The sequence below is a fragment of the Salmo salar genome, chromosome 24, assembly GCF_965601325.2.
Source record: "Salmo salar chromosome 24, fSalSal1, whole genome shotgun sequence".
Taxonomy (NCBI): Eukaryota; Metazoa; Chordata; class Actinopteri; order Salmoniformes; family Salmonidae; genus Salmo; species Salmo salar.
Window position 1 is genome coordinate 11,507,016 of NC_138314.1, and position 107,624 is coordinate 11,614,639.

Consider the following 107,624-nt stretch of genomic DNA (forward strand, 5'->3'; position numbering starts at 1 on the left):
AATAATTTTTACAATCAATAAAAGCATTGTTGTAAAATAACTTTTTTTTTTCGATTCAATTTAACTGCATAATTACGCAATGTTCTATAATTCTGTTCATCAATATCTAATTTTGACTTGGCTGCTAAGACTTTTGACATATTTCTTTGCGAAAAAGCCTCACCCAGTTCATCATCAATCCATGGAGATGGACGAGCACCAACTGTACTCTTTCTTATAGGGGCATGATTGTCCATTACCTCAGTGAGCAAATCAATAAAACATTCTGTAGTGTGATGTAAATCATTCTCTAGATAAATCAGCTCCCAGGGTACAGCAGCCAAATCATTTTGAAATAGCTCATGATTAAATGTTTTAAAATTTCTCTTGACCACAATCCTAGGGGGTTTCTTTGGAACCTTGGTGTTCATGGTTATGGTCACAATATTACAATATTATGGTCTGTCCAGCCCACTGGCATTGATCTGGCTTTTAAGCATCGCAATGGTATATTACAGAAAATCAGATCAATGCATGTGTCTGAACGATGACCCAACTTAATTGATGATCTAGTAGTATCATTAACCATTTGTTTCAAACCACAGTTCTCGGCATATCTCATCAATTGTGTTCTATTCGAATTATTGTGATCCTTCCCATTTATATTAAAATCACCCAAGATAAATACATCTCTGTTGCTATCTGTGGCCTGGTCAAACCCAGTACATAAGTCATCCAAATAGGACACCTGAGAGCTAGGAGGTCTATACACACATCCCACCAATATGGCTGCCTGGTGAGGCAGATGTACCTGAGCCCATAGTGCCTCTACTTGACATACATTAAGGTCATCCCTCCTCTTAAAAGGTATATGATTCTGAATGTACAGTGCTACAAGCCCACCATTCATATTCCTGTCCCTTCTAAGTAGACTATATCCATGAATGTTAATTTGCCTATCATTTACAGATGCATCTAAATGCGTTTCGGTCAAAGCCAAAATATGAATATTATTTATGTTGACCAAGTTAAAAACCTCATGTATGTTGTTAGGAAGGCTACATACATTAACCTGAGCTATATGCAACCCTTTCCTTATCAAGTGAAGATCAATGTAGCATGTATTTATTATAGTTGAAGTTGTCATGATACACTACAACACACAAACTCAAATTTGAACATGAAATTAAATTAGCCAGGGAGTTACTCTAGAGTCCCGATACAATTGCCCGTTGATAAAAAGTTTATCCATCACCATGGAGACTCGTTGATTCAGGCAACGTTCATGATGGGATATAGTTTTTTTCTCCTTTCATTGATCTCGGTGGGGAAGTGATCATTCATTCCAAAATCAGTGTTTCTGAGTTCTCTGCCCATGTTCTTCGTCATTTCCTTTTGCTTAAATCTGTCAAAACATGCAATAACAGCCCGTGGCCTATTTCCAGAGGCCTTACCTATTCTATGGACTCTGGAGAAAGTGACATTACGCACAACATCAGTGGGCAGTTTTAGTTGAGTTGACATAAAGTCTCGGACTGTGTCCTCACAGCCTCTGCTGTTGTCATTCTCCGGTATCCCTGAAAATATTAGATTGTCCCGCATTGATCGACACTGTTCATCAAGCAAGGTTTCTTTAAGTTGTTTGTTCTCCCTTTGTACCACCTCCACCTTGCTATGAATAGAGTCTACAGTACCTTTCAGCGCTGTGTTCTCTTTCCTTAGATCATCATGACCTTCTTAAACCAATTCCATACAGCTAAGTAGAACCCCCATCCCCCAGCTTAGACAGGGCGTATACTGTAGAGGGATTTATTAACGAGCAAAGTGATCGTGCTGTTTGTATGTGGCTGCTATGAAGGTTACAATTAGTGTTAGGGTTAGAATTAGTTTTAGGGTTAGGAGCTAGGGTTAGATTTAAGGTTAGGGTTAGGAGCTAGTGTTAGGTTTAGGTTTAGGGTTAAGGTTAGGTTTTTGGGTTAAGGTTAGGGTTAGGGTAAGAGTGCGGGTTAGGGTTAGGTTTAGGGGTTAGGGAAAATATAATTTTGAATAGGACAAGACGTGTGTGTGTGTGTGTGTGTGTGTGTGTGTGTGTGTGTGTGTGTGTGTGTGTGTGTGTGTGTGTGTGTGTGTGTGTGTGTGATCGCCTGACGGTAACACAGGTGCATTCATCAGTTCACTCATTGGCCTGTGACTGAAAAACACACAGCAACGCTTGACTGACTTTTAAAGCCTATTATAAAGAGGAGCTCTTCAAGGGGGGTCCAATCCAGTTTTAGTGTCAATAAAAGTCTATTACCTACAGTTATGGGAAATAGGCTTAATAAATCATCCAGTGGAGTAGGGTTTACCAGAAAAGGTTTTGTGTTTTCGATGACAAAAATGGAAAAACAAAAACAAATAAGCTTTTCCAGTTTTTCTGGGATGAGTTTCATAACCCTCAGGGAGCCTGGCGCAGAATACAGGCAAGAGAGATCGGTCAACTTTTGGCCAGAGATTCTGGAGGCAGCACTGGCACGCACAGAGCAGGCAGAGCTATAGAGCTTGTGTTTCCTCTTTCTCCCTTTCTCCTCCTCTCCCCCAGGGACAGGCCTGAACATGCAGATTAAATGACTGTGCATCGCTCCCACACACAGCCTGGGCACCCAGGCAGGCAGGCAGCATTACACAGAACCGGCTCAAACCGGCTGCCGCCGGCTCGCCTCTACCTCTGATCATGGCTGGTTGCACTAAGATGGCCACGAGGGCCATGGCGCATCTGTCTTCACATCACTATCCAATCAGAGTCTGAACGCCAAAGACACATCAAGGCAACACATGATCAGGTACCTCATTAGGGTCACTGCATGGTCCTGGGGGGTCAAGGTGACATTCCAGACTAGGGTACCATCCCAAATGGCATCCTATACCCTATATAGTGCACTACTTTGGACCAGAGCACCTGGTCCAAAGTAGTGCACTATGTAGGGAATAGGGTGCCATTTAGGATGCATCCTAGATGCTGCTGCTACTGCCTACTGTAGTTAACACAGTCCCATGTGGCTCAGTTGGTAGAGCATGGTGTTTGCAACGCCAGGGTTGTGGGTTCGATTCCCACGGGGGATCAGTACGGAGAAAAAAAAAAAGAAATGTATGAAATGTATGCATTCACTACTGTAAGTCGCTCTGGATAAGAGCGTCTGTCTGCTAAATGACTAAAATGTGTTCTGTACCCTCCTACCTCAACACTGTCGAGTGCTCCAACTTCTTTTTACCTCAAATTAGTCCATTTGGAAGTTTTTCTTGGTAAACTATTCTCATGATTTTTGTTATTGTTGTTGAGCACCCCTCCTTTCCTTTGTTTGCTGAAGCGCGCAGACCCACCTGAACTCTGCTAGGCATGTTCTACTTCTCCTTTGGGTCACCTTTCACCTAAATTCTCTTTATCAATCCCTCTCTCAATTGTTTGGGAAAAAGGGGAAGAATTTATATGAATTATACAGGTCAGGAACATAAGGGTGTAATCCGGTGAGGAGGCTGAAAATACATGTGCCGTTCCTTTGTCTTACACAGAAGACTAAACATAAACATGACCCTTGACTTTGTACAGTTGCCACCAGAGGAGGCTGGTGGGAGGAGCTATAGGAGGACGGGCTCATTGTAATGGCTGGAATGGAATAAATGGAACGCATCAAACACATCAAACATATGGAAACCACGTTGGACTCCGTTTCATTTATCCCAATCCAGTCATTACAATGACCCCTCCAGAGGAGGCTCCTCCCACCAGACTCCTCTGGTTGCCACATAACCACTCAACCACTCCGAATTATAGGTGTGAATAGTGTAGGACGGTACCAAATCAGGTCAGAAGTTTAAAAAAGTTGCTTTGTCTTCCATGGAACACACAAGAACATAAACAGGTATCAGTCAAACTTGTCTCTTGATATTGTACAGTTTCAGTTACAACATAATAACCACTAAAACCAGAACATAAACCGACACATTGTTGCTGTCTATGTGTATCATTACAGATGTTCCGGTTTTCAGGGGAAATGGGAAGAGAGCCTGTGACGCGACTTTCGCTTATGGACGTTAACAAGGCGACACTCCATCTTAACTTGTCCTCCACATTTACTGGATTGGTTAAACTGTGCAGACGAGAACCTCCCCCAACATTTATTTTCTTCGCGTCAAGACCAGTATGTAGGGGATCTAGTTTCAGGCTTTTCTTTTACACCTGCTAACTTAGGTTAGGTTACCTGTGACGAACACTGTTGTTGTGTCTTTGAGATCACCTGTGGGTCATGTGCCTTACTTACCATCTCCATGGCAATGCAGGGACACGAACAGGAAAGGTGAGGGGGAAGGGATTTCCAACACTACCCCAAGCTGAGGTGACAACAAGATCAGGTGATTGGGGGAGAGGTGAGAGTGGGAGGGGTGCGAGAGGGAGTAGGAGGGTAGGAGGGTAGGAGGGCAGGGTGAATGACATCAGCACGTTCGACTGTGTCACCAATCACCATAGTAATGCAGTCCCACTCACAACTTAGTCAGAAGGGTTAGTACATTAGAATGTGGCTTCCTATCACAGTGGCAAATGGTTTTGGCCATTTGTCCGACCACATCAGAGGGATATGGCATCCCTTTCTACCCACTTATTATGTAAGTGGTTTTGGATAAGGATGGCAAGCGGGCGGTCACGTGTGTTTGAAAGGCAGAGGATCTGAGATCAAGTACCAGTAAGGACTTTTGAGGAAGGAAGCTATACTGTTAGGCACGCACAGGAACGCCAGTTACAATAGCAATGGACACATTTACTTGAGTAACAATCAAACTGACAGCATAGGTCCTGCCAAGAACAATTTTATCTTGGATCTGTCCTATTGGCCCTGCCGACCTAACGTTGAGCCTACAATCCCATGGGGAGTCGTTGGGACTGGCGCCAGGTGCAGGACAGGAAAGTTCCAGAGGAGAGCGGGAGAGGCTCTGGGAGGGACAGGCTCATTGTTCATCCTGGCTGGAGGACAAGGTCAGATCAGGCAGACTTGAGGCTGGTGCTCCCTCCCCAGGGCTCAGTCTTGCCGACTCCCCTCTCTCCACCCCATGGCTGGGGCCTCCACACTCTCCGCTCCTGGAGCTCCCTCCCCCTGTCCTCACGACTAGAGCCTCCCAACTCCCTATACTCTCCATTTCCCTCTCCCCACGGCTGGGGCCTTTGACTAGCTCCCTCCTCACTCAGTGGTGTAAAGTACTTAAGTAAAAATACTTTAAAGTACTACTTAAGTAGTTTTTGATGGTATCTGTACTTTACTATTTATATTTTGGAAAACTTTTACATCACTACATTCCTAAAGAAAATAATGTACTTTTTACTCCATACATTTTCCCTGACACCCAAAAGTACACATTGCATTTTGAATGCTTAGCGGGACAGAACATTTTTCCAAATTCACACACTTATCAAGGGAACATCCCTGGTCATCCCTGCTTTGTTTGTAAATGATGTCTGAGTGTTGGAGAGTGCCCCTGGCTATCCATAAATGTAAAAAAACAAGACCATTGGGCCGTCTGGTTTGCTTAATATAATATGAGGAATTTGAAATGATTAATACTTTTACTTTTAATACTTAACCTGTTGGGGCTACAGGTTAGCAATGAACCCCGAGTCGGGATTGCTAACAAGGCTGGAAATTCAAAACATCAAAAATCTAATAATTTCAATTTCTCAAACAATCAACTATTTTACACAATTTAAAAGATAAACATCTCCTTAATCTAACCACATTGTTCGATTTTCAAAGAGGCTTTACGGCAAAAGCATAAAGTTAGATTATGTTAGGACAGTACATAGCCACAAAAGTACAAACATCCATTTTCAATTCAAGGTCAGGTGTCACCAAAAGCAGAAACCAGCTAGAATTATGCACTAACCTTTGTCAATCTCCATCAGATGACACTCCTAGGACATTATGTTATACAATACATGCATTTTTTGTTCCATCAAGTTCATATTTATATCCAAAAACAGCATTTTACAGTAGCGTGAAATTCAGATTTTTTTCTTCTCTGAAATGCTTCCGGTGAACATAACAAAATAACTATTCGAAAACATTGGTAAATTATAATATTGTCATTCAAAGAATAATATATTATCATCTCGTAATTGCTACCGAATGGCCAGATCTCAAAATAACTTTACTGGGAAATCACATTTTGCAATAAATGGGGTGCTATGCTAAGAACAATAAGCTATGCTATACAGTTAGCATCATCTAATATCGATAATAACATTGTAAATATCCCCTTACCTTTGATTATCTCCATCAGAAGGCACTGCCAGGAATCCCAGTTCCAGAACAAATGTGGTTTCTTTTGACAAAGTTCATAATTTATGTCCAAATAACACCAAGTAGTTAGCGTTCATTATGCTCCCACAAAACGTGGTGGGGGGGGGTGTAAAATCACGCCGAAAAGCTAAAAAAACCTAGTAAATAATCTATTTACGTTCGTTCAAACATGTCAAACGTTGTTTAGCATTAATCTTTTGGTCCATTTTTAACGTTAAACATCAGTAATATTTTCACACAACCTATCCTATGTCTAGATAAACAATTATGACAAACTCACGCTTCTCAGATTTATGCGCAGGCGCAAAAAAATGAAGTGACGACATGTCAACTTCCTTGCATTCTAATTTGCTCTCTGTTTATCATAGACGCTTCAAACAACTTTATAAAGATCGTTGACATCTAGTGGATGCCGTAGGAGTTGCGAAATGAATCCTTTCTCACTATGGTATCTATAAAACAATGACACTAAATAGTACAGTCACAAAATTCACATTTTTTTAAATCTATTTTTCACAGGTTTTTGCCTGCAATATGAGTTTTGTTATACTTACAGACACCATTCAAACTGTTTTAGAAAATTCAGAGTGTTTTCTATCCGAATGTTAATAATATGCATATCCTAGCTTCTGAGTTGGTGTAGGAGGCAGTTAGAAATGGGCACATATTTTTTTCAAAATTTCTCAATACTGCCCCCTAGCCCCAACAGGTTTTAAGTATATTTTAACAATTACATTTACTTTTGATACTTAAGTATATTTAAAACCAAATACTTTTAGACTTTTACTCAAGTAGTATTTTACTGGGTGACTTTCACTTTTACGTGAGTAATTTTCTATTAAGGTATCTTCACTTTTACTCAAGTATGACAATTGGGTACCTTTTCCACTACTGGTCATATATGGGGTGGCAGGTAGCCTAGTGGTTAGAGCGTTGGGCCAGTAACTGAAAGGTTGCTAGATTGAATCCCTGAGCTGACAAGGTATAAATCTGTAGTTCTGCCCCTAAACAAGGTAGTTAACCCACTGTTCCTAGGCCGTCATTGTAAATAAGAATTTGTTCTTAACTGACTTGCCTAGTTAAAAAAAAATACAGTAAGTGTTGCGGCTGGGAAGAATGCGGATGGCTTTAATCATTTGCTAGTGTCTGTGGTAGCAACGGCTCATGCTGTCCCTTACCTACTGAGAGCAGCAGAGCATGCTGTGTGCCAAAGGATACATTTGTACTGGGAGCACTGGGCCAAGGGCCCTAGAACCAACAGATTGGCTAAGGGACAACTTTACAGTAACTATCTGCAGACTTTGACGGAATTCCTGGCTAAAGCTTGGGATATCCACATCAGCACTTTCAATGGAATAGCTAGCGCTTCTGAACTCTAAAGAGTAGGGTTGCCCGGTACTACAAAACGAAACCAATGTATGGTTTTCATTGGTGTAATGGGAAATTATTATTAATTATTTTCCTGTATGTGATTTACTGTTGATATGGATTGACATGTATTAAACATGAACGTATGTGCGGGAAGACGCAGACAGATGCATTCCCCTTTGTCACGTCCTGACCATAGTAAGTTGTTATTTTCTATGGCAGAGTAGGTCAGGGCGTGACAGGTTTTTTTTCTAGTTTAGTATTTCTATGTTGGGTTGTTCTAGTTTTTGTATTTCTATGTTGGGCTTTGTTTGCGATGATCTCCAATTAGATGATCTCCAATGATCTCCAATTAGAGGTTGTCTCTAATTGGAGGTCATATTTAAGTTGGTGTTTGTCCCACCTGGGTTTGTGGGAGATTAATTTTGAGTTGTGTATGTTTCACCTCTGCGTCACGGTTTTAGTTTTTTGTCATTCAGTTTATTTATGTATTGCATAGTTTCACAGTTTAAATAAAATGTGGAACGACACACACGCTGCACTTTGGTCCGCTCATTCCTACGACAACCGCGACACCCTTGGGAGAAGGAAAACAGGAGTTAACCATGTATGCACCATATTTAATTAAGTAGTTTTCACTTGTTGGTCTACAAAATCTGTTGTAACTAAGTACTGATGTTCTACCTTTGACCTTTGACCTGTTTAACTGCCAGTATCAAATGTCTGCCAGTGTTGAATGTTATGGTTAAAATTTGACGCCAGACAGGATTCAAGGACACACTGATAATGTATCTGTGACACTGTGTGATTCTGTAGCAGCTGATGTTGTGACTTCCTACAAGCCTCTCGGGCTGGTGTTTACAGAACATTTGGTACTGTGTGTTTAATATATAACGGTCTTCTCAGAGAAGGCTCGTTAGACATTTTCTCTGCTTCTGTTCTGGAGGTGTCTCTCTGTTGCAACTTGTAATAAACCAGATTTTTTTATTGATATTATCAACGACTGCTCTCCTTGTCCACCTGAAAATCCCCTTTACAATCGGGCAATGATCAAAGTGGAGCAAAGCTAGTGTAGTGGAGGTCAAGTTACGTCAGACATTCTTATGCTGTAGAACAGCTGTACGGAAAGTGTGACAAATGTTAGTGTCTGTATTGTTTCTATAAAGAATGAATGAATATGACCCACATTTATTACCATTCACCACACAAAAATGTGAAAGTTATAATTAGGTCATCCAACCAGACAGTACCTCATATTATACTAAAATGCAAATCCTACAAAACACCAATGAGATTTACACATAGTAATACGTAACAATACTCGAATAATAAAAACAGAAGGATTGACCACAACAGAGCTGTCTTGCGACTGGCCCCGCAGGAAACAGTGTGAGCTCAGAGAGGTTTTATTGTGCTTAGCGTGGCTGCTTGGATGAGGAACTGAGAGCCGACAGCTCGGCCAGGGACTAACCAGGGCCTAGTGCAGTCGGTTCTATGCTGGTTCAAACTGGTCAGCCGGAAAAATAAATCAATCTTGCAGATGACTTAACTCACTACAAGCAGGGCTTTGGATATCCAACAGCATAGCATCAGCTCTAGGGCCAGATAATGGAGAAAGCAGGTGAGAGAGGTACAGCAATACCAGTATCAGCAGCTCACCATACAGAGAGAGACAGGCAGGGAATAACATTCAACCATACCAACAATTATTCTCCCAGCAACTCAAGGATGATTAGAAAGTGCACAAGCTCTCCTGAAATTGTATCATAGAATGACGGATATTGAGGAAAGAGAAGAACAGAATTAGGTCAAACAGACATGACTCTCCAACTCCACAATGAGACTAATTCTATAAAACCATTCACGTGTGTTTAACTCTTTCTAAATTTAGCCGAGAAGACAGGAGGCTTATTGCAAGAGATAGTGTTTTGGAGCAGAATAGACCATGTGTTGTAGTAGGCAACATTATCCCTGCTCTATTTTTTAAGTCCCACACATGCAGTCGGCTACCCTTGCCCAGTAGATCGTTCCAGTCTAGCATGCAGTTTCAATCTCTCAGCTGACTTCTGTTGTTTCGTTGTTCTGGAGTTCCTCCTTTTCAGCGATCTTGGTCAAGGGTGCATTTTCCAATCTGGTGACATTAGCAAAACTCCACAGTAACCCCATCTGCAGATCGGTACCACAGACAGACAGACACGAGCTGTGTTTGATAACATCCATTGTAGAATGGACGGATCTACAAATCACATTAGACTAAATAACATCTACAAAACATCACCTTGTATCCTCAATAACTCAATCACGTTTTGACAAAAGTCATGCTATCTGACGTAAGACAAAGCACCACAGAGCCTAATTTTTTACTGCTCAGTCCACAGCCTCGTGTACTCGTTATACAAAAAAAAAATAGACAGTGAATACAAATGAAGGCTCTACTGAGCTTCAGTCATATCATTAATAATCATGCAAATTCTGTAGGTTATATTATAAATCCCCTAGTTTCATAGCTTTAAAAGGATGCTTAACCTAAGTTATTTATATTGAAGCTGTATTCTATTAAGAATTCAACCTGGACCACACATGCAAATGTTTTCTGCAGTGGCAGTTCCTCATTTGTATGGTTCCTCATAGTGACTTTCAGCACCGCAGTCTGCACCAACACGTATTAAACCAAGCAGCAATAAAATACATGCATAGACAGCTCTCGTTTGTCATGATAGCAATAACATAACATGGTAATCCGTTTTACAGGACAGGCTACAACTTCAAAAGGCAGATTTAACCTCCTGCAGAGCCAGGGAATCATGAATCATGCAACATGGTGCATATTGGAGAAAGAGTTCCGCATAAAAAGATCCAATTCCAAATTCGAGACTAATCTCCCCGTCTCCCAAAATTGTCTGAGATTTGTCTGATTTGTCTTTCTTTATTGGTGACATGCATTGTAAATGGTGCATACAAATCCAATTATAAAACAGTGGTGCACAATCCTGCCACACACTTTCCCTCTGTCATCAAGGACAAAAAACAAAGAACAGATTGCCATGTCCCTGGCAAGGCTCCAACCACAGAGATGAACACACAAACCCAGCCAGCTGTCCTCTTTTTGCCCTGTGCTCATATCTGCCCCGGGCAGGCAGAGAGACAGGCAGAGAGGTAGGGAAGAAGGGAGGTAGGCAGAACAGAGCAGGCAAAGCAGAGAAGGCATGCAGAGGCAGAGAGGCAGGCAGAGCGACAAACTCTCACAGTCTCACGTCATAATTAGACATTCATCCATGTTACTAAAACATCACATTTCAAAGTGGTTAAGGTTATGTTTAGGCATTATCTTCTAATTTAAGGTTAATCATTCATTCTGAATGGTTATGGTAAGGGTTAAGGTTTGGGACAGGATTAAAGCAAAAATATGAAAATAACTTTTACTGGATTTGAACATGCAACCTTTGCTTCCACCCATCCGCCATCCCTGTCCACAATGCCAAAACCTACTTGAAGGTAATAGCACCCACTGATGCCCCTAGTTGCAGAATTCCACGTCAACTTCCGACGTCCTCAGACATGGATGGACGTCAAATAATGACTTGTATCACGGGTGACCTGCCTGGACAGAGAGGCAGGCAGGGAGGCAGAGCAGGGAGGCAGAGCAGGGAGGCAGAGCAGGCAGGCAGAGCAGGCAGGCAGAGCAGGCAGGCAGAGCAGGCAGGCAGAGCAGGCAGGCAGCTGAGCTGAGCTCCACTGTGGACTGCAGAGATTCACTTGGCATGAGAGCCTGAGGTATTATGAGGAGAGATTGCCCTCTTGTGGTGCTATATTTTATCACAATTTTGTATCTATTTATTTTACTCTCAAAGGTTAGTTTCTCCAAACAGACAAAAACAGCTTACCGGAGGCCAGGACTCACATGAGTTAAGTAATATAATAACATCTCAGGCTTTTGCTCTGAAATTAAGATGACTCAGTGATTGGTCAGTGTGGTAAGTGGTGAATATTGCTTACAGGTAATTCAAATTTTCTGTTTAAATGTGTACGATGTTTGGAAAAATATATCGAGATAGATACCAAATGTTATTTGTCATACGCGCCAAATATATATATTCTCATTGTACCCTTAGTCACAACATTACAGAGATTAACTAAGTAAATACATTTGTTCATACAGTACCTTTCACTTTATAGTGCACTACTGGTCAAAAGTAGTGTACTTTATAGGGAATAGGGCGCCATTTCGGAAACACAGACACTGTAGCAAGTCATGTGTACACTAGCTATGACTAACAGGAAGTGGACATGAAAACCACTGGGCCATGAAAAACAAACTCTATCACTGACAGGCTGGGGCCGCCCAATAAGGTGTGGCCTGTAGATGGTATCACATGAGCATGCAACCAGGTAACCCATTAAGCCCCTCACACCATCACTTGCGTTCCAGTAGCTGTCTGCACTTCGACAATGACACATAAACTTCTATTGTGGATCTTTGCCCTAACTGCCTCCTGCAATCTCTCAGGTAAGTCATTGGATACACCCGTCTCCTCACAGCACAATGACACAGGTTAAGCCCCAGTCAGCCATATTCAAAGGGCACTTTATTCAGACTAGTTGCACTAACAGTACAGTGAGTGTATAGATATAGAGAGAAAAATTGCTAAAATGCAATCTGGATTTTTTTTTTTTTTTACTGCTATATTGATAGTAAATGTAGCAATTGTATAACAAGGGAACAACATTCCCACCTTTTCATTGTCAATAATTCAATTTTGCCCATATTCTTGATGTTAATAAGCTCACTGGTTAGAGACCACAAATCAACCAAATCCGCTGAACAGCACTGCAAATAGCTCTATATTCAAAATACTGACTGAAGAAGAACTGTTCAGAGATTAAATTATTTATTTTTTACTCAGACACCCTCAACCCATTCAAAACCTCCCAATCCACCAGTCATGAATCACTGATTTATAGTGATAAATCCTTAGCTAAGTCTCATTCTCGACTATTGGGAAACATCAATTTAGTAGTGTTAGTAAGTGTTGACACACCAGGTACAGTATGGATGGAATGACAAGACAGAGATTATTGCATTATCTGGTAAACTCAAACTGATTGTGGCGGACATCGCCCATATGTCAAAACCTTGTGCAGTGGAAGTGTCTGGAAACGAGATGACCAATTTAATGACATAATTCCCAATGTTCCTCTATGGCCCAATCATGGCTCAATGGGCCAAGGTCAAGTACAAATCAAACAGGCCTGACAGAGAACAAGAAAGGGTAACAAAGAAAAACAAAAAACATCTATCCATGTGTCAGCCCTTGACATACACTCTCTAACAAAACAGCACCTAGTATAATGATCATGTACGAGGGTCAAACAGCCTGTGTTCATCATGTATCTGAGGTATTCATACTGTAGTTTTATTAGACAATGTGTGAACATTAATGAAATGCATCGAATATAAGGAAAGCTTGGGTTATACTGCTGCAGTTCAAGGGTAAAACACTGCTATACTGCCACCTGACTGTTCCTTACTAATGGACCAGTCAATGCCTGAAAACAAGGTTCAGGTTATGACACGTTTAGAATAGAATGGAGACAGACAAAGATGGCCCATTCTTGAATTCTCTCTATCCCTCATCGTTCTCTCTCCTTCTCTCCCCACAGTGAGTTATGGTCCTCTTGAAGGGGTGAGGGACTATGAGGTAGTCCGACCCATCAGACTACATACTCTGCAGAAAAGAGAAACCGAGGTAAATTCGTCTCCTGTTCTTCCTTCCTGCACAGGAGCTGTTTTGCTGTGAAATACTCTGTAGACATCAATGCCAACCTCTACTTTGTTAACAATTGTGTTTACTGCTTGTAACAAAGTGGTATAAGAGACCATGTTAATATACTGAGGAGAGATTATATCTATGGTATCAACTAATCCTAATCCTCTCTCTTAGTCATCCAGGCCAGAAACTTTGAAGTATGCAATGAGAGTGGGTGGGAGAGACATTGAGATGCATCTGGAGAAGAATAGGTATGTACTCTGGCAAAAGCCTCCTATCTCATTCTCATTCTCCTCTCACACAAGTAGGATTATCACATGCTTCTTCTTTCCCCTAAATAAGGAACGGCACTATGTAGAGAACTGTCTTTCCACAGTCTTATCTTAGTTCCCATTTGTAGCCACACACTGCATCCTAAAATATATTTAAAAAAATACATGAATTTTGTTATCACCTCATGAATTCCTTTGAACATGTCTAAGGAAATTATGTAATAAATCACTTAAAAAAAAAAAAATCCCCTCAGGGAATTACTCACGAAAGACTATAGTGAGACTTACTACACTGAGGATGGCACACCAGTCACCTCTACGCCTCAGGATATGGTAAGTGATTAGAACATACCCTTGATAGGTAGCTGTAGACTGTTTATAAGTGTCTTGATTAAGGCCCTTTAACCTCGCCTTCTACTTAATTCTCTTCTTCAGGATCACTGCTACTATCACGGCAGTATTGTGGATGACAGAGAGTCTACGGTCAGCATGAGCACCTGCGATGGACTCAGGCAGGCAGCCTTACATTTCTATTAGTCTACAGTGAAACACTATTTCATCCCCTAAATCGATTGTATAATGTCTATTATGTGTTTTTATTTTAGTGGATATTTCAGAACGGCCGCCCAAAGGTACCTGATTGAGCCCCTGTCAGGGGGGGATGATGGTGATCACGCAGTGCTGAAATACGAGGACCAGAGCTTCAAGCCTATGCTGTGTGGAGTCACTAATACTACCTGGAACGAAGACTACCCTTCCATTACTAGCAAGAGCCGTTCTCGAGCCTCAGTAAGACATCCAATCCATGAACACACCTAAAATGTCCCTAGTTAAATATAGTCTGATATTCCCTAACAGGAAATGATGTGTTCTGATGAAGGCCATTGATGGCCGAAAACAACACCTTTTTAACTTTGCGTGAATAAAACATTGAGTCTTTAGTGGTGAGCGAGCGTTGAGCCTTTTCAACTCACCTTGGTTTAGCGCCCTCCACTTCTAACCACAACGTTTTCCTGTTTACTAGGGTCCATCTATACTTCAACAGCAAAAATATGTTGAGCTTGTCCTCGTTGCAGACAACCGTGAGGTAAGAACTGACAATACACCAGAAACACAAGTACCTCACCACTACCCGAATCAACACAATAAACTTCAACATTTCATTCTTATCATTTATTTGGCCAATATTTTGACCAAATAATATTTAGAAAAGCAATGTAATATCTATAAAATCATGTTAATAATCATATCTAATTAGTGAGTAATGCATTGTGACAGGATGTCCGTTGTTCTCGTATGCACACTAAAACATGTTGCATCTGTACCGTTTCAGTACAAGAAAATGGAGAGTAATCTCGGAATGCTGCGTAAGAGGATATTTGAAGTGGTTAACTTTGTCAACATGGTGAGTCAGTCACACGGTGATGCCAGCATTGCATACCTATAAGATCCCCTTACAGCACCATGTCCCTGCTGGCCTGGTAACCGAATATCAAACACCTTCATATTTAATCAGTTTCTCACCACAACTTTTTTGGCTTCTGGCTCTGCTTGTACAGTACTTGTTTGCTTCTCTGCCTTATGAAGGTCATTCAACTCAAACCTCTCTATGTTTTAATTGCTTTCTAATGAACTGTAAAGGTTTCCAGGACACCGATTAGGCCTAGTTCTGGTAAACCACCCCTAATTGTTTTAATGGGGAGAGTCTAACCTAACCATGAAACAAATCTGCCTGCAGGTCTATAAGCCCCTCAACACCTTTATTGCCCTGGTTGGTCTGGAGGTGTGGTCAGACAGTGATAAGATATCAGTGACCGCCCCTGCTGGTGCCACCCTGGACGCCTTTACCACGTGGAGGAACAACTACCTGGTCAAGATTAAGCCCAATGACAACGCACACCTCATCAGGTAGGCCATGACGTACACACCTTATTAGGTAGGCCCCAACACAAACCTCATCAGGTAAGCCCCAACACACACCTCATTGGGTAGGCCTGGACATACACACGTCATCAGGTAGGCCACAACGCACATCTAATCAGGTAACTATAGGACTCAGCCAAAGAAATTGAATTGTTTATCTAAATGTCCTCACCCCTATCTCTGACTGGTTTAAGTGTTTCATCTCTGTGAGGCACTCATGGTTGAGGCAGATAACATTAACTTTGGACATGAACGCAAATCCTCCAATGTCTGCCAAACCATGAAATGTTTGGTTGGGGGACACTCTTTTCACACCACTTCGATATAGCTACGACCGGAAGTGATTTTCGTAACAGGTTAGGTGATCATTTTTTGCTAACCCTAATTCTCCAAACCTGCTATGAAAAAGGTCACTTCTGGTCGTAGCGGTATCAAAGTGGCGTAAAAATATTTTTTCTCGTTTAGTGTGTGCTTGTCAGACATCTTTATAGGGTCAGCTGATGGTCACCTGATTAGGCCATCGTGGTTTGGAACATTTGTTATTCTTGATAGATTCATATTGAAGAATTCATAACATGGGTATTTGACATCAGGATCTTCTTTATTCACCAAGTACATTACAGCAATAAGGCCCGAGGACGGGTGGTATATGGCCAATATACCACGCCTTAGGGCTGTTCTAATGCACGACACAACGCGGAGTGCCTGCACGCAGCCCTTAGCCGTGGAATATTGGCCATATACCACAAACCCCAGAGGTGCCTAATTGCTATTATAAACTGGTTCCCAACATAATTAGAACAATAAAAAAAAATTAAAAAATTGTCATACCCATGGAATACGGTCTGATATACCACAGCTTTCAGCCAATCAGCATTCAGGGCTCGAACCACCCAGTATATAATTACAGATACCCAGTCCACAGACATCATACAGATACAATATCAGTATTTCGGTGTCTGAGGACAAAAGTTTGTAAACAAAAACAGCTGGCAATGTGTCCCTAATTTTCAGTAGCTCATCCTGAGTAAAAGTAATCCGCATTCGTCGCAAATCCATGAGTAAACAAACAAAAACAACGAATACATAGGCAGCACAAAAACACTGTGGCTAACATGTATACATACGTATGTGGGGTTGATATGTTTCTTGTTCCCTCCGTTTCAGTGGCATTGACTTTGAGGGACCGACGGTGGGTCTGGCCTTCATCGGGACTCTATGTTCAGGTCATTCAGCTGGGGTGGTGCAGGTAAAGTACATTCATTAGGTCTACATTTGCCTACACAATAAGCTGCCATTATTTGAAATGTGGTAGTAGGATCGTTTTTGCTTGAGAAATTGAACAAGTAAAATGGGACAATGGAGAGGTTCTACCAAGTTTTCAAACTGTGACGTTTAGAAAGCAGAAAGAGTGAAGGTTGAATTGCAAGATTAACTTCTTTAGAAATAGTTGTGATAGAAATGTCATGGTAATGAAATGTATTTTACGGCCCTGTGTGGCTCAGTTGGTAGAGCATGGTTCTTGGGTTCAATTCCCACAGCAATACAAAAAAAGTACAAAAAATGTATGCACTCACTACTTTAAGTCACTCTGGATAAGAGCATCTGCTAAGTGACTCATGTGTAAAAAATGTATGAAAGGTGTAATCATTAGCCCCAGAGAAGTCATTAAAGACTTCTCTGGGGCTAGTTAGGGACCATCAATAAATTACACAATGTAAATGAGACAATATTTTCATGTTGCATACCTTCAGTTGTCTCATTACATGTTTTCAATATTTATATATGAATTTCTACAACTTATAGTTGGTTTGAGGTTTTTAAGTCATTGAAATTTGGAGCTATTGACGTCATTTTTATTTCCCATGTACATTGTGTAATTTACTGATGGTCCCTAAATAGCCCCATAGGGATATCGAATGTCATTGGGCATTAGGATCGGGTGATTACTTTGGTATGTCGCTCTGGATAAGAGCGTCTGCTAAATGACTCAAATGTAAATGTCCTGTGGGCATTTGGGCAGGATTTAAATAAACCCAACCCAAGGGGAGAAAAAATTGCGTACCCTTTATTCTGTGACATACAATTTTTTCCTAAATCTCAGTTTTGGACGAGACTGATTTTATGAGCAAAAGTATCCTATTTACACTTTGTAGTAAATTTTGAGAGTAGAATAAATGTTTCTGACTCATATCAATGCCACGTAGGAATTTTCAAAAGGAGAAGTTGCTTTTTGCTCTTTAACTATCTAAACAACCAACAAGCAGAAGAGGATGTCTAAATTAGAAAAAGGAACCTAAATTAGATCTTAGCGCATTTTAATAGAATGAGACAGTGACAATATCAATTCTATATCAATTTAATCTCTAACCTATTCATCCAGGTTAGTTTCACTGATAGAACATGTCATCAAACACAGTCAATTCTATTTCATGTTAACTATTTACTTCCTTACAGGATCACAACGCCAGGGCCATAGCTGTGGGGGCCACATTGGCCCATGAAATGGGCCACAACCTGGGCATGAACCACGATGACTCCAGTGCCTGTGCTTGTTCTGGGAATAGCTGTGTAATGGCTGGGGCCCTTAGGTAAGGACTGTTATTATGAAAAGTTTCAAGATATATAATGTTGTGACTAGATTGGAATGCTGTCAATGATAAACAATATGATTGATTGCGGTTTACAAGCAAGAGGGAACTTGTATTCAAGAATTCTTCCAGGCATTGTTTTCTCTGCTCATAACACACACAGAGCAGCTATACAGTACTGAGCCCTTGGACAGCACAGTGTTTTGTGCTACCGTGGTTATATTGAAAGTCAGTATATGACCTTATGGGTAACTTAACAGTTTTTCTCTTTCAGCTGGGATATCCCAAAGTCATTCAGTAGCTGCAGTAGTTTGAGCTATGACCAGTTCCTGAATAATCGTAACCCTGAGTGCCTACTGAACAAGCCAGACTACCGAAATGTGGAATCAACCCCAGTGTGTGGGAATGGCTTTCTGGAGAAAGGAGAGGAGTGTGATTGTGGCTCCCTGGAGGTGATTTAACCTTCTCATTCTATTCCATCTACCCACCATTTAGATCAACAAGGTGGCAATCAAATCAGACAAAAGTTGGTTCTCGTGGAGTTAATACAAGTATGTCAAGTGATTACATTGCATTTCTGGGAATAACAATTTAAGATTTACGTGCGTGGTCTTGCCTGTTTTCCTTAGCTAGGGTCAAAATGGAGAATGCCTTTGACAAGCACAGGCCTATCCTGATATATATATATCCACCACCACCTGCCTTAGAAAAACGTACATAATTACCCAGTTTGGGAATTTCTCTTCAAATGAGTACTGACATAGCAGTAATGCAATGATAAGATTCACTAGATGATACACATTTCCAGACATTGTAGTCTATACATTTCCACACATAGTATGATAGTCATGGCTATATGGTGATCTGGAAGAGGAAACTTTGAAAGTAACAATCCATGAACATCAGTTTACATTCCAGTCAGAGGGAGTTAGGTGTGCAGAGCAGTTCAGTCAAGTCAATCTGTCCAGACCTGTTAGTCAGTCGGATAAGATACCATCTTTTTGTGTACCTGTCTTGCTAAACTACACCTCTCCTGCCAAGTGTGTTTGCATCAGATGCTTGTAATTCCTATTTATAGCCTACTAAGGTACAATGTTTGTTTTACTTAGTTAGCGTGTCTTACTGTGGTATAATACTCTAGAGGTAAACATGGAGTGTGGAAACCCCTTGGTACTTACAGAGGGGGGGAAAAGTATTTGATCCCCTGCTGATTTTGTACGTTTGCCCACTGACAAAGAAAGGATCAGTCTATAATTTTAATGGTAGGTTTATTTGAACAGTGAGAGACAGAATAACAACAAAAATATCCAGAAAAACGCATGTCAAAAATGTTAGAAATTGATTTGCATTTTAATGAGGGAAATAAGTATTTGACCCCCTCTCAATCAGAAAGATTTCTGGCTCCCAGGTGTCTTTTATACAGGTAACGAGCTGAGATTAGGAGCACACTCTTAAAGGGAGTGCTCCTAACTGCAGCTTGTTACCTGTAAAAAAGACACCTGTCCACAGAAGCAATCAATCAATCAGATTCCAAACTCTCCACCATGGCCAAGACCAAAGAGCTCTCCAAGGATGTCAGGGACAAGATTGTAGACCTACACAAGGCTGGAATGGGCTACAAGACCATCGCCAAGCAGCTTGGTGAGAAGGTGACAACATTTGGTGCGATTATTCGCAAATGGAAGAAACACAAAAGAACTGTCTATCCCTCGGCCTGGGGCTCCATGCAAGATCTCACCTCATGGAGTTGCAATGATCATGAGAACGATGAGGAATCAGCCCAGAACTACACGGGAGGATCTTGTCAATGATCTCAAGGCAGCTGGGACCATAGTCACCAAGAAAACAATTGGTAACACACTACGCCGTGAAGTACTGAAATCCTGCAGCGCCTGCAAGGTCCCCCTGCTCAAGAATGCATATACATGCCCGTCTGAAGTTTGCCAATGAACATCTGAACGACTCAGAGGACAACTGGTGAAAGTGTTGTGGTCAGATGAGACCAAAATGGAGCACTTTGACATCAACTCAACTCGCCGTGTTTGGAGGAGGAGGAATGCTGCCTATGACCCCAAGAACACCATCTCCACCGTCAAACATGGAGGTGGAAACATTATGCTTTGGGGGTGTTTTTCTGCTAAGGGGACAGGACAACTTCACCGCATCAAATGGACGATGGACGGGGCCATGTACTGTCAAGTCTTGGGTGAGAACCTCCTTCCCTCAGCCAGGGCATCGAAAATGGGTCGTGGATGGGTATTCCAGCATGACAGTGACCCAAAACACACGGCCAAGGCAACAAAGGAGTGGCTCAAGAAGAAGCACATTAAGGTCCTGGAGTGGCCTAGCCAGTCTCCAGACCTTAATCCCATAGAAAATCTGTGGAGGGAGCTGAAGGTTCGAGTTGCCAAACGTCAGCCTCGAAACCTTAATGACTTGGAGAAGATCTGCAAAGAGGAGTGGGACAAAAGCCCTCCTGAGATGTTTGCAAACCTGGTGGCCAACTACAAGAAACGTCTGACCTCTGTGATTGCCAACAAGGGTTTTGCCACCAAGTACTAAGTCATGTTTTGCAGAGGGGTCAAATACTTATTTCCCTCAATAAAATGCAAATCATTTCATAACATTTTTGACATGTGTTTTTCACGAGTTTTTTGTTGTTATTCTGTCTCTCACTGTTCAAATAAACCTACTATTAAAATTATAGACTGATAATTTCTTTGTAAGTGGGCAAACGTACAAAATCAGCAGGGGTTCAAATACTTTTTTCCCTCACTGTAGTTAAAGCCTACACATACATAGTGGCTTGACTTTGAGACTTTTACACACTGGATGGATGTACATTATGTTCTCATTCCTTAATAACTTTCTGATCTCCTCATAGCATTATCATAATGACATGCAGGATGTTGATGTTATAGGAGTGTACAAACCCTTGCTGTAATGCCACCAGCTGCACACTGACCAAAGGCTCAGAGTGTGCTGCAGGAGAGTGCTGTGAAGACTGTAAGGTGAGACCGACCACATATCAACCACGCCTCTCTGTCTGCTCTAGACATCCGGATGTGTTCCTTTGATACTACAGCCCTCTTGAGAACATGCAGCAGACACGTATAGCTATGTCAAAGGGTTTTTAGGACTCATGTGCATTGAAGACATTTCACTTGCATTCCTTTATTTTATAAAACTTAAAAAGGAAAGGTATTAGTGGAAGCAGAATATTTTCCATATCATCACTTGAAAACAAATCCTCTTGAATGCGTATTGTTTAGAACTAGTCTGGCAAAAGCAATTCGCCTTGTACACGTGGATCTGCGCGCCAGCCAGGCTAGGTTAATCTTCTATTTCGGCAATCCGAGTGGATTCAGAGTACAGATGCAGCATCACACCTCCTTCACCAAGCTAATAGGCTATACTTTCTATACTCATGACTATCGGGAAGACTAACAAGCTAGTCATACTGAACATAGCAACAACCACTCTCTCCACAGATCATGGCCTCGTCCACAGAGTGCAGAAGGAAACAGGATGACTGTGACCTAGCAGAGTACTGCACAGGGAATTCAGCCGTCTGTCCTGAGGACGTCTTCTCTGTCAATGGGATCTCCTGTGACAGAGGGAGGGGCTACTGCCGCAACGGCCAGTGTCCACAGCATCATGACCAGTGTGTGAAAATGTATGGCCCATGTAAGTGTGAAAGCATTTCCCTCTGTCTCGTCATCACGGAGTCACCTCTCATCAGATCAGGTGATGTAGGTAGCTAGCTCTTCTGGTTCATATTCTCATACTGCAACCTTTCTGTTGCTTGTCTTTTTTTTCTTAGATCAATTTTCTGTCATGAAATGGTCAAGTCAGGTGTATTCTAATGCATGTTTAAAGTGTGGAAACAATGGTGACTTTTGTTGTTGCAGCCTTTTTTGACACGTGGTGATTCAGCTCAGAAGGGAAACCCGAGCGTGGTCTTATCGGCAGATATTGCATCAATTGGATTCAAACTCTACTTACATGCTATTTAAATTTGACCAATTCTACAACTGCTTCTTCAATGCCGGATGTCATGCGCAACCATGCGCTGATGTCTCTTGCTACCTTTGTTGCTGTAACTAGCTGTTACTCGCTATGCTTGCGGTTTCTGATATCCCACCACCGTTTCTTCCGTCGGGGTATTTGATATAGCTTATCGTGCTCATTGCCCGTAGTTAGTTATATTATCATCTTCATATGACGCTTCGCTCTGGCAGTTACCCTGAAAGAGCACAGCCCTAACGCCAAGACTATGCGTTGTAATATTTTCTAATAAATGGTTAAACGTACACGTGGTGTTTCCTTTCTGAACTACTCTAATGCATTGCGTAACATTGGGTGTTATTCCCTCCTCAGCTGCTGAAAAGGCCACGACGTACTGCTATAACCAGAACACCAGAGGACTGTACTACGCCTACTGCAGACGGCCTTCACAGGACCAGTTCATCCCCTGCCAGAGCCAGTGAGGCCTAACAAGCAATACCATGTTATTTCAATAGGCTGCTTTTACTACTCAGATTGTGGTGTTGCTTACTTTAAGCGGCATGTCACTGATATGACTCCCTTTTGTGGTTCTCCTCTGTAGAGATGTGCAGTGTGGGAAACTCTTCTGCAAGAATGGTAATGATGACCCCAACTACGGTCGCATGGTGAAATTCTCCGACTGCAAAGCCACATTCTACGGTGATTACACCAGTGACTTTGGACAGGTGAACCCGGGGACCAAGTGTAATGATGGGAAGGTAAGGTTTATTTTTGTCTGGGGCTACCTCCAGCTGAGTTTTCATAAACTAAATCAAATTTAATGTGTACCGTGTTATTTTCTCTTTTATTCTTGTGCCCATTCCTGTCTTCTATTCTAAGGTGTGCAGCGAGAACGAGTGTGTGGATCTTGAGACCGCCTACGGACCCAAAGCCACCAACTGCTCAGCACGGTGCAAAGGACATGCTGTGAGTACAGCACCCCGTCTCTGGTTTGGTATTTGTGAGCTCAGGATGAAACACTGCTATAAGGAGCATAGGCCATTGACGAATGTCCTCCATCTCATTCGGTTCGAGGCAAGATTTTCCAGGTCTCACCAGTCGAGGCTGCTTTCTGTCATCTCTGCTTGGACGTCTCTCCTCCAAGTGTTTCTTGGTTGAGCTTTCTTTTTTGTTCTTGAGGGTGAAAACTGGTAAAAAGCCAACCTAATTTTGAATTACATACCTACTGTAGACGCTTGCTACCCATCTGTCCCCCCAGCTGCAGACGAGGCATGCGAGGCACTTTGAGGGAGTTTTTGATCCTTTGGACAGTGAGAGAGGTCACAGTGAGCATTGGGAGGCTGATGGGTGGAGTGGCCATTGGAAGCCTTCCCATGTCAGCCCTCTCTAGTCACATCCATGTTGTGGAAGTGGGATCGGCTATTCTTTCTCCCTGGTGGCATTGGCTGTAGGACAATATCACTAGCACTCCGGACACTGAGGATGTCTGTCAGGCTGTTCTCAGAACAGTTCTGACTGGTCTCTTGTGTCTTAGTCCTGGACATCACTCTGTCTTTCATGGCTGTGAGAGTCACAGTGGAGGAGCAAACAACAACACGAAGCATGTTTGAGAAAAATAATATAGAATAAATTACATATATTACAATAGAATTTGATCAAAGTTGTTATTATAAACTAGTGTTTTTCCACTTTCAAAAGACATTCCAATTCCTGCCAAAATGTTCATGAATTCATAAAAATGAAAGATTCACAGACTAAGGCCTACCTTCAATTTGGACTTCCAGATAATTTGCACACGTAGGATTTGACTATAAAGTTTCAACAATATATAATTGAAAACAGCAACACAAGACCAGCAAGACCTAGTCTTTAAATCACTAACAGTATGACAGTTATTGATCAAATAAAGTTCTCATAAGATAAAAGTAATGTATTTGAGATTATTTCATTAAATTATAGGTCCTACCTCAGTTCAGGAAGAGCGTCAATGACCTGTCTATTGATTGTCTTAGTTTAACAAAATAATGCTTCATTATGACATCATGTACATTATGACATAGTAGCTGTCCACATCCTAAAATTTTGTCAAAACCACTTGAATAGGCATGAAATGTAAAATTAAATACAATAGGCCTAATTCAACAATTGAATAAAAATAATAGTTTGACAGTAATTATTCAGTTTATTGGCTTTTATTTTCATTACAGTAGTGGTTTTGAATTTATTAAAATGAGAGTAGGCCTAGTGAGTTTCGTAGAACTCGATCGCTCATTGAACATCTGTGTGGAACATTCCCAGCTGACGCCACACAGACGCCTTTGAAAAAAATTCACAATTTTTGTTTCATATTCAACTTATCAGCATATATGCACGGCAAATAAATTCCCAGTAATCAAATAAATCTGAAAATCGCAATTATCTATTTATTATAGCATCCTCTTAGAACGAGAATCACTGTGGTGTCAATGTTTTTGATTATGTCCAAGTAGGAACATAGCTATAGGTATTTTGACTTCTATACTACAATAGTGGTAGTTGTGTGTGTTTTCTTGTCGTTCATTCGTTTTGAGTCAGCGCTAAACCCAACTCAACCAAAAATAAAAGTTAAAGAATGGAATTAAGCTAGTGTCTTAGATTTAACTATCCAAGCAGTAAATATATCCTTTAAATGTTGATATTTGGTTGCGTTGTCAACTAAACAAAATTCAATATTACTTTTGTAATACAGTAAATAGCCTAAAGTTAAGGCTATCTTACAAACTAATGTAACAGTTTTTATTCAACCGTAAAATAAGTAACAGATCCATGGCCACATTTTGAGGTTACTGTAACTATACATTTATTTGTATGTAACGTTAATCATATAAAGCGTGCATGTTCAAGATAGCATGCATACTGTAGGTTGTGGCGGATCTGTGGAGATATTCACAATTGCTGTAGTCTGTAGAATCTCGAACGGCATTGATCACTTGCAGCATGTACTATTATTGTAATCTCAACTTCAAACCAGGTAATTTGGTTCTGCTATTTGGTTCTGCTATTTCCCTGTGGCTCAGTTGGTAGAGCATGGTGTTTGCAACGCCAGCATGGTGTGTGCAACGCCAGGGTTGTGGGTTCGATTCCCACGGTGTGCCATTACAAGAAAAAAAATGCATGAAATGAAATGTATGCATTCACTACTGTAAGTCGCTCTGGATAAGAGCGTCTGCTAAATGACTAAAATGTAAATGTAGGAAAAAAATTATATTTTCTTTCTAATGTCAACATTTTAATTCTCAACTCCAAATATTGAGCAAATTACACTCACTGGATTATTTGACAGTGCATTTTCAAAGCCTATCTACCAAATCTACTCATTTTAAAATGTTGATTACTTTGTCTTTCCATTATCATTCACCTTTTTGCTAATGTATTATGGGGTTGCCGGTTTGCCTGGGAGGGGGTTCCCTAGGCAAGTAAAGGTTGAAGACCCCTGTCTTTATTATAATGTATGCGTTTCTGTGTTGTGACACTGCAGGTGTGTAATCACAGAATGGAGTGCCAGTGTGAACCTGGATGGTCACTTCCAGGCTGTGATACAAAGGATGGAAGCTTCACGGGCCTTTCCAGAGGTAGGCCCCTAAAGACTTAAATCAGAAAATCATGTTTTTTAAAAACAAATACGGTTTCAATTGATACAAGGGATAAGCCTTTACTTTATTTACATGTTACTACAATATTGCTAGAGTAATTAGTGTTACTACAGGTATTTGAGCATCTTTATGTAAAGTTTTGCCAATAGCTTTGGTCTGTGTTTTCATTGTATTCAACGCCTGTATAGACCTTTCCTTAACCTTGCCAACCTCTGTGTGTGATTGTAGAAGGAGTGATTGGCATTGCAGTGACAGTCTCTCTGCTGCTCCTGGCTGCTATTGCTGGGGCAGTGGCTGTGTTCCTAAAGAAGAGACGACAGTCCCCCACTCTGCCTAGGTTAGTCCACGACGTGGGACATATATAAACATTCACTGCCAAGATTATTCTTTGATGAATTAAGATGTACTCAGTTGTCAGGTCTCCATTGTAAAATACGTATTCTGACATCAATGGGACTTCCTGGAAGAAAAAAAAAAAAGGTTATATAAAAAAAAATCTGTCTGCTCATCCAGCCACCATACCCAGAAGAAAATCCATGAAGTGGACAACCACATCCATAACAAACTGCCAATCCCCAGCCAAAACAAAGCTATGCCACAGCAGGTAATGAAATACCTTTTGATTTCTACAGTATCATCTCAATGTTGGTGTTGTTTGATTAGATTCTTGTGTCCGTGGACTGTTGCCTATTTATTTAATCGCTTTACTATTTCCAGCCCAAGCGACCAAAAGTAGCTCCGCCCCCACCCCCACCAGCTGCTAACCAATCACAAGCCCCGGTCTGTGACTTCAGGGCCGCACGACAGGTAAGAGACTATTACAGTGAGGGGTAAAAGTATTTGATCCCCTGCCGATTTTGTACGTTTGCCCACTGACAAAGAAATGATCAGTCTATAATTTTAATGGTAGGTTTATTTGAACAATGAAAGACAGAATAACCCAGAAAAACGCATGTCAAAAATGATATAAATTGATTTGCATCTTAATGAGGGTAGTAAGTATTTGACCCCTCTGCAAAACATGACTTAGTACTTGGTGGCAAAACCCTTATTGGCAATCAGAGGTCAGATGTTTCTTGTGTGCAAACCTGGTGGCCAACTACATCTCAGGAGGGATTTTGTCCCACTCCTCTTTGCAGATCTTCTCCAAGTCATTAACGTTTCGAAGCTGACGTTGGCAACTCGAACCTTCAGCTCCCTCCACAGATTTTCTATGGGATTAAGGTCTGGAGACTGGCTAGGCCACTCGAGGACCTTAATGTGCTTCTTCTTGAGCCACTCCTTTGTTGCCTTGGCCGTGTGTTTTGGGTCATTGTCATGCTGGAATACCCATCCACGACCCATTTTCAATGCCCTGGCTGTTCTCACCCTAGATTTGACGGTACATGGCCCCGTCCATCGTCCCTTTGATGCGGTGAAGTTGTCCTGTCCCCTTAGCAGAAAAACACCCCCAAAGCATAATGGTTCCACCTTCATGTTTGACAGTGGGGATGGTGTTCTTGGGGTCATAGGCATCATTCCTCCTCCTCTAAACACGTTGAGTTGATGCCAAAGAGCTCCATTTTGGTCTCATCTGCCCACAACACTTTCACCCAGTTGTCCTCTGAATTATTCAGATGTTCATTGGCAAACTTCAGACAGGCATGTGTATGTGCTTTCTTGAGCAGGGGGACCTTGCGGGCGCTGCAGGATTTCAGTCCTTCACGGCATAGTGTGTTACCAATTGTTTTCTTCTTGACTATGGTCCCAGCTGCCTTGAGATCATTGACAAGATCCTCCCGTGTAGTTCTGGGCTGATTCCTCACCGTTCTCATGATCATTGCAACTCCACGAGGTGAGATCTTGCATGGAGCCCCAGGCAGAGGGAGATTGACAGTTCTTTTGTTTTTCTTCCATTTGCGAATAATCGCACCAACTGTTGTCACCTTCTCACCAAGCTGCTTGGCGATGGTCTTGTAGCCTATTCCAGCCTTGTGTAGGTCTACAATCTTGTCCCTGACATCCTTGGAGAGCTCTTTGGTCTTGGCCATGGTGGAGAGTTTGGAATCTGATTGATTGATTGCTTCTGTGGACAGGTGTCTTTTATACAGGTAACAAGCTGCGGTTAGGCGCACACCCTTTTAAGAGTGTGCTCCTAATCTCAGCTTGTTACCTGTATAAAAGACACCTGGGAGCCAGAAATCTTTGATTGAGAGGGGGTCAAATACTTATTTCCCTCATTAAAATGCAAATCAATTTCTAACATTTTTGACATGCGTTTTTCTGGATTTTTTTGTTGTTATTCTGTCTCTCACTGTTCAAATAAACCTACCATTAAAATTATAGAATGATAATTTCTTTGTCAGTGGGCAAACGTACAAAATCAGCAGGGGATCAAATACTTTTTTCCCTCACTGTAGCATAATTTTAGAAATTACATTGGCACATAGGTGAATTAATCCATTTAGATATAAACGGGAATAACATTTAGTATTAAGTAAATATTTCTCTTTCAGGCTCTGAGACCACCACCACCACGTGTCTGATGTCAACATCTAAAGGAGAAGAGTGGAAACAGGAGGTCTCAAACCTTACCAAGACCTCAAATGCAGGGCCACAACTGCCAGGCCAGCCAGAGCACAGTCAGCCCAGAGACCTCACTTCTTTGGGATAATTTTACAGAACCCTATAGACTAGAGAGAAGTTGGCTCTGCCACCACTTCTGAAAAAGCCTGGTCCCAGTTCTCTTTGTGCTCTGGCTAACTCCATTGCTCATTGTTTGGCATGACAATGAGTGACAAGGAATTGGCATGATGTCACAAATAGACTGGTACTCAGGCTACCTATGAAGCCCAAGGAATGCGTTTGTGCCAATGATGTGCATGATGGGTAAACTCAGGAGTCCTCTTTATGAGGAACGTCTTAAAAATGACACTTTACTATTTTATACCTGTAATTTATTAGTGAGTGATGTGATATGCAATTTATTTTTGTACTATTACATTTGTCTATGGTGACTGTATATTCCTGACTTTGGCTGAGTACTGAGTCTACAGTGAATATTCTGTAAAAAAAAAAAAAAAAAAAAAAAAATGTTTTTATTTTTTTTTAGAACATACTTAAATGCTGCACAACTAACTGCAACTCTGCAGCCACAGTCTGTGACTGAGAATACAACTGCAAAAGTATTCAGACCCCTTGGATTGTCACAAAGTGGGAATAAAATTGATGTCATTTTTGCAATCAACACAAAATACTCAGTGCAAGTCAAGGATTTTTTTTAAAGATGAATAAAAATGTAACTAAAATAGTCGTTGCGTAAGTATTCAGCTCCCTGAGTCAATACATGGTAGAAAAATCTTTGGCATAGATTACAGCTGTCAGTCTTCTTGAGGAAGTCTAAGATATTTACACACCTGGACTACTTAATACATAATCCACAGCATTGTATTAACCATGTTTAAAGAGATATTCAATGTCTGGTAGATGGGTAAGTAACAAATCAATCACTGCCCTTCTTTAAAACTTTCTAAAAGCTCCCTGGTCTTCGTAGTTGAATCTGTGCTCGAAATTCAATACTTGACTGAGGGACCTTAAATGTATGTATGGGGGACTGAGGAAGGGTTAGTCATTCCAAAATCATGTCAACTTGGGATTTGTTAAGCCAAAATGTACTCCTGAACTAATTTAGGCTTGACTAAACGAAGGGGCTGAATACTTATGCAACAATATTTAAGTACTGAATTTATTTATTTTTAAATTAAAATAAAAGGTTTCTGAAATCCAAGGGGTCTGAATACTTTTGCAAGGCACTGTATCTCTGTGTGAAAGTGTCTAATTTGCAATGACAGTATACTATTACTTGAACAGCATTTTCTGTAATCACAATCTCTCTCGGATTGTAAAAAGATGCCACCTGATTAACATGTAAGGCATAAAATGTTTTATTTTTGACACGACTGTCCTGCTTATGTAGAACTTTAACATTTATAAACAACTATTCGGCACGCAACATGTAGAGACACTGAAGTCTACCAGAGTACACCATTATTCATGCATCCACCTATTCAACCGGACGTGTAGAGAATATATTAGCAACATGTAGTATAATTCAGATCGAGACCTAGAATGTAGGCCTAACAAGAGCAATTGAAGCGAGAAAGCATCTGGCACACTATCCTCAAACCTGCAGAGCTAAAAACTCCAGACAGCCACGACAGGGAGAACAAGAAACATTGCATTCAAATTTTATTTTTTAAGTGATACATCTACATAGATTTCATGGCCTCGCATGACAAGCACTGTACTTGACAAAATGATTTCTCACCTTTTTACAGCTATTAAGAGACTTTAAATTACAAATATTTTTGTACATTCGAGATATGTTTAGAAACTGACAAGAGGTGAGAAATACGGCCCTCCTACGGGGCCTGTACTTCCCCTAACTCGGAGCACAATACAGTGAAGAGAAACAAATCACATTTTTAAATACAAACCAAAGCATCTGGGCCATGACAACCCAGATGAACCTGACCCATGTTGAGTTGAAACAGGCTCCAAGATCTCTCCATGACCACAAGAACGGGACATTCTGATTTCCCTTCTCCTCGCCCGTCACACACAGGTGTCGGCGTGTGTTTTGGTAGTGGCATGGCACATTGAATGCAACGCGTTTAAAAGCCTTACAATATATATTATAAAAGGGAAAATTCACATGAGAATAAAAATCTTAAAAGCTTTTCTTGAATGATAAAACACAATAGAATAACTACATGTGGCGCGACGGGAGGAGTGTCAGACAAGCAGTTGTAGCCCCCAAAAATCTAGGGCTAAAACTAAGCACCGGTTCATTGAGTCACAAGTCCTAAAGAATCAAGTCAAGCCTTAAAGGGTTGAGAGCGGGTGTTATAAAAGTAGTGTCAGTTCCTGCCATGGAGGAACAATTACTATGTACCAAAAAGGTGTTAAGACCATATAATACTCACAATCAAATTAATTCAGAAGAACCATCAGACATTACTACATGATCAATGTAGAGACACTGTAGGTCCACAGCTTTGCGCTACCACAGATAGTGAAAACTGTCATAGGATGGCAAAGAGCCACTAAAGAGAATGGAAATTCCGATAACATCAATCTTCACAGCGTCACACTGAATGACTCAATCCACTCCTCTTCAGGGTACTGCTTTTCTCAAACTGCTAGCAACTAAAACACAGAATTGGGGCCAATTTGGAGGCCAGTTTTCCCTTACGTTTACAACATTGGAGTCCTTCGAACGCATCTGCATCAAATCAACAGTAGATGGAGACATTGACACAGCTTTTGTCAAGAAACGCCCCAAATATTTCCTTTATGTAGCGTTGACAAGAAAAGCATAAATCATACTAAGCGTCATTATTATTTCAACAGAGAAATCTTATCTAAAACATAAAATAATAAACACGAAGAAGCTTCAGTTCATTTTGGGACATATCTGTGGCAGAGGGCATTGAGAAGACGACACCACTGGTTGTTCTTCCCTTGTGTTTAGTATGTTTCTTCACCATGAAGAATTTCTTCCTTCCACATTCAGCACATCACTCTCAAGAATAGTAGGCCGCTCCCCACTCGATGTCCCAGAAAAGCTAACCAAATGGGGGCACCACACACCCAGGGTACTAGTGGCCGTCTTCAATACATACTGTCAGCCTATATCCCTTTTGAATCAGACTTTGGTTTTGCAGATATCTACACCGAGTATACAAAACATTAAGAACACCTGCTCTTTCCATTACATAAACTGACCACGTGAATGCTATGATCCCTTATTGACGTCACTTGTACATCCACTTCAAATTAGTGTAGATGAAGGGGAGGAGACAGGTTAAAGAAGGATTTTTAAGCCTCGAGACAACGGAGACATGGATTGAACGGAGTATGGTAGTAGGTGCCAAGCGCACCAGCTTGAGTGGGTCAAGAACTGCAACACTGCTGGGTTTTTTCATGCTCAACCGTTTCCTGTGTGTATCAACAATGGTCCCACCACCCAAAGGACATCCAGCTAACTTGACACAACTGTGGGAAGCATTGGGGTCAACATAGGCCTGCATCCCTGTGGAACGCTTTCAACACCTTGTAGAGTCCATGCCCTGACGAATTGAGGCTGCTTTGAGGGCAAAAGGGGTGCAACTCAATATTAGGAAAGTGTTTCTAATGTTTTGTACACACAGTGTACATATTATATAACACCCCCCCCCCCCAACTGACCTCAGTTAAACACACTGGCAGTAACTGTTGGTTAGTGACAGCTTGCAAACAACTATGCAGAACACCTAACACTAGAAAAACGAATCACCGTCCATTGATACATCACATCAATGATCGTAGCAAACTAGGATCAATTCTTCCATAGTCTTTTTTCCCCCATTTTTTTGACAAATCATTTGGAAACTCTGGGCAGTTTCTCAAGGATTGACTAAAGGTTGTCAAATGAAATCCTGTTCAACATAACTATAAAATATAGGAGCAACAAGTTGACCCAAAGCAGCATAAATAGCATTCAGTGGTTTCAAGGTTTTTACCAAAGAAATTGGACAAAAGAACAAAACCGTTTTACTGAACTTCTGCTGGAGGTATAAAATAATCTTCCGCAATGGTGTCAAATCATTCCCTTCATTATTTTCTCTCTACTAAACACATAATATACTTTAAATGGACAAACATGTATGAGAGCACACAAACTGTAGATATCTGTAGATTCAGTCAACTTCCCCTTGCAAAGCACATAAAATAACAATAGAAACACTTGAATTGACTAATAAAGGATAAGGTCTCCTTCACTAGCTACCTCAATCATCAACTCATATTTACAAAATGGTCTTTATCTTTGACATTTACCATAGTTATATGCTTATTTGAACATCTTAGAAATGTATGCTTTCATTCAATTGTAGCGTTACATAATATACCTAATATAATTAATTTAATAAATAAAATCGTTTTTTTGTTTATTTTCATGGTTGTACTCTGTGGTGGCTGAAACCATTCTCCCAGTGTGGTGGTGTCTTCCCTACCTATATGTCCTGTGCTTGTCCAACTATAGGCCAGCTGGGTGAAGAGTCACAATGGGACAGAGAGAGAGAGAAATAAAGAAAGATATAGAGAGAGGGAGAGAGAGAGAGAGAGAGAGAGAATGAGGGAGATATAGAGAGAGGGAGAGAGAATGAGGGAGATATAGAGAGAGGGAGAGAGATAGAAAACAGAGAGAAGATAGTTTTGGTGTATGGCCTGGGTCTGGGGGGGGGGGGGGGGGGGGTCACTCTCCGGGCCTAGTCTGTGCCATTCTTGGGGGCGTTTGGGTTGACTGGCTGCTGGCCATCCTTGCGTGGGGGCATCCTCTCGTTGACTTTGTCCAGGCTCTGCGCCTCCGCAAAGTCCTTGATCTTCCTCGTGGGAGAGAAGCCTTGAATAGCTGGAAGGAAGAAAAGAGAGTGAAAATTAGAAATCAAAAAGGAAAAAATGGTTTGAATGCTTCAACTTGAAATGTTTGTGAAAATTTTAAGGATCTGCAATAAGGATCTTCAGGTAAAACCTGCAAAATTAACCCATTAGTTTTGCCTTTGTGTCAAATTGTATGTCCTTAGTAAACTCCAGTTTCTTATGCTTACAAATGCAGGTAATAGCTGACAATCCTTAGACAAACAGTGCAGACATACAACAGCTGTATGTACAGTGAATACACAGTCCTAGTACTGTTGACAAAACCACAGCACAAGCTACAGTACAACACCTCACAGTGAATGTGGGACTTACTGTAAAATTCCAAGTGCCATGTAAAAACCACAAAGAAAACATGGGCAAACGAGAGATATACTGTAAGTAACTATTCAACAACAACAAAAAATCAATAAGGCAAACATTTAGTATAAGAGGAAAATATGGACGTTTTACAGTTGACAATAGGAGAATGTGATCAATGAAACTGCACTCATAGAAAACAGATCTGCAATTTTTAAGTTAGTTGGTTTGTTAATGAGAAATGTATCATTGCAAGGCAAACATTAGTTGTAGTTGAAGGTGCACTACGCAGAAATCTGAAATTGCCAAAATTCAAATTGTCGCCTAATTTCCGTGGCAAAACAAGCAAGTATATTGTAGAGAATCATTGTACCATCTAAACTGTTGTGAAATATCTCTTCCATAAACAAAAATATAGTATTTTCAGCTGATGTACAAAACCGAAGGTAAAACACGCAAAAAACGAATCTGGAAGCCTAGATATAGGTCACCTAGAACAGATCTTCCGCTTCTTAGACTTGCTTTCAATGAGATTGACAGATCCATAACTCACATAACTCACATTTCTATGTGAATTTGGTCAACTTGCCCAAAAAGTTACATATTGCAGCTTTAATAGGTGGCTATAAACCAGGGGTCTCCCCAATCCGGCCCGTGGGTGGTTTGAGTAAAAAATGTACAATAATTTAACTACATTCATAGAGTTTCTTGACCATGTCCAGCTCACTAATAATCACCTAAATGAAAGTCAGACAGTCAGGGAGCATCGGAAATTCTAAAATCCATGGCTAGAGGACTTTCTTCAGAAAATTTTGACAGAGAGTAAATAAACTTTCAGTGCGGCCCTCCGGAACCTCGTTGAAGACCGAATGTGGGCCCCGGGCCAAAATGAGTTAGACACCCCTGCTATTAAACATGCTCTGACATCATCAAAATATATTTGGACAGAAACCAAACTACCCATTACTACTCCAAATGTGTATGCGATCAAAGAGGGTATCTGAATGCTAGAACAGTAACATGCCAACAGAAGCAGACAGTGACAGAGTAGCAACAGCCAAGCAGCGTAACAGGATTAGACTCTGAATATATCCCTGGATAGCCAGGAGGAGGAGGGAGGTGCTCCCTAGGCTAGCAGAGTCTTAGCTGGCTTTGCTCAGGGACGAGCTGCCTGCAGCAGTGGCAAGGAATCTAGCTCTCACCCATGTGACCTCTGCCTACAGCTGTTTGTTAACAAGTCTCTGTTTCTCAACATGTCACTGTTAGGCCAAATGCCTGACTCTCTGTATCGGTATCTATATCTGTAGCCTATCTGTGAAGACTGTGTTGAGGCTTTGCCCTCATGTTATTATGGTCAACATAGTGTAATTAGGACCCAGGAACAATGTAACTATACAGTGCATGTTGAGGTTCAAGCTAAAGTCCTTCCTGCCAAATGGGAGTGCCCACTGTTTGGGCATTTGAGTCCTATCATGCATGTACAGTAGTAGCAGCAACTGGTAATGCAAGAGCAGCAATTTTGCAAAGTGAAGTACACCAATCCATGACAAAACTCACAAATCACACACACAGTGAATGTACAACAATAACAAATGGAACATTTAAAAAGGGACAACAGGGGTGCATAAAGAATGAGGGCCCTGTTGGAAGGGTTAAAAGTAACAACACACTGAGGGAGGGATCCGGGGACCGCTTGCGTACCTTTTGCCTCCGCTGCCTCAGCGGCGGCTATGTAAATGTGAGTAGTGGTGAGAAGGAGAAAAGTGAGTCATCAATGCAGAGAACCAGAGATCATCAACCACAGAACAGACAGTCCGAATCATCCAAACAACCAATCATAGACGAGATCCCCCACTGTCACCATCACAATCAGAGAAAACAGGCAGGCAAGAGAAAAACATCCCTGACAAACAGAGGACAGGAATAATAATAATAATAATAAAGAATTAGGTCGTGCTTACAGTGTATTCAGAAAGTATTCAGACCCCTTGACTTTTTCCACATTTTGTTACGTTACAGCCTTATTCTAAAATTGATTGAATATTTTTTACCCCCCTCATCAATCTACACACACACACAATACCCCATAATGACAAAGCAACAACAGGTTTTCCGAAAAATTTGCAAAAAACAAAAAATGATATTACATTTACACAAGTATTCAGACCCTTTACTCTGTACTTTGTTGAAGCACCTTTGACAGCGATTACAGCCGAGTCTTCTTGAGTATGACGCTGCAAGCTTGGCACACCTGTATTTGGTGAGTTTTTCCAATTCTTCGCTGCAGATCCTCTCAAGCTGTCAGGTGTTTGATTGGGTTCAAGTCTGGGCTCTGGCTGGGCAATTCAGAGACTTGTCCCGAAGCCACCCCTGCGTAGTCTTGGCTGTGTGCTTTGGGTCATTGTCCTGTTGGAAGGTGAACCTTCGCCCCAGTCTGAGGCCCTGAGCGCTCTGGAGCAGGTTTTCATCAAGGATCTCTGTACTTTGCTCCGTATACATTTTCCTTGATCCTGACAAGTTTCTCAGTCTCTGTAGCTGAAACACATCCCCACAGCATGATGCTGCCACCATCATGCTTCACTGTAGGGATGGTGCCAGGTTTCCTAAAGACGTGACGCTTGGCATTCAGGCCAATCTTGGTTTCATCAGACCAGAGAATCTTGTTTCTCATGGTCTGAGTCTTTAGGTGCCTTTTGGCAAACTCCAAGCGGGCTGTCATGTGCCTTTTACTGAGCAGTGGCTTCCGTCTGGCCACTCTACCATAAAGACCTGATTGGTGGAGTGCTGCAGAGATGGTTGTCCCTCAAAGGTTCTCCCATCTCCACAGAGGAACTCTGGAGCTCTGTCAGTGACCATTGGGTTCTTTGTCACCTCCCTGACCAAGGTCCTTCTCCCCTGATTCCTCAGTTTGGCCGAGCATGCAAGCTCTAGGAAGAGTCTCGGTGGTTCCAAATTTCTTCCATTTAAGAATGATGGAGGCCACTATGTTCTTGGGGACCTTCAATTCTGCAGAAATCTTTGGGAACCCTTCTCCAGATCTGTGCCTCGACACAATCCTGTCTCTGAGCTCTATGGACAATTCCTCCGACCTCATGGCTTGGTTTTTGCTCTGGCATGCACTGTCAACTGTAGTACCTTATATAGACAGGTGTGTGCCTGTCCAATCAATTGAATTTACCACAGATGGACTCCAATCAAGTTGTAAAAACATAAGGATGATCAATGGAAACAGGATGCACCTGAGATCAATTTCAAATCTCATAGCAAAGTGTCTGAATACTTATGTAAATAAGATCTGTTTATTTGTAATACATTTGCAAAAATGTCTAGACCTGTTTTTGCTTTGTCATTATGGGGTGTTGTGTGTAGATTGAGGAGAAGGGAACTGATTTCCTGTGAAGTCAATAAAGGCACCTCATTACGTCTCACATTGTCATAATGAAGTGTATTCAGGCTCAGTTTTCAAAGGAACACATACGTGTGATGAAGACAGATGAGAACTGTGGTGAGATGACAGCTTTAATCTTTCTATTCGAGTTGTTCTTAATGAGGTGCTTTGTTACTGGTGTCACTCACAGAATAACTGGTGGTGAATCTAGCTATAAGACCATCTTTCATTTGTTATAGTCATACAGGCAGCAGGTAGCCTAGCGGTTAGAGCTGGGGGGGCAAAGTACGGCCCACCGGGCACTTCAATCCGGCCCGCGAGACATTATTTAATCATTTTTTCGCCCCAATTTCGTGGTATCTTATTGGTAGATACAGTCTTGTCCCATCGCTGCAACTCCCATACGGACTCGGGAGAGGCGAAGGTCGAGAGCGGTGCGTCCTCTGAAACACGAACAAGCCAAGCCGTACTGCTTCTTGACACAATGCCCGCTTAACCCGGAAGTCAGCCGCACCAACGTGTCGGAGGAAACACCGTGCACCTGGCGACCGTGTCAGTGTGCATGCGCCCAGCCCGCCACAGGAGTCGCTAGAACGCGATGGGACAAGGAAATCTCTGCCTGCCAAACCCTCTCCTAACCCAGACGACGGTGGGCCAATTGTGCGCCGCCTCATGGGTCTCCCAGTCACGGCCAGATGTGACAGAGCTTAGGATCGAACTCTGGTCTTTAGTGATGCCTCAAGCACTGCGATGCAGTGCCTTAGACCGCTGCGCCACTCGGGTGGCCCCCGCAAATTGATTTAACAAACAATTCGTCTCTCAAAAAATGCGGCCCTCCGTTGAATTTCAAAATCAGTAAGCGAAAAGTCGCTGGCTCTAATACCCAAGCTGACAAGGTGAACATTTTAAAAATGAAATACAAATGAAATACAAATAAATAAAATAAAATCGGTTGATGTGCCCTTGAGCAAGGCATATTTTGATGCAGCTATCCGGTGTGTGTGACAATAAAACATCTTAGAAGGAGTGGAATAGAAATAGCTAGGCTAAGGCATTTCCCTTCATTTGTCAAGGCAGGTTTTTAAAGAGCACTGCAGTCAAAACTGGACAGCGTACCCCTAAAATGTCACTAGAGTACTGCTAGGAAGCAGTGAAGAGAAACAACAAACAGGGGATGTAATGAACCAGAACACACATCTGACAGGAGGGGCTGACAGACACAAGGTGCGTCCCCTAAATGGCACCCTATTCTATATATAGTGCAATACCTTTGACCATTGTCTATAGGGCTCTGGTCAAAAGTCGTGCACTCTATTGTGAATAGAATGCCATTTGGGACACATACACAGACAATGGCATTCTGGTAAAGGTCACGTCATGTGGTTTCCGTCCGAATGCTCACAGCTCTAACTCTATTCGCTACACCTCTGCCTCGACTGGGAGGAGACCAGCCCCCAACCCCCAGCATTCCCTTTTCTCCTCCCTGCTGACAGACCAGGTCCTCCTGCGCCATGTGTGTGTATTCCCCCAGCTGGCTGGGCTGGTTGACCTTTAGCTGGGCTGGTTGACCACATCAGTGACAGGCCACTTCGGTCCAGCCCCCCTCCAACCGCCCGCCCACAGCTCAGTCCCCCTCCCCTTCTACCCAACTAGTCTCGAAAACCTGACCCTAGGCAACACAGTGACTAGGGTCTGGTTTCAATGACTCTTTTGGCAAAGAAAAACTATGACACTGCCTTCGTTACTACTTTAACGGCTTTAATAAAATACTAAATAGTAGCTAGCAAGATGGAGAACAAAGAGGTCATTTTTTTTACGAGTGAATTAAGTGGCTAGTTCGCATTAAATCAAATTTGTCACATGCGCTAAATACAACAGGTGTAGACCTTACAGTGAAATGCTTACTTATAAGCCCTTAACCAACAATGCAGTTTTATGAATAGACCCCCAAAAAAGAATAACAAATAATTAAAGAGCAGCAGTAAATAACAATTGCGGGGCTATATACAGGTGTACCGGTACAGAGTCAATGTGCGGGGACACCGGTGTCGAGGTAATATGTACATGTAGGTAGAGTTATTAAAGTGACTATGCATAGATAATAACAGTCTAGCAGCAGCGTAGAAGAGGGGGTGGGGGGGCAATGCAAATAGTCTGCGTAGCCATTTGACTAGACGGCACATCAGCTACCTTAACTAAAACCACAACAAAGGTTTTGCCTGCAAACTTTGGTTTTGAATCGCGATGTTCTGGCATGTCTGCCTCGTGATTTGTCAGCAGAGTCCCTGTATTTTAGGCAGTGACGTAGTTCCTCTATGCCAAAAGAGTCCATCATTGAAACCATTCTCTGTTGCCTCAGGTCGGGTTTTCCAGACTACTACCTAAAGCGGACGGCTGGCTTGACACAGAGCCCCAGACAGACAAAGGCTGCGTCCCATACGTAGGTTTCAGTGGCAGTGATAGTTTCCCTCTGGACTGCATAATTTAAAAACGGAACGCAGAGGAGTAGGGTCTATGATTTGTTTTCCATAATGAAATGTAAAAATTGCAAAACGTTCAGTGAAGCGTACATCCTTCAGTTTACCGTGCGGTTGGGCTAAGCCTGTGTTAGCACAGGGAGAACGGCACAGTGTTAAATGGCACCCCAAGGCCCTCTGTGAGGGTAGGGAATGGTGGACAGGGGGAGAGGGGGGCATCAGAGAGATAGAAAAAGACAGAGACAGCAGGGTGGGGGAGGAAAGGGGAGTTTGGGGGGGTGAGAGACACGTACCGGTATGCAAGGTCTCTTTGCCCCCTGACAACACTCCTAGAGGCAGCGACCCAGTGGGGGTCAGTCCTTTGAGTGTCAGCACACTCTCACTCTCCTCCCTGAAGAAAGAGAGGGGAGAAAGAGAGGGAGCGAGAGACACAAACATCTTAGAGATCTAACAAAGCTTTCAGTAACTAAACAAGATCTTCATTGTAAAGGGTTTAAACACGGTTTCCCATGCTTGTTCAATGAAGCATAAACAATTAATGAACATGCACCTGTGGAACAGTCGTTAAGACACTAACAGCTTACAGACGGTAGGCAATTAAGGTCACCGTTATGAAAACTTAGAACACTAAAGAAGCCTTCTACTGACTCTGAAAAACACCAAAAGAAAGATGCCCAGGGTCCCTGCTCATCTGCGTGAACGTGCCTTAAGCATGCTGTAAGGAGGCATGAGGACTGCAGATGTGGCCAGGGCAATAAATTGCAATGTCCGTACTGTGAGGCGCCTAAGACAGCGCTACAGGGAGACAGGACGGACAGCTGATCGTCCTCGCAGTGGCAGATCACGTGTAACAACACCTGCACAGGATCGGTACATCCGAACATCACACCTGCGGGACAGGTACAGGATGGCAACAACAACTGACCGAGTTACACCAGGAACGCACAATCCCTCCATCAGTGCCCAGACTGTCCGCAATAAGCTGAGAGAGGCTGGACTGAGGGCTTGTAGGCCTGTTGTAAGGCAGGTCCTCACCAGACATCACCGGCAACAACGTTGCCTATGGGCACAAACCCACCGTCGCTGGACCAGACAGGATTGGCAAAAAGTGCTCTTCACAGACAAGTCGCGGTTGTCTCACCACGGGTGATGGTCGGATTCGCGTTTATCATCGAAGGAATGAGCGTTACACCGAGGCCTGAACTCTGAAGCGGGACCGATTTGGAGGAGGAGGGTCCGTCATGGTCTGGGATGGTGTGTCACAGCATCATCGGACTGAGCTTGTTGTCATTGCAGGCAATCTCAACGCAGTGCGTTACAGGGAAAACATCCTCCTCCCTCATGTGGTACCCCTCCTGCAGGCTCATCCTGACATGACCCTCCAGCATGACAATGCCATCAGCCATACTGTTCGTTCTGTGTGTGATTTCCTGCAAGACAGGAATGTCAGTGTTCTTCCACGGCCAGCGAAGAGCCCGGATCTCAATCCCATTGAGCACATCTGGGACATGTTGGATTGGAGGGTGAGGGCTAGGGCCATTCCCCCCCAGAAATGTCCAGGATCTTGCAGGTGCCTTGGTGGAAGAGGGGGTAACATCTCACAGCAAGAACTGGCAAATCTGGTGCAGTCCATGAGGAGGAGATGCGCTGCAGTACTTAATGCAGCTGGTGGCCACACCAGATACTGACTGTTACTTTTGATTTTAACCCACCCCCCTTTGTTCAGGGACACATTACTCCATTTCTGTTAGTCACATGTCTGTGGAACTTGTTCAGTTTATGTCTCAGTTGTTGAATCTTTTGTTCATACAAATATTTACACATGTTAAGTTTGCTTAAAATAAACGCAGTTGACAGTGAGAGGACGTTTCTTTTTTTGCTGAGTTTACATATGTTAAAACCCTCATCATTTTTGCTCATACAGAGCTGTAGCAGCTGCAGCATCCCGTGATATCTCTGTATATGGGCCACTGTGAAAGACAGCCTGCTCTATATAGAAATAGGCCTACTTCTAGAACACATTTGAATTATAGGATCTCTGTGCTGATCTACATATCTCCCATTGCAGTTGTGTGGCAGGCTAATCACAGAGACAGCATTAATCTGGAATCATGTCTAATGGCATTATGCAGCCTCACCGTGTGCTGCCTCGTGACTCACTGTTGCCTGCTCATTCATCCTTATGGAAAAGCAGCACTGTGTTTTCAAACACAAAGTCATTGTGCACTTTCAAACTGACTTCACTCATTTCATAAACTAGACTCATTCTAGTCTCAACTAAAAATAGAGACTCCAGTCTATTCCCATCCCTCTCTGCTCCATTCACTCCAAGTCTGACTTTCCCTTTTCAGTATGGTTGCGTCCAAAATGGCAACCTATTCCCTATATAGTGCACAACTTTTGACCAGAGCCCTATGGACCCTGGTCAAACGCAGTGCACTATATAGGGAATGGTGTGCCATTCAGCTCAGCCTTTATGCTGTCGTGTGTGATGACGAGACGGAGAGAGCGAAAGGCTTTTTCACCTGAGAACAGAGAAGACTCTGGCCATTTTCCCGATGGCTCGGATCTTGTTCCGGATCACCTCCTTGCGCACTGCTGGGATTCCACCATCTTCTCATAAAATACAACAATAAAATATTCTCAGCATTTGGTTGGGCATCATAATGCTTTCTACTGCTTGAAATAGTCTGTGAACATCAGAGCAGAGGAAGGTGAAAAAAAATGAGAAAAGTAAGGGAACAGAGGGAAGAAAGGAGAGTAAAGAGGAGAAAAGGAAGGAAGTAGAGGGGAACAGAGGAGGAGGAAGCGGAGGAGAGGGAGCAGAGGGGAGAGGAGTAAAGGAGAGGAGGGTACAGTGGAATGTCGAGTTGAGCTCCGTCAGAGCATTAGTGACTCCTGGGATGTTCTAGATGAACTCCAGACATGAGACTGTGTGTGTGTTTGTCTGACAGAGCTGTTATGACATGCTGTGGATGAACCAGCTGTAGTGAAAAATGAAGCTACCAGCTTTACCTTCCTAACACTAGTGATAATGTGGGGTTAGGAGGGGTGCGGGGGTCTTAACGTGCCTTATTCAATCCTGGCTGTTCCTCTTACCTTCACACAGGTCGTCTCCTTCTGACATGAGTTCATCATCTGAGCAGATGTTCAGCACATTCACCAGCATCTCTGTCACTGTGCGGAGAAGGGAGGTACCACCACAACTCAGTTAGCACCACCACCACCAAAACACTCTGTGCTACATCTTTTAGGGTGCAGATCTAGTACTGTTTTTTTTTTTTTTTGTAGTTGCATTTTTAGCACCAAAACACACCCCTCTCATGCTAGAATGTTCCAATGCTCATTCCTGGAATTCTACTGGCACATTCTTAACTCTGACAAGAGCACTGATATGGACAGGGAGCATATACATACCTTTCTCTCCAACAAAAGGCAGAGACCAGGTGAAGACGTCCATGAAGTTGGGCAGCCAGTAGGGGTGGGGGGAGCAGTTGAACTGCCGGATGTTCATCACATTGTTCTCATACTTTAATACAGCAGCTGGAAGTTGGAGTGAGATGTAAAGAACAAAAAGAATGATCAAGTTAGCCATTCTGACTAACAGACTAAATGTATCACTGGCAAAAAAATACCAGCCAATTGTTGTCCTATTTTGGGGACAGCCCAAGTGGACCTGGAGGGGCAGAAAGGTCAGAGAAGGGACGGGAATCAAAATCCCAGATTTGTGAAACCTGACCCTGTGGTTGTATGCCAGCCAGCAGACAACAGCTATAGACCCATTTCCCGGCCCCGTCATGAATTGTCGCCCACACGTGTGCATCAGAAAGTTTGTTTACATGGAAGAGGATACGATCACATGCAACTTCAAATTCAGTTCGTGCAAGTTAACACGTAGTCAGATGGTTATCATCTACAACATCGTGGATGTCTTCAAAGGGTTGATTACCTAGCAAGCCAGCAACGCAAAGTAAAATATCACAAATAGAGCTAGATAAAGCCAGAAGAATAATATACTTGTTGAACATAGCTATAGCCACCAGTCTTGCATGTTTTCAATGTCTTCACTCACTCACTGGAAGTTTGTCAAGGTCCCGACATCAACGTTAGCTATCCTGTTACAGAGATTTTTGATGTAGGGATACGCGCCTCACTCGAACGTGACATTTGATGGTAAACAGAAAATGGCTCTTTACAACAGCACAAAGGCACGTACTACACTATGCATATAACACATCACAGTCTTGATATAAAGAGTACACAAACCTTTGTTGTTGTATACATCTAGGTAATTTGGTGCCGAGAAGATTGTAATTAATGAAGGAAAGCCTGTAGTCTGGCTTTTTCTGTACATCCGATACCTGGGATGAGAGACAAAATTACCTTAGTTTGAGAAATAAAATGGTGAAGAGACTCACATATTTTTTGTAAGGCCATACAAATGTAATGCACTGTACAACAGATGGCTGCTTCACATTTCTCAAAATAGTAAAAAAAAAGAAATATAACTGAGCGATTCATTTAATTAATTAATATGAATCGATTCTTTTAAACAATTCATTTTGAGAAATCGAATGATTTGCTTTGCCATTGTAATAGTTAGGGTGCTGTTCAATCGAGGTGAATCAAATCATTTGTGAATCGCAAACGGTAAAAGGAAAACATGTTAGCTGTAGCCTTACAGATTGTTGTCACTGCAAAAAACGTATTTTGTAGATACTTTAAGTTGATTTGGACATTTATGGAACATTGCACCAATAGATGCCAGAAGTCAGCCTGAGGTAAACACTTCTTAAGGTAAGATACAGTATATATAGGGCCCTATAAAATCTGCAATATGGAAAAGCATGCCAAAACAGTAAATTCTAAAGGTCATCCTTAAAAAAAAAAACATGCCAATTAAATGTAGGCCTACCTTGCAGAATGATATCATGATGATTGGTATCAAATCAGGTGTGCAATAGCCTGTATTTCTGCTAATAGTAACACAATGGTCTCTTGCTAGGAGGCAGTTCAATTATTTTTTATTTAACTTTTATTTAACTAGGCAAGTCAGTTAAGAACAAATTCTTGTTTACAATGACGGCATAGGAACAGTGGGTTAACTGCCTTGTTCAGTGGCAGAAGGACAGATTTTTACCTTGTCAGCGCGGGGATTCGATTTAGCAACATTTCAGTTACTGGCTCAACCCTCTAACCACTAGGCTACCTGCGTGGTTAGGGGAACTACTACAGAATAACTACATTCGCTGAAGAAAAGGTGTGCGCTTGCTTCAGCCGTCTTATTTGTATGGTAGTGGGAGACGTGTAGAATTCAAGCTAAATAGCTCAAGCAGAAACTGAAGCAGTTCAGTATAGTAAGAATAAGTCTGATTAGTAGACTGCTATCAGCAGCACATCAATTATTAAAAATGGTAGATCTATGCATCTCTGACTAAAACTGGGTTAGTGGATCTGTCATTCCAAAACCATTATACTATCATGATCCTCGCTATATGAGCAGCTTTACAATTCCCAACAAGAGGGTTTACCCTCTGGCCTTTCACACCAGTGACCCGGTTTTGATTCCCTGCCACGCCGTTTGCTACATTGGTGGCAAAAGTGGGAAGGCGGCCGTGAGGGTATCGGAACGCGTGGCCAGGACGTACTAGGGTGCCGAGTAGTCAAAGCGCAGGGACGTGCCTCCCGTTCGGAAAGGGCACTGTAGCGATGCTCGCTATATGAGACACTTTATAATTCCCACCCTATTGGTGCGATGTGTAGGGTGTTTGCCTTTCACAGCAGCAACCCATGTTCTATTCCCTGCCCCTCCATTCGCTACAATACCAAAAAGCTAAAATCTCTTGAGGTCGCTAGGTGTTGTCCCAAGATTGTTTAATATTATTACAAGGGGTACAACTTATTTTTTATATTATTATTAAAAAATTTTCGCCTCACTTTAAAAAATGTTTTAACCCGTTATCCTGTTATGGCTAGGGGGCAGTATTTTCACGGACGGATAAAAAACGTACCCGATTTAATCTGATTAGTACTCCTGCCCAGAAACTAGAATATGCATATAATTATTAGCTTTGGATAGAAAACACTCCAAAGTTTCTAAAACTGTTTGAATGGTATCTGTGAGTATAACAGAACTCATTTGGCAGGCCAAAACCTGAGAAGATTCTGTACAGGAAGTACCCTGTCTGACCATTTCTTGGCCTTGTTGATTATCTCTATCTATTACAGGGGATCTCTCTGCTCTTACGTGACACTTTCTACGGCTCACATGGACTCTCAGAAGGCGGCAAAATGCTGAATCGTGGCTTTGCAGGCTCTGGCTGAAACAAAGTAGCGCGTTTGGGTAGTGGCTGGTTACAGTACTGTGAGACTCAGGCTCGTGCCCGCGTCGACCGAAAGCTTTGTTTTCTTTCCTCTGTTTAGCTAAACGGAGATTCCCGGTCGGAATATTATCGCTTTTTTACGAGAAAAATTGCATAAAAATGGATTTTAAACAGCGGTTGACATGCTTCGAAGTACGGTAATGGAATATTTACAAATCTTTTGTCACGAATTGCGCCATGCTCGCGACCCTGATTTGCCATTTCGCATAGTGTCTTGGAACACACGAACAAAACGCCGCTATTTGGATATAACGATGGATTATTTTGGACCAAACCAACATTTGTTATTGAAGTAGCAGTCCTGGGAGTGCATTCTGACGAAGACAACAAAGGTAATGAAACTTTTGTAATAGTAAATCGGAGTTTGATCGGGGCTAAACTTGGTCGGTGTCTAAATGGCTAGCCGTGATGGCTGGGCTATCTACTGAGAATATTGCAAAATGTGCTTTCACCGAAAAGCTATTTTAAAATCGGACATATCGAGTGCATAGAGGAGTTCTGTATCTATAATTCTTAAAATAATTGTTATGTTTTTTGTGAACGTTTATCGTGAGTAATTTAGTAAATTCACCGGATGTTTGCGGGGGGTATGCTAGTTCTGAACGTCACATGCTAATGTAAAAAAGCTGGTTTTTGATATAAATATGAACTTGATTGAACAAAACATGCATGCATTGTATAACATAATGTCCTAGGGTTGTCATCTGATGAAGATCAAAGGTTAGTGCTGCATTTAGCTGTGGTTTTGTTTTTTGTGACATTATATGCTAGCTTGAAAAATGGGTGTCTGATTATTTCTGGCTCGGTACTCTGCTGACATAATCTAATGTTTTGCTTTCGTTGTAAAGCCTTTTTGAAATCGGACAGTGTGGTTAGATTAACGAGAGTCTTGTCTTTAAAATGCTGTAAAATAGTCATATGTTTGAAAAATTGAAGTTTTCGGATTTTAGAGGAATTTGTATTTCGCGCCACGCCCATCATTGGATATTGGAGCAGGTGTTCCGCTAGCGGAACGTCTAGATGTAAGAGGTTAAACGGTTAAATGTATTACTCTGTAAACAGTGAAACTTACCCTGCATCCTGTGCTTCGTGTGCTCTTATTACCGACAGCAAGTTATTATTTATCAAAAAGTCACATACTGCCGGGTAACTGCAAGGCAAGAGAGCGAGAAAAACATTCAATTAGAACAGCCAGTGGAGTGAGGTTAAAGCTGGACCTCACAGAGTCAGTCTGGCAACCACGTAGTGTGAGATATGACCGAAATTCTTTGAGGAACAGCGTGTGGCCATTAGAAGCATTTTCTGGCTGTTCTTTACTTTTGGAAATACATTTGGAATTCCTGTCAGTCTCTTGCCCTCTGGCCTGGGAGGTAGGGAGGGTTTAATTGAACCACTGAGGCCAGAGCAGAACAGTGCCAAGGAGGGCTGTGGTATTTATGGACTCTTATAGCTGCTCCAGAGGCAGCCAGTAGGCCACAGCCACAGGAGAGCAGACTTGATATGAATCCCAAATGGCACCCTATTCCCTAAACAGTGCACTTCCTTGATCAGAGCTCTATGGGCCATAGCCGAAGGTAGTGCACTATATAGGCGATAAGGTGCCATTTGGGAAGCAGCCCATCTATGTGGCTGACCGGCTTTTACTTGGGTTTCTACAATGACCCCACCAGCCTACTCCACCTCTCATCAAAGACTGCTCGGGCAATTAGCCGGACACCTGCATTTAGTTAGCGTGGCAAAAACCCATCAACAGCGGAAAGAGATATACAGTGCATTCGGAAAGTATTCAGACCCATTCACTTGTTACATTACAGCCTTATTCTAAAATGGAATAAATACTATTTTTTCCCTCATCAATCTACACACAATACCGCATAATGACAAACCAAAAAGTAAAAAAAAAACTGAAATACCTTCTTTACATAAGTATTCAGACCCTCGCTATGAGACTTGGAATTGAGTTCAGGTGCATCCTGTTTCCAATGATCATCCTTGAGATGTTTCTACAACTTGATTGGAGTCCACCTGTGATAAATTCAATTGATTGGACAAGATTTGGAAAGGCACACACCTGTCTATATAAGGTCCCACACTTGACAGACAGTGCACGTCAAAGCAAAAACCAAGCCATGAGGTCAAAGGAATTGTCTGTAGAACTTTGAGACAGGATTGTGTCGAGGCACAGATCTGGGGAAGGGTACCAAAACATTTCTGCAGCATTGAATGGAAGAAGCTTGGAACCTTCAAGACTATTCCTAGAGCTGGACGCCAGGCTAAACTGAGCAATTGGGGAAGAAGGGCCTTGGTCAGGGAGGTGACCAAGAACCCCATGGTCAATCTGACAAAGCGCCTTCCAGAAGGACGACCATCTCTGCAGCACTCCACCAATCAGGCCTTCATGGTAGAGTGGCCAGACGGAAGCCACTCCTCAGTAAAAGGCACAGGACAGCTGACTTGGAGTTTGCCAAAAGGCACCTAAAGGACTCAGACCATGAGAAACAAGATTATTTGGTCTGATGAAACCAAGCGTCACGTCTGGAGGAAACCAGGCACCGCTCATCACCTGACCAATACCATCCCTACGGTGAAGCATGGTCGTGGCAGCATCATGCTGTGAGGATGTTTTACAGCGACAGGGACTGGAAGACTAATCAGGATCAAGGGAAAGATGATCAAGGCAAAGTACAGAGAGATCCTTGATGAAAACCTGTTCCAGAGCGCTCAGGACCTCAGACTGGGGGGGAAGGTTCACCTTCCAACAGGACAACGACCCTAAGCACACAGCCAAGACAACGCAGGAGTGGCTTCGGGACAAGTCTCTGAATGTCCTTGAGTGGCCCAGCCAGAGCCCGGACTTGAACCCGATCGACCATCTCTGGAGAGACCTGAAAATAGCTGTGCAGTGACGCTCCCCATCCAACCTGACAGAGCTTGAGAGGATCTGCAGAGATGAAGGGAAGAAACTCTCCAAATACAGGTGTGACAAGCTTGTAGCGTCATACCAAAGAAGACTTGAGGCTGTAATCATTGCCAAAGGTGCTTCAACAAAGTACTGAGTAAAGGGTCTGAATACTTATGTAAATGTGATATCAGTTTTTCATTTTTAATACATTTGAAAATAATTATAAAAAACAGTTTTTGCTTTGTCATTATGGGGTATTGTGCGTAGATTGAGTAATTTTTTAAATCAATTTTAGAATAAGGCTGTAACAAAATGTGGAAAAACTTTCTGAATGCTAGTACAGCTAGGGAGGCAATGGACTGGCGCTTCCTAGGGTAAATACCTTACAGTATACTCCCGAACTGGACAGTGCAGGGGCCTATACTTCAACTAACTAAAACACAGCTGTATCCCTGGTGGGTCTCCAGTAGCTCTTCAAGTAGCAAACCGTATTATTTTCAACTTATGGCCAGTATTATTGGCCATATAAGTTTCTTAGGTAGCTGAACCTTGATATAGAGCAGGTAGCATACCTGAAAAAGTAGGAGCAGCCTCGAACAGAGTTGTGGTTGAAGTGTTCTGCTGTCTTCTCACTGCCGTAGTCCTCTCCTGGGTCAGCCCAGATCAGGTCACACATAGGGCCGAATGCTGGAGGCTCCTTAAACCTGTCTAACTGTGGAGCGCAGATACACACGAACAGCACCGTGAGTCAAAGAAAGTTGATTGATCACAGATTTTTTTTTTATCTACTAAACTCAGCAAATAAAGAAACATCCTCTCACTGTTAACTGCGTTTATTTTCAGCAAACCTAACATGTGTAAATATTTGTATGAACATAACAAGATTCTACAACTGAGACAAACTGAACAAGTTCCACAGACGTGACTAACAGACATGGAATAATGTGTCCCTGAACAAAGGGGGGGGGCGGGGGTCAAAATCAAAAGTAAGTCAGTATCTGGTGTGGCCACCAGCTGCATTAAAGTACTGCAGTGCATCTCCTCCTCATGGACTGCACCAGATTTGCCAGTTCTTGCTGTGAGATGTTACCCTACTCTTCGACCAAGGCACCTGCAAGTTCCCGGACATTTCTGGGGGGGAATGGCCCTAGCCCTCACCCTCCGATCCAACAGGTCCCAGATGTGCTCAATGGGATTGAGATCCGGGCTCCTCGCTGGTCATGGCAGAACACTGACATTCCTGTCTTGCAGGAAATCACGCACAGAAAGAGCAGTATGGCATTGTCAAGCCTGCAGGAGGGGTACCACATGAGAGAGGAGGATGTCTTCCCTGTAATGCACAGCGTTGTGATTGCCTGCAATGATAAGCTCAGTCCGATGATGCTGTGACACACCGCCCCAGACCATGATGGACCCTCCAACTCCAAATCGATCCCGCTCCAAAGTACAGGCCTCGGTGTAACGCTCATTCCTTCGACGATAAACGTGAATCCGACCCTCACCCCTGGTGAGACAAAACCGTGACTCGTCTGTGAAGAGCACTTTTTGCCAGTCCTGTCTGGTCCAGCGACAGTGGGTTTGTGCCCATAGACGACGTTGTTGCCGGTAATGTCTGGTGAGGACCTGCCTTACATCAGGCCTACAAGCCCTCAGTCCAGCCTCTCTCAGCCTATTGCGGACAGTCTGAGCACTGATGGAGGGATTGTGCGTTCCTGGTGTAACTCGGGCAGTTGTTGCCATCCTGTACCTGTCCCACAGGTGTGATGTTCGGAGGTACCGATCCTGTGTAGGTGTTGTTACACATGGCCTGCCACGACGAGGATGATCAGCTGTCCGTCCTGTCTCTCTGTAGCGCTGTCTTAGGCGTCTCACAGTATGGACATTGCAATTTATTGCCCTGGCCACATCTGCAGTCCTCATGCCTCCTTGCAGCATGCCTAAGGCACGTTCACGCAGATGAACAGGGACCCTGGGCATCTTTCATTTGGCGTTTTTCCACAGTCAGTAGAAAGGCCTCTTCAGTGTCCTAAGTTTTCATAACTGTGACCTTAATTGCCTACCGTCTGTAAGCTGTTAGTGTCTTAACAACGTTCCACAGGTGCATGTTCATTAATGATGTATGGTTCATTAAACAAGCATGGGAAACAGTGTTTAATCCCTTTACAATGAAGATCTATGAAGTTATTGGATTTTTACGAATTATCTTTGAAAGACAGGGTCCTGAAAAAGGGCCGTTTCTTTTTTTGCTGAGTTTAAATTCATCCAAACTTAGTTTGTAGTCAAACACGGACTTACTTTCCTAATGTCGTCTAGGCAGTTGATTTCTGGTGAGAGCCCACCATGTACACACAGGAACTGTTGGTTGAGGAGAGCAGCGAGTGGCAGGCAGTCAAAGGCTTCCATGCAGGCATCGTACACGCGCTCTGAGTACTTGATCTTACCTAAACATGGAACAGGGGATTCACATAAGATATGGTTCACTATCACTTTCAGAGAGCATCTACTTGCGCTTGCTAAACTCTTGATGAAATGAGGCAGTACCACTTCAATTGTAACCAAGGTCAAACTAAGCTTCACTACATGCCAGGTTTTTTCTGCATAAGTGAAAGTGTAAAAAAATATATATACATTTAATACATTTTCGGGATTGGAAAACAATTTCAGTGTAAACTTTATGACTAAAATCATATGTAGAAAATATAATGGACATAGATACATAGTGTACAAAACATTAGGAACACCTTCCTAATATTACGATTTTTTTGCCCATAGAAGAGCCTCAATTCGTTGGGCATGGACTCTACAAGGTGTCGAAAGCGTTCCACAGGGATGCTGGCCCCGACTCCAATGCTTTCCACAGACGTGTAAAGTTGGCTGGATGTCCTTTGGCTGGTGGACCATTCTTGACACACACAGGAAACTGTTGAGCGTGAAAAACACAGCAGCATTGCGGTTCTTCACAAACTCAAACCGGTGCGCCTGAATTCAGAAGTATTGATTTTGTTATAATGTTTAAGCATTGAATTGCAGAAAAAATTGCTTTAAAACTGCAACATTTTCTCTCAGCTCCATGGCAAAATGTGTAGAATTGCAAAAAGTTTGCTTTAAAAACACAGAAATTCTCTCCACAGCCAAGATGGGGGCATCAATAATTGGGGCTGACTGCGGCCAATTGCCCCCACCCACCACCTAAGCCACTTTTTGATCCAGAAAAACCATGCATGCCAAAATAACTGCTAGGGAATCATCTCAATTAGCTATAGCCTGGGTTTTCAGAGGGTGTTGTGGTTTTGGTTTGTGGCTCCCACATTCGTCATTTGGGCCTGGTAACCTATATGTTTTCAACCACTACCTCCACAGTTACTAGCTACTCCGCAGGGGATGTCGTGTCCTCCTAAGTGATTGCTTAAGCTTCTTTTAATTCAGGCCTAATAGACAACTTTTATCAGATTTGTGAAAGACAAGTTACACACACTGACCAGATGAAAGCCCCACCCGAGAAATCAGGAGCGCGATACGTTTTCTTGGGCCCAAAACCACAGCCCGCCTTAGAGCATGGAAGGTCCGCACCATGTTTGAAACTTCAAAAGACAAGATAATCCATCCACCTGACAGGTGTGGCATATCAATAAACAACATGATCATTACACAGGTGCACCTTGTGCTAAGGACAATAAAAGGCCACTCCGAAATGTGCAGTTTTGTCACACAACACAATGCCACAGATTGGCATGCTGACTGCAGGAATGTCCACAGGAGCAGTTGCCAGAGAATTGAATGTTAATTTCTTTACCAAAAGTCGCCTCCAACGTCATTTTAGAGAATTTGGTCCAACCCGCCTCACAACCGCAGACAACATGTAACCTCCACATCCGGCTTCTTCACCTGCAGGATCGTCTGAGACCAGTCACCCAGACGGCCGATGAAACTGAGGAGTATTTCTGTCTGTAATAAAGCCCTTTTGTGGGGGAAAAACGTATTCTGATCGGCTATGCCGGTCTCCCACCCATGGCTGCACCCCTGCCCAGTCGTGTGAAATCCATAGATTAGGACCGAATTAATTTATTTAAATTGATTGATTTCCTTATATGAACTGTAACTCAGTAAAATAATAGAAATTGTTGCGTTTATATTTTTATTCAGTATAGATGAGAAGGCTGGGCAAAAAACTGCTGAGCGCAAAATCCCCCAGGCTGATTGTGCGAGCACAGCAAGAATACAAGACCATGGACAAAGACGTAAAATGAGTGGTTGAAGGGATAAGAGAGCCTTTGTCCAGGAATTGGCCTGTAAGGCAGAACAAGCTGCAGTAAGAGGAGAACTAAGCACTGTATATAAGATCACAAGACAGCTCTGTGGCCAAGTTAGCAACCACACAATGCCAGTCAAAGACAAGGATAAAATGTTAACAACCAAAGAGGAACAAACTGCAAGATGGGTCCAGCACTTTGAAGAGGTCCTCAACTGGCCAAAGCCTAATGATCCAGCAGACCCACCACCCTCGGATGAGATTGATGGGAAAGACACCGACCCACCAGTTGAAGCAGAGGTCCAAGCAGCCATCAAGGCTATGAAGAGTGGCAAAGCACCAGGGATTCTCTCAGCAGGCTGAGCTACTTAAAGCTGATGTCAACACAGCTACCAAAGTGCTGACTGATCTCTTTAGCAAGATGTGGGAGCCACAAGACTGGAAAATAAAGCCTTATCGTCAAACTGCCAAAGATCGGAAACCTCAGCGAATGTGACAACTGGAGAGTTATAACACTTGTTTCTACCCACAGCAAACTCTTCGGTGGACATTCCTGCAGTCAGCATGCCAATTGCATGCTCCCTCAAAACTTGAGACATCTGTGGCATTGTGCCGTGTGACCAAACTGCACATTTTAGAGTGGCCTATTGTCCCCAGCACAAGGTGCACCTGTGAAATGATCATGCTGTTTAATCAGCTTCTTGATATGCCACACCTGTCAGGTGGATGGATTATCTTGGCAAAGGAGAAATGCTCACTAACAGGGATGTAAACAAATGTGCGCAACATTTGAGAGAAGCTTTTTGTGTGTGTGTGTGTGTGTGTGTGTGTGTGTGTGTGTGTGGTGTGTGTGTGTGTGTGTGTGTGTGTGTGTATCGAAAATGTATTTTATTTCAGCTCATTAAACGAACACTACAGGTTGTGCTTATATTTTTGTTCAGCACCTAGTGCTGGACAGGGGCCATTCTCATTGAGAGCTCAAGGAAAGCAAGATAATATGTGAGTCCCTGGGGTGAGAGAGAGTAGCATTCAAACTATTCCAAGGTAGGGAAGGGAGAGAGCACGGCACTGCAGCGCACTCCATTCATTTGGCCTTAAGGGTTTGAAGTCAGTATGGAACTCATGCTTCCTGATATGGTTAAAATGTTCAGAGGCCTTTCTAGCAACACAGAAGTTAATTTAGCAGTCTTGCAATAGCCTTGCACAAACCCAAAGGCTGAAAAACCAACCAAAACAACAACAGTCAAACAGCAAGTCTCTTTGAAATACTAGGGCTAGATAATAGCCAAGCTAATTTAATCTACAGCTAAAGATGTAACCGATCAAGTGAAAAAGCCATGTATCTCCCCAAGGTGCATAAAGGACCCAGAGCTAAACTGTTGTCAGTTACACGAACTCCTGGCTGCGTAAGAAGGACATCCGTGGAGGAGAAATAATAAGGTCCTGAAAGATGTGGGTGGACCGGGATGGATCAGTACTGCTGTTACGAGACCAGGCTTTAGTAACAACAGACAGACACGGACTGACTGGGCTCAACGGTTAGGCGCAGTCTGTGTCCCAAATGGCACCCGTAGGGCTCGGGTCAGAAGCAGTGCACTACATAAGGAATAGGGTGCCATTTAGAACACGCCCAGTGTCTTAAGACCTGTCGCTTCTCAAAATGCCTGAGAAACATACCGGCACACACACTCTCTCTCCGGTGGTGTTCCAGGTCATCTTTTTTCAGATGATCCGATCTCACAACACCTGGAGAAACATCCCAAGAAACCACATTAACATGATCTAGAAATCTTCGGCTGTGCAGGGTGACTGCTAAACGACGACCTGGAACGCCACCTAAATCTAAAGCAGGAGGGAAGCAGTCCATTTCTTACAGTATGTTGACTTTCATCCTGAAGAAAAGAGCAACACTTATCAGTGGCGCCATCTGTTGCTTAATGCTAACTGCCTCTGTCAGCCGAGCGCTTCTCAATTAGTTTAAATGCATGCTAATGAATGCATTCATTATAAACTAATTAGACCGAAGCATCTTTCTTTCCAATAGGTTCTTCCCATTCAAATGCCGTTTGCCAATGTTGTTGCTGCCTCTCCTGTCCGCCAAAGTAAGGTTTGTTTCTTTGATGAGGTTTGCATACTAATGCCTCACACCTGTGCCGCCTCTTGAATGCACAGCGATAAGTGTTCACGCACACATACCCATACGCGTGCACAAACATACACCTTGTGGGTGTGTCAGCTCTCTTTCATTGTGTGTAACTGTCTGAATAACGACATCTGCATGGCTGGCTGCTCTCCATGCCTCAGCAGCTCGCCGTCTGGCTGCACCATGAAGAGGAGACGTGGTCTCTATGCACGATGGATAAAGACATCTGAACAATGAGATGTTACTATTGGGAACTGTGACTGACAGGCTTCCTGATCCTGATGTGTCATAGTAGTGGGAGGCTGTTCAATCAGGGAGACGGGCACAGGCAGGGAGGGGTCTGTCTGTCTGTCTCTTTGTGCCCGCGTGGGTGTGCGTGCGTGCGTACGCGCGCTCGTGTGTCTGTCTCTGCGAATGACTCCATCTCTCTGTCTGAGTGTCTGTTTATCTCTTGGTTTGTCTGTCTGTCACTGAACGCTTGCTAAGCTCATCAGCCACAAATAATACTGCACTATCATAAGAGCATCAATAAGCCACAGAGCTAAGGGGAAGAATGTCCCCTTCAAGTATGTACTTTGTCTGTTTGCAGAGTAGGGCCAAGTCTGCTTCTCTAGGTTGCAGAGGGCCTTTGATCTCTAAGTAGTACCCTACGGTGTTGCATCACATTAGGCTCGCCCTCATTGGTGTGACATATCATGCCGCAGTGACAGTATACTTACATTCCTGTTTGAAGGTGAAGTACTCCGTGAGGTGCCGGCACTCGTGGTTCCCTCGCAGGAGGAAGAGTGTGGTCGGGTGATTGATCTTGAGTGACCAGAGGTACAGCACACACTGAGAGGAGAGAGCCAGAGAGCGAGTGAGGGACACAAGGCAACCAGGGCATGAATGTCAAGCACACAACCCCAACATAGATTCTGAATGCCCAACATGAATTATAAAATCACAAATCTCCACACAAAATAAACGTTTACATTCTGTTGAGGCTGAGAAGGTCAAAACCCACAAAATGATAGAAGAACCACAGGACCAGGCCCCCCAGATTGTAAGGACGAGGAGAATTGTCAACTGTAACAGGTGGTTTAAAACAGATACGCCCCAGCCCAAGGTTTGCCTACACCTCTTCAACCAACCAGATGGCCTGTGTCTACAGTACACTGCAAAAATAAAAACAATAAAACAGCGCATTAAAACTGGCGTCGTATCCACAAAGTGCCTAAGAGTAGAAATTGGTTGTAAGTGCTGAGAATAAAGACTTTACACCTATCCTTATGGGTAAAAATAAAAGCTATACATTAAGCTTATTCAGTCATAAGAGTCCCATCTAGGCGATAGATACTGTATTTAGGACACCTCATGAGCAGTTAAGCGTTACTGTACCAGCAGGTGTCTTGAAAATAGAAAAATGCAGCGAGTCAGTGGTTTGTGTGCCACACGCAATTGCTTTGGAGTTGTTAAAGGGACAATTTAGCCATTTTTTATCGCAATATCGAATAATTTCAGGGTAACAATTAAGTACCTTAGTGTTATTATTTTTTTTATTAAAATGGTTAAAAATAGCTTCTTAGCAAAGAGCAATTTCTTAAGCAAGAATTTTGCTACAAGTGGGAAGAGGACTCCTGCGGGTTCTCATTTGGTTGTTATCAGTTGTGTACAGGCAACTGTCTCGTGAGCGCTGAGCAGCAGCCAAAACGAGCAGTCGCTAGGCTACTCACACGCAGAGCGTCTGTATCGCATTAGTGGAAACAAAGACTTCAGGGAATATCTTCTGGTTTTGACTATAACAAGTGACTTTTCGTTGCAGGTTAGGAGAATTAACGAGGTAGGTTGGGATAATTAGGTTAAGGTTAGGAGAAGGTTAGGATTAGCTAAAATTGTCTCCAACGCGACTCGAAAGTATCTATCTACAACCAGGCTGCGCATAAAAATTTGCATGGGTCGGAAGTGATTTTTATCAGGATGGGACAGACAAGTACGCGAAAAAGTTTGACAGGACAAGATGGACAATAATTAATTTTCACTCCTGTGTCAACCTCTGGGAGTGGTCTGAGTGATGGGCCTAATTGGACAAGCCTAATGAGAGGGATATGTAATCAGGAAGCTCTGATATTGGCAGAGGTTTGAAACAGACAGGCCAAAACTCCATCCCACCAAAACAGGCTGAAATTTCAGGTATTTTCCAACAGCTCTTACACTAAAACGGTATTATCATAATTTCACTGTATTATTCCAACCTACATTTCCACACCGAGTACACCAAACATTAGGAACACCTTCCTAATATTGAGTTGCGCACCTTTTGCTCTCAGAACAGCCCTTAATTCATCAAGGCATGGACTCTACAAGGTGTCCTACATGCTGGCCCATTTTGACTCCAATGCTTCCCACAGTTGTGTCAAGTTGGCTGGATGTCCTTTGGGTGGTGAACCATTCTTGATACACACATAAAGAACAGTTGAGCGTGAGAAAACGTGCAGCCTTGCAGATCTTGACACAAACCGGTACGCCTGGCACCTACTACCATACCCCGTTCAAAAGGCACTTAAATATTTTGTCTTGACCATTCACCCTTTGAATGGCACACAATCCATCTCAATTCTCACATGGCTTAAAAATCCTTAATTAACCTGTCTCCTCCCCTTCATCTACACTGATTGAAGTCTAACAAGAGACATCAATAAGGGATCATATCTTTCACCTGGACTCACCTGGTCAGTCTATCATTCTTAATGTTTTGTATACTCAATGTATATAAAACTAAGGTAAATCACATTTTTGACTGCACTGGGCCTTTAAAATTATGTTTTGATATTTCTATATATGATTAAGCCATAAATATTCTAGATCTATATGCAACAACAGTATCTCTTGCACTTTGACAACTATTTCACAAGGGCTATTTCACATTATATGCAATGTTGTATGCAACATTATCAGCTAGTGACTTGATGTTAATGTGTTGATATAACAGTAAGTCGAAATTCTGCTTTTAACAACCATCAGAATAGCTAAAAAAATATATTTTTTAAGTTATGCCAACATACTGTCTTTGTCAATAATTAAGAGTAGGCAAAGTGATTATGTCAGGTGAAAATGATCAAATGTTCAAAGGGCCAGTGCTGTCGAAAACATGATTTTCATGTGTTTTAAATATATTTCCACACTATGAGGTTGGACTAGTATGTGAAATTATGAAAAGTATGATAATGCCCTTTTAGTGTAAGAACTGTTTATTTGAAAAGACCGCCTGAAACCGCAGCCTGTTTTGGTGGGATGGAGTTCTGGCCTGCTAGTGACATCACCCGGCGGTAAAATGAGTTAATAGACCGATATGAAAGAGTTCCAAACCGCTCGGCCAATAACAGCTAGTTTCCCCCTCCCCACCCAGACCACTACCAGACAGTCCTAGCAACATTTTTGCTTGAGAAATTGGTCTTTGCTAAGAAGCTATCTTTGTTTCTTTTTTACCATTTCAATTGAAAACAAAATCACAGTAAGGTACTTAATTGTTACCCCAAAAATTATTTGATATTGAGATAAAAACAACTGCATTGGACCTTTAACCATTGCCAAATTTGATGTAGTCACATTTACCGTGGTTGTCTGAAGTGTGCTATAGAGTTCCCAGCTGGCGATGCCTCATCACAATTGGTTATTCCCCATGATTTGCAACAATGCCAATGAGCATCATCACAATCTTTCCTTTGCCTCAAACTACAGTGATTACCATCTGCGATACACTTTTATGAGTTGATTTTACTCCTGGCTCAGAGTTTGTCTGGGCAGTGTCTTAACATTGTCCTAAAACCTACTCGGAGATGTTTTAATTTTTTTTGGTCAAAACAGGTTTTAACAGGATTCCAATGACCTTTTTTGCGCTGCTTTGTGGCTACGGGCCCAGGTCTCCTCTGAAAAGCAACAACAAACTAGTCACTCTCTCCCCGTTTAGGGCTCTCAATGGGAGAGGATAAAAAAACACCAGATTCAATCAAAATTAATTTATCCTCAGACACTCTTTGATGCAGTACCCAAATAGAGTTCGGGCCGCATTTAATGTGTGACGACAATATGAAAAGCGGGCTACATTTACAATCCAAATGAGAATGCTTCCCCTTCCACTTTCCAGCCTCAGACGACAGACAAACAAGGTAGCAGCACTCATTAGTCTCCACTTGGCTTGCCACTCTGTCTCCCTCTCTCTCAGCCCACTCACTCTTCATCCTCTACTTTAAAATACAGCCAGGCAGGGACACAACCAGAGCCCTACATTATGTCCTGAGAACAGGATGCCAAGGCAACCAAGGCCAGCAGGTGTCCATTCAAATAATACACAATAGAGAAGTGGGCATTGCGCTACCCATAATTCCGGAATTCCTAGGAAGGATGGGGTGTTACGGAGCTGAGAAGTGCAGGTAGGGACTTGGGATTGTTTGTCATCATGCCAACTCCTTGTCATTCTTTGGCTTGTCAAACATGGGTTAACAATGACTAGGGGACTGGTGACCATGGGGAGAGGTTCAAGCCAGGGAGGGAGCCAGGGTGAGGAGAGGGGCAGTTTAGAGTCAGTGAAAGGACCTCTAGTCTGAGTGAGGGCCTTTGAGTGGAGTGCCTCAGGCTGAAGGGCGATTTAATGAGTCTCTCCCCCTCTCCCCTCTCTCCCTCCCTGCCTGCGTGCGTGCGTTGAGCGGGGGAGGCAGACAAAGGCAGCAGAACAGCACGTTGTGTGTCAGACACAAGTGGCTGCTACCTCCCTCACCTCGAAACACACACACACTTCACTTCAGCCTGAGACAGCAGTGTGCTGCCTGGGGGTGGCTGGAGACTGGGAGGGGTCCATAGGTTAGAGCACTTTCCTGCATCAAAGAGGGAGAAAGGAATGAGGAGGCGGTGAGGCAAAGGAGGGCCAACAGGAGAATCAAATGGATGGCTCACACATCCTCAATTTAGACCGAGCAAATGTCTGGCCTGAAATGGTAATGCTACCTACCTTCTACGAAAGGATAAGGTCAATCTTTCCATTTTTGGCCTTCATATGGAACTAGAACACAGGTTTCTGAGCCCATTTCCACAAAATCAATCTGGGTGTACAGATACAAGTAACTGCTAAAATAAAGAACATACCAACAAGTGCCTTAACAGGGCGTTGGGGCACCACGAGCCAGTACAGCTTCAATGCACCTTGGCATAGATTCTACAAGTGTCTTGAACTCTGTGCGACACCATTCTCCATGAGAAATTCCATCATTTGGTGTTTGGTTGATGGAAAATGATGTCTCTGGCGCCGCTCCAGAATCGCCTGTATTTAATTGGGTTGAGATCTGGTGACAGACTGCCATGGCATACGGTTTACATCGTTTTCATGCTCATCAAACCATTCAGTGACCATTCATGCCCTGTGGACAGGGGCATTGTCATCCTATGGGGGCATAGCCTGGTAGCCAAAATAATGACTCTAAGCATGATGGGATGTTAACTGCTTAATTAACTCAGGAACCACACCTGTATGGAAGGACCTGCTTTCAATATACTTTGTATCCTTTATTTACTCAAGTATCCATTATTCTGGCAATTACGTGTAGAGCTCACCATGTGTCTCCCTATTCCATATGTAGTGCACTACTTTTGACCAGAGCCCTATGAGCCCTGGTCAAAAGTAGTGCACTACATAGGGGAAAAGGGTGCAATTTGGGACGCACCCACCCATAAATCCAGTGAGTTATGCTGTGGTCCACCTCTGGCCCACGTCCAATGGTAGATCTCATTACTGGCCTAGTCAACACACTGGTTTAATTTACGCAGCACATCAAAGAGAGCTTCTCTTTGCCAGTCCTTCTAGGAGGGCAAGGCACTGGCAGTACCCTCCTCCTTACCCCTAGACTAAGGCACAGTCGGTCATCATACTAGCAGATATTTGATGTGTAACAGAAAGCACATGTAGTCATTTCATTCTTGTCATTTTAACCAGGATAGTCAACTAAGTAACACTTGCCACTGTTAGGGCCCTATAAAATCTGTGTTGCAGAGAACGTGGACAGAGTCAAGACATTAAAACTGAATTTTAATTCATACATTTTCCCAAGTTTATCATAAGACATGAACAAAATACATAGTATTTTACTTCAACTTTGTGAAGAGGACACAGCACAGGAATCCCCCAGTCTGTTTGTCTACTACTTTGTGTAGCCTATAGCGATGATGCTAATTTAATGTCTATCGTCTTCTGGTAGATGGAAAGGTTCCCAAAAACATTCTCAATTAAATGATAACTACAAAGTAGCCTATGCCTACCTGGCAGAACGATATCATGATTATTTGCATCAATCCAGTGGCCATTTGGTTTGCAAACTCTGCAATCACAAGCGCTACAGAAACACTGCTAACCAAACAGTCTCTGGCTGGTGCTCAGTTGCAATAAAAGGTTAACACCTAAAATAAAAAATGTCTGATTTTTCACAGACCTCAAAAGTGGTCTCCTGATGTGGTTTAAGCATTGTTGTGGATTTGAACATCCACTTTTGTTGTTTTTCTAGTGTGATTTTGGAAATTCGGGAAAAACAGAACAAAGTCGGCAAAATAAAATAGATTTTAATAGGGCCTTACACTGTTTTCCTGGGAGTAAAGTGAAAATCAAGTGAACACCAAACAACGCAGGCTTGACTACACAATAAGCGTTTCAAAAACTTTTTGGTGAGTGAAATGAGCCTTGATTTTTACAGGCACATAACTCCATTGTGATTCCAGAGGAGTCATGGATGGACATTAGCCTACCTATTTCCTGTGAGTCCTGTCTGGTTATGAGGAGAAGAGAACATTTAATCTAGAATAGCTGATCAATGGCCCAGGAGTCACCCGTCATTCCCTATGCTCTTTCACCGACACCTTTTCATCTGTGACATTTCACCTATCGCCTCCCATCAAAAGCCCCCCAGAACCACAGACAAAGCAGGTCGATGCTTAGCCCAGTTAGCCGTCCAGGCCCTATGGCCCTGTTGACTCTTCCATTCAACCCCCCTCAGCCCTATAGCCCCGTCGGATCTTCCATTCAACACCCACAGGTCAAAACTCAGCCAGCCCAGTTCTGCACCCTGAGGACCAGTCAAACTCTGCAGAATTTTGTATTTGATACCAGGTTTAGTATCACGATACTCGATACCATTACAATACTCAAAACCAAAAAAGCAGGCTTATTAGCCAAAGTCACAGAATGGTGCTTGAGCCAGACAGATCTTTTGAGTTGAATATCATTACATTTGAAATGTATGATTTAAAAAAAAAATTATGCATTAATTAATCAATTACACAATAATAAAATCAATATGACTTTGTTGTTTACCAATCTAACTACATAACGGTAATCACTTATTTGAATGGTACATCTCTAATGATAAAAACTCAGTAAATCAAGCTGTAGGCCAGCCTAGGCCTATTCACAATACAGGTGTGAGTACATGTATTGAGATATTGAGCTCGTTTAGGCAGATTTCATGGGCTATAGATGAAACCCAATCTGTTTCCTTTCCATTTGGGTCTTATTTATTATACTGATCAACAAGATTTGCATAGATGACGCAATCTCTTATTTTATGAAAGTGTGCACTCTCATATTCACACATGCAGTCAGTTCGAGGCTCGGACAAAGCTCATCTTGAAAGGTAGAGACGCGAGGCAGGGGAGACTAAGTGAATCAATAAAGTTTTTGGTGACAATCAGCTTTAAAAATCAGCAATATTTTGCTGATACTAGGTTAGTGAATTGATGTTAGCTTCAGCTGTATGCAAGCAAGGAAAGTTAGCCTACAAAGCTGGATGCTACCTGTATCTTCTTGCATTAAGTGTTCTAGCCTGTAATGGATATGCTTGTGTGAACACTAATTCAATTTTTTTTAAATGACACGCAGCGTTACATTATTCAAGTGTGTTAACTGCAGCATAAGTGTTGAATGTGAATCAGCCCAGACTCCCAGTGAGTGCAGTGGTTCATCAGGACAAGCTAGAGATAGCAACGACTAAGAGGAGCAGGCACAATGCACTCGCTAGGATTGAATATTTTCCCAGTATTTTACAAATGTTCCATCCCGACAATTAATCACTTTTCTCCCGGGTAACCCTCTATTCCTGCCAAAACCCAAAGTGTCATTCTAAAGCATATAAATAGGCCTGTCTGGATTTGATTAGAGCTTTGATATAAAATTCAAGCCTGATGTTAACTGAGCCTGATGAGCCATACAATAAATACATTTTATGAGCCCTACATTAAAATACATTTAATGAGCCCAAGCCCCAAAAAATACCAAATGATTGTGCCGTTATCCAATAATACATTACCAGTCAAAAGTTGTAGAACACCTACTCATTCAAGGGTTTTTCTTTATTTTTACTATTTTCTACATAGTAGAATAATAGTGAAGACATCAAAACCATGAAATAACACATATGGAATTATGTAGTAACCAAAAAAAAGTGTTAAACAATTCAAAATATATATTATATTTGGGATTCTTCAAATAGCCACCCTTTGCCTTGATGACAGCTTGGCATTCTCTCAACCAGCTTCATGAGGTAGTCACCTGGAATGCATTTCAATTCAAAAGGTGTGCTTTCTTCAAATTTAATTTGTGTAATTTCTTTCCTTCTTAATGTGTTTGAGCCAATCAGTTGTGTTGTGACAAGGTGGGGGAGTATACAGAAGATGGTATTTTACCAAATAGTTCTAAGTCCATATTATGGCAAGAACAGCTCAAATAAGCAGAGAGAAACAACAGTCTATCATTACTTTAAGACATGAAGGTCAGTCAATACGGAACATTTCAAGAACGTTGAAAGTTTCTTCAAGTGCAGTCGCAATAACCATCAAGCGCTATGATGAAACTGGCTCTCATGAGGACCACCACAGGAATGGTCGACCCAGAGTTACCTCTGCTGCAGAGGATCAGTTCATTAGAGTTACCAGCCTCAGAAATTGCAGCCCAAATAAATGCTTTACTGAGTTCAAGTAACAGACACATCAACATCAACTGTTCAGAGGTGACAGTGTGAATCAGGCCTTCATGGTCGAATTGCTGCAAAGATACCACTACTAAAAGGACACCAATAATAATAATAATAATAAACTTGCTTGGGCCAAGAAACACGAGCAATGGACATTAGACCGGTGGAAATCTGTCCTTTGGTCTGGAGTCCAAATTGGCGACTTTTGGTTCCAACCGCCGTTGTCTATGTGAGACGCGGTGTGGGTAAATGGATGATCTCCGCATATGTATTTCCCACTGTAAAGCATGGAGGTGGTGGTGTTATGGTGTGGGGGTGCTTTGCTGGTGACACTGTCTGGGATTTATTTAGAATTCAAAGTGCACTTAACCAGCATGGCTACCGCAGCATTCTGCAGTGATACACCATCCCATCTGGTTTGGGCATAGTGGGACTATCATTTGTTTTTCAAAAGGACAATGAGCCAACACACCTCCAGGCTGTGTAAGGGCTATTTTACCAAGAAGGAGAATGATGGAGTGCTTCATCAGATGACCTGGCCTCCACAATCCCCTAGCCTCAACCAAATTGAGATGGTTCGGGATGAGTCAGACCGCAAAGTGAAGGAAAAGCAGTGCTCAGCATTGGTGGGAACTCCTTCAAGACTGTTGGAAAAGCATTCCAGGTGAAGCTGGTTGAGAGAATGCCAAGCATGTGCAAAGCTGTCATCAAGGCAAAGGGTGGCTATTTGAAGAATCTCAAATATATTTGTTTAACACTTTTTCGGCTACTACATGATCCCATGAGTGTTATTTCATAGTTTATGTCTTCACTATTATTCGACAATGTAGAAAATTGTAAAAAAGAAAGAAAAACCCTTGAATAAGTAGGTATTTAAAACTTTTGACCAGTAGTGTATGATATAGGCTACTGCACATTACACACAACAGAAAAACATAAGTCCATAGATGTAGCTAGAGATACAATCGTGGCCAAAAGTTTTGAGAATGACAGAAATATTCATTTTCACAAAGTCTGCTGCCTCAGTTTGTATGATGGCAATTTGCATATACTCCAGAATGTTATGAAGAGTGATTAGATGAATTGCAATTAATTGCAAAGTCCCTCTTTGCCATGCAAATTAACTGAATCCCAAAAAATCATTTCCACTGCATTTCAGCCCTGCCGCAAATGGACCAGCTGACACCATGTCAGTGATTCTCTCGTTAACACAGGTGTGAGTGTTGATGAGGACAAGGCTGGAGATCACTCTGTCGTGCTGATTGAGTTCAAATAACAGACTGGAAGCTTCAAAAAGGAGGGTGGTGCTTGGAATCATTGTTCTTCCACTGTCAACCACGGTTACCTGCAAGGAAACGCATGCCGTCATCATTGCTTTGCACAAAAAGGGCTTCACAGGCAAGGATATTGCTGCCAGTAAGATTGATTTTAGGATCATCAAGAACTTCAAGGAGATTGGTTCAATTGTTGTGAAGAAGGCTTCAGGGTGCCCAAGAAAGTCCAGCAAGTGCCAGGACCGTCTCCTAAAGTTGATTCAGCTGCGGGATCGGGGCACCACCAGCACAGCGCTTGCTCAGGAATGGCAGCAGGCAGGTGTGAGTGCATCTGCACGCAAAGTGAGGCGAAGACTTTTGGAGGATGGCCTGGTGTCAAGAAGGGCAACGAAGCCACTTCTCTCCAGGAAAAACATCAGGGACAGACTGATATTCTGCAAAAGGTACAGGGATTGGACTGCTGAGGACTGGGGTAAAGTCATTTTCTCTGATGAATCCCCTTTTCGATTGTTTGGGGCATCCGGAAAAAACCTTGTCCGGAGAAGACAAGGTGAGCACTAGCATCAGTCCTGTGTCATGCCAACAGTAAAGCATCCTAAGACCATTCATGTGTGGGGTTGCTTCTCAGCCAAGGGAGTGGGCTCACTCACATTTTTGTCTAAGAATACAGCCATGAATAAAGAATGCTACCAACACATCCTCCGAGAGCAACTTCTCCCAACCATCCAGGAACAGTTTGGTGACAAACAATGCCTTTTCCAGCATGATGGAGCACCTTGCCATAAGGCAAAGGTGATAAGTGGCTCGGGGAACAAAACATCGATATTTTGGGTCCATGGCCAGGAAACTCCCCGACCTTAATCCCATTGAATTTGTGGTCAATCCTTAAGAGGCGGGTGGACAAACAAAACCCCACAAATTCTGACAGACTCCAAGCATTGATTATGCAAGAATGGGCTGCCATCAGTCAGGATGTGGCCCAGAAGTTAATTGACAGCATGCCAGGGCGGATTGCAGAGGTCTTGAAAAAGAAGAAGAGACAACACTGCAAATATTGACTATTTGCATCAACTTCATGTAATTGTCAATAAAAGCCTGACACTTATGAAATGCATGGAATTATACTTCAGTATTCCATAATAACATCTGACAAAAATATCAAATGACACTGAAGCATCAAACTTTGTGGATTCTCAAAACTTTTGACCACGACTGTATACTCTCTTGGGTAAATGGATTATAGTAGCTCTAGTAGGCTATTATTTTGAGCGTGAACTGTATTACTGTACTGTATTATACTGCATTATATGGACTGGAATTACACACATTGTTCAAACCATTCTAAAACAAGGAGAGAACATGGGATTCTGGTGCAGCACATGGCCTACAAAGGTATAGGCTAGCGAATTTGATTGAAAAGGGCCCATTTGTATAATTAGTAGGATGACACCTTTCATAATGGGGTAACCGAGTGGCGCACCGGTCTGAGGCACTGCATCTCAGTGATAGAGGCAACACTACAACAGACCCTGGTTCAATTCCAGGCTGTATCACAACCGGCCGTGATTGGGAGTCCCATAGGGCAGTGCACAATTGGCCCACCGTTGTCCGGGTTTGGCCGTCAATGTAAATAAGAATTTGTTCTTAACTGATTTGCCTAGTTAAATAAAGGTTAAATAAAATAAAAAAATGTTTTAATATTTCCCTTAATGTTATTAGCCTAGTAGGCTATTTTGCTCTCTATTGTTGCTTCATTCCTTCCTCTCAACAGTTAAATGAAATAAGTTTTGTTGTCCTGATCTTCATCATTCTAATGACATCCATGAATATTATAGGACTAGAACCAGATGCAGAAGTCTTTCCCTTCTCACGAAGATTGAATGGTTATGGGTGTCGTGACGTTGTATTAGTTAATGTGACGACTGTTGCTCATCGAATGATTAACGGTTTATAATTGCGTGATTAAATGAATTAAGCGATGAATCAAGCAATTATTAACTCATCAACCTGGGGCACCATGGGAACAGTATTTTGATTGAGTTTCTATTTCCCAAATTAACTCAAAGGATATCAGAATATCGATTTTACAACAGTCGCTAAATTAATCAATTTCCTCTACAGTCTCATTCTGAACGTCGCATAATCCGGGAATCTGCATGGACCCGGGCTTCACCAATGAGTTTACCACACCAATCTTAGTTGATTATTTATTTACTAGCAAGCTAAAATGATGATAAAATTACACATACACAAAACACAGTCTAGATATTGATTAGGACTTAGTATAACGGGCCAACACACTATGGCGCGTGTTACCCAAAATGGGGATTTAAAAGAGAGAGAAATCAAGAAAGTACACGAGAGAAATATACATTTGGATTCATTTGTCAGCCATGCTTATTTAAACCTAGCCTTGCCCCGAACTGCCGCTCTTATGGGTCAGAATATAATGATGTAATTACGTGTTGGAGGTCTCAGGTGGGAAGCTCCGCGTGTGTCGTTTAGGCTTCTCAATGACGCACTTCTCCGGCGCAACTCTCTGGTTGTCCTCACGATGTCACTGTCCTTCTTGGCTAAGTGGTCTGATCCCTCGCCCTTGATCTGAAAGGGGTCTTCTGAGGACAGACAGCTCTGTAGCTCAGAGCTCACAGCTTCGGACTCGAACGGTGTATATACCACGATTCAATGGAGAGTGTGGTTCGGCTTGAATTCACCCGCTTAGACACAGCTACTCGTCCGTAGCTCGTGTAGAAAAAGATTTTTGTCTTCAACCTTGTGTTTCGTTTTGGGGTTCGTTGACTTTGTTAGACCTTAGCTGCAGCTTGGGGTCACTTAGTCTCCTATGTTAATTCTTCACTCTCCTGTCTTATAGTCTTGGGTCAGAAGTGGGCGTAACCGCCTTTAGGGCAATTCTCTGGGCGGACCAAGTAAAGGGGCAAGGCCTAGATTTGACTAAAATCCTATTTTAGACACTACCTTCACATCTCATCTTTACCAAAACATTCTCTTTGATTTGGATATTTTCCACACAACGTACAATGTATAAACATCAGGCATATACTGGGAAAACTCTTAAAGGTACAATGTTTTCATAATAACGTCATCTCTTAAAACCTTTAATAACAATTCAAAAGTTACATACATTTTCATATTCCACCTCTCGTCATGACCACCATTGTGGCTGACGGAAACCATTGTTCCAAAGTCCCTTTATTGCATGTTTTAATGTTCTGAGGCCAGTTCTCCATAGTGAGAGGACAAAGGAATTTCTCAGTGGCCTAAGGTTTATTATGGCGTGAGGGGTCATAAAACCCCCACATCTTCAGACCCCTAGATCTCTCCTCCTCTGTTGGGGTTTTGGGAGATAATCTGTAGGGTGGTGGTCTCCTGTACCCTGACCTGATCAGGACAGTCATGACATGGGTCTGAAATAATAACTGCTATAGCCTTTCTCCATCACGCGTTCACTCAAACTACCCGTGATTTCTAGTGGCTGCTGTATTTAAAAATCAGCAAATGAGCTTGCGTACCTCTTCGAGTCAATTGGTATAAGAAAAGCTAAAACATTATGTCCAACAAGGTCTAGCTTTTCCTGCATGGGACTTGATGTTAATGACAAGATGGCACCGATAGAGATGGCAACTTCGCTTCTAGTCCTTAGGAAACTGTGCAGTATTTATTTTATTTGTATGTATTATTCCTTACATTGTTAGCCCAGAAAACCTTGTGTTTTTACATACAGTCGGGAAGAACTATTGTATATCAGAGAGACGTCAACTTAACAGCACAACTAGCACTACGACCAAGAACACGACTTTCCCAAAGCGGATCCTTGGTCTGCACCGCCCAGGGCATTTGAACTTTTTGGCCGACCCAAAACAACGCCGCTGGAGGAGGGGGTGCCGGAGCGGTCTTCTAGTGAGGCTTCCGAGTATGTTACTCGCTAATGTCCAGTTCCTAGTTATCAAAGTCGACGAAATCAGGGCAAGAGTTGCATTCCAAAGAGATATCCGGGATTGTAACATACTCCGTTTCATGGAAACGTGGCTAGCTGAGGACATGCTGTCGGAGTCCATACAGCCAAAAGGATTTTCAGTGCATCGCGCCGACAGGAATAAACATCTCTCCGGTAAGAAGAAGGGCGGGGGAGTATGTTTCATGATTAACGAGTCATGGTGTTATTATAACAACATACAGGAACTGAAGTCCTTTTGTTCACCTGGCCTAGAATTCCTCAATCATATGCCGACCGTATTATCTGCCAAGAGACCTCTCCTCGGTTATCCCAGCCACGTACATCCACCCACAACCGGAAACCAAGACGGCCATCAAGGAACTTCACTAGACTTTATGCAAACTGGAAACCATATATCCTGAGGCTGCATTTATTGTAGCTGGGGATTTTAACAAAGCTAATTTGAGAACAAGGCTACATAAATTCTATCAGCATATCAATTGCTCCACACGAGCAAGTAACATGCTCGACCATTGCTACTCTAACTTCCGTGATGCATACAACACCCTCCCCTGCCCTCCTTTTGGCAAATCTGACCATGACTCCATCCTGTTGCTCCCCTCCTAAAGGCAGAAACTAAAACAGGAAGCGTCTGTGCTTTGGTCAGACCAGCGTTGGATAGACCTATCGGATTCCACGCTTCAAGATTGCTTAGATCACGTGGACTGGGATATGTTCCGGGTAGCCTCAGATAATAACATTGACGAATACGCTGAATTGGTGAGCGAGTTTATAAAGGTAGTGTATAGGAGATGCTGTACCCACTGACTATTAAAACCTTCCCTAACCAGAAACTGTGGATTGATGGCAGCATTCTTGCAAAACTGAAAGCACATACCACCGCATTTAATCATGGCAAGGCGACTGGAAATATGGCCGAATGCAAACAGCGCAGTTATTCCCTCTGTAAGGCAATCAAACAAGCAAAGTGTCAGTATAAAGACAAAGCGCAGTCGCAATTCAACGGCTCAAACACAAGACGTATGTAGCAGGGTCTACAGACAATCACAGATTACAAAAAGAAAACCAGCCCCATTGTGGACAGATGTCTTGCTTCCAGACAAATTAAACAACTTCTTTGCGCACTTTGAGGACAATAGAGTGCCATCGACGCGGCCCGCTACCAAAGACTGTGGGCTCTCCTTCTCCGTGGCCGATGTGAGTAAAACATTTAAATGTCTTAAGCCTCGCAAGGCTGCCAGCCCAGACGGCATCCCTAGCCGCGTCCTCAGAGCATGCGCAGACCAGCTGGCTAGTGTGTTCACAGACATATTCAATCAATCTCTATCCCAGTCTGCTATCCCCACCTGCTTCAAGATGGGCACCATTGTTCATGTTCCCAAAAAAGCTACGGTAACTGAACTAAATGGCTATCGCCCCATAGCACTCACTTCTGTCATCATGAAGTGCTTTGAGAGACTAGTCAAGGATCATGTCACCTCCACCTTACCGGTCACCCTAGACACACTAATTTGCTTACCGCCCCAATAGGTCCACATACAATGCAATCGTCATCACACTGCCCTATCCTATCTGGAAAAGAGGAATACCTATGTAAGAATTCTGTTCATTGACTACAGCTCGGCATTCAACACCATAGCACCCTCCAAGCTCATCATTAAGCTTGAGACCCTGGGTCTCGACCCCACCCTTTGCAATTGGCTCCTGGACTTCCTGACGGGACGCCCCCAGGTGGTGAAGGTAGGAAACAACATCTCCACTCCGCTGATCCTCAACACTGGGACCCGGAAGGGTACGTTCTCAGCCCCCTCCTGTACTCCTTGTTCACCCACGACTGGATGGCCATGCACGTCTCCAACTCAATAATCAAGTTTGCAGACGACACCAGTGGTAGGCTTGATTACCAACAACGACGAGACAGCCTACAGGGAGGAGGTGAGGGCCCTCAGAGTAACCTCTCACTCAATGTCAGCAAGACAAAAGAGATGATTGTGGACTTCAGGAAACAGCAAAGGGTGCACACCCCCTATCCACATCGACGGGACAGCAGTGGAGAAAATGGAAAGTTTTAAATTCCTCGGTGTACATATCACCGACAAATTGAAATGGTCCATGCACACAGACAGCGTGTGGTGAAGGCGGCGCAACAGCGCTTCTTCAACCTTTTGGCTCATCACCAAAAACCCTGACAAACTTTTACATATGCATCCTGTCGGGCTGTATCACAGCCTGGTACGGCAACTGCACCGCCCTCAACCGCAAGGCTCTCCAGAGGGTAGTGAGGTCTGCACATTGCATCACCAGGGGAAAAACGACCTGCCCTCCATGACACCTACAGCACCAGATGTCACAGGAAAGCAAAAAAGATTGTCAAGGACAATAACCACCCGAGCCACTGCCTGTTCACCCCGCTTCCATCCAGAAGGCGAGGTCAGTACAGGTGCATCAAAGCTGGGACAGAGAGATAGAAGCTGTTTTTCAATCTCAAGGCCATCAGATAGCACACAGAGGTGGCTGCTTACCTACAGACTTGATATCATTGGGCACTTTAATGAATGGAACACTAGTCACTAAGAATGTCTACATATCTCACATTACTCATCTCATATGTATACTGTATCCTTCACTATCTATTCTTTAGTCTATTGCATCTTAGCCACTCTCACTGCTCATCCATATATTTTCTACTTATATATTCTCATCCCATTCCTTTACTAGATTGTGTGTATTAGTTTTGTTGTGTTATTTGTTAGATAGTGCTTCACTGTCGGATCTAGAAGCATAAGCATTTAGCTACACTCGTAATAACATCTGCTAACCATGTGTATGTGACCAATAAAAATTGATTTGACTTCAAGAGCTAAGGAGAGAGGCCAGTGGAGCACATGTGCATGCATATTGTGCAAGAGACAGGCTATAAGTTAGAAGCTTATTATGCATAACCCATCATTAATTAGCTAACAATAAGGCTAATACTGCATTGAATGGATTACCTGGAAGAGGTAGGCTGGGACATCTGTATATAGGGTTATACAGTATATCAACGAGAACAGAATTATCTATTTCTGATGCAATTTGAATGGAATTGATGAGAGCACAAGACTGCGAGAGAGTGATTGCGCGTGCACTGATTTAAAGCAATGATATTCGAGTGATTGGCTGTTTTTAAAATAACGCTTTTTTATTTATCTTTACAATAAACAAATTAGGTGACCCCGAAAAGCCAGATGGAGACAGGTAAATTAGACACGCATTCAATCTTTATATTATAGACTATGCTGCAACAAATGTAGGCCGACCTGCCACAATAATTTTTTTTTTACCATGAGACGATCGATCAACACATTGTGAACTGCGCTCCAATCTGAGACGGGCTGTCTGTCCCCACCCTGAGCGTTGATGATTCATCATGCGGAGGCCGTAGAGAAGCCAGATTTAGACAACGCATATCATTTAACAGTTCCATTTCACGCCATGCTGTTCATATTAATAATATATTATAATTTATTGGTTTCTTGCAGTTATTTACCCCGGGATAGGGGAGTGGTTTTGGGCAGTAAATCACAGTAAATATCAGCTACCGCGTTCCCGCCATTCAACCCTAGCGCTTGTGTTATAAAAAGGGAACATTGGCTGCGCTGGTAGACAGACTTGATCCTCTCTCAAGAAGGTAGACGACGTGAAACATTCGACATAAGTATCAAAGTAACAAAAATTCTAGTACCAAACTGTTTATGTTCTAGTATAGAAACAGTTAAGACATTTCGCCATACAGTGCAACACTACTCTGCTGTGAGGATCCAGGTTTCCACTCTAGGTGTCAAGTCTACCAGTTTCTGCTCTTCTCATTATTGGCTACAAAATCCATTTTTTAAATCCTCTATCAACGTAATAATGAAAATGCTTTAATCCACTTCACATGACAACGGCTCCTGGACAGAAATGTTCGTTTAACACTAATTTCAAACTAACAGAAACGCTTTATCACGATGACCATTCAGAGAGCACAGGAAAGCAGCAGAAAGAAAACCCATTAAAAAAAAATCAAAAAAATCAAACAGCAGTCTCATTTTCGTTTTTTTCTAGTTTCAGCAGACCCAATTTCAGGAGGCCACAAAAGCTATATGGGGATACAAAAATGGGTCTGATCTACATTAACCAAATCTGTCACGGCAAAACCTGTCAAATCAGCATTCAATAGTAAGCTTGGGCTGTAAGAGCATGCATCCCAAATGGCACCCTATGCCCTATAGAGCTGGAATTCATTTCCTAAAGCGTCATATTACCTATTACTCGTTACTTCAATCAAAGTAACGTGCTACGTTACAAAATTACTTTCTGTGCAGAGTAATGAGTTATATTAATTTTTATATTACTTATATTAAAATATAACTGAATAAAATTGAAATAATATATTTTTCAACTTGAGGAAAACATGGAATCGCAGTTATTCTACAAAGAAGTGATATTTTTCAAATAGAGCCAATCAGATAATTTTGTTATTGTTGTTTAGAAAATGTACGCAGGGCTCCAGACTAGGGCGGTCACAAAATTTTGTTTGCTGGTGATTGTCAAGCAAATAACGGTCAGTCTCACAGTAATTGACCGTTAATTAACAAACATTTAGCATCTCCTGGCTTCCACAAATAGCCTACAAGCCATTTTAGAAAGTCTAATAAATCCATGTAATATAGCCTAGACCTTCACAATAAATCCATTAAACATGATATGAAAAAAATGAAAAAAATGTAGTCTATTTCAGGAGAAAAGAATAGCATACTATGAGCTGTCCTTATGTTAGGTCCTGATGTGGCTATGCCAAATGACTGTGGGCTACACCAGTTCATTTAGCTTACAATATTTGCTTATAATCTGTAGCATTATAGTATGAACACAATTAAATAAAATGTAATAAATATATTGTTCTCCAAACGATGAGAGAATAGCCGCATGTGCGCACTCCATGTTGAGCAGTTAACAAAGAAATGTACTCCTATACGCTTAATTTATAGTTATTAAAGTATCTTTAGCTGTTCTACAAACGTTGGGCTATATGTTTAGGTTTTTAATACATTGTAAGGCTGCTTGATGAGACTAAAGATTATTTGAAAAAAGTTGCTTGAAAGGCATGAGCTTTGTATATACGGTGCCTTCGGAAAGTATTCAGACCCCTTGACTTTTTCCACATTCGGTTGTTACAACCTTACTCTAAAATGTATTAAATCGTTTTCCCCACCTCATTAATCTACACACAATAACAAATCAAAAACAGGTTTATAGAAATGTTTGCTAATTAATTACAAATAAGACAAATATGGCATTTACATAAGTATTCAGACCCTTTACTCAGTACTTTGTTGAAGCACCGTTGGCAGAGATTACAGCCTTGAGACTTTTGGGGTATGACGCTACAAGCTTGGCACACCTGTATTTGGGGAGGTTCTTCCATTCTTTTCTGCAGATCCTCTCAAGCTCTGTCAGGTTGGATGGGGAGCGTCGCTGCTACTTTCAGGTCTCTCCAGAGATGCTTGATTGGGTTCGGGCTCTGGCTGGGCCACTCAAGGACATTCAGAGACTTGTCCGGAAGCCACTCCTGCGTTGTCTTGGCTGTGTGCTTAGGGTTGTTGTCCTGTTGGAAGGTGAACCTTCACCGCAGTCTGACGTCCTGAGAGTTCTGGAGCAGGTTTTCATCAAGGATCTCTGTACTTTGCTCCGTTCATCTTTGCTTTGATCCTGACTAACACCCAGTCCCTGAAAAACATCCTCACGTCATGATGCCGTCACCACCGCGCTTCTACGTAGGGATGGTGTCAGGTTTCCTCTAGACATGACGCTTGACATTCAAGCCAAAGAGTTCAATCTTGGTTCATCAGACCAGAGAATCTTGTTCCTCATGGTCAGTCGTTAGGTGCCTTTTGGCACGCGATCACCAACACTGGACTATTGAGGAGCGGAAAAATATTGCCTGGTCCGACGAGTCCCAGCTCCGGTTGTGTCATGCTGATGGCAGAGTCAGGATTTGGTGTAAGCAGCATGATCGGTACAGGTACAGGCTGGTGGCGGTGGTGTAATGTTTTCCTGGCACACGTTAGGTCCCTTGATACCAACTGAGCAACGTTTAAATCTCCAGAATAATTCCGGTTGTTCCGGAGGCAAAGGGGGGGGTCCGACCCGGTACTAGATGAGTACCTAATTCTGGCCACTGAGGGTATATAAGGCACTGGCAGAGATATGATTCTGAAAGTATAACTGAAAAACTAATTATATTATCCAATTTTAAAAAGTGACACGTTATATTACTGTTCTAAAGTAATCTGATTACCGTAATGCATGACTTTTGTAATGCGTTACACTCAACATGGATGCCATATATAGTGCACTACTTTTGACCAGAGCCTAAATGGGCCTGTAGTGCCATTTGGACCTATCAGCAGCAGGGTTGTCTAGGAAGTGCTACAGCTCATTAGGGTCAAAACCCACCACTTTCTTGCTCTCTCACCACTGATGCACTAGATTCCAGACACACAGGCAGTCTTGTGGGTGGATAGTCTGTGTGTCTGTCACGGAGGTGGAGGCCTGATTATACAAAGACGGCTGCCTCTCACTGAACCAGCTAAGGGCCTCAGACTTAGCAAGGAGAGACTCTCTTTTAATACACGCACAGCCAGTCTCCTTGCACACAGACAGACACACAACCATTGAACCCTACTTAGAAGCAAACACAAAAAAATGGTCTACACCAGTGGCAGACCTGCCAACCCTGTCCAACTTTTTAGAGTACCAGACGCGTGCGGGAAATTGGAGATCTAACACTCGCTGAATTGGGGTTCTTCACCCCCGCAGATCACAAACTGGCAACACAAAGCTTAAGTAGGCTACCGCAAAGGGAATCTGAACACTGTTCACTAGAAGAGTCCGGCCTATGTCAGCCTATGTAAAGGTATTGTATTTCTTTGCAGCGCATACATTTCAGCTTTTCGAAATTGATAACATCTCAAAAACAAGTGCAAAGGCATTTTAGAAGCATTGCCTCTATAGCTAATACTCATTCAGTCCTTATAGCGCAGTCTTCGAAACTCCCGACTCCATTTAAAGCCAATATGTTTATTTTTGATTATACTTTTGTAATGCTTTTTGTGACGTGGATCATAATTACAGTTACAGTCTACTGCTCCTCGTAATGTTACGTGGAAAATACAACTAATGGGACACAGAATTAAAATGTATTTCACACCAGTTATTTTTCGTATTTGGATTTCATTTCTTTCACTAGCAAATGCGAGTGAACTGCTGGCAATTTAGAGCCCACTGAATGTCCATCTTATGTTCGCTAACTTTAAGTTGAAACAATTAGTGTTTACCTTTCCACAACACACAGGGTCGAAAAGGGATTTGTCCTTTTGTTTACGTACAGCTGACAAACTCAGCATCACAACAAACAGGAGGACCGGCAGACACGGGGTAGCTACGTCGAATAATGATGTATTAATCTCCATGTACGTTAACACAAATCAAACTTTATTTGCCACATGCGCCGAATACAACAAGAGTAGACTTTACTGTGAAATGCTTACTTACAAGCCCTGTCCCAACAGTGCAGTTCAAGTAGAAGAAAATATTTACCAAGTAGGCTAGAATAAAAAGTCATAATAAAAAGTAACACAATAAGAATAACGAAGCTATATACAGGGGGCACCGGTACCGAGTCAGTGTGCAGGGTTACAGGCTAGTTGAGGTAATATGTACATGTAGGTGAGGGGCGAAGTGACTATGCATAAACAGAAAACATAAGGTGTTCTTTAATGGAAGCCTCTCCAACACAATCCAGGTAGAGTCAGGCATTCCCCAGGGCAGCTATCTAGGTCTCTTAATTTTTTCCATCTTTACAAATGACCTGGCTCGGATTAAAGCATGCGTGTCCATGTATGCTGATGACTCAACACTATACACGTCAGCCGCCACAGCACGTGAAATCATTGCAACAGTTAAGAACGAGCTGCAGTCAGTTTCAGAATGGGTGGGAAGAAATAGGTTTGTCCTAAACATTTCATAAATGAAATGCATTGTATTTGGGACAAATCATTCACTAAACCCTAAACCTCCTCTAAATCTTTGAATGAATAACGTGGAAATGTAGCAAGTTGAGGATACTATACTGCTTGGAGTATCGCAGGATTGTAAACTTTCATGGACAAAACATATTAATGCAACATTAGCTAAGATGGGGAGAGGTCAGTCCATAATAAAACGCTGCTCTGCCTTTATAACACTATCAACAAGACAGGTCCTACAGGCTGTCGTTTTGTCGCATCTGGACTACTGTCCAGTCGTGTGGTCAGGTGCCACAAAGAGGGACTTACGGAAAATTACAATTGCCCCAGAACAGGACATCATAGCTGGCCTTTAAAATGTACACAGAGAGCTAACATTATTTTATTATCAATGTCAATATCTCCTGGCTCAATGTAGAGGAGAGACTGACTTCATCACTACTTGTATTTGTGAGAGGTATTGCCATGTTGAATGCACAGAGTTGTCTGTTTAAACTACTAGCACACAGCTCAGACACCCATGCATACCTCACAAGACATGCCACCAGAGGTCTCCTCACAGTTCCGAAGACCAAAAAAGACTATGAGAGGTGCACAGTACTACATAGAGCCATGACTACATGGAACTCTATTCCACATCAAGTAACTCATGGAAGCAGTAAAAAGCAACAACAAAAAATATATATATATAAAAATACACCTTATCGAACAGTAGGGCTCCCGAGTGGTGCCGCATTCTAAGGCACTGCATCTCAATGCTAGAGGCGTCACCACAGACCCTGGTTCGATTCCAGGATGTATCACAACCGGCCGTGATTGGGATTCCCATAGGGCGGTGCACAATTGGCCAAACGTCATCCGGGTTATAGTTTGGTCGGGGTAGGCCGTCTTTGTAAATAAGAATTGGTTCTTAACTGACTTGCCTAGTTAAATAAAATAAAAATGTAAAAAGGGACTGTGTAGAGAGGCACACGACAACATAGATTCTGTGTTGTAGATATGTGGTAGAAGGGTAGTGGCCTGAGGGCACACAATCTATTGTGAAAAGTAATGTAATGTTTTTTTTTTATTGTATAAAACTGCTTTAATTTTGCTGGACCCCAGGAAGAGTATGGGGATCCATAATAAATAAATACAAAATGGCTGTCTAGTAACGATCAACAACCAGCTTGACGGAGCTTGAAGAATATATATTTTTAAATGTACAAATATTGTACAATCCAGGTGTGCGAAGCTCTTAGAGACTTACCCAGAAAGACTCACAGCTGTAAATCACTGCCAAAGGTGATTCTAAGATGTACTGATTGACTCAGGGGGTTGAATACTTATCTAATCAAGATATTACATGCTGACCACACAGCTCGCATAGCGCACACGAGCTTTGCAAAAATAAATATACAAATAAATGTTATTAAATCATTGCACCCACACTGCTCGCACACGTCAACAAGCATCTGCGTAGCCAGGCACTAAAATAGAACTTGGTTATATTTGTGACACAAGAACCACTGCAAGTCCCACCTCTCCCATCTCCTCATTGGTTTATAAGAGCATATACCCACGTGGGTGATTGAAAGATGAACTGGGGTCCACACTCGAGTCCAGTTAGTAGTGCACATTAAAGTTGGTTGTCAACTGCCATATAAAGTCCAAAGAAGAAGCAGCCTGAAGGAGGAGAGATTACTAGAAATGAACTCCGTTTACCCTTTCATCTGTGGATTAATTGTCCGAGTAGAGGACCTTGTTCATTTCAGGTAAAATAACAACCCAATGTTTATATACCAGAACAAATGATCTAACAGCAGCAAGCTAGCTAGCTAAATTGCCATAAATGTTTAATGCTTTTCATCCTGTCCCCAAATTAATATAGCTGGATCAGAGTTCGTTTTAATATTTCAACCTGCGTGTCCTGATTGCGTCTGGTGTGGGTGGATAAAATCAACATGCGCGCGATGGTGGACACACGTGCGGGAGCGGTCTGGTCAGCATGATGGTGTTTTATTTTTAATATATATATATACACACACACACACACACACACACACACACACACACACACACACACACACACACACACACACACACACACACACACTTTTACAAAACGGTATAATTTTTCTTCCAGTTTCAAATGAGAGTATTTTGTGTAATCATTGACAAAACAACAATTAAATCCATTTTAATCCCGCTTTAACAACAAAATGTCAATGGGTGTGAATACTTTACTTTCTTAAGGCACTGTAGGCCATTTCTGTGGTCTACACACCCAGTTTACCCAGAATAATCTAGCTAACTAAGTAGAGGACACTGACCCCAATTCACATGCTCTGCCTTGGGAAGAGCCACAAACGTATGACCATGAACCAAAATGGCAGCTATTAATAAGGTTTTGACTATGTGATGTAACAAAAGACTTAGCAAACTTGACCCTGAGCCACGTTCAGACATGACATAATTCCACGTGAGAGCACAGCAGAGTGGGTGTCCCTCACTGGGCTTGAGAGGTAAATACAGAGAGCGAGAGATGTCTAAATTAAACATGGCACAATAGTCCAGCAGGGCCAGACACACATCACCATGTTATACAGTTGAAGTCGGAAGTTTACATACACTTAGGTTGGAGTCATTAAAACTCGTTTTTCAACCACTCCACAAATTTCTTGTTAACAAACTATAGTTTTGGCAAGTCGGTTAAGACATCAACTTAGTGCATGACAAGTATTTTTTCCAACAATTGTTTACAGACAGAATATTTCACTTATAATTCACTATCACAATTCCAGTGGGTCAGAAGTTTACATACACCAAGTTGACAGTGCCTTTAAACAGCTTGGAAAATTCCAGAAAATGATGTCAAGCTTCTGATAGGCTAATTGGCATAATTTGAGTCAATTGGAGGTGTACCTGTGGATGTATTTCAAGGCCTACCTTCAAACTCAGTGCCTCTTTGCTTGACATTGTGGGAAAATCAAAAGAATCAGCCAAAACCTCAGAAGAAAAAATTGTAGACCTCCACAAGTCTGGTTCATCCTTGGGAGCAATTTCCAAATGCCTGAAGGTACCACAATCATCTGTACAAACAATAGTACGCAAGTATAAACACCATGGGACCACGCAGCCGTCATAATGCTCAGGAAGGAGACGCGTTCCGTCTCCTAGAGATGAACGTACTTTGGTGCGAAAAGTGCAAATCAATCCCAGAACAACAGCAAAGGACCTTGTGAAGATGCTGGAGGAAACAGGTACAAAAGTATCTAAAAGTATCTACTCCCTTCACAGAACAGCACAAACTAGACACTCTAACCCGGAGTCGCCTCTTCACGGTTGACATTTAGACTGGTGTTTTGCAGGTGCTATTTAATGACGCTGCCAGTTGAGGTCTTGTGAGGCGTCTGTTTCTCAAACTAGACACTAATGTACTTGTCCTCTTACTCAGTTGTGCATTGGGGCCTACCACTCCTCTTTCTATTCTGGTTAGGGCCAGTTTGCGCTGTTCTGTGAAGGGAGTAGTACACAGCATTGTACCAGATCTTTAGCTTCTTGGGAATTTCTCGCATGGAATAGCCTTCATTTCTCAGAACAAGAATAGACTGACGAGTTTCAGAAGAAAGGTGTTTGTTTCTGGCCATTTTGAGCCTGTAATCGAACACACAAATGCTGATGCTCCAGATACTCAACTAGTCTAAAGGAGGCCAGTTTTATTGCGTCTTTAAATCAGGTCAACAGTTTTAAGCTGTGCTAACATAATTGCAAAAGGGTTTTCTAACGATCAATTAGGCTTTTAAAATGATAAACTTGGATTAGCTAACACAACGTGCCATTGGAACACAGGAGTGATGGTTGCTGATAATGGGCCTCTACGCCTACGTAGATATTCCATTAAAAGCCGTTTCCAGCTACAATAGTCATTTACAACATCAACAATGTCTACACTGTATTTCTGATCAACTTGATGTTGTTTTAAATTGGACCAATTTTTTTTATTTTCTTCCAAAAACAAGGACATTTCTAAGTGACCCAAAACTTTTGAACGGTAGTGTACCTCTGCCGCTCTGCTCGCCTTCAAACACAACACAGGGAATTTCCTCCTGCAGCAGGATCTAAATAAGGCCAATCGTATTTATCCTCTCATTTTGAGTGCTCTGGAATAGACTCACCAAGCAGTCGCCAAACCTGATCCCCAACTTATTATTCACTCCTCCCCCTTCACCCCAATTCAGATTCTCCGTTTTCATTGGCAGACTCAAGGAGAGGGGGAAATTGGGTCAGTAGGGTAGAATCACCTCGATACTGAAGTAGCCTCGGTCTACGTAGTCTCCCAGGAACAGATAACGTGTGTTGCTGGGCGAGCCTCCCACTTCAAACAGCTTCATTAGGTCAAAGAACTGGCCATGGACATCTCCACACACTAAGGACAAACAAACAACACTGTTAGGGAAGGAAACAATAGGTTATTATCCTCTAGTACAGGAGTGACATGGTCTGATGTGCATATCAAAGTAATGTCATAAGAGTGAGAGTAATTTCAGAGTTACCCAATTCTGTCTATGACAAAGTAATCTGTTCATGTACAGCGAAGAAATGTAGGCCTATTTGCATGTGATTGAGGCTGTGTGAGCACTAGCAGGGTGCAGAACAGATATACTAAGCTGGACCAGGACAGTAAGGACAGTTGTGTGAAACTGGGAGTTCAGTTCAAAGGCATTTAATGACACCCATAACTCAGGCCAGCAAAATGGGTCCACTCCAATACACCTTCTGTCAACAGATGCAGTTAACAGTTCTGTGGTACCACGGCATAGTGCCCAGGCATGTGTTGTATTTACTCTGGGCCTGGTTGGGCACTATTCCATGGCACTGTATGAATGTCTGTCTGCTGGGTGCCAGAGAAAGAGAGTCGTGCATGTACTATCCTCACTCACTATGTGTGTAGGCCAGAGGGAGCAGGCTAGCCAGCAGCATACCACCCTGCATCCCACTGCTGGCTTGCTTCTGAAGCTAAGCAGGGTTTGTCCTGGATGGGAGACCAGATGCTGCTAGAAGTGGTGTTGGAGAGCCAGATGGAGGCACCCTTTCCACTGGTCCCCCCAAAAAATCCCAATAAACCCAATCAACGATTGGGGACATTGCCCTGTGTAGGGTGCCGTCTTTCGGCTGGGACTTTAAACGGGTGTCCTGACTCTCTGTGGTCACTAAAGATCCCATGGCACTTATCGTAAGAGTAGGGGTTTTTACCCTGGTATCCTGGCTAAATTCCCAATCTGGCCCTCATATCATCCTCTCCCCGGTAACTATTCCCTAGGTCGTTGCTGTAAATGAGATGTGTTCCCAGTCAACTCACCGGGTAAAATAAATAAAAAACAAAACCCTGATGGAACCAGTCTAATCCCTGCGTTCTCACCATTCTATTTCACTTGTGCAGTAAAACAATGGAGAATGGAGCGATCAGGCTGGTTCCACCAGCTGAGGAGAGTTTGAAGATTTATGAGTCAAATGTACGGGATACACTGTCCAATGAAATACTTACTTGCGGGGTACCTTCTCAACAATGAAACAATAAGAAATAATAAAAGATAGTATGAACATAAAGTAAAAGCCTCAGTAGAATAGAATACAGTTGAAGTCGGAAGTTTACATACACCTTAATCAAATACATTTAAACTGTTTTTCACAATTCCTGACATTTAATCCAAGTAAAAGTTCCCCGTCTTAGGTCAGTTAGGATCACCACTTTATGTTAAGAATGTGAAATGTCAGAATAATAGTAGAGAGAATGATTTCTCAGCTTTTATTTATTTTATCACATTCCCAGTGGGTCAGAAGTTTACATGCACTCAATTAGTATTTGGTATCATTGCCTTTAAATTGTATAACTTGGGTCAAACGTTTCAGGTAGCCTTCCACAAGCTTCCTACAATAAGTTGGGTACATTTTGGCCCATTCCTCCTGACAGAGCTGGTGTAACTGAGTCAGGTTTGTAGGCCTCCTGGCTCGCACATGCTTTTTCAGTTCTGCCCACAAATTCTCGATAGGATTCAGGTCAGGGCTTTGTGATGGCCACTCCAATACCTTGACTTTGTTGTCCTTAAGCCATTTTGCCACAACTTTGGGAGTATGCTTGGGGCCATTGTCCATTTGGAAGACCCATTTGAGACCGAGCTTTAACTTCCTGACTGATGTCTTGAGATGTTGCTACAATATATCCACATCATTTTCCTTCCTCATGATGCCATCTAGGTTTGTGAAGTGCACTAGTCCCTCCTGCAGCAAAGCGCCACCACAACATGATGCTACCACCCCTGTGCTTCACGGTTGGGATGGTGTTCTTCGGCTTGCAAGCCTCCCCTTTTTCCTCCAAACATAATGATGGTCCTTATGGCCAAACAGTTCCATTTTTGTTTCATCAGACCAGAGGACATTTTCCAAAAAGTATGATCTTTGTCCCTATGTGCAGTGGGAAACCGTAATGTGGTTTTATTAAATGGCGGTTTTAGAGCAGTGGCTTCTTCCTTGCTGGGTGGTTTTTCAGGTCATGTTGATATAGGACTCGTTTTACTGTGGATATAGCTACTTTTGTACCCGTTTCCTCCAGCATCGTCACAAGGTCCTTTGCTGTTGTTCTGGGATTGATTTGCACTTTTCGCACCAAAGTACGTTCATCTCTAGGAGACAGAACGTGTCTCCTTCCTGAGTGGTATGACGGCTGCGTTTGTACAGATGAACGTGGTACCTTCAGGCGTTTGGAAATTGCTCCCAAGGATGAACCAGACTTGTGGAGGTCTACAATTTTTTTTCTGAGGTCTTGGCTGATTTCCCCACAATGTCAAGCAAAGAGGCACTGAGTTTGAAGGTAGGCTTTGAAATACATCCACAGGTACACCTCCAATTGACTCAAATGATGTCAATTAGCCTATCAGAATCTTCTGTTCCAAGCCGTTTAAAGACACAGTCAACTTAGTGTATGAAAACTTCTGACCCACTGGAATTGTGATAGTGAATTATAAGTGAAAAAATCTGTAAACAATTGTTGGAAAAATTACTTGTGTCATGCACAAAGATGTCCTAACCGACTTGCCAAAACTATAGTTTGTTAACAAGAAATTTGTGGAGTGGTTGAAAAACGAGTTTTAATGACTCCAACCTAAGTGTAGTAAACTTCCGACTTCAACTGTACATTTTTTGTGCATAAGTATAATACAGGAAGGCACAATTTATAGTCCAATATTTACATGTCTTTTGGGGAAGGGCGAAGTATTTAAATTGTGCAGTATTTAGCAATCATAAGTCAGGTAGCAGCAGTTGATGTGTGTCTAGCATGATTGAGTGTGTGTGCGTGCTAACGTGTGGAGAATCAGAGCAGGTGGTCAGTCCAGTTCAAGTGTTCAGCAGTCTTATGGCTTGTAGATCAAAACTATCTCTGAGCCTGTTGGTATCAGACCTCATGCTTCAATACCGTCTGCCTGACTAAGGGAGTGGAACAGCTCGTGTGTGGGGTCCTTGATGCTGGAGGCCTTCCTCAGGCACCGCCTCGAGTAGATGTCCTGGATGGGTGGGAGTACGGTCCCAGTGATGTACTGGGCTGTCTTCACCACCTGCTGGAGGGCCTTGTGGTCGTGGATGGAGTAATTCCTGTAACCAGGCTGTGATGCAACCAGTCACGATGCTCTCAATGGTGCAGCAGTAGTATTTGGAGAGGAGTGGTGGTGGTCCATGTCAAGTCCTCGGTGATGTAGACGGCCGAGGAACTTAAAGCCGCTGACTCTCTCTACTGCAATCCCATTGATGTGGATCGGGGCATGTTCCCTCCTCTGCTTCCTGAAGTCAACAATCAACTCATTTGTTTTGCCGACATTGAGGGAGAGGTTGTTGTCTTGGCACCACAATGCCAGTTCACATACCTCCTCCCTATAAGCCAACTCGTCATTGTTGGTTATCAGGCCTAGAACCGTGGTGTCGTCAGCAAAATAATTATATTCAAATCCACATGAACTAGATGACATTTACATTTGAGTTATTTTGCAAACATTCTTATCCAGAGCAACTTACAGAAACAAATAGGGTTACGTGCCTTGCTTAAGGGCACAGAGATTTTTCACCTAGTCGACTAGGGGATCCGAACCAGCGACCTTTCAGTTAATGGCCAAACGCTCTTAACTGCTAGGCTACTTGCCTCCCCAAATGGCATGAAGTATATGTAGCCTAAATCCAAGACCTGGGTGTTAAAACGAACTTCCTGAAGACGTATGTTGCTTCAGGCAAAATGCAAAAGGTCATGCTTCACAAGCTAAACAAGCTAAACGTTCCCATTTGCATTTGATCCCTTTGAAGCAGTTAGTGGAGGCCAGGTGACTGACCGCCTTTGGAGTAGCAGGTAAGTTCCTTCTCCTCAGGTAAAGGAAGGGAGTGTACACAACGGTGTTGTGGTGTGCTGTGTACTCAACACTATCCTCATGTAAAACAGTGAAAGAAAAGGTGTTTCAAGTCAACAGCCAGTCACATACAGTAACACCAAAAAAGGGGACCAAGTTCCTTCTTTCCAACCTAATGTCTGTTTGTGCATAGGTTGTGTATATTGGAGGGGTTGGGTATAGCAGAAGGCACATTTTCGTCTAAAATGGATTAATAAAAGTACTATTCTTCCCTTACCTGTGATGGGTGCCTCTACCTCCAGCATGCATTTCTCCTGTCTCAGGATGTTGGCGCCGTCGTTGATGACCCGGAGGGCCACCTCTTCCTCCAGCCGGCCCTCCTTCACTAGGTGGGTGCGGAGCGTCTCTGCGTTGGGCTTGCCATCCTCAAACAGCTCCTTCATAGAGAGACGCTGCTGGGGAGGGTACGGCACGGCTTGACAGGGGAAAAGAGGGGAAACATTAATGAGGTGTCCCAAAAAGGCACCCTTTTCCTATTTAGTGCACTACTTTTGAGCAGGGCTTTGGTACAACCTAGGTCCACTGGGTCCCACCCACAGAGATTTCGTTTGCATATAGCTTTAACACCTCCATGAGTCAGTCAGTCAGCATTGATCTACAATGCATTATGTCTGACAGTGTTTTACAGATTGCTCATTTGTGCTGGCAAATCGCATACTATCTAAACGCGGCAAGAAAAGAAAGATCCCCTTTTTCAGGGATCTGTCTTTCAAAGAATTTGTAAAAATCCAAATAAAAAATCCCATGCTTGTTCAATGACCCATAAACAATTAATGAACATGCACCTGTGGAACGGTCGTTAAGACACTAACAGCTTACAGACGGTAGGCAATTAAGGTCACCATTATGAAAACTAAGGACACTAAAGAGGCCTTTCTACTGACTCTGAAAAAACGAATAGAAAGATGCCCAGGGTCCCTGCTCATCTGCGTGAACGTGCCTTAGGCATGCTGCAAGGAGGCACGAGGACTGCAGATGTGGCCAGGCCAATAAATTGCAATGTCCGTACTGTGAGACGCCTAAGACAGCGCTATAGGGAAACAGGACGGACAGCTGATCGTCCTCGCAGTGGCAGACCACGTGTAACAAAACCTGCACTAGATCGGTACATCCGAACATCACACTTGCGGGACAGGTACAGGATGGCAACAACTGCTGAGTTACACCAGGAACGCACAATCCCGCCATCAGTGCTCAGACTGTCCGCAATCGGCTGAGAGAGGCTGGACTGAGGGCTTGTAGGCCTGTTGTAAGGCAGGTCCTCACCAGACATCACCGGCAACAACGGGACTATGGGCACAAACCCACCGTCGCTGGATCAGACAGGATTGGCAAAAAGTGCTCTTCACTGACGAGTCGCGGTTGTGTCTTACCAGGGGTGATGGTCGGATTCACATTTATCGTCAAAGGAATGAGCGTTACACCGAGGCCTGTACTCTGGAGCGGGATCGATTTGGAGGTGGAGGGTCTGTCATGGTCTGGGGCAGTGTGTCACAGCATCAACAGACTTAGCTTGTTGTCATTGCAGGCAATTTCAATGCTGTGCGTTACAGGGAAGACATCCTCCTCCCTCATGTGGTACCCTATCTGCAGGCTCATCCTGAGATGACCCTCCAACATGACAATGCCACCAGCCATACTGCTCGTTCTGTGCGTGATTTCCTGCAAGACAGGAATGTCAGTGTTCTGCCATGGCCAGCGAAGAGCCCAGGGACTGACCAGGACCAACCCTGCTTAGCTTCAGAAGCAAGCCAGCAGTGGGATGCAGGGTGGTATGCTGCTGGTTTACATACGTTAACACAAGTTAGCCTAGAGAGCCCACATCTTAGACAATAAAAACAACAATAGTTTGCCCCCAGTGATGCGTTGTGCATACCTCACTACCCTCTGGAGAGCCTTACGGTTGTGGGCAGTGCAGTTGCCTGACCAGGCGGTGATACAGCCCGACAGGATGCTCTCGATTGTGCATCTGTAAAAGTTTGTGTGTTTTTGGTGATAAGCAAAATTTCTTCAGCCTCCTGAGGTTGAAGAGGCACTATTGCACCTTCTTCACCACACTGTCTGTGTGGGTGGACCATTTCAGTTTGTCTGTGATGTGTACGCCGAGGAACTTAAAACTTTCCACATTCACTACTGTCCCGTCGATGTGGATAGGGGGTGTGCACCCATTGCTGTTTCCTGAAGTCCACGATCATCTCCTTTGTTTTGTTGACGTTGAGTGTGAGGTTATTTTCCTGACACCACACTCCGAGGGCCCTCACCTCCTCCCTGTAGGCAGTCTCGTCGTTATTGGTAATCTATCCTACCACTGTAGTGTCGTCTGCAAACTTGATGATTGAGTTGGAGGCGTGCATGGCCACGCAGTCATGGGTGAACAGGGAGTACAGGAGAGGGCTGAGAATGCACCCTTGTGGGGCCCCAGTGTTGAGGATCAGCGGGGTGGAGACCAGACACGTGTCCCATAATGTGCCTGCATTCCATACAGAACCAGGCTAATAACGACAAGCCGTATTTTCAATTAGCATGCCTTTGCAGGGCTTGACATTCAGGTAAATTTGCCAGTGGCAACCCAGGCCAGTGCCAACTGAAAGCTATTGCCCCGAATGAAGAAAATACTGCCCCGGAAAAGTGTGCAGCATTTAAATGTCATCTTTAACCTGTTAGGGCTAGGGGGCAGTATTGACACGGCTGGATAAAAAACGTACCCGATTTAATCTGGTTACTACTCCTGCCCAGTAACTAGAATATGCATATAATTATTGGCTTTGGATAGAAAACACCCTAAAGTTTCTAAAACTGTTTGAATGGTGTCTGAGTATAACAGAACTCATATGGCAGGCCAAAACCTGAGAAGATTCTATGCAGGAAGTGGCCTGTCTGACAATTTCTTCCCCTTCTTGATTATCTCTATCCATTACAAAGGATCTCTGCTGTTACGTGACACTTCCTACGGCTGCCATAGGGTCTCAGAATGCGGCAAAAAGCTGAATCGTGGCTTTGCAGGCTCTGGCTGAAAAAAAGTAGCGCGTTTGGGTAGTGGCTGGTTACAGTACTGTGAGACTCAGGCGCGTGTCCGCGTCGACCGAATGCTTTGTTTTCTTTCCTCTGTTTACCTAAACGCAGATTCCCGGTCGGAATATTATCGCTTTTTTACGAGAAAAATGGCATAAAAATGGATTTTAAACAGCGGTTGACATGCTTCGAAGTACGGTAATGGAATATTTAGACATTTTTTGTCACGAATTGCGCCATGCTCGTGACCCTTATTTACACTTCGGATAGTGTCTTGAACGCACGCACGAACAAAACGCCGCTATTTGGATATAACGATGGATTATTTTGGACCAAACCAACATTTGTTATTGAAGTAGCAGTCCTGGGAGTGCATTCTGACGAAGACAACAAAGGTAATGAAACATTTGTAATAGTAAATCGGAGTTTGGTCAGGGCTAAACTTGGTGGGTGTCTAAATGGCTAGCCGTGATGGCTGGGCTATCTACTGAGAATATTGCAAAATGTGCTTTCACCGAAAAGCTATTTTAAAATCGGACACCTTGATTGCACAAAGGAGTTCTGCATCTATAATTTTTTTAATAATTATGTTTTTTGTGAACGTTTATCGTGAGTAATTTAGTAAATTCACCGGAGGTTTGCGGGGGGTATGCTAGTTCTGAACGTCACATGCTAATGTAAAAAGCTGGTTTTTGATATAAATATGAACTTGATTGAACAAAACATGCATGTATTGTATAACATAATGTCCTAGGTGTGTCATCTGATGAAGATCATCAAAGGTTAGTGCTGCATTTAGCTGTCTTCTGGGTTTTTGTGACATATGCTAGCTTGAAAAATGGGTTTCTGATTATTTCTGGCTGGGTACTCTGACATAATGTAATGTTTTGCTTTCGTTGTAAAGCCTTTTTGAAATCGGACAGTGTGGTTAGATTAACGAGAGTCTTGTCTTTAAAATGCTGTAAAATAGTCATATGTTTGAGAAATTGAAGTAATAGCATTTCTAAGGTATTTGAAAATCGCGCCACGGGATTACACTGGCTGTTGCGTAGGTGGGACGATTTCGTCCCGCCTAGCCCAGAGAGGTTCATTTGTGGGCTGAGCAAGTAGCCTATAATGACCTACCCTCCATACACACAATTACATTTTAACTTGACAATATCATATTTACATTGATTGTTTGGCAGAAAAAAATAAAACGATTGCGCAATCTCAAAAAAGGATGTTATTGTTAGCGATTTTGAACAGTCACTACAGTTGTAGGGCCCTATAAAATAAGTTTGATATTTTGGTAAATTTGGTTTTCCAAGTTGTATTTTTCTCCAGATCTCAGTTTTCCTAGTTTTATCAGGTTTTTGCTCTCTAAAATAATTCATAGAATTATTTATTTATTTTTTTTATAAATAAAACATTTTAAGTCCACAACCATGCCTAAACCAGATCAGGAGACCACTTTTGAGGTCTGGTAATAATCCCCCCTCAAAAATGTGGAGGGTGTAGCTGCCCTTTAATTCAATTGCACACCTAGCAAGAGACTTGTGTTTGGCTAGCAGTGTTCTTGTACTGTACAATGTACAGTGTAGACTAGAGGTCGGCCGATTAATCGGAATGGCCGATTAATTAGGGCCGATTTCAAGTTTTCATAATCTGTATTTTTGGACACCGATTGTGGCCGATAACATTGCACTCCATGAGGAGACTGCGTGGCAGGCTGACTACCTGTTACGCGAGTGCAGCAAGAAGCCAAGGTAAGTTGCTAGCTAGCATTAAACTTCTTATAAAACATTTTTTTTTAAATCACTTAACATAATTACTAGTTTACTACATATGGTTGATGATATTACTAGTTTATCTAGCTTGTCCTGCGTTGCATATAATCGATGCGGTGCCTGTTAATTTCTCATCGAATCACAGCCTACTTCGCCAAAACGGGTGATGATTTAACAAGTGCATTCGCGAAAAAAGCACTGTCGTTGCACCAATGTGTACCTAACCATAAACATCAATGTCTTTCTTTAAAATCAATACACAAGTATATATTTTTAAACCTGCATATTTAGTTAATATTGCCTGCTAACATTCTTTTAACTAGGGAAATTGTGTCACTTCTCTTGCATTCAGTGCAAGCAGTCAGGGTATATGCAGCAGTTTGGGCCGCCTGGCTCGTTGCAAACTGTGTGAAGACGATTTACTCCTAACAAAGACCGTAATTAAATTTGCCAGAATTAGACTTAGGGATGCCACCCGTTAGATGAAATACGGAACGGTTCCGTATTTCACTGAAAGAATAAACGTTGTTTTCGAAATGATAGTTTCCGGATTTGACCATATTAATGACCTCAGGCTCGTATTTCTGTGTGTTATCATGTTATAATTAACTATATGCAGCAGTTTGGGCCGCCTGGCTCATTGCGAACTGTGAAGACTATTTCTTTCTAACAAAGACAGCCGACTTCACCAAACGGGGGATGATTTAACAAAAGCGCATTTGCGAAAAAAAAGCACAATCGTTGCACGACTGTACCTAACCATCAATGCCTTTCTTAAAATCAATACACAGAAGTATTGATTTTTAAACCTGCATATTTAGCTAAAAGAAATCCAGGTTAGCAGGCAATATTAATCAGGTGAAATTGTCACTGCTCTTGCGTTCATTGCACGCAGAGTCAGGGTTTATGCAACAGTTTGGGCCGCCTGGCTCGTTGCAAACAAATTTGCAAGAATTTTACGTAATTATGACATAACATTGAAGGTTCTGCAATGTAACAGGAATATTTAGACTTATGGATGCCACCCGTTAGATAAAATACGGAACGGTTCCGTATTTCACTGAAAGGAAAAACGTTTTGTTTGAGATGATAGTTTCCGGATTCGACCATATTAAATGACCTAAGGCTCATATTTCTGTGTGTTTATTATATTATAATTAAGTCTATGATTTGATAGAGCAGTCTGAGCGGTGGTAGGCAGCAGCACGCTCGTAAGCATTCATTCAAACAGCACTTTCGTGCGTTTTGCCAGCAGCTCGTCGCTGTGCTTCAAGCATTGCGCTGTTTATGACTGCAAGCCTATCAACTCCCAAGATTAGGCTGGTGTAACCGATGTGAAATGGCTAGCTAGTTAGCGGGGTGTGCGCTAATAGCGTTTCAAACGTCACTCGCTCTGAGACTTGGAGTAGTTGTTCCCCTTGCTCTACATGGGTAACGCTGCTTCGAGGGTGGCTGTTGTCGATGTGTTCCTGGTTCAAGCCCAGGTAGGAGCGAGGAGAGGGATGGAAGCAATACTGTTACACTGGCAATACTAAAGTGCCTATAAGAAAATCCAATAGTCAAAAGGTATATGAATTACAAATCGTATAGAGAGAAATAGTCCTATAATTCCTATAATAACTACAACCTAAAACTTCTTACCTAGGAATATTGAAGACTCATGTTAAAAGGAACCACCAGCTTTCATATGTTCTCATGTTCTGAGCAAGGAACTTAAACGTTAGCTTTCTTACATGGCACATATTGCACTTTTACTTTCTTCTCCAACACTTTACTTTTGCATTATTTAAACCAAATTGAACATGTTTCATTATTTCTTTGAGGCTAAATTGATTTTATTGATGTATTAAGTTAAAATAAGTGTTCATTCAGTATTGTTGTAATTGTAATTATTACAACAACAAAAAAGTCTGATTAATCGGTAGCGGCTTTTTTTGGTCCTCCAATAATCGGTATCGGCGTTGAAATATAAAATCGGTCAACCTCTACTCTGCATGGGCCGCGGCTTTTGTGGAGCGATGGGTAACGATGCTTCGAGGGTGGCTGTTGTCGATGTGTTCCTGGTTCGAGCCCAGGTAGGGGCGAGGAGAGGGATGGAAGCTATACTGTTACACTGGCAATACTAAAGTGCCTATAAGAACATCCAATAGTCAAAGGTATATGAAATACAAATGGTATAAAGAGAAATAGTCCTATAGTAACTACAACAAAACTTCTTACCTGGGAATATTAAAGACTCATGTTAAAAGTAAGCACTAACTTTCATATCTTCTCATATTCTGAGCAAGGAACTTAAACGTTAGCTTTTTTACATGGTACATATTGCACTTTTACTTTCTTCAACACAGTTTTTGCATTATTTAAACATCTTTCATTATTTGAGGCTAAATTGATTTTATTGATGTATTATATTAAGTTAAAATAAGTGTTCATTCAGTATTGTTGTAATTGTCATTATTACAATTAAAAAAATAAATATATATGTTTTAAATTGGCCGATTAATCGGTATCGGCTTTTTTTTTGGTCCTCCAATAATCGGTACCAGCGTTGAAAAATCATAATCGGTCGACCTCTAGTGTATACTACATGTCACGGCAGAGTTTGATAAACAAATGCCCCGCGATTGATACAAATCATCATGATATCATTCTGCCAGGTACCCCTACTTTTTAGAAAACATTTAATTGGGAAGGTTTTTTGGGAAAGCCTTTAGAAATGTTAATTCAAATAGCGCATGATGACAATTGCACACCGCAAAGATTCAACCAAGACTTCGGACCAAACTTCTTTAATAAGCTACCTGGTCTGCATACAAATTGTGGCATACACATTTCAGTTTCAATAAATCTAGCTAATTGTTAATCAAAAACTAACGTGACCAGCAAAAAAATGTAAATCACTGGCGACCAATAAAAAAAATTGGTGTTGCACTGCCAAGTCAAAGGGACGCTAATGTGTTTGGTCGCAGTTTTGAACCCTGCTTAACACATTTACTAGGAACAGGAACCAGCCACGTTGGGTGCGTGAGCATTGCAAAATAAATGTACACATGGGCATTTCCGTCAATGGACCCATGAGCATAAACATGTGAAGTTCATAGGGGCATATACAAATTGGGTGTCAAACTAAAAGCGAAGAGTCTATATTTTGGGAGAATGAAGGCATGGATACATTTTTCATCTTAAAAATTAGGCATAAGTAAAGGCTTTGGTTTATGGATAAACAGATGGAAAAGGGATCTTTGAAAACATTTACCAGAAAATGTCTTAAAAGGTATCAGAAATACACCAAAACACAATGTTGACAGAAGGAACCCTGCCAGCTAATAACACTTATATTTCGTTTTGGAGACATTGTTTACCTTCAGTAAGTTTAAGAAATATTTCATTGTAATTCAATTACCAAAAACCTACAATATATTTTCTAATTTATCTCCCTCATGAGGGAGAATAATGAAAGTGCACAGAAGTAACAAGTAACGGTAGAGCTGCCAAATAGTGATTTTACTGATAATAATTAATAAACAAGTGATTAAAATTAGCAATTCCGTTACCAATTACCAAACAAATCAGTAATGGAATTAATGTAACTGAATTGGCTACAATGGGAAATAATAAGTCACAAACCACAGTTTGGACACCTACTACTGGCCTCCCTTCCAGTGGCATACTGGAATATTCAGACCCCATGACTTTTTACACATTTTAAAATTGATTAAATTGTTTTCCACACAGCATGCTGCTGCCACCACCGTGCTTTACTGTAGGGATGGTGCCAGGTTTCCTCCAAACGTGACGCTTGGCATTCAGGCCAAAGAGTTCAATCTTGGTTTCATCAGACCAGAGAATCTGCTTTCTCATGGTCTGAGAGTCCTTTAAGTGCCTTTTAAACTCCAAGCAGGCTCTCATGTGCCTTTTACTGAGGAGTTGCTTCCGTCTGGCCACTCTACCATCTGATTGGTGGAGAGCTGCAGAGATGGCTGTCGTTCTGGAAGTTTCTCCCACCTCCAGAGAAACCCTGGAGCTCCGTCAGAGTGACCATCGGGTTCTTGGTCACCTCCCTGACCAAGACCCTTCTCCCCCGATTCCTCAGTTTGGCCAGGCGGCCAGCTCTGGAAAGATTCTTGGTGTTTCTGAACCTCTTCCATTTAAGAATGATGGAGGCCACTGTGTTCTTGGGGACCTTCAATGCTGCAGACATTTGGTACCCTTCCCCAGATCTGTGCCTGTACACAATCCTGTCTCGGAGATATACGGACAATTCCATCGACCTCATGGCTTCGTTTTTGCTCTGACATGGACTGTCAACTGTGGAACCTTATATAGACAAGTGTGTGCCTTTCCAAATCATGTCCAATCAATTGAAATTACCACAGGTGGACTCCAATCAAGTTGTAGAAACATCAAGATTTTCAATGGAAACAGGATGCACCTGAACTCAATTTCAAGTCTCATAGCAAAGGGCCTGAATACTTACGTAAATAAGGTATTTCTGTATTTTCTTTTTTTTAAATACATCTGCAAAAAATACAAATAAAAACTTTTTGCTTTGTTATTATGGGGTATTGTCTGTAGATTGTGGAAACATTTTATTTTATCCATTTTAGAATAAGGCTGTAACGTAACAAAATGTGGAAAAAGTCAAGGGATCTGAATACTTTCCAAATGCACTGTATTTTCAGCTCATAACCGTTTTGTCTTTCTGTTGTCTGGTGGTCAAACCAAGAGTGCTAAAACCAGTCTTAAGTATGGACAACCCCCTCTCTCTCTCCAGTTAATGCCAACTCTCCCAGCTCTTTCTGACACCTACCCATGAGTCCCCTTGCTTTCTATTTACTGTGACCAGCATCCTCACCCGCTGAGCCCTGACCGGCACCGTATGTCCATGGACGTTGAAATCTGGTCAGTCCACCCTGGCCTTGATAATGTCCAGACAGGTTCAGATTTGGTTCGGTCTATCATAGCTGTATGTTTGGATAATACAGTACTCTACAGTGAGTAGAGAACAGCACTGTACAGTGAGTAGAGCACATTCTAATACAACACAGTACAGAAAAGTAAGGTATATTGTACTGTACTCAACTACACTGAACTCTACCATACTCTGCTCTGGTGTGCTGTATTGTACTGCACTTTTCTCTACTGTGCTGTCCAAACTTGTGAAACATGAGGAACTATGCATTTCTGTGTAGTACAGATCAGGGACCCATAATCTAATTCCTTTATCGTAATTCCGTTTCCGGGTGTAAATCCACTTCCCTTCAATAACCAAAAGAGATTTTTTCAAACTCAAGGTGCCATGTCATTGTTGACATATTCTTTCTGCAGACCAAAAAAAAATTCTTTTTTTATTATTTACCATAATTCTGTTACCAAAGTTTGTATCTGCACAGTTCTTGCACTAAATACGTTTTAGACTTTTTTTCTGTGGAAATTGTTAAAAGTAGTCCTCGTGCATAGTTCAACTTTGAAATCAATGATTTTTGTTTGGCATACATTTTAAAGTGAAAAAAAAAAAACTGAGTCAAAGCTCCCGAGTGGCGCAGTGGTCTAAGACACTGCAACTCAGTGCAAAAGGCGTCACTGCAGTCCCTGGTTCGAATCCAGGCTGCATCACATCCGGCCGTGATTGGGAGTCCCATAGGGCAGCGCACAATTGGCCCTGCGTCGTCTGGGTTTGGCCGGGGTAGGCCGACATTGTAAATAAGAATTTGTTCTTAACTGACTTGCCTAGTAAAATAAAGGTTACATTAAAAAAAAATAGATCTTTTTTACCGTGGAATTCCCCACATACAGTACATGTTATTCAGTAATTTCATCCAAACTGCTCACGCGCGTTTCTACAGGCATCTGCGTAGCCAGGCGCTAAAATAGAAATTGGTTCTATTTTAGACGATTGATGCCCTGCAAGTCCGGCATCTCCCATCTACTCATTTTTTTTTTAACCCTTTTTTGCAATATCCAATTGGCAGTTACAGTCTTGTCCGTACAGGAGTTGCAGCGATGGGACTCGGGAGAGGCAAAGGTCGAGAGTCGTGTCCTCCAAAACACGACTCTGCAAAGCCTCACTGCTTCTCGACACACTGCCCGCTTAACCCGGAAGTCAGCCGCACCAATGTGTCGGAGGAAACGCTGTACAACTGGCGACCGTGTCAGTGTGCATGCGCCCAGCCCGCCATTTTAACTTGCGTTCCATGAATGCGTCTGGTGGGGACGGAAAAAAATCAACATGCGTACAATGACACACGCACAGAGCCGGTTTGGTCTAGGTGTTAGGATCACATACACATCCCCATGTCTGGGGTGTAGGGATGCACATTTCTGTCAATGTTGCTGCAGAGTGCCTCCACATTTCTATGGTTGGATTTTGGCAAGGCTACTATGAAGCTAGGCATTCCTCATTATTTGAAGTGAAGTAAAACGTTCATGTTTCAAACAATTCTACTGCATCAAGCTCACATTGTAAAGTGGTGGGTGACACGCCGACAGGCTATAGTCAATGGTAGGCAGGCTATGCACGCTAACGGCAAATGGGAAGCGAGCTTTAATTACAAGTTGAGAAATAAGAATAGTAGCTCTTTTTAAAATCGTGGCCATCAAAACAGTTTAACCTATATAGACCGATAAGCATGACCGGTCAAATGTATTGTCAGCGTCAAACCGGTTAACTGTGGGATCATGATCATCATGGTTCATGAACAACTGCCTGCTAAACCCCACCAATGACAATCTGTGCCATTAGATCTATACCACCGTCCAGACTTACCTCAGGTGCCTGAGAAGAGGGCACAGGCCGGGGTTAAAGTCCAGATGAGGGGCCACTCAGTCGCCACATGGCTCAGGTTGTAGCACCGCACAGAACATCAGAGATTCGAGGCCACAGGCCACTCACGAAAGCCACACAAACCAATGGCTGGAATATGAGTGAGCTCTAATGAGCTTTTGTGCAGGTGTGTTTAAATCAGTGTGGTGGCACCTGACTGTCAGGAGGACCAGAGGCAGCCTGATGCATTAGGCTATAGCCTAACCTTACCTACTACCATCAATCACAGGTTTCCAGGAGGTTGAGGCCGGTCTGGAGAGATGAGGGGGTTGGTTGACTTGTGCAATGCGTCAGCAGCAGAATCAATTGATCATATTATCTGTCTGAGAAACAGTCTGACACACCGTTTGTCATGCTGAAACAAAAAGCCACGCCTCTTTACTCCACTGGAATCTTTGACAGGTTTTGGAGCAACACATCAGTCAAATGCAAGTCCATCCTATTCCCTACATAGTGCACTACCTTTGACCAGAGCCTTATGGATAGCCTACTATGAGTCCAGTAGCCTTGTTTTGGTGTGCAGCACAGGACAGGTAGGGTGCAGGCTGGCTGTGTGATGAGCTGGCTTGGGATGGGGAATGGAGGGAGGGGGATTACTGGCACGGACCTGGCCGGCCTGCAGTGGGATTGCACCAGCAGAACACAGTGAGCTCCAACTTGGTCAGCCTATGATCAATACAAGCTGTCATGCTCTGACAAGTGTGGTATAAATAAACAGTAAGCGTTCCTAGACCTACAAGGCAGGCAACGAAAGGAACTGTAAGCTGGGTACAAGCGTTAAGAGATTAGGCAAAGCCTCTATTAGCAGGGGATTCGAAGTTCAGAGTCTGTTTATTTAGAAGCCTAGCTAGCTAGCCCCACTGGAGGCAAGATCCTGGCCGCAAGGATCCAAGAAAATATGGATGACGGATGGCGATTCAGTGTGGGGCAAAGGCAAGGTAGGCAGTAGCTAGCATGTGTCAAGGGCTAGGCCTATTGGCCAGTTATTGGGATCAACAACACCATCTCAGTGAAGCTGACTGGAGCAAGAGTGCTGGATCACACAGCACAGATCAGCCATAGTATTCTAGGGTCACCTGCACATGATCCCAGTCTACAGTGGTGGTGACTAAATCCACTGCATGAGAAGAGTTGGACACAAGATTCAAACTGCTATTGGTCAGGAGGACCAAGAGTTTGGAAACAAAATCATAGGATAGGATAGGCCTACACTGAGTTTATATACACTACATGACCAAAAGTATGTGGACACCTGCTTGTTGAACATCTCATTCCAAAATGGCCATTAACATGGACTTGGTCCCTCCTTTGCTGCTATAACAGCCTCCCCTCTTCTGGGAAGGCTTTCCACTAGATGTTGGAACATTGGTGCGGGAACTTGCTTCCATTCAGCCACAAGAGCATTAGAGAGGTCAGGCACTGATGTTGGGTGATTAGGCCTGGCTCGCAGTCGGCGTTCCAATTCATCCCAGAGATGTTCGACGGGGTTGAGGTCAGGGCTCTGTGCCGTCCAGTCAAGTTCTTCCACACCGATCTCAACAAACCATTTCTGTATGGACCTTGCTTTGTGCATGGGGGCATTGTCATTCTGAAACAGAAAATGCCCTTCCCCAAACTGCACAGCATTGTCTACAATGTCATTGTATGCTGTAGCGTTAAGATTTCCCTTCACTGGAACTAAGAGGCCTAGCCCGAAACATGAAAAACAGCCTCAGACCACTATTTCTCCTCCACCAAACTTTACAGTTGGCACTACGCAGTCGGGCAGGTAGCGTTCTCCTGGCATCCACCAAACCCAGATTCGTCCGTTGGACTGCCAGATGGCGAAGTGTGATTTCATCACTCCAGAGAACGTGTTTCCACTGCTCCAGAGTCCAATAGCGGTGAGCTTTACAACACTCCAGCAGACACTTTTCACAGCTGACCCTATTACAACACTTTCTGTGAGCTTGTGTGGCCTACCACTTCACGGCTGAGACATTATTGCTCCTAGACATTTAAACATCACAATAACAGCACTTACAGTTGACCGGAGCAGCTCTAGCAGGGCAGAAATTTGACCAACTGACTTGTTGGAAAGGTGGCATCCTAAGACAGCGGCACATTGAAAGTCATTGAGCTCTTCAGTGAGGCCATTCTACTGTCGATGCTTGCCTATTGAGATTACATGGCTGTGTGCTCGATTTTATACACCAGTCAGCAAAGGGTGTTGCTGAAATGGCCGATTCCCCTAATTTGAAGGGGTGTCCACATACACTATGTATACAAAAGTATGTCCTTTAGATTAGTTTACTAATTAGCATGATGTTCAGCGGCCTCGTCATGACAAACGAGACATACGACTTAATGATAAACAAGACCTACATCTCACCCAAATTGGCATGACAACAAACAGGACAAAGGGCCAATATTTATTCAATCTTCGTTTCATATTTGGATCCTGCTGGTATAGAAATAGTCATATTATTGTATCATCAAACACTCACAAAAGGGGACAATGGCACACTGAATGATTAGGCTACAGAATCAGAACAATATGGCTCAGGTAGCTGTGGGGGGACTTGGACATTGTTGTCCTCCCATCCAAATTGCACTAATCACTGAACACATTACCCAGCCAAATTAGATAATTACAGTGTACAGTCGTGGCTAAAAGTTTTGAGAATGACACATGCCAGGCCGGACTGCAGAGGTCTTGAAAAAGAAGGGTCAACACTGCAAATATTGACTCTTTGCATCAACTTCATGTAATTGTCAATAAAAGCCTTTGACACTTATTAAATGCTTGTAATTATACTTCAGTATTCCATAGTAACATCTGACAAAAATATCTAAAGACACTAAAGCAGCAAACTTTGTGGAAATTAATATTTGTGTCATTCTCAAAACTTTTGGCCACGACTGTAGAGCTAGGCGATATGGACAAAAATCCATATTACTATAAATTGCCAGAATTGATGCGTTAATGGATTTTATAGGGCCCTAAATTATCCTTTAAATTACTACTACTAGTTTGATGGTTGTAGACATTGATTGTCCCATTAACAATAACCCATATTAACATACTTATTTCATTTCAAACTTCACATCTCTCTAGTACAGGCTACGTATCGTAATAAATTATATGAGCAAAATGCCTGCGATAAGTGATCGATGTTGATCATTTTTGGCTTATTGTCCCAGCTCTAACACAGAGTGGTGGTCCTCTCTGCCACTAAGTCAGTGACATCACATGCTCTGTGCACAGCACAGGACCCAGCTGGGCCTCTCCCTTTCAGACAGGCAGACATGGTTATCATACACTCTGGTTCAGTCTGGTTCAATTACCCATACCAATTACCAAATTACTGATTTGAGGCTACCCCTAAACCACATAAATGATGCGCAAAATATCAAATCACCAACAAAGAAAAAATTATGAATATCTGTCATTTTCCATCTGGACTACAGCTGTGTTGTACAAGTAGAGCACTTGTACAACACATCCCATCCAATCCACCTCTTTAATAATGTAGGCTATCCACAAAGGAGAGGATTTCATATTGAAAACAAAGTGTCAGTTTTAGTGTGAGACAAAAAAAAAAAGGTGGATAGTACCACTTTCGGAAGATTAGCAGCATCATCCTACTCATCAAGCCTCTCCTGATCCTTGGTACAGTTAAAACTGCCATGCAGGGACCCCACTAGACCTGACTGGATGTACAAACAAATCTCTTTCTCCCACTCTTCCTCCCTACTTTGCACTTTCTCCCACACCCTGTGGCTAGACCACGTCGGGCACGTTACTGGGGAGATTCTTTCCGCAATTAACTCACCCTCTCCCTACTGGCATACATATACATTTGGATCCCCTGCCAGGGCATTCTCTTGCTCCTGGCCCTCTCACCCTGAATTGGTGGGTAGCGCTGGGCTGGCCGAAGGGGAGAGCTGGCTTGTGCTCAGCTGAACAGACCCTTCAGGCCAGGCAGTGCTAACAAGGTCCAAAACAGCTGAGTTAAGAAATCCACCTTGCCAGCCTAATCACAGCAATAGCAAACCTCTCATGGTTTGAGAGTGACTGCACACAGTCACTACATTGCTCATGATGAGATATCATTGGCCTATCTAGAACACCCCACTGAAACCTGCCTAATGATGATACCAAGTACCTTACATCACTTTCCATGACCATTGACTGAGTAAGTAGACCTGGAAGAACGTGTCAGACCGCAACTACAAAGCTATGCCCTGGTGATTTAGAGCCAGGGGTCACAGGTGCCTCTTGATTCACCTCTGGTCACAGTAAAGCTTAATGGCAGGCCTGCTATAAACCATGTCTTGAAAATATACTGGCCACTATCAATCCTTTCTCAAACCATTCTGTGTATGTCGTCGTGCCTGTTGACTTCTACATGTGCGGAGTGAGTTATACTAAATATATTAACAAGTTAATGTATATGTGTCCTACTGTTACTTAGCGAAAATTGAACATTGTGACAAAACTAAGTTACTACTGCAGCCAAGTAGATACAGTTCTGGTTCGTTCAATATAACTAGTTAATTACTGTAGCATGTTCTTGCAGCTTCGTTTGGTGTAACTACAGTAACGTTACCTAACTTGTAGGCTAGCTAACTGGCTAATAATTGGAATGTTAAAACAGAACGTTAGGTAATTTACATAGCTAGCTGACGGTACAGTAGTTAGCTACATTTGCGAAATCGACTCACCTTTTACGAGCCGCTCAGTTGTAGATTGTTTTTCTCCGGCGTTCTCCTTGTCTTTGTCTTTTCCAGACATGTTAGTTCCGTCTGGCCTCCACTCAGGACCAAGTTTGATGAGCTAGTTTTACTAGCTAGTTTGTAGTGCAAGCTGGTTACTCCGTCTTGAAGTTATGAGAGTGAATAGAGATTTGTTTTCTTCCAGAGAGGATTGATTTGATTAGGTTCGATTGCTAACACTAACAGCGTTAATCCGTGGCAAAATGTTACAAATTGATATGGACCATAGAAAACGGAGAAGTGGTGATTGTCCCGTGTAGCAAAAGTCTTGACTATTTACTTAGTGGATAAAGTTATTGCGATTTTCGACTTTAAGAGTTAGCTAGCAAACTAGCTGGGTATCAGATTGACAAATAACTTGCAGTCCATTTGAATGCTAATGAAACGTTAGTCAGTAACCTCATTATCAAATTGCTTGGATTACTTAGATGATTCATCCATAAAACCTGTCGCTTTCAAACCAGCGTTTCCTCGCGGTTATCGAGCCCTGTTCCAGGTGTAACTAGCTATTGTTCCCGTTCTGACCGTAACCACACGGATTAAACTCTAATCTGACAGCGCACACAGACGGTCGTCACTATTTACCACAACCACAAAGTAATAAACCCCTCCTATTTCTAAAATGTATCTTCTTAAAATCTGATTTTAAACCTAACTTTAACCCTAACCACAATGCTGACATTATGCCTAAACTTAAATTAAGACAAAAAAGCAACACAATAATAATAATACATTTTTACGATTATAGGAAATTTCGCCTTTGTGGCTGTGGTAACTAGTGGCAACCCAGAGACGGATTTCCTACAATATGGCGGAGGCGGAATTGACTCCCTAACGAAATGACGTAGCTATGGTAACGTAATGCGTACACGTCAAATCAAATCCAATTGTATGTGTCACATTTACATTTACATTTAAGTCATTTAGCAGACGCTCTTATCCAGAGCGACTTACAAATTGGTGCATTCACCTTATGATATCCAGTGGAACAACCACTTTACAATAGTGCATCTAAATCTTTTAAGGGAGGGGGGGGGGGGGGGGTTAGAAGGATTACTTTATCCTATCCTAGGTATTCCTTAAAGAGGTGGGGTTTCAGGTGTCTCCGGAAGGTGGTGATTGACTCCGCTGTCCTGGCGTCGTGAGGGAGCTTGTTCCACCATTGGGGTGTCAGAGCAGCAAACAGTTTTGACTGGGCTGAGCGGGAACTGTGCTTCCTCAGAGGTAGGGGGGCCAGCAGGCCAGAGGTGGATGAACGCAGTGCCCTTGTTTGGGTGTAGGGCCTGATCAGAGCCTGAAGGTATGGAGGTGCCGTTCCCTTCACAGCTCCGTAGGCAATCACCATGGTCTTGTAGCGGATGCGAGCTTCAACTGGAAGCCAGTGGAGAGAGCGGAGGAGCGGGGTGACGTGAGAGAACTTGGGAAGGTTGAACACCAGACGGGCAGCGGCGTTCTGGATGAGTTGTAGGGGTTTAATGGCACAGGCAGGGAGCCCAGCCAACAGCGAGTTGCAGTAATCCAGACGGGCGATGACAAGTGCCTGGATTAGGACCTGCGCCGCTTCCTGTGTGAGGCAGGGTCGTACTCTGCGAATGTTGTAGAGCATGAACCTACAGGATCGGGTCACCGCCTTGATGTTAGTGGAGAACGACAGGGTGTTGTCCAGGATCACGCCAAGGTTCTTAGCACTCTGGGAGGAGGACACAAGGGAGTTGTCAACCGTGATGGCGAGATCATGGAACGGGCAGTCCTTCCCCGGGAGGAAAAGCAGCTCCGTCTTGCCGAGGTTCAGCTTGAGGTGGTGATCCGTCATCCACACTGATATGTCTGACAGACATGCAGAGATGCGATTCGCCGCCTGGTTATCAGAAGGGGGAAAGGAGAAGATTAATTGTGTGTCGTCTGCATAGCAATGATAGGAGAGACCATGTGAGGATATGACAGAGCCAAGTGACTTGGTGTATAGCGAGAATAGGAGAGGCCTAGAACAGAGCCCTGGGGGACACCAGTGGTGAGAGCGCATGGTGCGGAGACAGATTCTCGCCACGCCACCTGGTAGGAGCGACCTGTCAGGTAGGACGCAATCCAAGCGTGGGCCGCACCGGAGATGCCCAACTCGGAGAGGGTGGAGAGGAGGATCTGATGGTTCACAGTATCAAAGGCAGCAGATAGGTCTAGAAGGATGAGAGCAGAGGAGAGAGAGTTAGCTTTAGCAGTGCGGAGAGCCTCCGTGACACAGAGAAGAGCAGTCTCAGTTGAATGCCCAGTCTTGAAACCTGACTGATTAGGATCAAGAAGGTCATTCTGAGAGAGATAGCAGGAGAGCTGGCCAAGGACGGCACGTTCAAGAGTTTTAGAGAGAAAAGAAAGAAGGGATACTGGTCTGTAGTTGTTGACATCGGAGGGATCGAGTGTAGGTTTTTTCAGAAGGGGTGCAACTCTCGCTCTCTTGAAGACGGAAGGGACGTAGCCAGCGGTCAAGGATGAGTTGATGAGCGAGGTGAGGAAGGGGAGAAGGTCTCCGGAAATGGTCTGGAGAAGAGAGGAGGGGATAGGGTCAAGTGGGCAGGTTGTTGGGCGGCCGGCCGTCACAAGACGCGAGATTTCATCTGGAGAGAGAGGGGAGAAAGAGGTCAAAGCACAGGGTAGGGCAGTGTGAGCAGGACCAGCGGTGTCGTTTGACTTAGCAAACGAGGATCGGATATCGTCAACCTTCTTTTCAAAATGGTTGACGAAGTCATCCGCAGAGAGGGAGGAGGGGGGAAGGGGGAGGAGGATTCAGAAGGGAGGAGAAGGTAGCAAAGAGCTTCCTAGGGTTAGAGGCAGATGCTTGGAATTTAGAGTGGTAGAAAGTGGCTTTAGCAGCAGAGACAGAAGAGGAGAATGTAGAGAGGAGGGAGTGAAAGGATGCCAGGTCCGCAGGGAGGCGAGTTTTCCTCCATTTCCGCTCGGCTGCCCGGAGCCCTGTTCTGTGAGCTCGTAGTGAGTCGTCGAGCCACGGAGCAGGAGGGGAGGACCGAGCCGGCCTGGAGGATAGGGGACAGAGAAAATCAAAGGATGCAGAAAGGGAGGAGAGGAGGGTTGAGGAGGCAGAATCAGGAGATAGGTTGGAGAAGGTTTGAGCAGAGGGAAGAGATGATAGGATGGAAGAGGAGAGAGTAGCGGGAGAGAGAGAGCGAAGGTTGGAACGGCGCAATACCATCCGAGTAGGGGCAGAGTGAGAAGTGTTGGATGAGAGCAAGAGGGAAAAGGATACAAGGTAGTGGTCGGAGATTTGGAGGGGAGTTGCAATGAGATTAGTGGAAGAACAGCATCTAGTAAAGATGAGGTCAAGCGTATTGCCTGCCTTGTGAGTAGGGGGGGAAGGTGAGAGGGTGAGGTCAAAAGAGGAGAGGAGTGGAAAGAAGGAGGCAGAGAGGAATGAGTCAAAGGTAGACGTGGGGAGGTTAAAGTCACCCAGAACTGTGAGAGGTGAGCCATCCTCAGGAAAGGAACTTATCAAGGCGTCAAGCTCATTGATGAACTCTCCAAGGGAACCTGGAGGGCGATAAATGATAAGGATGTTAAGCTTGAAAGGGCTGGTAACTGTGACAGCATGGAATTCAAATGAGGAGATAGACAGATGGGTCAGGGGAGAAAGAGAGAATGTCCACTTGGGAGAGATGAGGATTCCAGTGCCACCACCCCGCTGGCTCGATGCTCTAGGGGTATGCGAGAACACGTGGGCAGACGAAGAGAGAGCAGTAGGAGTAGCAGTGTTATCTGTGGTAATCCATGTTTCCGTCAGCGCCAGGAAGTCTAGGGACTGGAGGGTAGCATAGGCTGAGATGAACTCAGCCTTGTTGGCTGCAGACCGGCAGTTCCAGAGGCAGCCGGAGACCTGGAACTCCACGTGGGTCGTGCGCGCTGGGACCACCAGGTTAGAGTGGCAGCGGCCACGCGGTGTGAAGCGTTTGTATGGCCTGTGCAGAGAGGAGAGAACAGGGATAGACAGACACATAGTTGACAAGCTACAGAAGTGTTGTTTCTTGTATTATTGTCTCTTGTGTCTTTAGAGAACTGTTTCACTTTGATATCCTTTTTCTTCTGTCCTGATTTTCTCTTTCTTTTCTTCTGTTAACTAGATATTCTTTGTTGTTCTTCGTTAGCTAGCTAGCTTCTTCCAAAAGAGTCCCTAGCAACTGCTTAGCAACTGGTAAACAATTCAGCTAGCTAAGATAACTACACACGTGCCGAAAACAACAGGTTTGGACCTTACCGTGAAATGCTTACTTACAAGCCCTTAACCAACAATGCAGTTTTAAGAAAAATAAGAGTTTAGAAAATATTTACTGAATTAACTAAAGTAAAAAAAAAAAACAAGAGAGCAACAATAAAATAACAATAACGAGGCTATATACAGGCCGTACCGAGTCAATGTGCGGGGTACAGGTTAGTCAAGGCAATTGAGGTAATATGTACAGTACCAGTCAAAATTTTGGACACAACTACTCATTGAAGGGTTTTTCTTTATTTTTACTATTTTCTACATAGTAGAATAATAGTGAAGACATCAAAACTATGAAATAACACACATGGAATCATGTAGTAACCCCAAAAAATGTTAAACAAATCAAAATAGATTTTAGATTCTTCAAAGTAGCCACGCTTTGCCTTGATGACAGCTTTGCACATTCTTGGCATTATTGCAACCAGCTTCACCTGGAATGCTTTTCCAACAGTCTTGAAGGAGTTCCCACATATGCTGAGCACTTGTTGGCTGCTTTTCCTTCACTCTGCGGTCCAACTCATCCCAAACCATCTCAATTGGGTTTAGGTCGGGTGATTGTGGAGGCCAGGTCATCTGATGCAGCACTCCATCACTCTCCTTGGTCAAATAACCCTTACACAGCCTGGAGGTGTGTTTTGGGTCATTGTCCTGTTGAAAAACAAATGATAGTCCCACTAAGCGCAAACCAGATGGGATGGCATATCGCTGCAGAATGCTGTGGTAGCCATGCTAGTTAAGTGTGCCTTGAATTCTAAATAAATCACTAACAGTGTCACCAGCAAAGCACCCCTACACGATCACACCTCCTCCTCCATGTTTCACGGTGGGAACCACACTTGTGGAGATCATCCATTCACCTGCTCTGCATCTCACAAAGACACGGCAGTTGGAACCAAACATCTAAAATGTGGACTCTTCAGTCCAAAGGACCGATTTCCACTGGTCTAATGTCCATTGCTCATGTTGGCCCAAGCAAGTCTCTGCTTCTTATTGGTGTCCTTTAGTAGTGGTTTCTTTGCAGTAATTTGACCATGAAGTCTTGATTCTGAACAGCTGATGTTGAGATGTGTCTGTTACTTGAACTCTGTGAAGCATTTATTTGGGCTGCAAT

General features: G+C 42.9%; 2 protein-coding genes across 7 annotated transcripts; one reads left to right on the forward strand and one right to left on the reverse strand.

The window, feature by feature from the left end:
- The first annotated feature begins 12,022 nt into the window (after positions 1 to 12,022).
- Positions 12,023 to 29,800, forward strand: LOC106585127 (zinc metalloproteinase-disintegrin-like berythractivase). Of its 2 annotated transcripts, none has more exons than XM_014170986.3 (22): positions 12,023 to 12,180; positions 13,335 to 13,420; positions 13,616 to 13,692; positions 13,968 to 14,046; positions 14,149 to 14,225; positions 14,319 to 14,502; positions 14,738 to 14,800; positions 15,047 to 15,118; positions 15,452 to 15,621; positions 16,804 to 16,885; positions 18,094 to 18,227; positions 18,502 to 18,679; positions 21,149 to 21,238; positions 21,719 to 21,974; positions 22,608 to 22,713; positions 22,837 to 22,993; positions 23,115 to 23,201; positions 25,753 to 25,846; positions 26,096 to 26,204; positions 26,381 to 26,471; positions 26,585 to 26,674; positions 28,363 to 29,800. In XM_014170986.3, the coding sequence occupies exons 1-22, from the start codon at positions 12,123 to 12,125 to the stop codon at positions 28,390 to 28,392; spliced, it is 2,370 nt and encodes a 789-aa protein (XP_014026461.1). In that variant the 5' UTR covers positions 12,023 to 12,122; the 3' UTR covers positions 28,393 to 29,800. The 2 variants fall into 2 exon arrangements, with proteins under 2 accessions (XP_014026461.1, XP_014026462.1); XM_014170987.3 differs by having other exon boundaries at positions 12,024 to 12,180; positions 21,719 to 21,914.
- Positions 29,801 to 30,077: 277 nt separating this feature from the next.
- Positions 30,078 to 102,821, reverse strand: LOC106585124 (serine/threonine-protein phosphatase 2B catalytic subunit gamma isoform). 5 transcript variants are annotated; one of them, XM_014170980.3, is made up of 14 exons: positions 102,193 to 102,821; positions 86,099 to 86,296; positions 81,736 to 81,860; positions 55,887 to 55,998; positions 51,071 to 51,216; positions 49,348 to 49,487; positions 46,946 to 47,023; positions 43,757 to 43,851; positions 42,908 to 43,033; positions 42,590 to 42,667; positions 42,016 to 42,103; positions 39,784 to 39,881; positions 35,327 to 35,353; positions 30,078 to 33,299 (listed from the first exon to the last, which is right to left on the reverse strand). In XM_014170980.3, the coding sequence occupies exons 1-14, from the start codon at positions 102,260 to 102,262 to the stop codon at positions 33,157 to 33,159; spliced, it is 1,524 nt and encodes a 507-aa protein (XP_014026455.1). In that variant the 5' UTR covers positions 102,263 to 102,821; the 3' UTR covers positions 30,078 to 33,156. The 5 variants fall into 5 exon arrangements, with proteins under 5 accessions (XP_014026455.1, XP_014026456.1, XP_014026454.1 ...); XM_014170981.3 differs by having other exon boundaries at positions 30,078 to 33,290; positions 42,016 to 42,106; XM_014170979.3 differs by having other exon boundaries at positions 42,016 to 42,106.
- Between the last annotated feature and the right edge of the window lie 4,803 nt (positions 102,822 to 107,624).

Excerpts from the sequence above, each read along its gene's own strand:
- LOC106585124 (XM_014170979.3), bottom strand. The coding sequence starts at position 102,262 with ATGTCTGGAAAAGACAAAGACAAGGAGAACGCCGGAGAAAAACAATCT. Across the intron at positions 49,488-51,070 it reads GCCTAGACGACATTAGGAAA|TTAGACAGGTTTAAGGAGCC; the intron begins GTAAGTCCGTGT and ends TGCGCTCCACAG. Across the intron at positions 42,107-42,589 it reads AGGAGACGACCTGTGTGAAG|AAGATGGTGGAATCCCAGCA; the intron begins GTAAGAGGAACA and ends GTATTTTATGAG.
- LOC106585127 (XM_014170986.3), top strand. The coding sequence starts at position 12,123 with ATGACACATAAACTTCTATTGTGGATCTTTGCCCTAACTGCCTCCTGC. Across the intron at positions 18,228-18,501 it reads GTAATGGCTGGGGCCCTTAG|CTGGGATATCCCAAAGTCAT; the intron begins GTAAGGACTGTT and ends TTTCTCTTTCAG. Across the intron at positions 25,847-26,095 it reads CTTCACGGGCCTTTCCAGAG|AAGGAGTGATTGGCATTGCA; the intron begins GTAGGCCCCTAA and ends GTGTGATTGTAG.